Raw genomic sequence first — 144,179 nt, forward strand, 5'->3', positions numbered from 1 at the left:
GTATGGCTGCCATTCATCAGCAACATTGCAAATGGATGTTTTCCAACAGTATACGTTCGCCTACATACCGCTGTTGTAGTCCAACATGCTCTTCAGAATGTCGACATTTTGCTTTGGCGTGCTCGATCACTGGATCAGTCCCCAATAGAACACATGTCGGACATTATCGGATGACAACTCCAGAGTCATCCACAAACAGCACTAACCGTCCCTTTCTTGATCGACTAAGTGGAAAGGCACGGAACTCCACCCACACACTAACATGTGGCACCTCTACGACGCAATGGAGCACGTATGCATGATTGAACTCAACATTCCGGCGGTTACACCGGTTACTACTGCACCAGCATTTCACATTTGCATTGGCTGATGTCGCTCTTACGTTTACTGTGATCTTGCAGTGTTAATCACCTTTGTATGTTAGCTAGACAGATGTATTCGTGAAATTGCATTAATCTACATTAATTTGTTTTTGGTGTTTAGATTTTTTTCCGTCGGTGTATTTGACAACACTGACCGGGCTCTCTCCACCTCTGACGGTGTAAAGTGATATAACACTTTTCTTGTCTTGAAATGGTAGCCGGTGCGTTACTGCTGTTGTTTTGATGTGACAGATGAATCATGTCTTCACATCTCTGTATGGGTGCTCATTACTGGAAGAAGCCACTGTCCCTGTGGCCGCCATTATGCCTCATCATTTTCTCCTTTTAGATTCTACAGTGTACCTTTAGTAAGTGTACCGTGATCGACACACTTGTCAGTAGACTACACAGTAGCAGGCTCAAGCTGACGAGCTGCACCATCTAGAACTTCCTGGAGTCGTCCGCCTTTTCCGGTGGCCTGGGCATCTTTGTGCTGCGTACACAGTGCGAATTAGTAGGGAGCGGCCGAAGCAGTAGCGCACAGACTCGATCTAGTGAACATGTAGTGCAGGAGTTGTGAGTTAGAAATATGTGAAGAACTCTTATAAAATGTTTCATAGTGAAATGAGAGAAGTATTCCGTTGGAATAGGAATGGTGGATCGTCTGTGACTTTTTTGGACTGTATGAACTTTAAACTTTGTGAACATAGTCAAATGTTCAATTGTGTGTGAATTGCTAAGGTACCAAACTGCTGAGGGCATCGGTCCCTAGGCTTACACACTACTTAGAGTAACTTAAACTGACACCTGCTAAGAACAACGCACACACCCATGCCCGAGGGAGGACTCGAACCTCCCACGGGATGGGCCGCGCAGTCAAAGGAATGAGAGCGACACAGTTAAGCGCGTTTTCTCCAGATAGCCGAACATAACCATTCCCAGTCAACGATCGGTTCAGATGGATCAGAGAGCACTCTCCATTCCCCGTGATAGAACCACAACCAGCTTGCACAGTGTCCTTTTGACAACTGGGGGTCCACGGCGTAGTGGAGCCTGCGCCCACTCGAACCTTCCCATCAGCTGCTACCGACAGAAGTAGGGACTCATTTGACAAGGCGACGATATTTCAGTCGTCTAGCGTGCAATCGATAGGGTCGCGAGCCCACGAGAGGCCCTGCAAGCGGTGTCGTGCTGTTAGCAAAGGCACTTGCGTCGGTCATCTGCTGCCACAGCCCATTAACGTCAAATTTCGCCGTACTGTCCTAACGGATACGTTCGTCGTGCGTCTCACATTGACTTCTGAGTGTTTTTCACACAGTGTTGCTTGTCTGTTAGCGTTGACAACTCTACGCAAACGCTGCGACTGTCAATCGTTAAGTGAATGTCTTGGGCCACAACGTTGACCATGGTGAGAAGTAAGGCCTGACATTTGGTATTCTCGGCACACTCTTGACACTGCAGATTTCGGAAATGGAATGTCCCATGAGTCCATCTGGAACTACCATTCCGTGTTCGAAGTCTGCTAATTCCCTTTTCACAAGAATCACCTTAGTACAAATGACTGCACTGCCAATGAACTGCCCTTTTATACATTGCGTATGCGATACTCTCGCCATTTCTGTATGTGCATATTCCTATCCTCTGACTTTTGTCTCCTCAGTGAGTACTGTCCGTGTTTACAATTTACGTATGTCTGAAGTGACATTGTATAATGTGGATTGTAAAAACAGACATTATATAATAGAATAATACGTTTTACCTGTCGCGACAAGTTAAATCGATGATAATTACGAATCTCGCTCCCTGTTGCGGGGACCACATAATGTGTGTGCGAGCTGTAGGAAATGTGGCACTTGCGGGTTTAGTTCGGTCCTACAGATGTACATGGATCGCCGAATTTGTTATACCGACAGCTCGTAATAAGTGGGATATCGAGATTCGAATCTCGGCCCGGTACAAATTTGCATGGGGCTCTTTTAACCTGTAAACCCGAAGCGAACCTGGTGTGGCAGTCTGAGAATAAAGTTTCGTAATATACAGCGTGTTTCAGAAGTGATGGTCAATATGGCAGGGATGATCATTCGAAACAAGAAATTCAAGTAAACATGGGCTCTGAAATGCACCCTTTATGAGCTAAGCGCAGTTCCTGATATTTGATATTGTGAAAACGATCTCTTCTACAGCACGCTCTATGCTTTCCATATTTTAGAACGGAAACAAGAAAAAATGTCCAGTAACTATGTCCTCTAAAATGCTTACCTTAAGAGCTATGAGTGCTTGCTCATCTTCGCTAGTTTGAATCACTTCTAATGAACAAGTCCTCATAATGTTTAGGGTATGCATTTTTTTTGTTAACTGGGCATTTCTTCTTGTTTTGGTCCATACTAACACTTACCAAAATATGGAAAGCAAAGAGCTTGCCGTAGAAGAGATTTGTTAGACAGTATCGAAGATAAAGAATTGCTCATAGCTCTTAAGGTAAACGTTTTAGACCGCACGTTTGCCTGATTTTTTGGATCGAATAATAATTCCTGTCACACACCTGAATATTCACCATCACTTCTGAAACACCCCGTATATCAATAAGAATTACGCAGGTTGAAACAGGTGCAACGAGTCGCGCCGATAGTTGTAGCCATTTCAGATCACAACTAGGCTCTGTATGAGATGAGAGAAAAGCCAAAGCAGAAAAGATCATCAAAATTGACAAAATAAATGAGGTGGAGGTCGCGAAGGTCAAGACTGGGTCAATAACATAAGGCAATAAGATTACTCCACCGTGACTGCTAAAGACGCTAATTGGCGTGTGTGGGTAGAAGACATTCTATAGAATGGGAGAGCGAAACAGGAAAGTTTGCAAAAGAAATAAAGTGGGCGCGAACTACCAAAGTCGATACAGAAGTAAATGGCCAGCTTACCAGCGACGTGGCAGCAGGTGACGGAACGAAGTGTGGAATAGCGGACGGACAGAAGACAAAAGCGACTATTCGCGGGATAGTTTGCGTGGTCGCGGCACGTGTAACGTGTAAAAATAACAACTTCAGAGGGGAATGTCATTGGAATGAGCAGGAGATGCATCCACGAGGAGACGAAATAAGAATGGAATCATGACAACTGGAGAGAGAGAACAAGAAGAGACAGGTATAACTGTGGTGTCGTCCAAGGAACGCGGTCCCATTTTAAAGCTGGTACCCCACAATGGAACCTCAATAACGGGCAGTCGCCGCCTGAAGCACCAACGAATGAGAGGTGTCGGCGTAGACACACCTTCGAGGATCCCGAAGTTTTAATAAACTGATCTAATATTGTGTGTGTGTTCTAGAATCTGTCCATGTCTTCCAGATTTCTATTTATAATTGATACACCGCCACTAGAGTAACTACGGGACAAAAAGTAGTAGAGGACGGCATGCCAACAAAATACGCTGAAACAGAGACATAAGAACCGATAAAGATGTGACAAAGGAAGAAGAGCATAAAACCATTCATAGAAACTTATAGAACTGAAGCGTGAAAGTAAGAGGATAAACTGTAAATGTTCGATACTAGCAATGATGAGAAGCAAGAACATAAAACTATGGCAAGATATGTAAAGCTAGAAACGAGTTAATAAAAAAGAATACACCATATATTTGGCCGTAAACTGTGTGTGTGACAAAGAATACATTATCATATGACGTACTTTGCTCTTTCTTTTGTTGTAAATCCAGTCATGGATCACAACAAAAATTTTTACTAGACAATTAATTTCGAACATCGACAGAGCTTTAAAAGAACACACACACACACACGCAGAGGGAAATTCATGTACAATTACTTAACATACGGACTCACAAGTCATTATTAGCAAATATGACACCATTTCCGCACATGAGTGGATCCGGTAACTTACGTAACTCCCGCCATTGCATATACAGGGTGTTACAAAAAGGTACGTTCAAACTTTCAGGAAACATTCCTCACACACAAGTAAAGAATAGATGTAATGTGGAAATGTGTCCGGAAACGCTTAATTTCCATGTTAGAACTCATTTTAGTTTCGTCAGTGTGTACTGTACTTCCACGATTCACCGCCAGGTGGCCCAATTGAAGGAAGGTAATGACTTCGGTGCTTATGTTGACATGCGACTCATAGCTCTACAGTACTAGCATCAAGCACATCGGTACGTAGCATCAACAGGTTAGTGTTCATCACGGACGTGGTTCAGTCAGTGCAATGTTTACAAATGCGGAGTTGGCAGATGCCCATTTGATGTAAGGATTAGCACGGAGCAATAACTGTGGCACGGTACGTTTGTATCGAGACAGATTTCCAGAACGAAGGTGTCCTGACGGGAAGACGTTCGAAGCAATTCATCGGCGTCTTAGGGAGCACGGAACATTCCAGCCTATGACTCGCAACTGGGGAAGACCTAGAACGACGAGGACACCTGCAATGGACGAGGCAATTCTTCGTGCACTTAACGATAATCCTAATGCCAGCGTCAGAGAAGTTGCTGCTGTACAAGGTAAAGTTGACCACGTCACTGTATGGAGAGTGCTACGGTAGAACCATTTGTTTCCATACCATGTACAGCGTGTGCAGGCACTATCAGCAGCTGATTGGTCTCCACGGATACACTTCTGCGAATGGTTCATCCAGCAATGTGTCAATCCTCATTTCAGTGCAAATGTTCTCTTTACGGATGAAGTTTCATTCCAACGTGATCAAATTGTAAATTTTCACAATCAACATGTATGAGCTGACGAGAATGTGCACGCAATTGTGCAATCACGTCATCAACACAGATTTTCTGTGAACGTTTGTGCAGGCATTGTTGGTAATGTCTTGATTGGGCCCCATGTTCTTCCACCTACGCTCATTGGACCACGTTATTATGATTTCATACAGGATACTCTACCTGTGCTGCTGGAACATGTGCCTTTACAAGTACGAGCTCCTGCACATTTCAGTCGAAGTGTTCGTACGCTTCTCAACAACAGATTCGGTGACCGATGCATTGGTAGAGGCGGACCAATTCCATAGCCTCCACGCTCTCCTGACCTCAATCCTCTTGACTTTCATTTATGGGGGCATTTGAAAGCTCTTGTCTACGCAGCCCCGGTACCAAATGTAGAGACTCTTCGTGCTCGTATTGTGGACGGCTGTGATACAATACGCCATTCTCCATGGCTGCATCAGCGCATCAGGGATTCCATGCGACGGAGGGTGGATGCATGTATCCTCGCTAACAGAGGACATTTTGAACATTTCCTGTAACAAAGTGTTTGAAGTCACGCTGGTACGTTCTGTCGCTGTGTGTTTCCATTCTATGATTAATGTGATTTGAAGAGAAGTAATAAAAATGGTTCAAATGGCTCTGAGCACTATGGGACTTAACATAACCTAAGGACACGACACACATCCATGCCCGAGGCAGGATTCGAACCTGCGACCGTTGCGGTCACGCGGTTCCAGACTGAAGCGCCTAGAAACGCACGGCCACACCGGCCGGCGAAGAGAAGTAATAAAATGAGCTCTAACATGGAAAGTAAGCGATTCCGGACACATGTCCACGTAACATTTTTTCTTTCTTTGTGTGTGAGGAGTGTTTCCTGAAAGTTTGGCCGTACCTTTTTGTAACACCCTGTATAGATGCTGAAGACACAGTAATCAGCTATACAAGCTTCGTCACAAAATGTAATATTTTTCTAAGTATCACAGACACAATTACGCCAGACACGTTGACACTTTAAGAGATATAATATGTCGCCTGCAGCGACATGTGACGTGCTTGCACCCTGGCATGCTAGACGTCGCTCATGCACGTCAATAACATAAAAATACTCTTTTCAATTAACTGTACTAAATGTTTCTCACAGAAATTAGGGCAAATAAAACTCTAAGGCAGATTGGATCCGTACATGTTACGTAATAAGATATAATATGGAAAGAGGTTCATTCAAAATACTAGCTGTGTTACAAAATTATACACGGGGCGCGTCCGGAATGTGAATAATGTTTTGGTAAAACATCATAAATTTTCTTTTCAAATCGAAATTTACTTTTAGGAGAAAGAGCAGTTCTTAAACTAACTTTCTACTTATTTGCCCCCCCCCCCCCAATTGTTCCGACAGCGTGCATCCAACTATTTTGCACCGAGCGGGGTGGCGCAGTGGTTAGACACTGGACTCGCATTCGGGAGAACGACGGTTCAATCCCGCGTCCGGCCATCCTGATTTAGGTTTTCCGTGATTTCCCTAAATCGGTCCAGGCAAATTCCGGGATGGTTCCTCTGAAAGGGCACGGCCGACTTCCTTCCCCATCCTTCCCTAATCCGATGAGACTGATGACCATGCTGTCTGGTCTCCTTCCCCAAAACCAACCAACCAACTATTTTGTATGCAGTCATCATAGAAAGATACCGCCATTGAACGCCGTTTCTTCAGTCGTCGTCGGTGTTAAAGTGCCTTCTTCCAAAATCACACTTAAAAGTAATAATCAGAAGCTGTGAGACTGTCACAAATCGCTTCAATTTTCGCAACCTTTGTTGCCGTTAAAACTGAACTAAACTCCACCCAAAGAGGTCTTGAAGGCCAAACAGTACTCCGGCGACCGTGTCATCCTCATTCCACAGGCGTCAATGGATGCAGATATGGAAGGGCATGTGGTCGGCACACCGATCTCTCGGCAGTATGGCAGTTTACTAGACCGGAGCCGCTACTTCTCAGTCAAGTAACTCCTCAGTTTGCCTCACGAGGGCAATGCACACCGTTTGCCAACAGCACTAGACACACCGGATGGTCACCCATCAAAGTGCTAGCCCAACCCTACAGCGCTTAACTTCGGTGATTTGATAGGAACCGGTTTTACCACTACGGCAAAGCCGTTGGCTGTGTCGCCGTTTGGTTCCAAAATTGCTTACGGATGTACACAAAACGAAGCTATTTTGGCTATGTTCTGACATTTGTTATGCAATACAGTGATGACAGAGTTGAATTCTTAAACAGACTTGTGATCGGTGATGAAACTTTGATTTGTCATTGAGCCGTGGTAAAAATTTCTGTTTTGAAGAGCCCGCCGCAGCGCGTAGTGTGAAGCAGTCGCCCACCGTTTCTGGCGGTGACGCCGCTGTTGCAATCGCAGCTTTGGTGTCTCCCTCTGGTGGGAAAGGGGAAAGGTTGTCTCTATGAGCTCACCAGTCGGTCAGTCTGGGTCAGTCTCTCGTCCCCAACTTGCTAGTCCGTCTCTCGTCCGCATTTGTTAGGCAGTTAGTGTCTGTCTGTCGTTCGGAGTGCTAGAATGTCTGTCGTTCGGATCAACGTTTAAAGCCGGTGAAATGAGAGTCTTTCCACTCCGCCAGTAAGAGAACTCAGAGAGTGGTCACCTGGTCGGGGCTTAGTTCCTACATCTGAGTCTGTGCGTTAGGCCGCCAGTCTCCTCGAGTTTGCTCAGGCAATGGTCATTGGCGGTTCGTCAGATGGGTTGGTCGGTCGCGCACTGAGACACAAGATGACTTGTTCGTCTTGAGCATCGGCGCATGTGAGGTCGCCACGTGAGTCCAGTAGGCCGCGGCGTATAGCGAGGGGTAGTGACTTCGCGGCCGACACGAGAGCAACAGGAGTCAACCCACGACATCAGTCTGGCCGGTGCGAGCTGCGACGCCGTGAGACGGGAGATCGGCGCGCCTTCGTGCGTCCGTTGAAGCAGCTGGCAGCGGACGGTTCGGGAGAGCAATGTGGGGTTGCTGCGCCAGGTCTTCTCGAGAAACCGCAGTTTATTAGAAGTTAAGTGATGGGTGACATGTTGTTTGATTTACTCCTCTTAAATTCTACTGGTTTTCTTGGTGAGGTCACCAGCCGTTTTGCTTTGGGGTCGTCCCACCATTCTTCTCCGTTTCCCCACCAGCGGGAAGGTGGTTGTTTATAAATTGGGTGGTCAGTTTTTCCCTTGTGTAGTAGGGGCGGGTTAGAGCAAACTGCGGTTCGGGTTGTCCGGTAATCTCCCTATCAATCTACCGTACGTTAGTAGCTGCCTCTGTCATGTTTGTCGGATTTGGTGTGTTAAGGAATTTATTACTTGGAGTGTAACGGCCTAATACCTGAAATATGTTTTGATCTTTGGAAACTTTGATATTATTGCCTTGATCTACAGAGGCGGTATCTGTGTACCGTAGGGCATCTTAAGTATTGTTAGGCCAACGTTGTAGAATTTTATATAAGATTGCATTTCATGGGCTTTTATTAAAATGATCATTTTAGTATATAAAGTTGCCACCCTTTCACCGTAGGACTTTTCTTAGAAGTTAAAATCAAGTTTGACCTTCGGTGGCAAGGTTAATATTTTTATTGTTAGTGTTTTGTACCATTTCCATCCCTCCTATGGGGGGGGGGGGGGTGCATAGTTTGTGTGCTTGTGTAAATTGTTAAAACTCTTAGTTTAAAGTAATCTGGTGTGTTGCAGATTTGCACCAGTGTAGTCTATCAGAGGCTGTTGTGAGCGATCGTAACTACGGCCATGTCACAAGGGAGCGGCAAGGTTCTCTGCCCAAAAGCTCATACAGTCAAAACTTGTTTCTTTCTGCATCTGAATAAATTGTAACTTTGATATTTAGAGGGTGTTTTCTGATTATAAATTTAAATCTATTTGAATAAAATTCCCATTTGTTAAAATGACTTTGGTTATGATTACATCAGTTACTTCCTGGTAACTACTTCCATGCTTACATAGTGTTATTAAATGTGTTAATGTTCTTGATGAAACGCTAATAAATAAAATAAATTCTTAAGAATATTCTTTGAAAATAAATCGCGGTTCCGTCATGTCACTACAGACTCAAAACAGTCGATGAAGTGAAGACACTTACGATCCCTCAAGAAACCAAAATTCAAAACAACATTGTCAACACAAAAAGTCAGGTGCACTGTGTCCTGCGACAGACAAGGGGCATTCTGCTTGGTTCGTCCCAGAGGTGAAACCGTTAGTGCGGTACGATACTGCGAAACAGTGACAAAACTTCGGCACGCAATGCAACATGAAAGGTGTGGAATATTCAGCCAGGGCGTGTTGTGGTTTCATGGTAACGCATGTCCCCATTGTGCTTGTGTGACTCAAAACCTTATTCATCAGTTCGGTAGGGAGCAGTTCGATCACCCGTAGTACAGCACCGATCCTACATCTTCCGGCTACCACTTCTCCTTCAACTTGAAGCGTGATTTTGGAGGAAGGCGCTTTGACAGAGATGATGGGGCTAGAAATGGCCTTCAGCAATAGCTGTATCACTGGCGGCATCTTACTATGATGACGACAGTGAATATGCGGTACATCATGAGACTGGGCGTGAAAGGAAGTTAGCGTCCTGTGGGAGAGAAAAAGACAGGTAACTAACAGAAAGTGCTGTTTTGTTATACAATTGTGTATAAAGGCGTCTACATACTATCTGGAGTGGAAACGCTAGTAATCGGTGTCGCGCGCTGGAATATTCCATGCTGCTATGAGTCGCGAAATGAAAAAAGATAATAAACTACTTCTGTTTGAATGGCTCTGAGCACTATGGGACTTAACATCAATGGTCATCAGTCCCCTAGAACTTAAAACTACTTAAACCTAACTAACCTAAGGACAGCACACAACACCCAGCCATCACGAGGCAGAGAAAATCCCTGACCCCGCCGGGAATCGAACCCGGGAATCCGGGCGTGAGAAGCGAGAACGCTACCGCACGACCACGGGATGCGGGCTACTTCTGTTTGAGATGTACGTACTATAGATGTGCAGAAAAAAGAATCGTGTATTGTTGACGGAAGACGTGTTGTAATTTTCAATTACTGACATTTTGGTATTAAAATATCAATGGAAAGAAGAGTAACTAACGATTGTAAAAGGAAGGTTTAAATTGTAGACGACCAAGAAAATATATCGAAGTTTATTTAAAGGAATAAAAGCTACGTTGGAGTTTCATTTCTGTGATAACTGATTGTAAGTACGAAGTTCATGTACGGGCATCATTTTTCGTAAACTAAGCGGACAGATGTGTATTGGGAACTGGGGGAGAATCTGCAGCTTATACGGTCAAATTCATTGTTGAAAGTATAATAGCAGCCTACAAGCATAATAGTAGCCTACATTAGAAACAATGTGCAGTACCATAACACAATGCATTCGAACCACTAAAACAACAATGCGTGGAACTCTCGAATAAAGCAGAATTAAGACTTTATAACGGAAAACGTACGTCCGAGCCGTTCGCCCAACACTGAGGAGGACGTAAGCCGGTTCAATTATATACAACAATATGTAAAACAATTGTACTTTGACATAATCAGCGTATTTGTGACACCGACCATTTACTCATATGAGCTAACGAGTTATAATGAGGAGGAAGACTTAATTAGAATACAATATAAACTGTGGTACATACTTAATTGTACAGTTGTACAATACAGTTGATAATGAAAACAGCAGATCTGTAGTTTCTAGTTTTTGTGGAGAGGCTCTTCCCACGCAATTCTCCTCATCGAACAGGGAGCACACGAAACTGACTTGTAATAATATACTATCCGATGGAAAAATAAATGTCAATTGCCATAGCACTTAGGTCCTACGTATGTCTAACCGTTTGACCCACAGATGCATATGCATAATTGTACATTGAGGCTACGAAATTGTCTGATACAAGGTGCAATCTATCCAGGCAAGAATGAGTAAAAACGTCAGTATGTATACAGTGTGTACATTGGACAGCCGAGTACATAGTTACGCAAAGACAACAGTCAAAACCACGTAAGGTGTACATATGTATACACTTTGACAACACACTGTTCGCTTGAATTGTAATAGCCACTAAATGTCATGAAGAAAAATTAAAAGTAAAAACTGAGTAGGACGCATAGCTCAGTTAAAAGATATAAAACGAGCTACAATTATAGAAAACGAAAATTAGCAGGAAAGCTGCAGCCGACAAGTTATTGTGAAAGACTACTCTGAACATGCCTCATGACCTCCAGCTGGTGGACAAACGTCGCTGGTAAATAACACTTAATGCTATGCGACATACCATATAGCGTATTTTATAACATTTGATAAAACATAAGGACTAGCAGAACACAGAAAAAAGAAAATGAAACGCCCAAAAGCATAAAAATCTCAGAAATTAAGCGTATACGCGAATTTCTAAAACACGTCGTCATTTACTTTGTACTCGAAACGACTCTCAATCTAAAACATTGGATATTACAGACATTAGTCAAACAAACCAAAATACGCACTCGGTGCAAAATGTGTCTGCTCATTAAGCACTCTGTCGGGCTGATTTTTGTTAAATTTATAATCCCAAATTCCTCCGAGAGATCAAAGCTTGCGGCCATTCGACGCTTGTGAATAATGCGCGTACTAATCTCTATACTATCCACTTTGTGCCCACTCTCAAATAAATGCACACCAAGTGGAGCTCTCTAAATGTTACATCAACAGATCTGCCGGTCTGCCCTGTATAGTAAAGGTCGCATCGTCTACGATCAGTTCTGTATACTGTAAGTAGGCTGTTTATGTTTTCTCTATGTAAGTAGGCTGTTTATGTTTTCTCTATGTAAGTAGGCTGTTTATGTTTTCTTATTGGCAACGTTACGTAGCGCTCAATATGAAAATCACTGGCTGTGCTGTGTGCAGTCTGTCGCTAGTTTGCATTGTTGTCTGCCATTGTAGTGTTGGGCAGCGGCAGCTGGATGTGAACAGCGCGTAGCGTTGCGCAGTTGGAGGTGAGCCGCCAGCAGTGGTGGATGTGGGGAGAGAGATGGCGGAGGTTTGTAATTTGTCATGAACTGATATATATATTATGACTTGTGATGATATGAAGGTAAATACATTGTTCGTTCTCTATTAATATCTTTCATTTGCTAACTATCCCTATCAGTAGTTAGTGCCTATAGTAGTTTGAATCTTTTATTTAGCTGGCAGTAGTGGCGCTCGCTGTATTGCAGTAGTGGGAGAAACGAAGATTATTGTGAGGTAAGTGATTTAGTGATTTGTGAAAGGTATAGTTTAATGTTAGTCAGGGCCATTCTTTTGTAGGGAATTTTGAAAGTCAGATTGCGTTGCGCTAACAAAATATTGTGTGTCAGGTTAAGCACAGTCATGTATAATTGTTCAAAGGGGACGTTTCTGTATAAATTGTTCAAAGGGTACGTTTCAATACCTCCGAATTTGAAAGCGTAATTTATTCTCTATGTTGTGGCTAATTCTCAATTCTATCGTATTATTTACTTGGAAGCCAAATCTGATGTCGTACCGTCTAAAGCATTTTTCGATTTGTTGCAATTCTTTAGCAATAAATGTCATTTGCTAATATTTGTTGACGGTTATTCAACTGTTCCAATGTACAGACTACATACATATCGAAGTTTTGATGGACACAGTGTGCAGAATACAGTGTACAGTGTACAATTAATCAGGCAACTCGGCAGCACCTCCAACTGGCGGTCGTGAGGCATACAAAGAGTATGTTTGTGCAGAGACTCTTGTCGCCTGTATCTTTACTACTTACTTTTAATTTCAATATCTGTAGGCGGTTTTACATTATACAGCTAGGCTACGTATTTTAGTTCATTTTTTACTTTTAATGCCTTTTAGTGATTATTACAGTTTAAGGGAACGGTGTGTTGTCACAGTGTGTCCATATGTACAGTCGAGCTCAAAAGTATCCGAACGACCTGAATTGCATTTCGCCTGATTCGAATGCAACTCACAAAGCGCAGCTGTGTAGCAGGTCCTCTAATCGCCCCTCGGTACAGTCGTTTGACTATTGAAAATCGTTCCAACAAGTCACCACTAGAAAACACTGCTCTGTATCGCAATAACTCGAGATGTAAAGCAATACCAAGGTACTACGAATATCAGGGAACATCTTGTCACAGATAAGACGGATATTCGCGCTTGTAAGCTCACATTTATGACAATAAATGCCATACATGAAATGTTACCACTCTCATTATTACGTCAGATAGGTAATTCACGTAGTAAGTTCGTCGTATTCATGATTTCCTCTTCAAAATAACATACCGTACTTATTATTTAATACAAAATGACATTAAAAATTTAAGTTATTCACGAGCAGCTAGTTGAGAATATGTATGAACTTCAAATGACACGACGAACCGTCTCGTTCTGCATATGGATTCAAACCCAGGTCATGCAGACTAACCAAAGACTACGTGACTGGCGGAAACTAACAGTCACTCCTGACTAGGCATACAGAGAGTGATATACCTCGATTTTGGACAGTATCAGTTAGCAAATATCAACTTTAACTTACATAACGTGAACATTGTTAACGGACGCGAATTCCTACCCAGCATCTATTGTCCTTGCTAACGAACTACGAGAGATGTTAAATATTGCTTCTTCACAAGTAACTTACTTGAAATTCAGTGAGGTAAAGCTTTGTGACGAAGACAGATTCGAACCCAGAACCTAATTGGATTGCCATCGAAGCACAATCAACTGTGACATATCGGATTTTCTCGGCAGTAGCTAGATGTTTTAACTGAACTGACGAGACGAAACATTAAGTTTTTCTTTCCCAGGACTCCAACCTGGCACGTATCGCTGTTATATTTTAGAGAAAACGAACGTTAAAAATGGGTTTGTTACACCAGCAGCGACAAGTGAGCATGTTTGAAATAGAAATAATATGGCGAAGAGTTCAGTGCTGACTGGGAATCGAGCCTCACACATATCGTTGTTTACTGCACACAAACAGACGTCAGCTACCGAATGTTTCTCCACCAGCAGCTCGGAATAACATCCTTGAATTTACAATGATTTCGCAAACAGTTCTGTGTCTCACTGGGACTCAAAAACGTCATATATCGTTAGTGTTGACAACGAATGAAAATACATTAAAAATCAAAATTATTACCCACCAGCACATAGGTGTTCTCATGCTAGAGCTTGATAATACATAATGAAAGCTTTAGTGCCTGGCCAGGATTCGAACCCTTTCACGCGCAATATGTGGAGATGTTGAGGAATCTGCAGTTTTGAACAAATAACAAATTGCAGTCGAGCTGTATTGTCACGAGGGATCAAATTCCGCTTTAAGGGCGGTCTGAGTTGCTTTCCCAGATCAGAACCAATTTTATCGACATACAGAAGCTCAAATAAAAGCTGGAATAATTGTCCTGTGACCCTACATAGCGTTTGTTTCGTCACTAGAAATAAATAACTAGTATAAGAAAGGTTACTGTTGATAGAGTTTCTACGTGTCGCGACTCCTGACTTTATTGTGGTTCAACCTAACGCCTACTTGGTAGAGAAGGAATATCATGTTTAACATGAATGTCAGACCACAATGCCATTATACCTTCTTCACTTGTCGTAGCCAGAAGAGAACACAATCTGTATCTCCTTATCAAAAATCATCAGCATAAGTTGAAATCGAACCCAGACCATAACTATATGAACCTAGCATCAATTCAAGAGACCACCAAATTCTCTTCTCTACCACTCATTTTTCTATCATAACTATGTTGCACCACACTGGATGAGAATTCTGACACGCAGACTCCCTGTAGTGGTTTGCAGCATGTTTAGTACTTGGTTGACCGAATCGCCATGAACTACCTGCCTCGGCTACCCATTGCATACATTCGACTCTATTTTGTAGACACCGAAATAAAATCACGTAACCGACACCTACACAGAACTGCCAACAGTGTAGGATGCAGAAATGTAAACAGGAAGTGTTCCATTCGACTTGAGCTACTCTATTGCGCTATCTGTTTGTTAAAATCGTAGTGTAGTGCAAAAGAAAAGCTGTAACTGTCTGTCTCTCAGAAGTCTAGATGCGGCCATATGCATTATCTCACAGCACTGTGCAATGCGCAAGTTTTGGAGGAATTGTTGAGATCTGGAGGTGTTGCAGCTATGTGTCAGCTAGTAGCGTAACGGTAAGCGTCGCGCACTGTCGATTAGACGTCGCGAGTTTGGGTACACTCACTGCTACATTTTTCAAAACGTCATACTGCTGTCTGCTGAAGTTATCGATCTAATGGAACTTTGAACATAATTCCATTCACTTCTCAACCGAAAGTAGTCGCATGTGGAAAAATGGCTAACTTCTGCGACATTTTGTTCTTTTCAGGTTTAATAGATGGCCAGGCTGCAGATGCATCTCGAAACTTTTGTGTTATGTTTGGGGAGAGCGCATCGTGCCAAATTAATTCAGAAAAGTATTTCTACATTAGCTGTCGTGTGGCAATGGCATTTTATTCTTCATAAAACCATGTTTGACAGCTTTAACTCAGAGCAAGTTTTCTACATGGATGTAATCAATAAACTGCATGTGCACTGTCAGACTGTTATAGATAACATCAGAGAATTCACATATATCGATGATGATTAATTTCTCTCTCGTGTTACCTAATGCTTTAACAACACTAAAAGAAACCGTACGAAAATTGTGCACTGTATTATAGGACATGAAATAAAACTACCCATGATAACCTTACGACGAAAGTCTGTTTCAATAAAACTGGGAGCTACGGAAGAGGCATGTGTCTAGGTCTCCTCTTACGAGAGCAGTAGTGGCTAGAACTCGTAAACCGCTATTTGAAGGACGAGATTTGATTCGTTTTTCACGTGCAACGACTTTCCTGGGCTGAAAACCGTAAATTTACAATCTTTTGTTACAGCTCAAGCATTAATAATAACTCATATTATTCAATGGAAATGACAGGAAAAATCAAGTGAACTTTGAGGCTTAATTGCGTGCACACCAGAAAGTAACTCTTCGATCACAGAGTTGCCGAATATACCTTGCCTTGTTGCCAACTCTCTGTTACATTACCAGCAGGAAGAAGACGAACCTATGTGATCCTACAGTGGGCTGGGAAGTGAACATAGCTGACGTCTCAAAGACGCGGCTGCTACGGCCTGGAATACGTAATCCGTCTGATTCACATTTCTGTAACTGGCTTTAGGGACTGGAGCGTATTTACTAATAATACTCAGAACTGACTGCAAGCTAAGCTTCATAAATCAGTAACTCTCATAGTCGTTTATATATCTTTCGTAAGTGTACTCAAAACTAAGAACGAACCTTTTCGTGCCTCGCCGATAGTCGAGCACAACAAACAAATAAAAATAAAAATAAACTGTGTGCGTGTGTGTGTGTGTGTGTGTGTGTGTGTGTGTGTGTGTGTGTGTGAGAGAGAGAGAGAGAGAGAGAGAGAGAGAGAGAGAGAGAGAAAATGAGAGTGAGGGAGCGAGATAAAATGAAAAAAGAATGCGAGAGAGAGAGTAAAACATGGTTGCAAAGAAACTGAAGCATGCTATGTAAAGAAATCTTTCATTAAAATAACACGTTCTACGTCATTACGAAATGTCGTATTAATGATCTGTGCAACAAGTATTAATGCAATCTAATCATATCATATTGCTGACTAGTCATGAAGAATACAGAAATTTTCGCCAATATCAGTAAGCAAATATAAACTTGAAAAAAAAAGACGATAGTTTTGTAATAAACAGGGACTCCTGTAAAGGCCCTTTCGTCCCTGTTAACTAACCACGAAAGATGTGTGATATACCTCCAATCAGAAGGAGCAAAGTGTTCATGCATTTAAAGATGAAGCACATGATGCGAAGTTCTGTGATGGAGATACGAACCCAGCACGCAATCGGATTGTTAACTAAGTAAAATCAAATGTTACGTATCGGTTTTTCTTACCAGATGCTAGATGTTTGAACCTAAAATAAGGATACAAATTTTTGTGCCTGAGCGACAATCGAACCGCACACCTACCGTCCTTCTTTATCATCCACGAACATAGCTTAAGTAATACTTGCTTACTCACCAACAGTAAGATGTGTGCGTGTTTGACCAGAAATAACGACACTTATTGCGATTGTTGGCAACACATGAACAGACATTAAAAATGCACGTTAATATTCACTAACAGACTGGTATGCACGTGATATAGCTTGAAATGACATTATGAGTATTTGTGTACGGGATGAGGATGCTATTCTCATGTCGGCGGGATGTAAAGACTTTTCTAGGCATCCTAGCCTCGATGTAAAGTCATTTTGAAATATTCACTAATCCCACAAATTTCTTAGTTCGAGAAAATCCACTGTGAAGTGTGAAGTTACCGGATAATTCGATTATTATCGTCATTGTTACTATCATTTTCTTCATACCGTTGCTGGAACACATGTGCTTGAAGATCATTTAATGCCTTTTGGTCATTGTAGAAGTAGTTGCCCAAGAAGAGGTTCTTTCCCTGTCTACGGAGTCCTTTTCATGTTACTATCAAACATCAGCAATTAATCGCAGATTGCATTAAAACTAAAGTAATTGATGAAGACGTTACTTGATAACAAAAACGTGCTGCCTTTCTTAATTTACTTGCGCCTAGAAATGGCTGCCGAATACTGCCAAACCAAAAGCCAAGCGATCTTACCGCCTTTCGTTATAACCGCTGTCAGTTCTTCCACAAGATTTGGTCGACGTGACCTGTTTCAAGTTGTGTATGGCAGAGAATGTTTTTGAAAATCAATTGTTTTCCTTTGGAATTATCAGAAATATTTTCATTGTAAGCTATCCAAGTTCAAAATTTTCGCATTATTAGTTCAGATTTAATATTCACTTCTATAATGTAGGAAAGTATTTCACAGCTGCAAAACCCGCATCCGACTCATTGATATTATACTTAGTCGCTGACCATAAATTCTAGCTCACAGTGACACCTGTTTAAGTAACCTAATGTAGCGAAGACTGTTTGCCAGTGCTCTTTTTCACCGGAAAATATGCAATTCACTCATTGAGCTGCAATAGTGTACAGTAATGTCTGTGTGTATGCAATGAATGCGGATTGTGGAATTTAGTGGTGCTCTCTCTTCCACTTCTGTATACAATATGCCTGACATAAACAGGCTCTATATCATTACAGGCCTGGGCAGTGCAACATCATACTGACAACAGTAATGTGCTTATACTGACAGCCTCACTGTTCGTTTTAACTGATTTTGTAATCATTTAAACAGAACAATATGACCTTCCAGTGGGAGACATTTTGTCCCTCTTTTCCTTGTGTGAAATTTGTCAGTAAGCTTTTTGCCTTCCAACCAGCGAAATGCGGCAGAGTGCAGCCAGTAAACGATTCACATAACACGATTTACTGCCGTTAAGACGATTTCTTTAAACATTGTCATAGCTGAAGGAATTTAGTCTGAGTTCATCCACAAACTGAGGCGTATTTATAATACTGTAGCTAGACTGTGTATCCTTGTCTTCTTTGAGTGGGCATTGGGAGACATTAACACACACACACATATACAATACTATGAATACTTCGACGCTGTAGCTATCGTTGCTCTCAAATCTAATTTTAGCAGATGGGAGGATACAAAGAAACAATTAGACTCATCGGTGTGGACAGAAACTAAAGGGTAGATGCGGGCACTGTGCGGATCTGCGCTTTTTCTCCGATCTGTACAAATAATGTATACAAATCAGCGTATGCATTGTTTTCATAATGTTTCCCTCTTGTTTAGTCTTCTAATAATGAAGTGGATCCACACCCGTGAGTCTGATTGTTTCTTTGTATCCTTCCATCTACTATCTTTGTGTGTTACTACTAGGTGTTCAAAAAGCAATAAATTATGCCTGCTCCCACGAGGTATTCGAACGAGGTCTTAAGAAGGCTAACGAATTATAATCGAAATACACTGAGACGCCAATTTGTCCGTCGTCATGGTGTTAAGTCGGTAGAAATAGTTGTGTATTATTGCCTGCATCACCGGCACCCCATTGCCGTCTTCTGTTTCGTTTGTGTGTTGCGCATGGTGCAAGAAATATTTGTGTTTTGCTTGCTTCTGTGACGGGTTTCAGCCCACTGAATGCGAGCAAGCTCATGAATAGACTATCAGTAATTGGAATTACGCAATAATACACTTAAAATGTGTATTTTTGCATAATGTATCCCGATGAAAATAACTGTAAATAGATTATATGCCTACTTGCTTATTACTCGCGCTTCTCGATGCTTTCCTCGGAAAATAAAAATAAAGAGAGGGAGACAGACAGAGAGAGAAAACAGAAATGTATTTAAAATATCTGCTCGGTGACGCCATGTTCCTCTCGTGATGTAAAGCAAGGAAAGTTGATAGGTATACTTGAAAAAAGAGACAGCATTGGTCGTATATTTTTTACTATTGCAAAATCGATTTTCTGTTTATGTGATTGCCGTAAGCTTAGTGACAACAGTGCATCCCAATTTAAGTTATACTATATAGCACTGAAGATGGTCACTCAGTAACAGAAAATCGATTTTGCAATAGTAAAAAATATACGACCAATGCTGTCTCTTTTTTCAAGTATACCTGTTATCTGGTCGTAGTGCACAAGACAACATGGAGTCGCCAATCAATAAGTTGATAGGTAGTATCTCGTTGTACTAGCGATATGTATGGCTACAGGGGTCTTTCTCTTCTCTCTGCACACAACCAGAACAGAATTCAGTAAAAAAGAGGTAAGATGACCTATGCAGTGGGACAATTAAACACTCAGTCTTTCTTGGTTATTTTGTTAATCCTTAACAATCGTCTGTAATGCAGTAAACACCTTTCATTACTGATTTTTTATTACTACCATTGTCATTGTTATTCGTCACCTCACAACAGATTTCCTATCACTCACTGCTGCCGATGCACGTTACGAATGGATCAGGATGAATGGAATGTGGGATGTTTCTTGACGGAGAATATACACATTTCTCTCGGCGTCTTATGTTCAGGGTAGTATGAAAATCTCAGTAAGAGCAGACGACAACGGAATGCCGGTGATACAGGCAATAATATCCAACTATTTCTGTCGACTAAACACTATGACGACGGACAAATTGGCGCCTCGGTGTATTTTGATTATAATTCGTTAGCCTTCTTGCGACCTCGTTCTAATACCTCGTGGGAGCATGCATAATATATTTCTTTTTGAACACGGAGCAGTAACACACAAAGATAGTAGATGGAAGGATACAAAGAAACAATCAGACTCATGGGTGTGGATCCAGTTCATCATCAGAAGACCAAACAAGAGGGAAACATTACGAAAGCAATGAATACACTGATTAGTATACATTATTTGTATAGATCGGAAGATGAAAAAGCGCAGATCTGCACTTTATGTCTTAATGGGCATGATTTTTAGTTTCTTCTCTTCTGAATTTTCAAATGAATTGATTATTGCATGGCACAGAATAATTAGTTAACTGTGTTTCTTACAGCTTCCATTCGCACCAACATTTTTCTACATTCTCGTTAATTTCATGAAATTCTACGTGTATGATCACAAGACTACACATAGACGCAATCGATTTCGAGGTGCATAGTGTTTGTTATCTTACTTTTTGTGACAGGTGCGCAAAGTTTATTTACAAAAACTTTTTATTGTACTGAAATAATCTTTCGTCAAAAAATAACAAGGTAAGTGCTTTATTTGTATATATTTTGTTGGAAACTGTAATCGTTATGGAAGATTATATACCTGAATGTTTGACACAACTGGTAGGAGAAAACGCTGCATATTAACCAAACCATACGCCTTCTCTCCGTATCCTGCTATGATATGAGCATGGTATTCTCCTCCCATACCGCTACAGAGCTGTTCCTAGCACAGCTGAGAATTGGCAACACCGTCACAAACATTTGGCAACCCTGTGACAGTGCAATCACTTCCACGTATGGTACTGGATTGACTCGCTAAATTCGCTTGATATTCCCTTTCCATTTGAATGACTCGTGCTATGTAATCCTCATGTAAACTGAGACACTGAGACAGAAAAATCAATTTTTTGGCTAAAGAAATGCTGTTCTTCACATAAGTGACAACTTTTATTATCTTTCACGATGTGTTATGAGGCTGAGCGACCAATACCATTTTAATATTTCTAAAATTTAAAGAACCTTTCTCACACCGGCCTGATTTAGCTTCACTGATCAGGATAGTAAAAAACATGCGTATATTAAGGGAATTTTCCGCTGGACCCAGCCTCCCGCGACCAGGTAGTGGGGGGCACACCGCAGGTATAAAGGGACCGGCATCCGCAAAGTCTCGGCACTTCGCCAGAAGATGATGAGTTTGTCACTCGTCGAAACGTCGCAGTTTGAAGACATCGCCACCCGGCTGGAAGCCGGAGAACTCTTCGCTAGCTGTATACGCCGGGAAAGCATACATTCACATTTACTATAATTTTGTTAATTTCCCTTGCATCTAATACCAGTCGAACTTTTCCTCCTGGCTTTGGTACAACAAGTAACGCAGAACAATATGGGCTGTTCGACGGTTCAATAAGATTCCAGTTTAACATTTTTTGTATCTCTTCCTGAACTGGTTGTTTTAATCGCCAGGGAATGGGATAGTGTGTGCGGCAAAATGTCTTCTGGGGCTTAATCTGTAAAGTACAAACATATCCTCTAATAATTCCTGGCTTTTCATCGAAAACTGACTCATATTCTGTTAATATATTGAATAATTGTTCCCTCTGACTATCCGTTAGGCAATCTGACTCAGCAATCTTCTGTTCGACTGTTTGTCTGAAATCCTCTTGTTGAATCGACTTGATCGGTAGTCGGCACATATTATTATTTTCAGCACAAATCAACTGCACAGCAGCACCACGGAAATATCGCTCATACACTGCCTCCTTTATCAGTAAGATCAGTGTAACAAATTGATCTTCGATTTTAAAATGTACCTTTCCTTCTACCAAGTCCAACTTGCAATTGCAGGCTTGCAAAGTTCCAATGCCAAGAATACAATCTACTATCAACTTTTCCACTACAAGGAATGTGCTTTGTTTAGCTACATTTCCCAATTTTATCTCTATAAGCGCTTGTACCTTGACGTTCCTGGATTTTGCTCCCACTGCACCTATAACTCGGCAATTTTGTACTGGTAGGACAGGGATTTTCTTAATTTTACTAATTCTGCGAAACAAAGTTCCGGATACTACGTCTGTAGATGAAGCTGTGTCCAATACAACATTGGTTAAAATTCCTCCCACTTCTGTGATGATCTCAGACACAGGAACCCTTTTATCTTCGACTACGCAGGCCTCTAAGTCTCTCGTCAATTCATCTGTCATTAATTCGCCTTCATTATATCTCAACATTGCCATGGAATTAATTTCGTTTAAAACAGGTTTGCCCCTTTTGTATTCCCCGGCCGACTTTACGGAGCATAAAGCGGCCTTATTCAGTTTAAATGTCGATTATTATTTCCTCTTGAATCATCTACTACTTCTGTTATGACTGGTTGTTGTTGATGACTGGTTGTGTTATTTGCTTAAAATCGAGTGTCAGAATTTCTGTACACATTATTATTATTTGAAAATTGCTGGTTCTGATAATCTCCTGCATTTCCAAACATTGGGTTGTATCTGCGACCTGTTCGATTGTCTCTCAATCTGCCCCTCGCAGCACTGTTATTGAAATTTCCATTTCCGTTGCAATTGTTTTCGTTGAATCTCTGACTATTCCTAGTATAATAATTATTAAATCCGTTTCCGTTCCGGTTTGCGTTTGGTGCCTCAATCGCTCTGCTCTGCATAACCGGTTGTCTTGGACGATGTTCATCTTCCTCGATCATATCTATAGTGTCAAGCGTAGTCATGAAAGAGTCAAGGTCATGCTCATTAATATACAGCATTCTATTTCTGATGCTGGCCGGAAGTCGAGATTTTAATATACCAATCACGTCTTGTAGAGGCATAGGCTTATCCCAATACCGCGATTTGTTTATATATTTCTCAAAGTATTTCTTTAAAGACCCACGTGAAAAGGAAAAAGGTTCCGGGTATAATACCTCCTGCCTTAAACGTTCTTGTACTCCTTCAGACCAGTATTTGGATAAAAATGCTCGTTCAAAATCTTCATATGTGTCCCAAGTTGATATCATATCAGATGCCCATATAGCTCCTGATCCCAGAATATAACCGGTCACGAAACTAACCTTTTGCCACTCACTCCAATTTTTTGGCAATACTCCCCTAAAACTTCTTATAAACACTACGGGATGAACATTTTTCTTGTCTGGGTTGTAGATCTGGAATTGACGTTGTTTTAGCGTTTTCCCCTCAGTATTACTTTTACAATTACAGTCATTATGACTACCCTCATAGTGTTGTGATTGATGTTGATTGCAAAAACGAGCGTGTGCACTAATGTCCCTGTCTGTACTTGATCGGGTAAATAATGTAGCTTCATTGATAGATCTTGTCATGGGTTCATTTCTTTGCGTGGAACACAAATCTTCTCGAGATAGATTTAAAGATCTCTCAATGTTTTCTTTCCATTGTTTAAGTTCTTCGCCTAGTTGTTCTTTGGCTTCACTACGGGATGAACATTTTTCTTGTCTGGGTTGTAGATCTGGAATTGACGTTGTTTTAGCATTTTCCCCTCAGTATTACTTTTACAATTACAGTCGTTATGACTACCCTCATAGTGTTGTGATTGATGTTGATTGCAAAAACGAGCGTGTGCACTAATGTCCCTGTCTGTACTTGATCGGGTAAATAATGTAGCTTCATTGATAGATCTTGTCATGGGTTCATTTCCTTGCGTGGAACACAAATCTTCTCGAGAGAGATTTAAAGATCTCTCAATCTTTTCTTTCCATTGTTTAAGTTCTTCGCCTAGTTGTTCTTTGACTTCGTCAAAACTTTTATTAAATAAATTTTCTTCAGAACTCTCAGCCATAGGTTGTATAGCTGCTCTGACTGAATATTGTCTGAAGAAATGCTTTTCCTTTCTAAACTTAATTGCGAGAATTTTCCCGCGAGAATGTTTACCTTATGATCAACCTCGTCTTGTCTTTCCTTTATGTTATTTATGGATTTATCCAAATTTTGGATGTCCTTCGGGATCTTGTCTTGTGATTGTCTCAAATCCTGCATATCTACTGACATCTCGTTTACTTGTTGCTTTAACTCATCTTGAACTTCAACTAATACCGGAATTACCGCGATAGAACATTGCATCTGTTCTTGTGCTTGAACTACCTGTGGGATTGACTCGACCTGCTCTTTAATAGTATCAAGCTTAGTAGCAACATACTCAGTTAGCTCTAGGCGTAACTTCTTCGCATTTTCATTACACTGCAGAGTGACTTGCTCAATTTGAGCAGCTAATTTTAATTCTGTCTTTTCATTCTGAATTTTCAATTCTTCCGTAGTTTTATTTAATTTATCATCAAGTTTCTGGAAACTCTCTACTAATTTACTATTCAATTCCACTTTATTGGCTGCTAATTGTTCATTCATATCCCTTTTAGTTTCTATTTGCGCTTTAGTTAAGTCTGTTACATTTTTGGCTAACAGTGTTAACTGCTGCATGATTACAGTCAATGGGTTTATTTCGCCCTGCTCAGATGACATCGAAACACTTAAGCTTTGTTGTGGGGCCTGACTAATGCTGCCGCGAGGCACTACTTCAGTTAAGCTAGCGTCTAATGTTTCACTAACCTCAGAAACAGCTGAGGGCTGTTGTGATTCGCTCTGCTGTTGCATTGCCATTTTATAAGCCGCCCTAGTAAGAACCATTAATACACCGAACAACAGATATATAAAGTCACTCGCATCTGAGTTAATAATGTCACTGACCTAAATTTTGCATAATACTCACTTGTAATAAACATTTCCTGTCTAAAGTTCAACTCAACATTCACTTAATGAATCTGATTCAAACCGATAGACATTTAAATAGTTATTCTAAATTTCTATCTACAAAAATTTAATTGTATATTGTCTGTCCTGAACGACGTTCTCGTAGGTTGTGGCGAAATTGTGACTTCTGGAACAGGCCTCGTCTTCTTTTCTCTCGTGCACATGCAACATAAAATTCACTCAATGTTTAAGTAATGCTCAAAAATGTGTCCTGTCACAGTGAAGCCAAATTTAATATTTCTAAAATTTAAAGATCCTCTCTCACACCGGCCTGATTTAGCTTCACTGATCAGGATAGTAAAAAACATGCGTATATTAAGGGAATTTTCATTGACAAAGCAGGCTTATCACATTCACACAGTTCAATACTGTTCTATCCTGATTAAATTGAGCTTAACTTAAATTCCATAAGGCAGTGAAGCAATTTCGAAGTCTCGGTGCGACGAAAATTGTCAGTCGATCTCCTGGAAACATTTGTAATAATTATTAACTATCGGTGATCACATGGGGAAGACCGGAGATCTGCTGGTAAGACCGTGTTAGCCTGTTTATTTGAAGTAACTGGATATCTTGAGCATACAAAACGGCAGGTTCGTCCAGTGTAAATCAGACGTTCCCCACTGATCCCGTGCAACACAGCGTAGTAAGCAGACACTGTCAATAATAATAATCCGTTAAATAATACGCGAACACACTTACTTTAGTTTAGTTCATGTATTAAATTCCTTCTCATACAGAATCTCATCAAGATAGCGACTAGCTCAACAATACATACATATACGTCCTTCTTTCACGACTAATCGGCAAGAAGTCCCCTATTCTTTTTCCTAAGAGAAAACATAGATAGCACAGAAGCTATTCCATGGAGTAAATGGACGCTCCAAGGAATAATTGGGCTTGAAACTACTTTGCATTGATAATGGGTAAGATAAGAAGAGATTTTTCGAGATATGTAGTGAGTTATATAATTTATAAAATTTCTGAAAATATCGTGGAGAGACCGCTGCAAGAGACATTACACCATGATGAGAGTGGAGTGCCCGCAGCGGTGTGTCCGTAGCCCCGTGGTACAGCCCGTGTCTCGTGTTGCTACGGCTCCCTGAATCGTCAGTTCTAACCGTGGTAGGAGCCAGCGTGTGCGAGCTTTTTTTTCTGATTTAATTTATGGAGCTACGAATTTCCAGAAATCAGAAGAAAAACCTTTACACTTCACGTCCTCTTGCTAGCTCGACCCAGTAAGTTGTGTTAATGGTCATAGATCTTGGCTTTCTGACTGTCAAGCTGCTTCACAATACAAGCGTCTCAGAAGAAATCCGAATCGACCGTCAACGATATGAATTTCAATCTTGTTCTTCACATAAGACTAACATGCCAGGGTGATAAGTATGAAGGGAATGAACCTCTTGTTTACTGTAGGGCATCAATGCTAAATTTCCACAGTAGCAGTTAGGAACCCTCTGCAGACATTTACTAACAGCGGCTCCAGCAACTTACTTTTTCTCTGGGTAGTTTCAAATATGGGCAATTTTGTAGCCTTAAATCCAATTGAATATTTAAATATCACTTCTGAACAGCGTTCACTTCTTCATTAATTAATGTGTGAACCTGAAAACAAGCAATATGCCTGAGTAGCTATGTAGCAGGTTCTGACAGGTATTGACACCATGTTTTGCATCCATTTACCAGAGGGAATCAAAGAAAGGAACACATTACACTGCATTTACTCTCTGTGCCTTGACTAACACATACGAATAAATGAAAAAAAAATATATTATTTGAAGAATCTCTTGTGAAAGAAAAAGACCAGGATATGACACTTTAATTATAGCGCACTGGATCACAATGAAATTACATCTGTGCCACATTGATGTAGTGCATACTAGTGTAATAAAATACCCACCAAATAAAAACGGTTTTGTGCCTCCGTTGCAATAGAGTGTGAAACACAAATTGTAGACAGATTTTATGGGTCACCACTCAACAACTTTAAAGCATTTCACATCGTCGAGAGAGGAGTGGAGCAGACGTTGCCGGCAGAAGGCAGCTCAGTATCCCAGCCCCCGCCGGTAGGCGGCAAACGGGTCCTAGAGAACTCAGACGCATGCGGTGTTCAGAGGCGGATGGTCGGCAAAGAAATCTCTCCCTAAAATATCCTTGAAACAAACTGTCATTACTAATGTGACAGAAAGTGAAATATTTTGTAGATTCGCAGGAAATACACTCATAGCTTCAGCACCGAGAGGAAAGAAGGGGGGATAAAAATTATGTCGACGTGTGCTCTCGGTTGCCAGATGTCGTAGTAGCTAGTCATGCATTTTACCTCAAGACTACAGTCGCATTGGAAAATGATGCACTCAGACTGCACTCAAGACTTCCTCCAGGAAGTGACGCAGTCTACAATGTAGCCAGATCGAGCATATTGCCGGACATAGAATTCTGATGGCAGCACGAATGTACTGTCCATCTTACGAACAATTTTTTTGTTTAAGACTGTATTTACAAAACATGTTGCACGCTGAACACCCAGAAAAATTAACAAAACAAAATATTTTATCAGAGCAACGTTAGCTACAGCGTTCGAAGTATTCATAGTATTGTATACGTGTGTGTAATGCCCACTCAAGGAAGACAAGGATACACAGTCTGGCTACAGTATTATAAATACGCCTCAGTTTGTGGATGAGCTCAGACTTAGGTTGATAATCATTTTGAATATTTGGCAGTATTGTACCCATTGGAGTTAAACTCGTTTTCAAGCAATGATTCCCACAGCTACAGGAACACTACTTGTGATACCTCTTAGAGAAAATACTTATGCAGTGCTACCAGACGACAAGATCAACCTGACACAAACTGTGGGAAGTTTGTCTCACAACCTTCATACCTGGATAAAGAGCTTTTCCTATTTGAAATATCTGTGAACGTTGCTGCATAAGACGATTTAAGAAGAAACTAAATTCCTTCAGCTATGACAATCATTAAAGAAATCGTCTTAACGGCAGTAAATCGTGTTATGTGAATCGTTTACTGGCTGCACTCTGCCGCATTTCGCTGGTTGGAAGGCAAAAAGCTTATTGACAAATTTCACACAAGGAAAAGGGGGACAAAATGTCTGCCACTGGAAGGTCATGTTGTTCTATTTAAATGATTACAAAATCAGCTAAAACGAACAGTGAGGCTGTCAGTATAAGCACATTACTGTTGTCAGTATGATGTTGCACTGCCCAGGCCTGTAACGATAAAGAGCCCGTTTAGGTCAGGCATATTGTATACAGAAGTGGAAGAGAGAGCACCACTAAATTCCACAATCCTCATTCATTGCATGCACAGAGAAATTACTGTTACAGTATACTATTGGAGCAAAATGAGGGAATTGCATATTTTCCGGTGAAAAAGAGCACTGGCAAACAGTCTTCGCTACATTAGGTTACTTAAATGGTGTCACTCCGAGCTAGAATTTATGGTCAGCGAGTAAGTATAACGTCAATGAGCCGGATACGGGTTTTGCAGCTGTGAAATACTTTCCTACATTATAGAAGTGAACGTTAAATCTGAACTAATAATGCGAAAATTTTGAACTTGGATAGCTTACAATGAAAATATTTCTCATAATTACAAAGGAAAAAATTGATTTTCAAAAACATTCTCTACCATACACAACTTGAAACAGGCCACGTCGACCAAATCTTGTGGAAGAACTGACAGCGACGTATAACGGAAGGCAGTAAGATCCCTTGGCTTTTGGTTTGGCAGTATTCGACAGCCATTTCTAGGCGCAAGTAAATTAAGAAAGGCAGCACGTTTTTGTTATCAAGTAACGTCTTCATCAATTACTTTTGTTTTAATGCAATCTGTGATTAATTGCTGATGTTTGATATTAACATGAAAAGGACTCCATAGACAGGGAAAGAACCTCTTCTTGGGCAATTACTTCTACAATGAACAAAAGGCATTAAATGATCTTCAAGCACATGTTTTCCAGCAACGGTATGAAGAAAATGATAGTAACAATGACGATAATAATCGAATTATCCGGTAACTTCACACTTGACAGTGGATTTTCTCGAACTAAAAAATTTGCTGGATTAGTGAATATTTCAAAATGACTTTACATCGATGCTATGATGCCTAGAAGAGACTTTACATCATGCTGACATGAGAATAGCATAATCTCCACTTCAGAAGATTGCATCTACTTACCCATTTAATAGACTCGCATTTTTTCCACCGTGACTAATTTTGTAAGCTAAGCGCATCATCCGTTACAGCACACTCCTGGGGCTGGGCAATGTGGCCACAATGCTCTGGTGGAACGAACTATCACAGGTGCAATGCGTGGGTTCAGGCATTTACTTTTAAGAGGCACAAACAGATTTACTTTACCTCTGGTAAGCTCAAGAGAAAGACGATATAATCCAGAATCCGCATTAAACATCACGTTCCTTCATTACCAAGTGGGCAGAGCCGGTTTACGTTGGGAAATGACATAGGCGGAAGTCAAGGTAAACAGAAATACTGTCTCCAGTAAACTTACTTACATTAGAAAATTTTATTTTATTTGATGAAACGGTAGTCATTTAAAGGAAAAGGGCTCTTATTTTTCGTGTACTTGATTGAACTAGAGACGTTGAAAAATTTGGTGCTGGTCTGTGATTCGAATTCCGATCTCATCTTTCGAGGTTCTGAATCTCTCGGAACAATATAGTTCAATCATTTCGTCCCTTTTCCCAAGACTGCAATCTTCGCTAGGTCTTCTCCAAAGGTAAGTATGTGGGTCCGAATCCTGATCCAGTACAAAAATATTCATAATTTCATTTCAAGCTCTATCACGTGCAAACCCGTCTGCTAGTGAAAATTAATGTGCATTTTTAATGTCTGTTCATGTGTTGCCAACAATCGCAATAGGTGTTATTTCTGGTCAAACACGCACACATCTTACTGTTGGTGAGTAAGCAAGTGTTACTTAAGCTATGTTCGTGGATAATAAAGAAGGACGGTAAGTGTGCGGTTCGATTGTCGCTCAAGCACAAAAATTTGTATCCTTATTTTAGGTTCAAACATCTAGCAGCTGGTAAGAAAAACCGATACGTAACATTTGATTTTTCTTAGTTAACAATCCGATTGCGTGCTGGGTTCGTATCTCCATCACAGAACTTCACATAATGCGCTTCATCTTTAAATGCATGAACACTTTGCTCCTTCTGATTGGAGGTATATTACACATCTTTCGTGGTTAGTTAACAGGGATGACATGGCCTTTACAGGAGTCCCAGTTTATTACAAAACTATCGTCTTTTTTTTTCAAGTTTACTTTTGCTTACTGATATTGGCGAAAATTTCTGTAATCCTCATGACTAGTTAGCAATATGATATGATTAGATTGCATTAATACTTGTTGCATAGATCATGAATACGACATTTCGTAATGATGTAGAACGTGTCATTTTATTGAAAGATTTATTTACATTGCATGATTCAGTTTGTTTGCAACAATGTTTTACCCTCTCTCTCTCATTCAGTAACGTCCCATTAGAAAAATTTATGATTGACCGTGCTAATAAACATCTTATGTTATTTGATTTTGAAACAGTTGAGCAAAACTGAACGTACTCAGACATTCACTAAAGTGACACACAATATTTTTAGCGCAACGAAATCTGACTTTAAGTAATCCCTACAAAAGAATGGCCCTGACTAACAATAACCTATACCTTTCATGAATTCTTACCTCACAAAAATCTTTGTTACTCGAACTACTGCAATATAGCGAGCGCCAATGCTGCCAGCTAAATAAAAGATTCTAACTACTGAAGGCACTGATAGGCATAGTTAGCAAATGAAAGATTTTGAGAGAGGACAAACAATGTATTTACCTTAATAGTGTTCAAAAGTCATAATATATATCAGTTCATGACGTCCAGTCTTACAAATTTATTGTCTCTCTCCAGATCATCCGCTCTCAAAACTCCGCCATCTCACTCCCTACATCCACCACTGCTGGCGGCTCACCTCCAACTGCGCAACGTTACGTGCTGTTAACATCCAGCTCCCCAACACTACAATAGCCAACAACAATGCAAACCAGCCACGGACTGCACACAGCAAAGCCAGTGATTTTCATACAGAGCGCTACGTGGCGTTACCAATAAAAAAACCTACACAGCCTACTTACATAGCCCCCATGCTCCCCACAAAAAATTTTACAAATTGTTTTGGGCAGTGGCAAATAATGATTTGATAAAATTTTTCATACTTACAATAACAAAGATATCAAATGCTTACACTTATTGATACAATGTCGATCAAAAGCTAAAATTTTCTCACAGTCCATAAAGAAAGTCCTGATCATTCATCACAGTAAAATTGCTGTGTTGTTTTTTTTTTTCTCAAAGTCTGAGCAGTAAAAGAGAATGCACACGGAAGTTGTGGATTTCCATGCAGTTTTGAAGAAGTGGTGTTGTCCTTCCAACAGGAAGACAGTGCTGAGTCCTTACATGCACACGGGTAATGGGCCACAAAAGAGCAAACCCACAGCAGAGTCAGTCGAAGTTTTGAAGAATATTGGTAGGTAGATCATCACAGAGCAGACCCGCTGTAGTCCTGGTAGAGATTACAGTATTGGTGGACCACTAGAGGTGCAGACCCAGTGCAGTCATTGTAGAAATAATGGAATTGGTGGGCCATCAAAGATGCAGACCCACTGTAGTCCTAGTAGAGATGGCCAGCAGTCGTCTGTTGCAACTGTGCAGGTGCACAGTCACCATCGAAGAGTCTTGCGGATAATATAGCAAGTCCATAAACCACCACTTGTGCACTCACAAATAATTTTTTGGAAATGTTCTTAGAACCAGCAATGCTGTTATCCAGTCCCTTGCTGAATTATTAACACACGTGCAAACACTAACAGTCCTCTTTTTTTTCACATATTGTGCATATACTATGACCAACAGAAATGTGTGCAGTGAAATGAATGCTTACAAGTTACTTAATTTGATAAACTGATTTCAATTACAATTTTATAACATGAGAATGCAATTACAGAGATACAGAAAACATCATTAAACACAAAATAATACAGATAACATTTGTAGTAATACAGGCTTTACAAAAGAATAGAAATAAACATATACATCAGTGTTACAGGAATCACGATATAAGTAAATACATAAATTAATGAGAATAGTTTCCGAAACATTAATTTCACACATGAGCATTAAAACAGAACAGAATAAATAATGTCTAAACCTATTTACAAAGTAAATAACATAGTATTAGAAAAATTCTACAACATAACTCTCATCAGCTAAACACACAAAGGCAGGAAAAACACAAATACACAAGGGTACACAAACACATAGCAGAATACCACAAGAGGAAACGGCAGGGTTTGTTTTCAGTATAACAATTGATACTGCAGTCCAACCCAAAACTTCATTCCATAGATCTTTCGTCTTATTTCAACATTTGTTCCCACCAAAAAAATGCAATCCAAGCATGCTTTCTGTATTTATATGTTCACATATTTCTTACCTCATTATTTATTTTCCATTATCTTACTTCATCATTTATTTCCAAGAAAATCCTACCTTAACTTGTTGTCCCTACATTTTTGTTCATATCCTCTTTCAAAATACTTTATTGGCCAATCATTTTCTTATAGCTTCTCGATGCATTTCTTCCAATTCATCACAACTTGTTCTCTTATATAGCCTACCCCCTCTTAAGCTAATTTAAATCTACTGAGCTCAGATGCTAAACCAAGGGATGAGGCAATGCAGCAGCACAAAACAATTAACACAATCAGCAGTGACAAAGAAATACAAATTGGCAAAGCAAGCAGCAGTATACCTAAATTAGCAAAGCAAATGCAACATTACAACTAATATGAGCCAATGTGCAGCAAACAAGAAAAATAAATCAGTAGTAAAACTGGCTGAACACAAGGTAAAATTCAGTAGAACTATGACTGGCAAACAACAGCAGCAAATGCTATAACTTATATCTAAACATGACAAAGCTCAAGCAGCAAAAATATTACAGTAAAAATGGCCATGTTTAATACCAATGTCACAGCTTAACACTGCAGTGATGCATCACAATAACTTACTCTACCAAAAAAATTACCAAGTAGTTGAAAAGAAAATTATGTATGCAGTTACTGTTATTAATCCCTTCTTATTGTTCTTTCCATTCCAAGTGCTCCTTTTTCAAAGAATGTGGATCATAAAATTATTATTTAATAGATCTGTTGGCAAAAAGTGTTCACATTAGCAAAAGCGCTGCATTTCATAATGCATTAAACAATCTTTCAACTAGCAAGACAATAGATGTGAAATGTTTCTCATCATTTCATTTCAGTAAATATCATAAATTAAGAACTCTACAGTGTAATCATCTTTTCAAGTTTGAGTGTGTCATATTTGCGATGCTTTCTACAAAGAAATGTCAATAGCGAGGATAATGGCCTCTTTCTTCTCCACCTAATGGCTTTTTCTCAAGGCGGCAGGCACACCTGGCCGCTCACAACGCATTACGTCACGGTCACTTACCTTTTATACCGAAATATTTACAGCAGTTTCCACTACATTGACAGTCTCATATAAAAATTTCACAGGTCGAAAATTTGTGTTACAAATGTGTAGAAACAAAATCCTGTAAATATAACAAGTTGGATTCTTGGTTTCCAACATCCTTTTCATAAATTAGAGTCCCTAACCACTACTCCTTATTCCTTACCTTATTACACATGTACATATTCATATTCATCAACACGTCTTCAATATTTCATCATAATAATTACATAGCATAACCAGATTCCTCATATAGCATCATCTCATTGATCATAAACATACCTCAAAAGCATAATACACATCGTCGTTGTAATAATAACATCATAACAGATCAATCACATCACAAATTCGTCGTAGCTTTCTGAATATTTTAAAACCTAAAAAAATTCTCTGCTCATTTAAAAAGCGTCATCTACCTCAAACGTACTTTAAAAATCATGATCCTATACCAAATACGACTTTCAAAGCTCTCATAGTATCACAATGGTTCTGAAAAAATATGAACAGTTCACAAAGTACAGACAAATACAATTTCATAAGTGTGAAGTTATCCAATGGTGTAATTACGGAAACACCTGTCACGGATGTAGTAAAAAAAATGTTTCTTTCTCTGTTAAATAATCACATAGCTGTGTAATCCCCGCCATGAACCATGGACCTTGCTGTTGGTGGGGAGGCTTGCGTGCCTCAGCGATACAGATAGTCGTACCGTAGGTGCAACCACAATGGAGGGGTATCTGTTGAGAGGCCAGACAAACGTGTGGTTCCTGAAGAGGGGCAGCAGCCTTTTCAGTAGTTGCAAGGGCAACAGTCTGGATGATTGACTGATCTGGCCTTGTATCAATAACCAAAACGACCTTGCTGTGCTGGTACTGCGAACGGCTGAAAGCAAGGGGAAACTACAGCTGTAATTTTTCCCGAGGGCATGCAGCTTTACTGTATGATTCAATGATGATGGCGTCTTCTTGGGTAAAATATTCCAGAGGTAAAATAGTCCCCCATTCGGATCTCCCGGCGGGGACTACCCAAGAGGATGTCGTTAGCAGGAGAAAGAAAACTGGCGTTCTACGGATCGGAGCGTGGAATGTCAGATCCCTTAATCGGGCAGGTAGGTTAGAAAATTTAAAAAGGGAAATGGATAGGTAGAAGTTAGATATAGTGGGAATTAGTGAAGTTCGGTGGCAGGAGGAACAAGACTTCTGGTCGGGTGACTACAGGGTTATAAACACAAAATCAAATAGGGTTAATGCAGGAGTAGGTTCAATAATGAATAGGAAAATAGGAATGCGGGTAAGCTACTACAAACAACATAGTGAACGCATTATTGTGGCCAAGATAGATATGAAGCCCACACCTACTACAGCAGTACAAGTTTATATGCCAACTAGCTCTGCAGATAACGAAGAAATTGAAGAAATGTATGATGAAATAAAAGAAATTATTCAGATTGTGAAGGGAGACGAAAAGTTAATAGTCATGGGTGACTGGAATTCGAGTGTAGGAAAAGGAAGAGAAGGAAACATAGTAGGTGAATATGGATTGGGGCTAAGAAATGAAAGAGGAAGTCGCCTGGTAGAATTTTGCACAGAGCACAACATAATCATAACTAACACTTGGTTTAAGAATCATGAAAGAAGGTTGTATACATGTAAGAACCCTGGAGATACTAAAAGGTATCAGATAGATTATATAATGGTAAGACAGAGATTTAGGAACGAGGTTTTAAATTGTAAGACATTTCCAGGGGCAGATGTGGACTCTGACCACAATCTATTGGTTATGACCTGTAGATTAAAACTGAAGAAACTGCAAAAAGGTGGGAATTTAAGGACATTGACATTAACGATTCCTTTACACATGGTATTGGTTGGGTTACTGTAGCCATTGTACGAGGTGGTACAGGAGTTCCTAATGTTCCTGGCCTTGAAAGTTTTGTAGACAGAGACATTATTGCCTACCGTACCTATCATATTGGAGAACTTGCAAATAAAGACTTTGGTAAATCTGTCTATATGTCCCCTTCCCCATTGTCATTGTATACACGTAATAGGAGAAAAATATCTGTAAATGAGTCTGTATTTATTTGGATTAAAGGTAAAGGAGTATGTGAATATGTAAAGTTTGTTGGAGATTGTACTCTGTATTTTCACAAATAAAGTGATCTGTAGCGTAGCTGAGAACCGGACAAGGGTAAATCTAGAATCTGTCGGCATGGAGTATGTAACAGCATGTTACGTCATCACACTGAGCGGTTGACTTTTGACCCCGCGCCGATAAGGCCGCCTGACGCCATCTTGGCAGCGCGCCAGCGGCGGACTTAGCACACAGCGGGACCTGGATAAACTGAAAGAACCAGAGGTTGTACAGAGTGTCAGGGAGAGCATAAGGGAACACCTGACAGGAATGTGGGAAAGAAATACAGTAGAAGAAGAATGGGTAGCTTTGAGGGATGAAGTAGCGAAGGCAGCAGAGGATCAAGTAGGTAAAAAGACGAGGACTAGTAGAAATCCTTGGGTAACAGAAGAAATATTGAATTTAATTGATGAAAGGAGAAAATATAAAAATGCAATAAATGAAGCAGGCAAAAAAGGAATACAAACGTCTCAAAAATGAGATCGACAGGAAGTGCAAAATGGCTAAGCAGGGATGGCTAGAGGACAAATGTAAGGATGTAGAGGCCTATCTCACTAGGGGTAAGATAGATACTGCCTACAGGATAATTAGAGAGACCTTTGGAGATAAGAGAACGACTTGTATGAATATCAAGAGCTCAGATGGAAACCCAGTTCTAAGCAAAGAACGGAAAGCAGAAAGGTGGAAGGAGTATATAGAGGGTCTATACAAGGGCGATGTACTTGAGGACAATATTATGGAAATGGAAGAGGATGTAGATGAAGATCAAATGGGAGATATGATACTGCGTGAAGAGTTTGACAGAGCACTGAAAGACCTGAGTCGAAACAAGGCCCCCGGAGTAGACAACATTCCACTGGAACTACTGACGGTCTTGGGAGAGTCAGTCCTGACAAAACTCTACCATCTGGTCAGCAAGATGTATTAAACAGGCGAAATACCCTCAGACTTCAAGTTGAATATAATAATTCCAATCCCAAAGATAGCAGGTGTTGACAAATGTGAAAATTACCGAACTATCAGTTTAATCAGTCACAGCTGCAAAATACTAACACGAATTCTTTACAGACGAATGGAAAAACTAGTAGAAGCCGACCTCGTGAAGATCAGTTTGGATTCCGTAGAAACACTGGAACACGTGAGGCAATACTCACCTTTCGACTAATCTTAGAAGAAAGATTAAGGAAAGGCAAACCTACGTTTCTAGCATTTGTAGACTTAGAGAAAGCTTTTGACAATGTTGACTGGAATACTCTCTTTCAAATTCTAAAGGTGGCAGGGGTAAAATACAGGGAACGAAAGGCTATTTACAATTTGTACAGAAACCAGATGGCAGTTATAAGAGTCGAGGGACATGAAAGGGAAGCAGTGGTTGGGAAGGGAGTAAGACAGGGTTGTAGTCTATCCCCGATGTTATTCAATCTGTATATTGAGCAAGCAATAAAGGAAACCAAAGCAAAGTTCGGAGTAGGTATTAAAATTCATGGAGAAGAAATAAAAACTTTGAGGTTTGCCAATGAGTTTGTAATTCTGTCAGAGACACCAAAGGACTTGGAAGAGCAGTTGAATGGAATGGACAGTGTCTTGAAAGGAGGATATAAGATGAACATCAACAAAAGCAAAACAAGGACAAAACAAGGATAATGGAATGTAATCTAATTAAGTCGGGTGATGCTGAGGGAATTAGATTAGGAAATGAGACACTTAAAGTAGTAAAGGAGTTTTGCTATTTGGGGAGCAAAATAACTGATGATGGTCGAAGTAGAGAGGATATAAAATGTAGACTGGCAATGGCAAGGAAAGCGTTTCTGAAGAAGGGAAATTTGTTAACATCGAGTATAGATTTAAGTGTCAGGAAGTCATTTCTGAAAGTATTTGTATGGAGTGTAGCCATGTATGGAAGTTAAACATGGACGATAAATAGTTTGGACAAGAAGAGAATAGAAGCTTTCGAAATGTGGTGCTACAGAAGAATGCTGAAGATAAGATGGATAGATCACATAACTAATGAGGAAGTATTCAATAGGATTGGGGAGAAGAGAAGTTTGTGGCACAACTTGACCAGAAGAAGGGATCGGTTGGTAGGACATGTTCTGAGGCATCAAGGGATCACCAATTTAGTATTGGAGGGCAGCGTGGAGGGTAAAAATCGTAGAGGGAGACCAAGAGATGAATACACTAAGCAGATTCAGAAGGATGTAGGTTGCATTAGGTACTGGGAGATGAAAAAGCTTGCACAGGATAGAGTAGCATGGAGAGCTGCATCAAACCAGTCTCAGGACTGAAGACCACAACAACAACAGCTGTGTAATTCTGTGTTAGAGCATTTGTTCCGATGTGAAAAGTTGTATAAGCAAATACCACATTGGCTAGGGCTCCTTGTGCTTGCCAAACACATGGTACACAAAGTAGGCGTGTACCCCCTGAGGATCAATGTAATTAATCTGTGTTACAGATTACAGTAATGGAATGAAATGTATCATGGAAATCCTTTGTATCATTGTACTTCAAATACCTTTAAAAATAAATGTTTTAAGTACAAAATTAATCACTCAAATACGTGTACTGTAGCGCTAAACTGTGCGTCTTGTTGTAAGATAATCTTTGTGGAAGTGTCGTAGTTATCGTCCTCCGAAAGCTAAGTTCTGCAGAAGTCAAGGTACTTACCTGCTTACCTCATCATAAACAAAAGTGAAATGCTTTGCGTATAGATATCTTAGATATTACGCTTATTGCCATGATGAAGAAAGTACTGTGCTGTAACGTATTGTTGTGCTATGGAAAAGGCTGTCTCATTGTAGCTATTACACAAAAGTTACTACTAAAACATGTTTTACTTTCCAGAATAATTCAGAGAAACTGTACAGATATAAAACAGAAACACCGCAAAAGCAACATTGTAAATTGTCACTCATTAGTAGCGTCGTGATAAAATCGTGTAGCTGTCACATAAACTAACCACTGTGTCAATTGGTATCTCACAGAGTACTTTAAATCCAGAATGTATTTTCAAGTAAACAAAAATGTTGCATTAAAATCTCATTAGCAGTACTGGTAAATGTTCTAAGTATGTGAGCCTTATAGTTGTTATGTAATCGTGCAACTAACAAGCAAGAATGTACACACACAATAACACTGCGTCGCCTGTTCACAATAACAATGCATTCGTAATTTCTGTTTAAATAAGTTCTCTTGGTTCTTGACTGGATATTTAACTTCAAACATTGTTGCATGTTAACAGATTCTAAGTCTGACAAAGCATACTAGTAATGTAAAGTGAAAAGTTATATGGCAAAGACAAAGTTAAAAAGCAGATTATCTTTCAATAAACGGTTTTACATGTGAAATGTGGTGTACACCTTTTTAGTGCGCAGAGTTTCAACTTCAAAGCAATTATCATGTTGTATACGTCGGTAAGGATTGCTAAAATTTGCTCAAGGTTAGCGTCTATGTTATTTTTCTCTGAGCTAGCCGGCGCACGCGGCTGCCTGCGGTGCGAGTCATTGTGTCTCTTTGTTGGCGCGCGTCGTTATTAGGATTAGGAGACCTAACTTCTACAAATTTACCTTGTCGAGAGTGCCCTGCTCTGTTTGAATCTCGTCAGTTCTGATGCAATTCAAGTCTGTCGTTACGATTATATCGTCTGTCGTCATGTCGGTGGATTCCATAGTTTCTTTCTTGTCGGTCACGTGGTGGAGAACTTCTCCCTGAGTCGTAACTGCATGGAGGACCGTTGTGTCTGAAGTGATTCTGTCTCCCTTGATAATAACTGTTTCGGTTCCCATATTGTCTGTTTCTATGGTTGTCTCTGTCACATTCATTACGATGGAAATGCGATCCTTCTCTGTAATTATTACTACTCTGCCACCGGTTGTCATACGGGTGGTGTCTGTTTTGGTCACGATTTGTGTTGTGAAAATAGCCTTGTCGTGTCCAGTTATTATTTCTTTCATCGCGGAATTGTGACGGATGTGACCTGTAATTGTTGTGTTCCTGTTTTCGCGTTCCGCGATTGTCAGTGTCAATTTCCAATTATTGTAACAGTCCCTGAAAAGGTTCAATGTCATCTTTGCAACGTCCTGCTAAAATAATATGTCGTAAATGTTCAGGTAGTTTGATTAAGCAAATGCGGATGAGTTCTGAGGGGCTGTATGGGTTTGACAGGTACTGATTCTTGTGCAACATGTCTTCAAAATATTTCACAAGACTGGAAAATTCAGATTGTTCGAAATGTTTCATCATTATGATGCTATGTTTTACTCGGTCTTGTGTAGCTTGAGACCAATATGATGAGAGGAAGGCATGATAAAACTCTCCTTCACTGTGACAATCGTGAATGACGGATCGCATTCTTCCAGCTGATTCATTCTCTACGTAGCCACACATAAATACTAATTTGTGCTCTAATGACCAGTTGGGAGGAAAACCATGAGAGAATTGATGGAGCCACACTTGTGGATGAATGTCGTTGCCAGAATTCTTAAATGTTTTGAATTTACCTGTGGTAATGAACAGCTTATAGTCAAAATCATCGTGTTGGCAAGTAGCATATCGGTCATTGTTACGTCGTGTCGGCGGTTCCATCTCAAAATTCGATGCACCTTGCAAATTTCTTTCATAATTTCCGAAATTCCCTGTGTTAATATTTTGTGGGTTTTCCTCTTCCTGTGTTGGAGTGTGAGTGTCCTCCGAAATATGTAATTTTTGTATTACTTGTGCCAACTGATTTTGTACTTCCCAGATTTCTCTTTTGTGGTGTGTATTAATTTGATACTGATTTTGTTTGTATTTCTTAATTTGTTCATACTCTTCTGTGTCAGTGATGGCTACAGGTCTTGTGTCATTCAGATAATCATTTACCTTTGCAGATAAGTTAGTCAACTGATCCGAAAATTCGGCTACTTTCTCCGACAGTGTACTTGTTTCCTCAGTGTGTTTTTCTGAACCAAGTTTCAGAGCGTCCATTTGTGTTGAAATCGTATCTACTGTGTCCTTTAAGTTTTCCTGAGTTTTTGCAAGTTGCGTAACCGAATCGGTAGATGCAACTGAGTCAATTTTGCCCACAAGGTGTCATGATTTTCATGAACAATGGTTTGCAGTTCTTTTATGGCTGCTTCGTGATTCTGTAATGCATTTTCATGCCGCGAAAAAACAGGTTGAAAATGCTCACAAATTTGTGTTTTTACGTCATTACAGATTTTTTGATATTTCGATTCAATGTTATGTAAGTCAGTAGTTAAATCTTCACGTGTTTGCTCAAGTGTGGTGTCTAACTTTTGAAGCTTTTCCTGTGTTTGTCTCTGATTTTGTTCCATTGTGTCCAACTGTTGCTTTTGTTGTTTCTGGTGTTGTTACATTGTGTCTAACTTTTGAAGATTTTGTTCCATTGTGTCTAACTTTTGAAGCTTTTGTCCCATTTGTTGCATTAATTGTAATAACAATGCACTGGTGTCTGAAACAGGTTCCTCAGTGCTATCCGGCAATGCATTTGAACCGGTGGTATTCGCATTTTGAAAAGCAGAAAATGTGTCTTGACTTATTTGAGAAAACGGCGAGGACGCAAAACCTGAATCTACAGTATTTGCAAGATTGTGTCCTGTCATTTCGGATTCCTGAGGCAAGCTGTTGCCGACCAATCGATCGATAACGCTTCCCTGTTCACTAATTGTTTCACTGCCTACACCATCATTTGCAGCCCGCTCCATTTCCCTACGCACAATTACCAAATTACTACTTTGAACATTAGTTAATTCACTTCACTGTGGCGCTAACACACTGCTTTCGCCTACACTGTCATTTCTCAGTTGACTTTGGAGCCTAGTATTACGTTTTTCACACGCCATTATTGTCACAATACTTCACACAACAACACAGAAAAGCACAATATGAAGAGCTAAATAAGGAAACACATTGACATAGCAATGAAAATAATATCTCGTTAATTGCAAGCGCAGGTGCGAAATACTTGGTGCAAATCTACATGCATGCCACAACTGTTTTACTGTACAAGAATGAAAAACTACAACTACAAAGGAAATTCTCTCTACAATTACGCGCTAGCAATAAACAAAGGCTGCATTAATTGCACAAACTGCAAGAAAAAATCAGAAGATTCCAGTGAGGTATCCTGGCAGGGTAGCCATATGAAATGTCCCGTTAGAAAAATTTATGATTAACTGTGCTGATAAGCATCTTATGTTATTTGATTTTCAAACAGCTGAGCAAAACTGAACGTACTCAGACATTCACTAATATGACACACAATATTTTCAGCGCAACGCAATCTGACTTTCAGTAATCCCTACAAAAGAAAGGCCCTGACTAACAATAACCTATACCTTTCATGAATTCTTACCTCACAAAAATCTTCGTTACTCGAACTACAGCAATATAGCGAGCACCAATGCTGCCAACTAAATAAAAGATTCTAACTACTGAAGGCACTAACTACTGATAGGCATAGTTAGCAAATGAAAGATTTTGATAGAGGACAAACAATGTATTTACCTTAATAGCGTTCAAAAGTCATAATATTGTCTCTGTCCAGATCACCCGCTCTCAAAACTCCGCCATCTCACTCCCCACATCCACCACTGCTGGCAGCTCACCTCCAACTGCGCAAGGCTACGCGCTGTTAACATCCAGCTGCCCAACACTACAATAGCCAACAACAATGCAAACCAGCCACGGACTGCACACAGCACATCCAGTGATTTTCATACAGAGCGCTACGTGGCCTTACCAATAAAAAAACCTACACAGCCTACTTACAATTGTTTTTTCTTTTTATCTCTCTCCCTCACTCTCTCTCTCTTTTCTCTCTCTCTCTCTCTCTCACACACACACACACACACACACGCACACAGTTTAATTTTATTTTTATTTGCTTGTTGTGCTCGACTATCGGCGAGACACGAAAACTCTATCAACAATAACCTTTCTTATACTAGTTACTTATTTCTAGTGACGAAACAAACGCTATGTAGGGTCACAAGGCACTTATTCCAGCTTTTATTTGAGCTTCTGTATGTCGATAATATTGGTTCTGATCTGGGAATGCAACTCAGACCACCCTTAAAGCGGAATTTGATCCCTTCATGACAATACAGCTCGACTGCAATTTGTTGTTTGTTGAAAACTGCAGATTCCTCACCATCTCCACATAGCGTGCGTGAAAGGGTTCGAATCCTGGTCAGGCAATAAAGCTTTCATTATGTATTATCAAGCTCTAGCATGAGAACACCTATCTGCTGGTGGGTAATAATTTTGATTTTTAATGTATTTTCGTTCGTTGTCAACACTAACGATATCTGACGTTTTTGAGTCCCAGTGAGACACAGAACTGTTTGCGAAATCATTGTAAATTCAAGGATGTTATTCCGAGCTGCTGGTGGAGAAAAATTCGGTAGCTGACGTCTCTTTGTGTGCAGTTAACAATGATATTTGTGGGGCTCGATTCCTAATCAACACTGAACTCTTCGTCATATTATTTCTATTCCAAACATGCTCACATGTCGCTGCTGGTGTAACAAACCCATTTTTAACGTTCGTTTTCTCTAGAATATAACAGCGATAGGTGCCAGGTTGGAGTCCTGGGAAAGAAAAACTTAATGTTTTGTCTCGTCATTTCAGTTAAAACATCTAGCTACTGCCGAGAAAATCCGATATGTCACAGTTGATTGTGCTTAGATGAAAATCCAGTTAGGTTCTGGGTTCGCATCCCTGTCCAATACAAAGCTTTTCCTCACGGCATTTCAAGTAAATTACTTGTGAAGAAGCAATATTTAACATCTCTCGTAGTTCGTTAGCAAGGACAACAGATGCAGGGTAGGAATTCGCGTCCGTTAACAATGTTCACGTTATGGAATTTAATGTTGATATTTGCTAACTGATACTGTCCGAAATCGAGGTATATCATTCTCTGTATGCCTAGTCAGGAATGACAGTCAATTTCCGTCAGTCACGAAGTCTTTGCTTAGTCTGCATGACCTGAGTTTGAATCCATATGCAGAACGAGACGGTTCGTCGTGTCATTTGAAGTTCATACATATTCTCAACTAGCTGCTCGTGAATAACTTAAATTTTTAATGCCATTTTGTGTTAAGTAATAAGTACGGTATGTTATTTTGAAGAGGAAATCATGAATACGACGAACTTACTACGTGAATTACCTATCTGACGTAATAATGAGAGTGGTAACATTTCATGTATGTCATTTATTGTAATAAATGTGAGCTTACAAGCCCGAATATACGTCTTATCTGTGATAAGACGTTGCCTGATATTTGTAGCACCTTTACATCTTGAGTTGTTGCAATACAGAGCAGTGTTTTCTAGTGGTGACTTGTTGGAACGATTTTCAATAGTCAAACGACTGTACTGAGGGGCGATTAGAGGACCTGCTAGACAGCTGCGCTATGTGAGTTGCATTAGAATCAGGCGAAATGCAATTCAGGTCGTTCGGATTCGTTTTGAGCGTGTCTGTTTATCTCATGAGGTTTTCACTGTTGTCTTTCGCGACTTTGTATTCAATTCTTCGACGTACAGACTATGTTAATACTGGCGGTTTGACTGATACTTGTTTGGGCACAGTATGCGCCTTATATATTTCATAGCCTCAATTTACAATTATTTATTAGTATCTTTGGGTCATACATACAGATGATACGTAGAACACTGGTGGTTAATATGCATTGTACATTATTGTAAGCCAGTTCCGTGTGCTCCCAGTTTGACGGGGACATTTGCTCGGACGCAGCCTGTCCGCTAGCTATCTTTGCTAAACGTCGCTAGAAACTACAGACCGGGTGTTTTCATTACTAGTTGTATTGCACTACTATACTGTTACTTATACGCCGCCGGCCGGAGTGGTCGTGCGGTTCTAGGCGCTACAGTCTGCAGCCGAGCGACCGCTACGGTCGCATGTTCGAATCCTGCCTCGGGCATGGATGTGTGAGATGTCCTTAGTTTAGTTAGGTTTAATTAGTTCTATGTTCTAGGCGACTGATGACCTCAGAAGTTATGTCGCATAGTACTCAGAGCCAACTTATATGCACATAGCTAGCTGTAGTTTAATAAAGTCCCCTTCTTCAATACAATTTATTGGTTCATCTGTAGCTCACTTGAAATGAATGGTAGGCGTCACAAACACGCAGTATATGTGTAATGACAACTGTTTTTATATTTGGTTACATGTAATTCAACCAGCTTACGAGCTCACCAGTTACGAGTGAATTGTTCGTTTAAAAAATTTTAGTTCTGTTTAACTGGTGAATTGCACACTTGTTGTTTTAATTGATTGGAATGTAGTGTGCAATGGTACTGCATATTTAATATAATGCCCTGTGCTTGCCGAGCATTTTTCAGGACATTATCTCTTTTGCTCATGACCCCAATTAGTGTGATGCTTTTGTGTTTCATAGGTAGTTGTTATTCTGATAGTAGTCTATATCTATACTACCTTCAAACGACAAGTGGAAGTTAAAAGTTTTTACCAAATATTTCTTAAGTTAGTGGACAGGTTTACTATTGATTTTTACACGATACTCTAACATACGTTAAAGCTCACATACGCTAAATATTTTATACACTCTTCTAAATGAAGAAAAGTTATAGTTCAAACTTATTACCAAAAATGCTGAAAATTTCTCGACTGATTTACTTTAAATTTTTACAAGGCACTCTAATAAACGGTCCGACAGACACAGGCTACAGATTTTTTAAAATATGAGTAGCATATAAGTATGTTATATTGTATAACAGTTGTTGGTAAGAATCCCGCAAAGTTTTTCAGCACTTTACTTCATATAAGCATTTGTTAGAGAAAAGTTGTTAACAAAAATCTCGTGAAGTTGTTGACCACTATACTTTTAAAATTTTACATTGGCCTTTAATTAATGTTAGGGAAAACGTTGTTAACAGAGATCTTGAAAAGTTCTTGACAAATTTATTTAACCCTCAAACCGACACATCGCTCTAAGAGATCGTCAGTGTTTTTTAAATGTGTACTGTGGCAACACTTATCTGTTCTCCGGTTTCCCCTCCACAGTACCTTCACATTGTTAAATCATATACGTAGCAAAGGCATTGTAGTTCATCTTACGGCTTCTAACTGTCCACTACGCTGTAATTTCGCAAGCCCTACAGGTCTGTCAGACCGGGTGTGTCGAATTAGGTATGAAATCTGTGGGTCTGTTAGGCCGGATGTTTCGTATTATGTATGATTTATTTTTTCTACTACTTCTTACTTTTGTGATGTGTCCTCTTTTGTGTGTTTTAGAAGACTCCATGATAGCTAGTACTTCGGGGTGTGTTCGTAAATCAACTAGAGGCCCAACAAATAAGAGAATACGGTGCAGTGATGCCAGGTTTCAGAAAAAAATTTCCGAATGGCTACAGGAAATGGGTGATGAGTCTGAGGTGGAAACTGAATATTCTTATTCTGATTATGATTTTACAATTACCGACGAGAGAGATGATTATCAGAGAAGAAAAAATAATGGAAACAGACTGATATTAAGTGAGAGTAGCGATGATGATTACAATGACGTCGACGATTGTGACAATGTACTTGAGGACGCGCCAGGTATTTTTACGGACAATATACATGTAGAACAAAGCTACATTTATTATAATTTTCTTGGAAAAAGGAACAAAAAGATTTTGTATGGAATAGACTGGAACTAACAAGAGGAGTCAGAACACCAAGTGATAACATTGTGAGCCAATTACTTGGACTGACTAGGAAAGCTACTAACTGACGTAATCCTGACATTCGTGCAATTTGGGAGTGATTGTTTGACCAAGCTATGATGGACAGTATTGTTTTTCATACAAATAGGAAAATTTTGTCAGTGAGGAACAACTTGAAAAACACAACAAACGAATCTAACTACATTAAGGGGCTCCAGAACGCCCTACACTTGCAATGTTAAAATAACGCTTATTAATTACATCTTTCCTCACAAAGTATTTGAGGTAGGAAGTTGAACTTTTGACAGATTATTTATTGGAATATGGGCTACAACTTAACACAGGGATTTTACAAAATTTTAGTTCAGTTATTAAAGATGATTTTTTTTCAATTGTAATGAAAATTCACAACATTTTTTTGCAATTTTTTATTTATATATTCAAAAATATACAGTTTTTTGGAAAAAAGGCTGTGTTAAATTATGCAGAAGGTACTGTGTAACATTTACTGAAAGTTTGAAACAAATACGTTTAGAAGATCCTTAGAAAACATGTAATTAGTATGAGAAAATAAAAGTTTTGGGAATCGAGCGACAAAGATTGGATTAACTTTTTAGTGCATTCCAGGTCCATAGGATGGATTATCTTCATCCTCTGCAAACTCCTCCTCCAGCTTCCTCTTGTTCCTCCTCCTGTTTACTCTTGCTTGCATTTCTAGACTCTTTACAGCCCTGTCTGCAGCCCGAAGGCGTTCCTTGTCTAAAGCAAGCATCGCTCGTTGTCGTGTTCGTAGATTTTGCTACCATTTTCTTCAGTTGCAGTTACTGCAACACTGTTCCAAAAGGTGGTCGTGTATGAACACTTATCACATTTCAGTTGTATTTCACTAGCAAGTTCTACTTGCTTTATTATGGAGAGTTCCAGACCAACTTCACTACAATGAATACATCTTACACAGTTTGAAAAAATTCCTTTGAGAACCGACATATCAAATATTTCATTCACATCCGATTCGCCCATAAAACATTCATAGTTTTCACTCATTGAACCAAGCTTCTTCTGTGAAGTATTTTCTTTCCCACTTTGACTGCTATGGGCAGGTGTACTTGAGAGGTTAGGTTCACTCACTTGGTTATCGTCTTTATTGTTTACAGTAATAACACATACCTTTGGCTTTCCAACATTTCTCCTTTTCTTAAAAGCCTTCAGAGGATTTCTAATAACTTTACTTTTACTCATTATTATACTTCAACAAAACAGATACTCAAGAAACAGAATTAATTACGAATATTTTCGAGATAACGACAGAGTAAATAAACATGAAACAATCGACAATCACACCAGCTATATATATTGAACCATCACAGGTTAGCCACAACACATACTTTATCTCACATCACTAAAATGTACCTGATGAACACGGACGTTAATAATAACACCATTTGACAGCAGTTTAACAGCGCCACAGTGGGTCACGCCCATGTAAAACACATTTCAAAAAAAATTTAAAAATATTTGTAGTCTTCGGAATTGAATAAATTATGTATTTATTAAAAGGTAATAGTCTGCAGATTCAGAAAACGCAAAAAAGTAAAAATTGAACTTTTCATGATTTTGAGCCTTTCCGGAGCCCCTTAAAACTGATTCTGTGGAAATTTATGCCTTGATTGTTTGCTAATGTTCGCCTCCATTTTCAAATCTGCCCACGAAAATGTCATCTCTCTCTTCGCCAAGAACCTTACTGGAAGACGAATATTTAGAACAATGATGTCTGTCAAACGGTTTGAAATACTGATCAATTGCCTACAGTTTGATGATTCTACAACATATGATGTGAGGAAAAAATGTGACTGTGCGGCTGCCACATTTGAAATTATCAACCAGTTCGTATATGATTCCCAGCAGATGTATTGCATTAGTGGGAATGTGACGGTCGATGAAATGCTTGTACCTTTCAGAGGAAGGTCCAGATTTTGCATTTATATGCCAAGAAACACGCCAAGTGTGGCATCAAGATACTGTGCATGGCTGACTCATTTATTTCATACCTTTTCAGTGCTTACATTTATACTGGAAAGGACAGTGATGGCATTGGAGTAAGTGAAGAAGAAAAGAAACTTTCTAAACCTACGCAATCAACAATGCACCTGTGCAAACGAATTGAAGGTTCAAACAAAAACGCCACTGCAGATAATTGGTTTTCATCCATGGAAGTGGTAGAAGAACTCAGAAAAACGTCGTGGACAATTGTTGGAACCACGAAAAAAAACTGTTATTCCAACAGAATTCAAGTATGATAAATCTAGACCAGCTGCCTCAGTTCCCTATGGTTTTGCAAATAATTTACCTGTTTGTTGTCTGTTGTTCCCAAGAAGAACGAAACATTTATTCTCACGTCTTCAATGCACCACAGCATTAAAACGGACCCTGCCAAGAAAGAGCCAGAAATTATCTGCTATTATAACAAGACAAAAGTTGGAGTAGACCTTCTGGACCTAAAATGTGCACTATATTCTTCCAGTATCAGATCTAGAAGAAGGCCTTCAGCTATTTTGAGTAAACACTTTCATAATTCACTTGTGCTATCGACTAAACCCTATTATCACAACGGTGAGGTTTATCAAAACATATAGGCCCACTCTCTGATAGAACCGCACGTCAGACGACGGCTCACCATTCCGAATCTGCCTCGTGATATCAAGGACCTAATATGGCAAGAGCTGCTTGAAGACGAATCTGTTACGGGAGAGGATGGTCAAGTTCCAAGCGATAAACTTGAGAAGAGGAAAACCTGCTCTAAGAGTCCACCTTCCAAACAATGAAAGACTTCCTATAATTGTGTTCAATGTAACTTGCCAATATGTCTAGAGTGTAGCAGGAAAGTGTGTAGCACATATGTAATCAAAAATTAATAAACTTTGGTTTTCATAAACAGTTACAATATTATTTTCTCAGTAACAATTTATGTGGTAACTTTCTCATTTTGGATAAATTAAACTATAAAATACCTCAGCTTAGTGTTTCATACAAAAATATTGTCCTAAACCCACTATGAAACCATTAATAATATTAAAACTATTAAAAAATATGAAAGAGGAAAAATCAGGTCTCTCAGACGAGATGTTTTTAATCATGTACTGTAAGCCTATGTTTCTGTTTAATGGTTAAAGTTTTTACACAGTACCCTAATAAACAATTGGGCAGACATAGGTTATACGTGTAGGCTGTTTAACTCCTCTTTTCTGCGCTTAAAATAAATGGCTAAATAGGTTAGGACCACTGTTATATGGGGTATGAGGAGGCCTCTCTACGTGCTGGATCTGTCGCGATAGCAGCTTCACTGACAATATTTTGTTTGGTTTTAATTTTCGAACAGATCGCATTACAATCTTTTGGTCGATTCAGGTTCCATAGCAATATATTAATCATAAGCCGACAAACCTTTATACAACTTTCCCGCCTTTCGTTAAAACCGATTACGAGAAATAAAATGATGCAGCACATTGTTGTGTATATAAATTTCGTTTAAATTTATGTATTAGGAGAGAAAATACATATAGAAGAATTAATTTGTCCTATGGCTTCAATACCATAATATTGCAGTTGTATACGACTGTGAGAAAGAAAAGTAAGCCACGAATTTTCACAAAACAGCACAGCACAGCGTATTTTTTTCTCACAGTCGGTTTTAGAGAAAACATGCACAGTCTTGTTCAAAAATAAATAGCGTTTGTCTACCTCACTGTTTGTTACGAGCACTGTGCAAAAATTTGAAGTAAACCGGTCAAGAGCTTTGCGAGATTTTTGATAAGAAAACTTGCCTGATACCTCTTATAAATAGGTTAGGACCATTGTTATATGGGGTATGAGGAGGCCTCTCTACGTGATGGATCTGTCGGGATAGCAGGTTCACTGACAATATTTTGTTTGGTTTTAATTTGCGAACAGATCGGATTACAATCTTTTGGTCGATTCAGGTTCCATAGCAATATATTAATCATAAGCCGACAAACCTTTATACAACTTTCCCGCCTTCCGTTAAAACCGATTACGAGAAATAAAAGTTTGTTAAAGTGTCATATGAAAATCTGAAGTAAATCAGTAAAGATTGCTTATAACTTTTCATCCATATATATTAAGTATATATCCATGTGCGGCATATGTACTACTGGCCATTAAAATTGCTACACCACGAAGATGACGTGCTACAGACGGGAAATTTAACCGACAGGAAGAAGATGCTGTGATATGCAAACGATTAGCTTTTCAGAGCATTCACACAAGGTTGGCGCCGGTGGGGACAACGTCCTGACGTGAGAGAAGTTTCCAACCGATTTCTCAGACACAAGCAGCAGTTGACCGGCGTTGCCTGGAAAAGCGTTGTTGTGATGCCTCGTGTAAGGAGAAGAAATGCGTACCATTGCGTTTCCGACTTTGATGAAGGTCGGGTTGTAGCCTATCGCGATTGCGGTTTATCGTATCGCGACATTGCTGCTCGCGTTGGTTGACATCCAATGACTGTTAGCAGAATATGGAATCGGTGGGTTCAGGAGTGTAATACGGAACGCCGTGCTGGATCCCAATGGCCTCGTATCACTAGCAGTCGAGATCTACATCTACATCTACTTCCATACTCCGCAAGCCACCTTATGGTGTGTGGCGGAGGGTACTTTGAGTACCTCTATCGGTTCTCGCTTCTATTCCAGTCTCGTATTGTTCGTGGAAATAAAGATTGTCGGTATGTCCCTGTGTGGGCTCTAATCTCTCTGATTTTATCCTCGTGGTCTCTTCGCGAGATATACGTAGGAGCAATATACAGCTTGACTCCTCGGTGAAGGTATGTTCTCGAAACTTCGACAAAAGCTCGTACCGAGCTACTGAGCGTCTCTCTTGCAGAGTCTTCCACTGAAGTTTATCTATCATCTCCCTCAAGCTTTCACGATTACTAAATGATCCTGTAACGAAGCGGGCTGCTCTCCACTGGATCTTCTCTACCTCTTCTATGAACCCTATATGGTACGGCTCCCACACTGGTGAGCAGTATTCAAGCACTGGGCGAACAAGTGTACTGTAACCTACTTCCATTGTTTTCGGACTGCATTTCTTTAGGATTCATCCAATGAATCTCAGTGTGGCATCTGATTTACCGACGATCAACTTTATGTGGTCATTCCATTTTAAATCACTCCAAATGCCTACTCCCAGATAATTTATGAAATTACCTGCTTCTAGTTGCTGACATGCTACATTGTAGCTAAATGATAAAGGATCTACCTTTCTATGTATTGCCGGCCTGAGTGGCCGAGCGGTTCTAGACGCTACAGTCAGGAACTGCGCGACCGCTACGGTCGCAGGTTCTAATCCTGCCTCAGGCATGGATGGTGTGTGATATCCTTAGTTTAGTTAGGTTTCATTAGTGCTAAGTTCTTGGGGACTTATGACCTCAGAAGTTAAGTCTCACAGTGCTCAGAGACATTTGAACCATTTTTTTCTATGTATTCGCAGCACATTACGCTTGTTTACATTGAGATTCAATTGCCATTCTCTGCACCATGCGTCAATTCGTTGCAGATACTCCTGCACGCATCTTATCCGCATCGCTGTAACGGATCGTGCAGCCCTGAGTCAACAGATTGGGACGTTTGCAAGACAACAACCATCTGCACGAACAGTTCGACGACGTATGCAGCAGCATGGACTATCAGCTCGGAGACCATGACTGCGGCTACCCTTGACACAGCATCACAGACAGGAACGCCTGCGATGGTGTCCTCAACGACGAACCTGTGTGGACGAATGGCAAAACGTCATTTTTTCAGATGAATCCAGGTTCTGTTTACAGCATCATGATGGCCGCTTCGGTGTTGGTCGACATTGCGGTGAACGCACATTGGAAGCGTGTATTCGTCATCGCCTTACTGGCGTATCACCCTGCGTGATGGTATGGGGTTCCACTGGTTACACGTATCGGCCACCTCTTGTTCGCAATGACGGCACTTTGAACAGTGGACGTTACGACCCGTGGCTCTACCCTTCATTGGATCCCTGCGAAACCCTACATTTCAGCAGGATAATGCACGACCACATGTTGCACGTCCTGTACGGGCCTTTCTGGATACAGAAAATGTTCGGCTGCTGCCCTGGCCAGCACATTCTCCAGATCTGTCACCAATTGAAAACGTGTGGTCAATGGTGGCCGAGCAACTGGCTCGTCACAATACACCAGTCATTACTCTTGATGAACTGTGGTATCGTGTTGAAGCTGCATGGGCAGCTGTACTTGTATACGCCATTCAAGGTCTGTTTGACTCAATGCCCAGGCGTATCAAGGCCGTTATTACGGCCAAAGGTGGTTGTTCTGGGCACTGATTTCTCAGGATCTATGTACCCAAATTGCGTGAAAACGTAATCACATGTCAGTTCTAGTATAATATATTTGTCCAATGAATACCCATTTATCACCTGCATTTCTTCGTGGTGTAGCAATTTTAATGACCAGTAGTGTATTTAAGAAATAAGTAGCCTATGTCCATCTGAACGTTTATAAGAGCAAACGCATAAAATTTAGAAGTAAACTGCAAATTTACAATTTCAATTTTTTCACGAAGTTTCTCCTTTACATATTACATACATATACATACGTATATATTAATATTATGTAGCCTATGTCCCATCTGAACGTATCTTAGAGGAATATACAAAAATTTGTAGAAGATCGCTCAAAACCTTTCAAGGATTTTTAAGAACGTTTGTCATTCTTATATTGCTCTTATAACTGTATATGATATATATTTTAAAAAATATGTAGTTTGAACCCGTCTGAATATCGTATAAAAGTTTGATGCAAATCCATCCAGAACTTTTGGAGATTTCTGGTAACAACATCGAACTATGTCTCGTCTTTGTATAGTAGTACTAGCTATTCCTGATCACAATTTGCTGTGGCGAGAAAAGAGACAGCACACGTTGCTGATATGTGTGGTAACTGGATATACGCCCTAATCTCCTTCTCCCCCATGTCTATGTCCACCTACCCCTCCTCCTGTCTTTGGCCACATCCTCCTCCTTGCTCCTCAGTCTGTTCATCATCTTTTTGGCCTCTCTCTGTCCGTAACCTCCTCCCTCTCTTCCCCCCCCCCAATTGCTATACAGGTCTCCTCCTCTTCCCTATCTCTACCACCTCATGCCCCCTCTCTTTCCCTCTCTCTGTCCATCATCTTCTCCCCCATTCCTGTGCCCAACTTTTTCTCTCCATCTCTCGATTTCCTTCTGCCTCCTCATCATGTCCATCTCCTCCTCTCCACTTCGAGTTAGTTGTGAGTGTGTGAGGCAGCAGTGGGACGGACTCAGTCGAGTAAACATTTCCTGAAAGACTTATGAGCCATAAATATGCAAGATTGACTTATCAACCATTTAGGAGCGCACTGGGTGAAAAATTTTGTTGGAATGGAAATACCGAATCATCTGTACATTTTCCGAAGTACAAAAGTAATTTTTTTTTTCAGCATGACCAGAGGAATGAGTGTGATACAGGTACGAGCATTTCCAATTGTTTTAAGATGAATAAATTAAATTAAGGGACGTCATCCTTTATTTCAGGAGAACATGACAAGGTATTATAGTTAATTTTGTTATAACTAATTAATAGTAACACAAAGTAGAGTTAATGTTCTGTTCAATTTTTCAATGTAATCGTGCATGGAGTAAGTCAAATTGCTAACCGTTAGAATCATAGATCTCTTAAAACTGAAGAATGAGATCTTACACTGGTCAGTAATAAGATAAAAGTACGACAGTAGTGAAACCAGTTTTCACAGTACCAGAGTATACGTTTTCCCACCACTTACATAATTTTCAGTTGGTCTACTCCTCAGCCCTGTTCTCCCAATTAATTATTTTCCTTACATCAAAAATTTAACATGAATATCATTTCCACAGTTATCGTTTTAGAACCACTACCACAAGCTTCCACATCGATTTTCAGATCGATTTACGCTGAAACTACATCACGTTCCCACCCACCCTCGCACAACCTGTAGGGTAACTCATAACATAAAATTGTACAGTTTTTAAGATTTTGCTTCATTTGTTTCATGCTTGTGTTTATTGTCCACTTATGTCACAACAATGCATTCTTTTGTTGTTGGCAGGAACGAACAATGCACCTGTCTCTAGGAAATAATGTTACGATGACTTTTTAGGAATGAATTCGTACATGTTGAAAATAAATGACTGATTCATCTGAACGCTGTTCAATTCGTCACTCAGTGTTCTTAACTTTTACTGGGTATTGGAATTAAAAATAATGACACTTTCTATCTGTTTTGTGCGAAATTTACAGCCCATTTGTGAAATATCTATATTGGTGCGTCAATTTTTCAGATACGTTTTTGAATGTAAAGGAAAATATCGAATTTCATATCTCAGTTGCTACTGTAAACGTAGAAATATTTTCCATTTACAAGCACATGTTGCCAGGCAACAGGTGCTCTCTCAATTTCGAGAAACTCTGCGTGCTGACTGACAAACCCTACAATATCTCGAAGGTGGCTATTAAACAATATTCATACATGTTGAAAGAATGAGATTTCTTAGAGACAATATGCTTGGTTACATCACTTTAGACTATCAGTCCCAGAGGACGGTGGCAGGTCACATTTACGATTCTACCTCTGCTTCTGTCTCTTGTGCTATCTGTAAAAAAAAAAAAAAAAAAAAAAAAAAAAAAAAAAAAAAAAAAAAAAAAGTTCTGCAAGAATCCCAGCAGGCGACCGCTGTGGCCGAGTGGTTCTAGGCGCTTCAGTCCAGAACTGCGCTGCTGCTACGGTCGCAGGTTCGAATCCTGCCTCTGGCATGGATGTGTGCGCTGTCCTTAGGTTAGATGGGTTTAACTAGCTCTAAATATAGGGGACTGATTACCTCAGATGTTAAGTTCCATAGTGCTTACAGCCATTTGAACCGTTTGAGTCTCAGCTGCAGCAGATCTTCCCTTACTCCATCCATCCATTCATATCTTCCTAGGTCTTCTTATTGAGATGCTGGCCAATGGAATTAAGTACATTGCAGTTTTGGGCAATCTCGTTTCTTCCATTACTTCCATTTTCACTTTCTAAATGTCCAGCCGATTGAAGTCTTTTTCTTTTCATCACATCAATGATTTGGGGTGCTTTTATAACTCCTCTAGTTCGGTATCTTGGTGCCTTATCCATTTTGGAGTAGTTGGATCCTAGACAGGTCTTTATACTTTCATGAGATCATTTTTCTCAAATGTACGCCGAAGGTTCAACTCTTGTTTTCAACTCTTGCTCCAGGTTTGATAACCGTACAGTACCACTTAGTTGACTGTTATTTTAAGCGGTCCCCCCAGATGAATTTGTCTCTAGTTCTCGTACAATATGTCTTTATGCTATCATTAATGTCTTCGGTGGGGATTAGGACAAGTGTTACACGTGACTTTATGTTCTGTATTGCCTACTGTTAAAAGTGACTTTTTGAGGATGATTGATTTCAAATCTACATCACAAAACCAATACCTAGTTAATGGTTTGCTTTCGAGGCTCTATGGAACACGGCATAGTTTTCCGGTTCTATAGTCCTGATTTCTGTCCACCTTGTCTCTCACAGAGCCAGCATGTCTGTTCCATATTTGTGAACTTTACTTATTTCGTACTTCACTGCCAGAGAATAGTACAGTCTTTTAAGGTTTCAGGTTCCCTGGTCTATTTTATATCGCAGTCCATGTTCTCACCTACGTCGTTTTGTAGAGATCAGTCTCATCCGAGGCGCTTGTGCGACTTTGGTGCACACAATTGTTTCTCCTGGAATGGCTGGTAGCATGTCGTCAACACCCAACCTAGAGAATCAGAATTTATCGGGTGATGTTATCTCTGCAGGAAGATTGGCTTCGCCGTGCCAAAATAGGGATTTCTGCGTTTCGGTTTTTTGTTACTGTCTACCCCTTGTATTTGAGCTAATCCATGCCTGGGAGGTAGTGGGGGCAGCACTTATATTCTTAATTACTCACTTTGGCTGAGGATTGATATTGCACTTGTATGGTGTCTGTTCAGTATAGCTCCGCAAAAAGGTATACAGCCACGCCCCTAATCTTGCTGCCTCAGTTCGGGACTGCTTATTTGGGTCTCCCCTTCATCGTAACTGACGGCTGTATGAGAGGCTCACACACTATGCGACATCTGCGACCCGTGCAGTAGCTCCGGATTATCCCATATAGTGATTTTAAATTAGTTATTGTTTTAATATTTCAATTTTTTCAGGTCCTATAAAGTTGAAGTATTAAAACAATAATTGATTTAAAATCGCTATGTGGGATAATCCGGAGCTACCGGGCGGGTCGCAGATGTCGGATAGTGTATGGGCCTCACATACAGCCGTCAGTTACGAGGAAGGAGAGACACAAATAAACAGTCCCGAACTTAGACAGCAGAATTAGGGGTCGTGACTATATACCTTTTGGCGGTGGCAACTAGTGTCTCGCCCCAGAGTTACTTCTGTTGGAGCTCTCTTGTGTGAATTTCTGTGGACTGTTGTGTAGGCGTGCCACGCTCTGGTTTTAATGTTAGAATAACAATCGGTAGTGTGATCCTTATATATACTCGTAGGAAAGCTGTTTTTCTCGTAAGCAGTAGTTTAGCGGCACTTCTAATGAATTATCGGACGCGTGGTTTTAATAGAAATATCAACTTTAGTTACATCATTGTGTTCCTGTATTTAATCAAACCGATGAGGCGTCATATTTGGAAGTGACAGGTACTACATGTCGCCTTATTGTGGCACCTTCTAGCGTGGTCTACGTATATAGAAAGATACGGGGATGTCCTGACGTGGGGAGACATGCCTGAACCCTAACACCATGCAGTCTTCGGATACAGCCCATCTGCAAAATCAGTGAATGGTACTTCCGACAGATTTTCCATTTCTGCGCCTCGAGTTGGAACTAGGACACCATTGGTCAGGAATGAACTAAGAAAACTGGACATGACAAATACAATGACTTCCTCACTTAACAACACGTACGTGAATAATTGAGGCAGGCAATATAATGGAGCGGCGGATTCAACAGACAATGAAGATGAAACGATTAGTATGTTGGATGACAATTTGGAAGTACTGAAGACGTTTTAATAAATTCTGACTTTTTTTGGACAGAAAAGTAACTCAAGAATAGGAAATGATAATTAAATTAGTGAGCAGTCGACAATAGAATTTTCAACACCCTTTAGTCACCATGAATCGACAAAAGGTAACGATGATAACGAACTTCTAATGATAATTATGTGGACTATTAAAAGCAGTAAACTGTAGTAGAAAACTGATCCGAAATCACCACGAATTAGAAGATTTATTTGTAACAGGGAAGAAAAATGTCATTGTTTAACTCTTGGTCCTTTTTAAGAATAGTAACAAGGAGCGTCGAGACTAAGGAAAGCACCAAGCAATCATTAAATAGATTCAAGGACCAAAAGTAAAATTTGTAGGATACAAAGTATGGTGTGAGGAAGTAACGACAAGTCTATCCACGCGGAGTAAGAAACAAGACAGTGAAATCGCAGATACAAACGGTGTCTGCCAGGCAGACAAATAATCTTTAAACTTTCTGGCACCATCTTTGCGACCGCCGCCGACACGTCCTCCGCTCCTACGAACGAAGTGGAACATAAGATCATCACAACGACAGCGCCTTCAATAGCTTGGAGTGATGACGTCGACGAAGGCCCAGACCATACGCTGGGGACGGAGTTACCACAGACGGGAGCCCAGTTACGCCGCCGATAACGCCGTCTGGTGGCGTATGGCATGACTCGCCGTTGCCTCTCCCCTCTTCACCCTCCGCTGATGGAGTTCCCCTCCACGGCGGGTTACGACTCCATACCTGCCGAGTAGCGACGATCAACACTAACACCATTAGCCCCACCGTGAAAATTCAACTGCTGCAAGAGATGGGCATCGGACGTCGACATCGCACTACTACAGGAAGTACACTTGGCTCACTTCCAGACGTCGCGGGATATAACACTTATCCTTCTCCTGGTGACCACCTGGGACTCCAAAACATTCACCCTTTTCAGCGCCCGCACACCTTCCAACAAATATCCCTTGCTGCTCGCTCTGTTTTCCACCTGAACACCTTCGCCACTTACACCCACAACCAAGCCCACTTCACCTTCACCCGCCTGGACACCCTAGTTTAGGTCTCTTCCCTTCCCTCTCTTCCCCCCTTCCTTCCCGTCATGGCGCGGCACGAGTCTCGCATCCTCTTCCAGAACATTTGCTCCTTCCGCTCCAACAAATACCTCCTCATGCACACCCTCTCCCACCACCAGGTCGACACCTTCCTCTTGAACGAAACCTTTCTCCAGCCCCACCATTCTATCCGCACCTCCCCCTATATCCTCCATCACTCTGATGCTCCTGGTCCTCGTGCGCAGGGTGGGGTCGCGATTGGCCACCTTAAGCATATCCCTGTCCGGCCACAACCTCTCCTCAATGACCCCACTGAACACCTTATTCTTAGCGTCTTCTTCCCCTCCCTCACCATCACCTGTGCCACCATCTACACTCCTGGAAATGGAAAAAAGAACACATTGACACCGGTGTGTCAGACCCACCATACTTGCTCCGGACACTGCGAGAGGGCTGTACAAGCAATGATCACACGCACAGCACAGCGGACACACCAGGAACCGCGGTGTTGGCCGTCGAATGGCGCTAGCTGTGCAGCATTTGTGCACTGCCGCCGTCAGTGTCAGCCAGTTTGCCGTGGCATACGGAGCTCCATCGCAGTCTTTAACACTGGTAGCATGCCGCGACAGCGTGGACGTGAACCGTATGTGCAGTTGACGGACTTTGAGCGAGGGCGTATAGTGAGCATGCGGGAGGCCGGGTGGACGTACCGCCGAATTGCTCAACACGTGGGGCGTGTGGTCTCCACAGTACATCGATGTTGTCGCCAGTGGTCGGCGGAAGGTGCACGTGCCCGTCGACCTGGGACCGGACCGCAGCGACGCACGGATGCACGCCAAGACCGTAGGATCCTACGCAGTGCCGTAGGGGACCGCACAGCCACTTCCCAGCAAATTAGGGACACTGTTGCTCCTGGGGTATCGGCGAGGACCATTCGCAACCGTCTCCATGAAGCTGGGCTACGGTCCCGCACACCGTTAGGCCGTCTTCCGCTCACGCCCCAACATCGTGCAGCCCGCCTCCAGTGGTGTCGCGACAGGCGTGAATGGAGGTACGAATGGAGATGTGTCGTCTTCAGCGATGAGAGTCGCTTCTGCCTTGGTGCCAATGATGGTCGTATGCGTGTTTGGCGCCGTGCAGGTGAGCGCCACAATCAGGACTGCATACGACCGAGGCACACAGGGCCAACACCCGGCATCATGGTGTGGGGAGCGATCTCCTACACTGGCCGTACACCACTGGTGATCGTCGAGGGGACACTGAATAGTGCACGGTACATCCAAACCGTCATCGAACCCATCGTTCTACCATTCCTAGACCGGCAAGGGAACTTGCTGTTCCAACAGGACAATGCACGTCCGCATGTATCCCGTGCCACCCAACGTGCTCTAGAAGGTGTAAGTCAACTACCCTGGCCAGCACGATCTCCGGATCTGTCCCCCATTGAGCATGTTTGGGACTGGATGAAGCGTCGTCTCACGCGGTCTGCACGTCCAGCACAAACGCTGGTCCAACTGAGGCGCCAGGTGGAAATGGCATGGCAAGCCGTTCCACAGGACTACATCCAGCATCTCTACGATCGTCTCCATGGGAGAATAGCAGCCTGCATTGCTGCGAAAGGTGGATATACACTGTACTAGTGCCGACATTGTGCATGCTCTGTTGCCTGTGTCTATGTGCCTGTGGTTCTGTCAGTGTGATCATGTGATGTATCTGACCCCAGGAGTGTGTCAATAAAGTTTCCCCTTCCTGGGACAATGAATTCACGGTGTTCTTATTTCAATTTCCAGGAGTGTATGTCCGCTCCACTGCTCCTCTTCCTCATGACTTCATCTCACACATTGACCACACCTTCTCCACCTATGTGATTGCCGCCGACCTCAACATCCATAGCTACACTCCTGCTGCCCTTCGGAGGTGGCGTCAGTTCCTCTCCACAATCCAGGGTGACCTTGTTCCCCTTCCCCAGCACACCCGACCCGAAAGTAACACCACGCCCGATGTTGTCATTGCCTCCCCCAACCTCGTTGGGCGTATTACTGTCGCCGTCCTTGACCCCATGGGTAGCGATCACCTCCCTGTCCTTCTCACCATAACGTCTGCAAACCGCCACCCTCCGGCTCCGCAACCTGCACCCCCTCCAAAGGTCGTCCATGACTATCGCTGTGCCAACTGGGATGCCTACCGGGACTCCATCTCCACCCAGGTCGAAAGCCACCCTCTTACCTATCGCCATCCTGACGACATCATCCACGCCTTGTCCTTCCTTCAGAAGGTAATTACTGACGCTGTGGACGCCCATGTTCCTACTAAAACCATCCACCCACACCGTCCCACTCTCCCTCCGCGGGCTGTCCTCCTCCTCCGTGAATCCCGCCGCCTCTATCGCTCCTTCCTGCGCACTCGTGACAGGGATGCACTCCAACGCCACCGGCAAATACAGCGACACGTACGGAACCTGCACACGACTCAATGCCACCCTCCCTATCAACTCCTCCAAGTACTGGTCCGCCTTCCATCGTCTTACTGGTTCCCTCTCCGCTCCCCACTGCCCCCTTCTCCATAACGATCGCCCCCTTCCAGACAACCTCTGTAAGGCCAACCACTTCGCTTCCCACCTTTCCGAGGTCTTCTCCATCCCCGATGATCCCCACTTTGATTATTCTCTTTTCCCCACTGTCATGGAACGTGCTGATACCTCGGTCGCTCCACTTGCTTCTAGTCTCCAGTACTTGCGGCAGTTGCCCCCCTGCGACATCAACACTCCCATCACAGCACAAGACATTAAACTTATCCTCCAGTCCAAACGCAACACAGCCCCTGGTCACGACTGTGTCGCCCACCATCACCTTCGAGAAAGCCCCTATAACTTCCTGACTGTCCTCGCCCATCTCTATAACGTCATCCTCTCTACGTGCTTCTACCCTGACCTGTGGAAGACGTCCCGCGTCCTCTTATTCCTCAAACCCAACAAACCCCCTTCTGCCGCCTCTTCCTATCGTCCTATCTGCCTCACCTCCGTCTTCAGTAAGGTCTTTGAATCCATCCTCTCCCACCGTATCCATCCGCACCTTGCTCAACACCACCTCCTCCCCCTTACCCAGTGTGGCTTCTGACCCTCCTTCTCTGCTGAAGACCAACTCCTCAATCTTGTTCACCTTCTGTCCCTCCAGCTCAACTCCCGTCGCTCCGCCATTTTTGTTTCCCTATGACCATGTATGGCATCCCGGTCTCCTCTTTAAACTCCAAACCTACGCTCTACCTATCAATTTTGTCCATCTAGTCGCTTCCTTCCTCTCGCACCGTCCTTCCTATGTCATCCACCACAACACCAACTCCCGTATCTTTTATCCCATGGCTGGCGTCCCCCAGGGTTCTGTCCTCTCCCCTCTCCTTTATCTTTTGTATACAGCTGATATGCCCAAGCCACCCCCACCAGTCCACCTTCTCCAGTATGCTGATGACGCCGCCTTCCTGGCTCTCTATCCTACCCTTCAACGGTCTCAACGTACGCTCCAAACCCACCTTAAACAGTTCACCACTTGGTGTAACCAGTGGTTCCTCCGTCTCAACCCCTCCTAAACCCAGGCAATCATCATAGGCCGCACCACTCGCTCCTTTCGCCTCCATGATTTCTACCTCACCCTTCATGGTCGTACTATCCAGCTCACCCCCACCCTGAAATACCTTGGCCTCACCCTCGGCTGACACCTCACCTGGACCCCTCATCTCCAGACCATCCAGCAGAAAGCCCATTCCCGCCTCCGCCTTCTGAAACTCCTGTCTGGCCGGACATGGGGATTGTATCCTTCTACCATCCTCCACACCTACAAATCCCTCATCCGTCCTATCCTCTATTATGCCAGTGTGGCCTGGATCTCTGCCCCCACCAGCTTTTACAAGGCCCTCCAAATCCTTGAACGCCATGCGCTCCGCCTTGCCTTCCGTATCCGCCTTCCTTCCCCCACACGGCTCCTGTATGAACTGATTCCCTTCCCCCACCTCCTCCTGTTCCTCCAACATCTCCGCATCCTTTACATTGTTCGCAGGATTGATCCCCACCCTCTGGTTTCCTCCTTCCTCTCCACCCCCCGCCCATTGCCGCGCCTCTATCGCTGTATCCCTCCCTCTCTCCACCTCCACACCCTCCATCTCCTTCGTCAGGGCAATTTCCAACGCCTCCCCCTCCCGGATGACGAACTTCGCCGTGACATCTACCCTTCCTTCCAACTATAACCTGGCCTTTCCCCCCCCCCCCCTCCCCAGGGCCCCCTTTTTCCTCTTCCCTCCTTCTCCCAGAGCGAATTTTCCTCCATCCCCCCCATCCCCTGAGACCCTGCACCCGATACTTGCCTCTTTTCTTCCCATATCCCTCCCTACCTGGCCTTCTTCAGCGCGCCCCCCACTCATCTCCTCCATCCCTTCCCCTCCCTCCCTTCTTCAGGTCCCCCTCATCTTCCAGCGCCTGGCAGATCCTCTGTATTGATCATCATCAGTGTGCCACATCAGTGTTGTGTTTAGTGCTGTTTCTCGTGTGTGTCAAGAGGTGTGATTTTAATTGTGTACTGCCTTGAGGTTCGCCGTCAGTGTTATGTTATGTGCTATGCCATCCGTCGATACCTTTATACTGTGCCTTGTGTTCTTTTAATCGTCGCAGTGTGTGGCTTTTTGTGTGTGTTACTTTTAAACAGTTTTTATCTCCATTTTAGTCACTCCATTTTTTTGTCTATTGCCTTCCATGTTGTTCCCCCTTTTTTATATCTATGTTCACCTTATTCTCTCCTTTGCTGTTTTTAAATGTCTTCTATTGTTTTGTTCTATGTCTTTCGGCTGAAGAGCAGCGCATATGCTGCTGCCAGCCCACCCCGATGGGGAATTGAAATACAATAAAGAAAAAAAAAAAACCACCTGGGATGTGGCGTAGCCACCTACGCCCGGGAAGGCATTCCGGTGGCTGATACCACATACTTTCCATCCGCCAGAGGCATGGCCGTCGCCGTCATGGGGACGCGTATTGTCAACATTTACGCTCCGTCAGGCTCCACCCGCAGACGCGATAGGGTACACTTCTATTCAGAAGAAATCGCCCCTTTGTTTCTTGAACGATGTGACCATTACTTGCTTGGGGGTGATTTTAATTGTGTCCTACACCCTAAGGATCAAATGCCCCCCTACAGCACCTGTCAAGAATTGCGCCTTGTCGTCCATGATCTGTTGCGCGGCCACACTTGGGAAGTTCGGCACAGCGATGCACCTGGACGCACTTGGCCAGACGAGTCACTCCTTGAGCCGCCTTGATAGGATTTACGTCTCTCGGGAACTCACACCTGCAGTCCAAGGTACTCCTGTACCAAGTTGTTTGGCGCAGTCGTGCACCGTGGAAGCTAAACACCTTCCATCTTCATGATCCCGAATGTCTTCAACGTCTCACCGGGACATGGGCCATCTGTGAACGTCGCTTATCTAAGTATTGCACAACCTTCACTTGGTGGCTGAAATGTGACAAACCCGCCATTCGACGTACCTTGATTCAGTATGGCAAGGAAGTAGCTGCGTGGCGCCGGCACACTACCGATTATTTCTATGCCGTTTTCCACTGCCTGGATGCCCAGCCGCCCAGCCATGAAACCCAGAGGGAACGCAGCAGGATTAAGGCGCAAATTGTAACGTTGACGCGCCGTAGACTGCAGGTATCGATGGTGCCGACCCGACGTCAAGATTCGGCGGAACAAGAACCTGCCACTATGCATCATATCACCTCCAATAAGAAACACCGACGAAGGCCGATGTGGCCGAGCGCTTCTAGGTGCTTCAGTCCGGAACCGCGCCGCTGCTATGGTCGCAAGTTCGAATTTTGCCTCGGGCATGGATGTGTGTCATGCCCTTAGGTTAGTTACGTTTAAGTAGTTGTAAGTCTAGGGTACTGATGACCTCAGATGTTAAGTCCCAAAGTGCTTAGAGCCATTTTGAAGAAAAACGGACGACAACGACATCACCGTGATCTACACGTTTTGCGCCCAGCAAGCTACTTGCCAGGTCGAAATCGTCAATGCCTTTGTAGATCACTACCACGCAATGTACCAGGAGGAGACTACCAACAACCCAGTGAGGAGCCTGTGTTACCACACGTTACTCGCACCCTCGCCAGCGTCGAAGCGGACGAGCCGATAGAGACAGTTACGCGCAACTGAGTTACGCGCGACTGAGTCCCCGATGTAATCAACAAAGGTGCTTTGAATAAGTCACCTAGTGTCCACGGATTGCCGATAGAATTTTATCACGCTTTCCTAACGCTAATGGCATCACGGTGAACGACAATGTTTCATGAACTGATGACGATGGGGAACGCCGTACCGCCGTCCTTCGTCACGGGAATTATTATACCCATCCACAAACCAACACCCGGAATGACGACAGCATATTACCGTGCCCTGACTGTGCTTAATGCAGACTATAAAATCTTTACACGACTCCTGGCGACTCGATTCCGCAAGATGCTGTCTAGAATCCTAGCCTCGGGTGACTCAGTTAGTATACAAACGGCCACAGGAGAATGTCGTGACTTAACTGCATTGGCAGCGACGCGCAGACTCCGCTCAGCGGTCGTTGCCGTTGATTTTGACAGCGCATTAGACAACGTGTGGCATTGTTTTCTGTTCTTAGTAATGAGCCGAATGGGTTTTCCGCCCGCCTTTATCGACGTCATCCGGCGCCTGTACGGCACCGCCGAATCGCTGACTTAGGTTAATGGCCGTGTGGTGGGACCAGTGGTGATTCGGCGTTCCATAAGGCAAGGTTGCCCACTTTCAACCCTACTCTATGCCATAAACCTGGAGCTACTCATCGGCAGTCTGACGAGCCACGTCTCTGGTTTCACTTTGCGACAGCACAGTTTTCGGTGTCGTGTGTATGCGGACGACCTTTTCTTATTGGTCTGCTCACGGAATTAAACCAAACGTTGTTTTATTTGATATCAACGTACGGAATTGCATGGGGAAGTAACATGAATGTTGCTAAATCCGCGGCAGTGTCCATTTGACGCGGTCTCTCACACGACGATTCAGCACCTCTACCGTGTGTACAAAAACTACGATACATTGTATCATTTTCACCTCCACCGTGCGCCGCTCCACTGCCATCAACTTTCGGCGTACACTCCCAATTATCCGCACGGCGCTCCGACAAAATCTCCTACGCCGACTCGATTCTTTAGAACGGGTCTAATACCTCAGTCAACATGTGAGGTCCAGAATAGTCCACATCGCACAGGTACTCCCGCTGCCATCAACTATTGGACGCTGCCTCCAGGCTGCTTTCGGATACTTTCTTACGGCCGGCACACTCTTTAAGGTCCGTTACGAAACGCTCACTCTCCCCCCCCCCCCCCCCCCCCCGCGAGCGACGTCCTTGTACGCACAAGCAGTGGAACGGGGGCCCCTGCCTTACCTGCAGCTTGCTGGAAATTCTTATGCAAGCGACCATAACGCCACCAGTACCAGTCGGACACATCAAGCACCATTTGACGCACATTTCTAATTTCATCGTCGACTTCAGTTATGCTGACACATATTTCCCGAAAACGCGTTCTCCTCGACCTAAAGATTTTTACACCCCACTGCTTCGTTACATATCCACCAACAACATCGAACTCAGACATCCATCGACGCGGTGGCGTACGGTTTGGCGCCATATCCACCAGCATTTCCTTCCCCCTAACGTCCAGGACACATGGTACCACATCGCATGCAGAAAATACGCCACAAATCAACGTATTCATGCTATCGGACCAACGGACTCTGCGCATTGTTCATTTTGTCACCTCATGGATGACGATGTCCACCAACTGACTTGTGCTGCCACCAGCGACGACTGGAAACTTGGTCGACCATTCCTTGCCTGTTACCTCCGCGTTAGGCCGGATTCGGTTGACCCATGGACTTTTACCCATCCTGAGGATACTTATTTCTCCGCCACCAAAAATCATGATATTGTATGGGTCAAGGGGTGGACGATCACCTACATGTATAATGATGGCGACAAATCTTGACTTCTGGCAGTACTCACAAACCGCTCACAGTGAAGTCGAGCACCGACCGCGCTACCACTTCTTCTTCGCCAATTACCTACACGCGATCCTTACGTCACACCCGCTCAGCTGGTTGGTGCCACACGCGGACGACACTCCCCCCCCCCCCCCCCCCCCCCTGCTGACATCTGAGATTCTCCGCGCTACCTTCTATATCGCAACCCACAGTGGAGTAGGCGCATGGACACGCGCCTCCTTTCTTTTATGCACTATACCAGAACACGCTGGTCATTCCCCCATCTCTACTGTCCCCCCCTCTTTGGCTTCTGCCCTCCTTCCGGGCGCTTCTTCCAGGTAGTGGTGCCGGGGTCACAGTGGCCAGGCCTCGCATGCTGATCCCTGCCCACTCTGCCTCCACGCTCCATCTGCTGGGCACTTGCCTATAAGTGTTAACATACCCGCGCACCTTCTTCCCTTTTTGTGTATTGCCTCACGCAAATAAATAAATAACTGAAGCGGTAACGTGCTTGGCTCCCATGCAGCGGGCCCGCGATCGATTCCCAGCCGGGCTAGAGATTTTCTCCGCTGGTAGACTTGGTGTTATGTTGCCCTCATCATCATTTCATCCTGATCACCGACACGTAAGTCGCCCATTGTGGCGTCGACCGAAATAAGACTTGCACTCGGCTGCCGAACTTCCCCGGATGGAGTTTCCCGGGGAACAATGCCATACGACCATTTCATTTGGTTTTGAAGTGTGCTACCGACCACCGAATTTTTAACATTGTAAGTGGTGAGAGATTAGTAAGCTTAGCTCAGGAGCAAATCATGTCTTAAGTACGATCAAATCGCTGCCCAAGGAGTGCTGCCTACCCCAAGCGCTTTAGTACGACGTATTAAGGATTTACATTAAAGGTATTCGCAATAGCGAATATGGACTGTCATCAGCTGTAGAATGGAATCGTGGCGATGAAAATCTGTGCCGGATCGGGACTCGTACCAGGATTTCCCGCTTGTTCCAAGTGGTCGCCTTACCATTTGGCTATCCGTGACGACTCACCGCCAGACCCAAAATTCCCATATGTCCTCGCCCACGTGCCTAAAACCTGCATTAGTTCATCCATTATGTACGGTATATTCCCGTACATGTGAGACATTTTAATTGGAAGTCGCTTGCCCGATGTCGGCGGATGAACACGGTATATCAGTGCCTGCGTTATTTCGAATGACGATATAAAGTTCCTTTGGGTATGCATGCGTTTCCAAAGAAACTTTACATCGTAATTCTAAATAACTCAGTCACTGGTATATCGTATTAATGATTTGGCTGATGAAATCAGGAGTGCAGTTATTCCAGAAGTGATAGACGTAACTGTAAAAAAACAGTGTTCAGTGGCGTGTGATCTTTGACGGACGGCTATAGTCGAACCGTTACTTGACTGTGACGTCTAGCTGTTTTGATGAGTCCCCGGGCAAATGGAAACTAATAAACAGTGTACTCTAAACTACAAAGTTTCCCGATGTTACCAAGACTGGTGAACCTATCATAACTGATATTTATGAGCAAGCGGCATAGTTAGAGATAACTTCCTCGGAGTTAGAGAGCACGCCACGTAACGCGGGTGCGGTCTGGATACGAAGAAGCAGGGATACCACATGTGATGTGCCGACCAATAGCAGTCAGTCAGCCGTAGCGTGCGCCCGTGTTCATTTCGCACTGTGCGCAGCGAGTTTATGACTGGTTTTAGCATTCTGTGTGTTGTTCTTTCGAAAGATATTTCAAGGCAATTTGATCAATATGAACAGTAAAACAACATCTCACCAATTATTACACTAGCTGGCGAGAGCAACAGTGTTTCGTGTGTATCAGTCCTTTATACGGTGATTGGAAGCGGCATCCAGGTCTAATGACAAACCATCTCCCGGTGTTGCCAAGTGCCAAAAACAGCTGAAGAGTGCGGTGTCGAGTTGAGAACAGTTCAGTGGACCGTTATTGAAGCCAACGCATCTGCTGAAGAGTACAGGTCACCTATTTTTAGATAGACTGGATACCGCCGCAATAGAAAGAAATTTGTAAGCGAAGTCGTCGGTTTCTGCAAGAGTGTATTACGCCGCAAAATATTTGAAATTTATGGTAAAGATGAATATCCTAGGGCAGATAAACTATGTTAATACATGAAAGAAGCTGACTGTTTCAACTGCAGAAAATTGACTATGAACAGAATATTGAGGGAAATGCGATTTAAATACATAAAGACCATCGAAGGAAGAAAACTGTTCTTGGAGAGAAGTAACCTTTTAGCAGCAAGAAATGTGTTCTCGAGATCAATGGACGAGATAAAACAAGACGGAAAATCACGTAATTATTACCTCGATGGAACGTATGTGATCAGATCAATTCATATTAATGTTCTGGAAGACACGTGAGCACGTTGGAGGCCAGAAGGCCCCTGTGGACGGAGGGAGATGCCTATTGTGCTCCATAATGGTTCTACAGAGGCAAGCGTCATGCCAGAAAGTAAATTATTACTTAAAGCCTCAAAGATGGTTCAAATGGCTCCGAGCACTATAGGACTTAACATCTGTGGTCATCAGTCCCCTAGAACTTAGAACTACTTAAACCTAACTAACCTAAGGACATCACACACATCCATGCCCGAGGCAGGATTCGAACCTGCGACCGTAGCGGTCAAGCGGTTCCAGACTGAAGCGCCTAGAACCGCACGGCCACCCCGGCGGGCTAAAGCCTCAAAGACAAAGCATTCAGATGACTACCGCTCAGAAATGACTTAGGCTGTCTTCAAGCAATGATTTGTACAACAGTTGCTTCCATACGTGACGGAGAAATCTGCTATTATCAGGGATAATGCAAGCTTGAACCCTGTGCAAGCGAATAAAACAGATTACTTTCACTGCATATCACTAAACTCAATATAGTTCTCCCGTGCCTGATGCACTGTCTTAATGCAGCACTGAGGCACACAGTCAACAAAAGTTTCTTAATGGATGAGATTTCTGTCGTATATGACCCCAGCCTGACCGTAAGTAAAGTGGTTGGCTTTATTTGAATATTGCTCATCAGTGTGGGATCCGTACCAGGTCGGGTTCGCGGAGGAGATAGAGAAGATCCAAAGAAGAGCGGCCCGTTTCGTCACAGGGTTATTTGGTAAGCGTGATAGCGTTACGGAGATATTTAGCAAACTCAAGTGGCAGACTCTGCAAGAGAGGCGCTGTGCATCGCGCTGTAGCTTGCTGTCCAGGTTTCGAGAGGGTGCGTTTCTGGATGAGGTATCGAATATATTGGTTCCCCCTACTTATACCTCCCGTGGCGATCACGAATGTAAAATTAGAGAGATTCGAGCGTGCACGGAGGCTTTCCGGCAGTCGTTCTTCCCGCGAACCATACGCGACTGGAACGGGAAAGGGAGGTAATGACAGTGGCACGTAAAGTGCCCTCCGCCACTCACCGTTGGGTGGCTTGCGGAGCATAAATGTAGATGTAGATGCGCCAGTGTTATTGCTTCCCTGTTTCAAGCAACTTTTAGTTTTGCCTGAAGAAAGAAGACAAAAACGACATCAAGTTGTGCTACAAATGTTAAATAGCATAGTCGATACGAACGTAACCGAAAATTTCTCGTACTCTCCCACAAAAAATTTCAAAGTGAACACCAAACTCAAAATCGAAATATCAACCTGAGAAATATATGAACCTGGAGAGTCCAAACATTGAGTTCAAATACCTTCTTTCATGGTGGAAAGTATGTGTTTGTGCCCTTTCGAAACTCAGCGAAGAGGTTATCTGTATACCTGCAAGTAGCGACTCTATTGACAGAAATTTTAATAAGGCTGGTATCAACTCAGAAAAGAAGTTATGTAGCTTGTAATCGCGTTAATGATATTGCCATCATCCATTACAATAAGATAACTAAATCAAGCTGAATTTAATGGGTAGAAGCAAAGGCAGCTGATAACAACTGATTTCTTGAGAGGTTGTGTACTTAATCGAATATAGTGTTGGGAAGTGAAAAGTAACGATTGCACACTTGTGCACTGGGCATCGCACATTTCATATTAAGGGTTGTGAATTGTTGTCTAAATATGGTACGTGAAGAGGAACAGAACCAGCCATAGTGCAGTTTGTTCGGAATATGGGACAGCTGATGAAAGGTTTCAGATTAATTTGTCAAACAATATTATACGTAATTCCTGTTGACTATGTGCTTTTTCTTTTCATTAAACGAATTTAACATTGTTTAGTATAGTCGTTTACATTGCTTGCGTAGGAGAAGATTTGTTACTGCATAAGACGCTGCTTCTTTAGCAGACTAATATCAACGTATATTTGTTTGCCGATCATACCCTTAGCGGCTGCTTTACATCGTTTGTCTATTGTGTGACATTGCAGTACGACTGTCGGAACTAAAACAGGCTGTTTGGTTATTCATATACCGAATTTCTCTCTGTTGAGTTAAACCATCATCAGTGTGTTTTTTTTTTTTTTTTTTTCAATTTCAGCAACAGGTCGACCCAGCTATTAGTAGTTTTATTTACGTCCGTTATTGAGGTTTGTGGACGTTTGCTCAGAAAACACAACACACTCGAATAAAATTGCAAAGCAGTGAACAGTTGGATATAAAACGATGAAAAGCGGTGATTGCGTGCAGTGATTAATACAATAAAGACCACGACCCTAAAAAATGGAACACCTCCAAATGTTATCAATAGACTGCCCTCTCGAAAATTGTTCCATAACAGCATCTAGTATATAACACCCACAGGATCAGTGTCTCAAGTGAATAATGTGATAACGGGAGGGTCCCAATCTTATGGATACAGATGAAGCATTTGTCATCATGACACGATGGGCTAACTTTCAGCTGTAGTACATGTTCAAATTCCAAAGACTGCTTTGTGAACTACATGCGTAAAACCTTTGGCAGCTCTGCATAATCTTCGATAATGAGAACCTTGAACTTAAGCCCACCCATAAATGTCACTTGCATCTATATGGCATGTATACATTTTAGATCTGAGCCCTACAAACTCCACAACTCCACTTTCTCGTTTTTCATTGGATTGATAACCTTCTTGCTCACAGGTGTTATGCCTTAACAATCTCTAGCCGCATATCCAGACATGTCGAATGTGTCAGGATTGCAACTAATCACTAAATAAGGATCACAGCATTTCAACAAGTAGATGAAATGGTCTGTATTCACAAAAATAATTAGGGATCTGCTAAGAGTTGCTTTAAAATCTCATAGTCGAATCGGCATATGTGGAGTTCGGAGAGATCAAAAATACACATAATGATATATACAGTCACTGAAACCTGAGTCAGTAGTTACTAGCCCTTCACTGGGCGTTACGGGTTACTTAAAATTGGGATTGGTGACGTAATTATTTGCAGTATAACAATCTTGCAAACGGTAAACTAAATGAATTTCACAGTCGTTTCTAACATTTTTCATAATTTGGCCAAATCAGAATTATTCACTAATTTTTAAAAATCATTTTTTGAGGGAGCCGTCTTTCTGATAATTACATCAATGTGTTCTTTCAACCAGTTTGCCGTGGATGGTTCTAATAAGTCCCTTCCCAAAACTGAGACATTGCTGGAGGTTTCTGTAGTCCAGAATGTATCTCTGCCTATTCTTTAGTGTTGACATCACCTTAGGGACAGAACTATGGTGCGATACTACTTACCCAGACAGGTTACTGTGAGCAGCACGCAAATAGGTAGGATATGCTAGCTCTGCTTTAAAGATATATCCTTCACCAGAATTTGCTAACAAGTCTTAAATCTTTTCTCCAATCTTATGATTTCCTTTTTCGACAGACATTGGACCGCTCCAAACTTCAAAGATTGTTGCACTGCATCCCCTTAGAAACTGTTCACACCCGAATATATGATGTCAGTCACATGGTCAGAGGAGCTCATTTGCGGATTATTCGCCTTGGCATATATGTGCACGCACTGGCAAAGACCCCGTAAATCCCGTGTTTGAAGAAGAGCAAATTCTTAACTTTAGTCAACAGTTGGATGACAACAGGTGCCGCCGGTCGGAGTGTCCGTGCGGTTCTAGGCGCTACAGACTGGAGCAGAGCGATCTCTACGGTCGCAGGTTCGAATCCTGCCTCGGGCATGAATGTGTGTGATGTCCTTAGGTTAGTTAGGTTTAAGTAGTTCTAAGTTCTAGGGGACTGATGACCTCAGCTGTTAAGTCCCATAGTGCTCAGAGCCAGATGAACCATTTGAACCAACAGGTGCCTTTTTTAACCTTGTTTCCCAAGAAATCCCTGGAATGGTTTGATAGAAGGCAAGATCCAGAATTATGTGTCCTTGCATACACCCCCAGAACATCTGAAGAATGTCTGTGAGCGTATGTACGTCAGTACTCGTGTATACTGCAGCAAATTTTCCTAAATTAGAGAAGCTGAACTCATGCTAAACATACACAGAATTCCCATACTCTACATCTTTTACGGCAGTACCTGTGAGTTTGCTGGAGAACTTGGTTATGTCAGGCATCGTGGTTTCATCGTGTCTCTCCTTCGAATCTAGGTTTTCTTAGGAAAATACTCTTTCTTCAAGGGAAGGTGAAATTTCGCATCTTCGCTGTATGTATATCTCAATTATGCATTATCCCACCAAGTTTTTGAAGAGACGCGTGCGTGTAACATAGTGAATCTAGGAAGTGAAACATTATTCTAAGTCCGATTCGCTTGGAGAATGAAATGTAGTTTTCTAAACTTTCAGGTACGTCATTGAACACCTTTCAAGCCGAAATCAGCCGAGTATTCAAAAGGAAATTGAGCATCATATCCGCTCAAAGTGTAATGTGTAATGGTAGTTGGTATTTCAAGCTACATGCGTTTTGAGCTGCATTTTAATACATGAGAGTGATCTGTATGTACAGTTTCTGCTTCTCTATTCAATGGCACCCCTACAAATACGTCAACTGCCTCGTCATGTAAGGAATTATTCTCTTGTGATTTCGTCAAGGGAATGTTTTTGCTATAACTATTATCAACATGCTGCACAAGCTAATCAACCTCAGAGCGTTATCATCTCGCTCGATTTTCCCTGACATATGAATTGGAATGATTTATATTAGAGTTCTTTGGGCATACAACTTGATATGCTACCACATACTCTACGTGATGTTCATTGAAGTTGATATGAGCGGCAATGGTATCATATTCACAACACTCTATAAAAGCTGGAAAGGGCTCGAAATCAGAATAAATGACAAGGCAGAACCCGTGGTGATGGGAGTTCTTAAGCTTTAAGAACTTTTTAACCTCTGCAGGCTTTCCCACATGTGCCAGTCACCGGATAGAGTGGTTAATGAGGTGCTTTTCTAGATACATGCTCTCTTACTAAGAGAGCTGAAGCTTCTATGTACAAAATTCCGTGTACCACACTGTTTTGACTGTTGGGGAGAAAGTAGTTGTGACATGTGTCTGAGACAGAAGTAGCTTCCTTCTCGCACTTGGATAACAGCAACAAATTTGCAGGTTTGCGACGCTGACTGTCTGCTTTTGAATAATAGAGGGTCCTACTACTTTAAGCTTTACTTGTATCTGCATAGTGTGCTTTCTTCGTTATCCTCTTCATCTGGCATGCGTTTATGTACATCTAGGATATAAATGTGAAACGAATAATCAGGATATTGTCTGTGTTCCTACGCACTAAATTTTTCAGGCAATTTCTATCGCAAGTCCAAAGGGACCATGTAAAGCAATGTTCATCGCCATAACTTAGGTTCTGGACAACAAGCTTTTTCGCAGCAGTACCTTTCAGAAGAGGGATGAAATTTGACCCCCATTAGGTGGATCAGAAACATGCAAGTACACAATGAGGTGGCGTACACAGCTGAGTACCCTACCAGACCTTCTTTCCTGCATTCTGGAAAAATTACCTGGTATGACACTTTTGGTACCAGTTCTGAACCACACTACAATTGATTCACCCCCGAAATCACATTTTTCCTCCAAATTTTTACAATGCTCTTTTCCTCAACATCACTGCCTTGTTTGATGGGTGTGTGAGCACATGGTACAGAACTCCCTTGCACCTATTGGTGGGATGTCTTACATTGATGACGATTCCAAGAAGCTTCACTTCCAAAACGGCATTACACGCATTGACGAAAGTGGTTGGGCTTTGGCAGCACATTGTCAATGCACGCTTGCAAGAGCACTGCCCAAAAAGCCCAACAAGCCATACAGTACTCCCCGTGTGGCTGCACCGTTTACCTGTCGTTGTTTAACAGTGAGCTCTAGGGCTGGGCTAGGTCCGCACTAATATCGATGTTAGTTTATTCAGGGTACGGAAGACTGGGCTGGAGCAAGCACATCACTATCGCTGGAGCTGTTCGCCATGAGGCGAATGCATCATTGTAGACGGACCCGGCTGGAATGACAAATGCACCACAGTGGGGTCAGGTAGTGGTGTTGTTATTTTTGGTGCAAACCTGTCTCTAGAACGCTCTAATACTCCTGCAAATGAACCGATATTCGTAAATATCCTGTATGTAACACACAACAGACGTATACAGCCAACAGTAATAATTTTCGGAAGTACGTTGATGTTCACTGATGTAGCCACAGCCAATAAGGGCTTTTCGTAACACATCATCATCATCATCATCATTGGGTAAATTCATGTATTTTAATAGCTTCCTATTCACTTAAGTGACATTGTACTCAACGCAGTCTATGAAAATTATTTCGAGCAGTTAGTTCATGAGCCCACGCAGTAAACGATTGTGAACACACGCTTAACCTCTTAGCAACAAATAGTCCTGAGTTAATAACGAACATCAAAACGGCTACAGGGTTTAGCGAACACAGGGTTGTCGCTGCGAGATTGAATACTGCAATCCCCAAATCCTCAAAAAAAAAAAAAAAAAAAAAAATACCTATTCAAAAAAGCAGATAAAAATTCACATGACGCCTTACTGAGAGACAATCTCCACTCATTCCAGATTAATAATATAAGTGTAGACCAGATGTGGCTTAAATTCAAAGAAATAGTATCGGCAGCAATTGAGATATTGATTTCGTTCCTCCCTATGGAGGTCGGTGTCAACAAAATATTTTGTGATTGGAATTTCGTGAGAAGATTCTAAAATGCTTCAAATGGCTCTGAGCACTATGGAACTTAACATCAGAGGTCATCAGTCCCCTAGAACTTCTCTGATGCACTCCTATAGATTTCATACAACCACCAATTATGACCTTTGATGTAAACTATGCGTTCTGTATATTTATCGATTCGAAACGATCTCACTAGATATTCATGCGAAATTCCCTCAGCATTCCAGCGTTTTCCGTGATGGATCGTATCAAGATTGTTGGTGCACTGTACTGTCCTAAATGTATCAATCCAAGCACTATTATGGAATATCTCGTCCATTTTTGGAGAATGCAATGTATGAAACATTCTTAACGCAGATTGACCCCAATCGCTGTAAGATACCTGTGTACCCACAATGACGTTTCTACTCTGCGGCCCCACTATGAAATACTTCACATACGACACTATAACTCTACATTCATACTACATATTATATGAGTCTGGTGAGAGGTGAACAGTTTACGAAATGGTTATGTAGCTATAATGTATGTGCTATGGCGCCTGGAGGGAAGATTTGTAATGTGCTTACTGTCCTCAAAGAACCATATTAATATTTTGAGCGAATCACATGCAATGAAGTGGCTGCTTATTGATCTATCTATGAACCATCCTTCATTTTGTAAGGCATTCGGCTCCGAAGTTAATGCGGGCACATGTGTTCTGACGATCGATGTGATGCCAATGTTTTTTGTGAAGTCGCCCTCGAACTTATTTCTTATTCCTACCTTATTTATTGAAACAGAAAGGCGAACATTTTATATGTAAGTTGTGATGTTGATACAGGAGAGATTCTAACCATGTTATTCACAAATGATCTTTCCAAATGTAGGAAGCTCTTGCTTCGAAGTGTAGAATGATGACCTGATCCATCACATCGATATTGAGTATATTGTACGTTTCCAAACGGATGAACACTATATTCCACTCCCATCTGCTTGGACATACTGGAAGAAAGATGTTCACTCTTAATACTGACCAATTTTCTTTTAAAGTAAGAGTGTATGACATCACATCTAAACCTCAACCAATGCAGTGATATGCATCCAGCTTGTTTTTATGCAGCCATAAGGAGAAATGGCAGAAATGTCACAGCGTCTTGGAAGCATCAACAATTTAAAAATACTTTGTTACTGTTAAAACATGCAACCCAGTAAATTCCATTTCCTCCTGCAACAACTAAATCGACAATCCCTCATTCTTTGGATGCCCACATTGTGTTTATCAACGTATTCCACATAAACTCTCCGCGAAATAAAGGTATTTTGAGATTACTGATGAAATAAACCAGATATATATTTGTAAGCAGTCATGTTAGGGGCACCACTACGAGGTTCTCTTTTTATAAAAATGTCAAGCTCTTTCCTGTACGGACTTAAATATAGTTCTTTATCGATAGCGATAGCCTCCTTCAATCAACTAAGTTTTTTAGCCTTCTGTAGGCTCTCCTTCACATTTGGTGCATTCTTCACAGCTCAAGTTATGGTAGGTGCCCCTCCTTCTAACGATGTAATTGCTGATTACCTCACAAGCATAGGAGCTAGATATGGATTTATTGGACCAGATGTCCTGGATATTGGCTGAACCCTAGGCGTTTAACAGATCTTTTTCGTCTTACAGCTTTCTGCTGCAATACAATTTTAGCCGCTGTCGTTGATGATTGAATGAAATTTCTTAAATATCCTGTGGTTTTTTTCCTTCTGCCTGTGAACGAGCTTCGTTCATAATTAGTTGTAAATTTATCAAAGCTCCCAATTTAAATTACGCACACGTTGTTGCATCTTCTTCGAATACTGTAACAAATTTTCCTATTCCTACATCACTTCTCTGATGTAGTTCCATGGCTTATGGGCTAATTCTATCTGCAGTATGATGCGATGCGAAACCTATATTTACAGTGTACATTAAATTGTGCTCGTTGTAGACTTCACCAAGTATGACAACTCCCTTATTACCATGAACCAAATGCGTTCCCACCTTCCCTCACATACAGAGTAGTGTATCAAAGGAATGCAATTCGACAGGTTACTTTTTCAGAATAGGACCGCTGTCTCTAAATTGCTTCCTAGCACTCATGTCATGCTAATGCACACTTTGAGGTTTCATATCCTGTTATATATCAAATTGCGAACATTTCCCCAACTGTTGTGCTTCCATGGGTAGCAGAGCCGCTCCACTAAAGCCTTGTACCCTTGACATCTTATGACACACTTCGCGAGAAACGGAATAGGCTCTGAGCTTTCCTGTAATTCTTCTGTGTACAAAGTTCCAGCAATTTCTTCACCTTCGCTGTTTATTAAAAAATACAGTTAGCAAACCGTAAATATCTCCTCTGGCAAGTTCAGCGGGTAGGACTTTTCAAATGGTGCTTTGTATTTTGAAGTATGCTGCAAATCACATACATCGAATTTTTGTTTGCGTGGGTCCGCCATCTTAATATGATTATATGCTGTATCTTGAGGCTCATTATGGTGAACATCAGTTGGTCGCACTTTAACTGCATGATGTTTAGTTCTATTATTCTCATCAATAATTTGTGGGAAGATATCTAGCCGTTTGTACAATCCTCAAAGATTAAATCTCACCAACATGTGGTTTCTGATCGTCCTGTTCAAACTTTCCACAAAACATGCATTCACGTCGTTTTATTCCATTATCGACTTGGAATGTCCATTACAAAATACCTTTATCATAGAACCAAAAGTTGCCAGGACAGCAATTGGTCCCCATAACCTGTTGTTCAAACACCTTTGCAAATCCTCTTCTCGCTTCCACAACTAGAACCAAGGCAAATTTGGAATACATATCCACGACCATTAAAATTTATTTAAAGCCTTTATTCGATCATGGAAATTGTTTCTTATTTACAAGGTCAGCCTGCCAATAGTCATTTAAACCTCCTATTATTACACAAATGAGTGGGAATATTTTGCACTCAGATTTTTTAAGGTCATGGCCAGCATTCTCTATAATTGCTTGATAAGTCTTTTTAAAAGCTCTGAAATGAGGGGTATGATTTCATTTACGTGAGCTATATTGCTTACAGGAGCTGAAGCAGTGAGTAGTCATTGTTCTTCTATGATTTCGTGTCTTCAACGCGTATTATATGTGCTCCAGAGATAGAGTTTTCAGTCTTTCATGCTGAATGTCGGTGACTTTACCCATGCTATAAGCAGCAGCTAATGCACATTTAATAATATTTTGTACTGCTTGCTTTGTGATACTTTTCTCCATTCATTTTCACCTACGTGTATTGATCACATGTAATATTTTCGCATACTTTTTTATCTACCTTTCCTGTGTTCGAAGATTTTAAAATTATTAGATTCTGTAAGTGTGGCGTTTCTTCAAATTCCTTTTTCACAACCTGTATTTCGGGGCAGTCAAACACACAGGGTGATTTCCTAACACACTTGTTCTATCATTGATCACCACACATATTCAGTCTAACTCAGTATTATTGCGACTGTTAATGAAGCTGGCAACAGCATATCTTTCTTCATCTTCCTCTCCTCGTCCTATTCTTCTTCTTTACCTCTTCTTCCTCCATCCGTAATGAGTCAGAGCCTTTTCAGACTTTCAGTTACCAGTTAAAGCTTTTTGGAGACCGAAATGACCTTGCTGCAGCATGCTAATTTTAGCAATCACAATTTACACCTGTATTAATGCAGCATACAACTTATACACTCTCTGAGACTACAATTTTTAATAGGACGCACCTGTCGTATCCTTTGCGTTGACTTCTTGCGTTTTCCCATTGACATGTATTTCACATTACTGAATTCTGTCATTCAATGTCTCGCCTTTTCTAGCTGTTACCTTAATAAGACTACTCGGTTCCGTTAATATTGTGCTGACTGCCTTGATTTTTTTTTTTTTTTTTTTTTTTTGTCAAGCAGTAGATGTATGTTTCTCCTGTGTTTCACTTTCTAGGAATGAGTGCATATATATGGATATGTGCACAGCCTATAACAGCGATACTCAAAATGTGCTCTGCACGGCCATGGGGCTCTGCAAGGGCTGTGAGGAATTCGCCAAAATAACGTCAACCGAAGGAACAAGGCACGTAACCGAGGGAGTAGGCGCAGTGGTTACCACATTGGACTCGTATTCTGGAGGACAGCGGTTCAAACCCGCGTCCGGCTACGCAGATTTAGGTTTTCTGTGATATCCCTAAATCGCTCCTGGCAAATGCCTCGATGGTTCCTTTGAAAGGGCACGGCCGAATTTCTTCCCCATACTTCCCTAATTCGATGAGACCGATGACTTCTCTGTTTGGTCCCTTCCGCCTTATCAGCCAACCAACAAAGCACGTCAGATCTTTTACACATACTGAGAAAAGCAACTCTTACCCAGTATTGATTCTGTAGAAGTTTTTTTTTTCTTTTGCGTGTCTAAGTGCTGAAAAACGAGGCAACAAGCAGCATAATAAACCTGAAACAATACTATAATGCAAAACTACAACCAAAAGAATTTAGCTTCTATGTGTATGTATGTGGAGACTCTATACCCACCACTACATATGCATACGCACTCAGAAGGCTCGGTGACGTCATATCCCCCCCCCCTTCCCACCCTCTCTCTCTCTCTCTTGCTGCGCCATGTCTCATCTGCACCTGTCGCCAGCATTACACTATGCTCTCTCCATCTCTCTCTCTCTCATCCAAAAACTCTTTGAACCACCTCCACGAATTTTGTCACTTTTCTATCGACATATCAGCACCTGGAGCCTGATAAACCTGCGCCGTGTATCTCAGAGTACAGCTCCTACTCAGGTTTGCGATGAAGCGCACAGTTCAATTCAGCTTCACGCATCTATGCATCGCTCTAAGACCGCAGTATACTCGATTCATGTTTCTTATTGACTTCAGTTGTAAAATTCAGTATCTTGTGGTATTGCTCTTCTATATTTGTAATATTCTAAAATTAAACTGTTGATTTTAAAATATAGAATGGAGCGCTGGCTTAAAAGTGTTCTTTCTTAATCTTTTTCGGAAAGTTCAAAGGTGATTCACATTGAAGGTTTGTTATCAATCTCAAAGATTTCCAATCCAAACCATAGATTCAAGAAGGTGCTGGAACGACTTCAATTTTCAAGGTTTCAAGCAGTAAGGTATCTAACTACTCACTAATGATTAAAGAAAGGAAGTTTGATGAATGTTACATTTATTTCATATTTGTTGATTCTAATAGCTCAACTCCCTTCATATTAAGTAACATGCTATGTCTAAAATGTTACTTGGTATCTAATACGAAACTTAGGAACTATACACTCCCATTCCAAAGACAAGAATGATGAAATTTATGTACATAAGAAAGTACTGTTATTAAGAAGTTAAAAAATGCTATGAATCATGCTAGTGTGATTGAGAAAGCCACAGAGGTATTGTACTCGTATTTGGTCAGCTATCGCAATGCTCAAGTGGGTGGTGTGCACGCTATCACTGATAATTCAATAAAACCTTGTGTGGCAGGCATATCACAATGTATGCTCCATGAAAAATTTGCAAAGACTACTTCTACAGGGCCACTTTCGAAGAACACTGTTTTGTGTCGAATTAAAAATCTCACAGTCTATATCAAACAAAACATAATCGATTACTTTTAACAAAAAGATGATCATTCAGATGTCTGATAACTCCACTGATGTTGCTAGACTGGCTCTGTGTGGGGCAGCAGTTGTAATATAGTACGTCTTAGTTAATTTTATAAGTTAAAATATTTGGTACTTTCGTGTGATTTTTGGATACCACAATCTTTTACAGGAGTCTGAAAACAATTTGTACGAACAGCTAGAAAGTGATAGAGAACTTGCTCTTCAATAAACATCAGTCTATAGCTCCGTAATTTGCGTCGCTGGAACCGAAATACAATATTCTAGCTCTGTAAGAATCATAGAGAGGAGTCAAGGACCATGACGATAAATAAAAATCTACAATCCTGTAACTGAGAGGTATACTTTGACAAAAGTTCACGCTAACTAGTATTAATTCTAAAAATATTAAAGCTTGGCCTATTGTTCTCATTACTCTTTGCAGTTCAAAGAAACTTCCTAGTTTTTGTACGTAATCACGTGCAGATAAATGCTCACACTGAATGAGGAGAATAATATCAAACACCTGCCCCATGGTTTTCTGTAATATAGCAGGCGACACACGAAACAAAACATCTAAAACAAAACATGGATTTACACAATTTTACAAGGTAAACGTGATATTCGTTCGAAAAACAATTATGTCAGTAGTCATTTATACCATGTGATGCTTAAGCGGACACGGACGTCGACAGTATCACGGCAGATTGTTTAGCGGAGTGTATGAATGAGGCCAAGTGATGGAGAAAAGTCAGTAACCCGCTCCTTACACCAGACGTATGTGTAAGTGCCTGTTTCCCCACATTTCCCACTATTTTGTTCTGTAACAGCATTTTAGAACAGTATCAAATATAGCATCTAGTACTCAATAAAACCAGATATTTCTACGAACCTCTGTTAAAAGCAAATTTTATTTCTTAGTAGACATACATATTATGTATACATAAAAATATTGATTGACATATCGCTACGTACGTGCAAAAAAATATGAGAGAAAATTGTAGTTTTTTTTTTTTTTTTTAATTTGGTCATCCTTTACATTCAGATGATGTTTTCTTCGAAAAAATATTTTACTTTCTTTAATTAACTTACCTGAAAGAAAAGAAACGTAACCTACTGTACATACATAGCTGTGTACTGACTTATCAATTTTATAGATCGTATCCACTGTGGTGAGAGTAGCGCTTATCACTTTGCTCCTCTATTCCTCATAAGGGAAACTCGAGGACTATCCTTTGTTGATGTCCTTCTAGCCACTTCCTACAAACGGTTCACAGACTGCGATTACACGGTGCCTCGTGTCCTCGAGAAACAGGTAACACAGCCTCAGCTTCCATTCTCTGACGGCGCTAAGGGAGGAGACCAAAAATTTTAAATCTGATTCCACATTCTCCACTGTTTGTTAAATGTAATGGAAATAAACAGAAAGAACTTTTCTTCCGAAATAAATATCTTTTTTCAAGATGGTTAATTATAGAACATCGTTTTTAAAATACGCAAAATCATTAAACCTATCCTATTTGCTCTTTTTATTGCAGGGATTGCTTTACGAACCCTGCTCATTACAAAGTTGTTGCTTTTATTTCAGTGACTCACATCGGTATTTACTTTGTTATACATTGACTATTCGTTCAATATGTGTTCCGTTATTTTGTAAATGTGAGTAAACTCGACGAGCATGTATCTATGTATGTCTCAGTTAGCATACTAACTAGCTTATTGTGATAGTTATGATTAGCTTACTACCAAAGTTATTTCTTTATCGATAGCTACTTTGCATTTTCGTTACCTTCGTTAGAAAGTAGTGCTATTACATTAACATGTCTCACTAATCTGCATTTCTCAAACATTTTATTTGACAATGTTGTCGTCCACGTTTTTAAATATCTACATTTCAACTGACCATTACCCACAGTAAGTGTACGCCTTTTTAAAACACTTCCTTGGGATGTGAGGCAAATAAACATAAAACTCTTCTCCATTCCCATTTCTACACTGATTTCATCAGCCCACTGATCCCATCACACCTCATTTCTCCACTGAGTGAAGTATTCTAGTGACATCAGTTCCATTTTCCTTACGTTACACTGCTGACCATTTACAAAAATTTCCAGCTTGGGCACCGCGTCACTGACTCACATGACCTTCAAATAATAGCGAAATCGCTTTTGCTTGCCTCTATGCGGCACAAGCGTATTAACTTTCTCAGTTACAGACAATATGTTAATCAGTCTGAAAGACAACTTTCTGCGAATTCTATTTCTTAGATTTTACAAATCTTCAGTTTTTACAACGTTTTACATAAAGTACTCGTACTTAAATATTTTCCTATTAATCATTAATTGTCAGATAATACAGCACCTGTATTCTCTGTTCTTATCTAATCTCACATTATTTCAGTGGAAATTTTGGATTCATTAATACAAGCTTCGCTATCATTGTTGTCATGTCACCAATCAGCTGTGTCCAAATCTGTGAATAATTCTGACACTAAGAAAATTCTTATTCACTAATACCTGATTTACAAATATGAAGTCATATTGTTCTTACACACTGTGGTCAGAAAACTCTGTTCTCCTGGCAGAAATATAAAAAGGAAGAATGAAACATGGAAGGAAATAAAATTTCATCTACCTGGGACTGCAGAGTTAGACAGAGTTTTTATCCGATAAAGAGTGATAGTTTCTCTAGAAACGCTAATTGCTACCATCTACAAATTTCTTCTGATCCACAATGTTTGCTACTATCTACAAATTTCTTCTGATTCACAATGTTTCTGAGACCCAATGCTTCTAACTTTTTGAATGCTCCAGTCTGTAAGCATTTGTATGTGGCTTACTCATTATTCTAAACGGTCCTTGGCATGCATGCACGAATTTCCTGGTTTCGACTGGGTCTTTGAATTTTTATTTCGTCTTAACTAACACTAGATCACATACCCCAAGAGTTGTGGGGGCAGGTTTCGCGTCATGACTCCTTTCTCCGTGCAGTGCTCTTTTACAAACGTCTGCTGTCGTCTGTATTTTCCTCTCAACAAGGGAGATTTTAGAAAAAATTGAAAAATCGGCCATAACTGAAACAATAATATGCTGTTCAAGACTGAACGTTGTTCTCAAGGAGCAAAATCTGTTGCACCATATTTGAGGCAGCTGATGATAGCTTAAAAGTTTTTCATTTAATCGATTTCTGTTGAACGTTTTTCTTGCACGATAGTTTTGACATAATCGATTAAATTCACACATAACCTTGTCGCTCATGTTACTGCGAGGGCAAAATGCCGCTATTTTTATCTGTTAAATCCCTTCATTCTCCAAATATGTTTTCAATCTATGAGGTACAAATCGTGGACGATTATGGAATAAGAGAAATTTAGGCTTGCAAATGTTTATGGAATAGTCATTTTTAAGTTCGTCTATCATTTCGTCTTTTTATTGGATAAAATTTTTACTTTTAATGAAACCGTCCACCAACGCATAAACATGGGTGCATCCTCCTCCAGAGGAGGGATAAGACACAAACAGATCAGTTGCTTGTAACATGTCTGTGGGTCCCACAGCAAAAGCACATATACTTTTGGCAAATAGAAAACCAGTGCTCGCCTTCTGGCTTCCGGTGTCATTGCAGCAGGAACAGAGTGTTATTCTGTTACCTTTGTGACGAGAGTACTTCGTGCATTCGCTCATAGTGTAGACTATGCGTTTCTACTAACGTACAAGAGGCTTCATAGAAGAAAAGTAAAAAAAACTCTACATTTTATTGTTCTCTTGTTAATAAACTCTTATATATAGTACTGTATATGAAGAGTGATAAGTAATATCGTAGTTCTGTGCACTTACGAGGCACACATAGCTCATGAAGTTCTACTTGTACTGACTCGCAACACGCATCGTAAAGTTGTGGGGTGATTGCTTCTGATGAGTGACGAGTTTTGCACTTTGTCTCCAACTTCTTACTCCACAGTCTCTCACAGGATCGATAAACATATGGTTGTCAGCTTTGTGGACTGTCTAGAGCAAGCTGGTCGCATAACTGAAATACATTAGATTTTTAAACTTGTGATCCTGTAGATGATTGCTCTCTCTCTCTTGTTAAATAGTTTAACTATTTACAGGAAGTACATTCCTGTGATCGTACGAGCACACAGTGTTTCTGACACAGAGAGAGTGTTTCCATGAAAAAAGCAGAAATCTACACTGACGCATTACGTAAACGAATGCACTCATCTACGAACAGTTGTATAAATGATCAGGACACATTAAAATCTGTGTCCGACCGGGACTCCAGGCCAGATATCGAGTTTGTCGCGAGCTGTCTCCTTGACCACCTAGGCTAACCCTGCAAGCCTCTCGGATCGACCTAAACATCGATATGTAAGATTGTCCACGTCCTACGCCCGGACGCCTTTTATACGATTCACAGAAAGGTAGACGATGTAATTCTCGTCGTGTTTGCCTTTCTGGTCACATAATACAGGTTTGCAATGTCTGCATGCATGTCGAAAGGACATTGCACATCAGTACCCAGACACAATAAAACACAGACATCGCAAACCTGTATTACAAGCCTAGGAAGGCAAACAGTAACTTACATATCAGCGCACACGCCACTGTTGACCGAAAATATCTTTCTGGAAACGTCGCATACGTCGTGGCTACGTCATGTCTCCACAGTATTCCTTCTTCTAGCAATGCTAGTCTTGCAAGTTTCGGAGGAGAGCTTCTCTGAAGCTAGGAAGGTAGGAGATAAGGTACAGGCAGAAGTAAAGCTGTGAGGAGGTGTCGTGAGTCGTAGCTCAGTCAGCAGAGCAATTGCACGTGAAAAGCAAAGGTTTCTTTTGAACACTAGGGCGGCATACACTTTCAATCTGCCAGTAATTTCATATCAGCGTGCACACTCCACCTCAGAGCTAAAATGTCATTCTAGTACGAGAATAACATGATCCCTCCCTGCCCGGGAGTCACATAAAAGGTTCACCGGCATAGGACAAGAACACTGTCGTATATGGAGGTTTAGGTCGGTTTTCGACGCGCGCACGGTTAACCAAAGTAGTTAAAGGTGATCGCACGCGTTAAGAGGGACATTCGGGTTTGATTTCGTGTGTGGCAAAGATTTCCATGTGTCATTAATCATATCTACTGTAAGTAGGCTTTTTAGGTTTTTTTATTGGTAACGCCACGTAGCGCTCTGTATGAAAATCACTGACTGTGTTGTGTGCAGTCTGTGGCTGGTTTGCATTGTTGAAAAATTCTCTATTGTAGTGGGCAGTTAGATGTGAACAGCGAGTAGCGTTGCGCAGTTGGAGGTGAGCCGCCAGCAGTTGTGGATGTGGGGAGAGAGATGGTGGAATTTTGAGATCGGACGATATTAACGTGTGTCCATCAGAAAGGGTAAATTTGTAATATTGGATATCATGGACTGATATATATAAATTATGACTTTTGAACACTATTAAGGTAAATACATTGTTTGTTCTCTATCAAAATCTTTCATTTGCTAACTATGCCTATCAGTAGTTAGTGCCTTCAGTAGTTTGAATCTTTTATCTAGCTGGCAGTAGAGGCACTCGCTGTATTGCAGTAGTTTGAGTAACGAAGATTTTTGTGAGGTAAGTGATTCATGAAAGGTATAGGTTATAGTTAGTCAGGGCCATTCTTTTGTGGGGATTATTGAAAGTCAGATTGCGTTGCGCAAAAAGTACTGTGTGTCAGTTTAAGCACAGTTATGTATAATTTTTGTAAGGGGACGTTACACTACAAATACCCTGTAGTCATATTCGCAATCTGAGAATGTATTCCTTAAAAAAACCACATGTACTGTGATCAGGCAACGCTGCAGCTCAATCGTGCAGTGTGAGGTCACTACGCCAGCAACTGGCGATTCATGTTGAGTCAGCTAAGTAATGTTCTTACATAGAGGGGCAAGTGTGGTTGTACGCCGTCTTTTCAAAAATGAGATTTTTACCATGTTCTGACTACACGAAAAAAGACAGATCCTGTAATTATCTGCTCCGCAAAAAAAGGCTGTAAATTATTCTTGAGAAACGCCCCAAAAGACATGAAGCATTGGAAAGGCAGTGATGTTACCACTTTTATACGTTGCTGCTGATGAAGGGGGGGGGGGGGGGGGTCAGGGAAGTCATATGAGGCCCAACCCCCTCGCCCCCCCTTACCCCAACGAACAAGGAAAAAGAAACATGTTAGAGTAGAAGCGCTTCTATTTTCACCCGTTTCTGATTTTTAAAGCAAACTTCCAGTGAATGAAGCAGAGTGAAAACCAAGAGTCTCAAATTGGCGGGAAATTGTGTATCTCTCAAGCTACATTTAACCCAGGACACGTTTCTGTTGTAAAGTGACGGCCTTCTCACCCGGATGGGCGTACGACCTGAGCGGTAACTTTCTACGTCGGTGAAGGCGCACATTCCCATACTGATCGTATCTGCTATCACCAAAATCCAACACGGTTCGTATGTCTACAGGTAGAACCGGCATGCAGTAGCATGCAGTTTCTTCGATCTTATGTTAAGGTGAAGAACTAAGTACTGATGTATCGCGACTTCAAACAACACGAATTGTTTTTTAAGAAAAAGCACTATAAGTACGCTAAATATCCACTAGTATAGCAAGAATAGAAAGAATCGACGTCAGTCAAAAAAGAGTTTACAGACGTCAGGTAGGTAAACTTTTGGTTGGAGCTATACTCCAGGTTCGTATCTTCACTCATAGGAAATTGGATAAATTTCTGTGAGACCCCCTATATTTAATCGCATGTGAAATTACTCCGCCCGAGGTTGCCGTGACGAGTGGGCAAACGGATGTTCCGTGCCGTAGTCCACTGATCCGCCAAGGACCCACAGTCTGGCGGAGTGAGAGGGAACCTTGTGGCGAGAAAGGGCTGCTAAGAACACCGCAGCCCTGCCCCCTTTGTGTGCTGGGCGTGGCCGGCTTATCCGTGTGGTCGCCGCGTCCTCTGAAGTGGATTACATGCCCTGACGAGAAGCCACTACACATCCACCGGCGGTCACTGACACTACGACCTCAGACAAGACAGCTGTCTTGCTCAACATCTACAAGAACGAGGCTCTGTGGTCAGTAGGATTTGCTCACGGGTAAAACCTTCTTTAACAGTCTGGAAGGCATAATAACCTGAGAAATGAACACGTACTGGTTCTCATCGCTGAGTCCATCTTTATCGAAGATACAAAAAAGTTCGTCGTCATTCATAGAAACTTCTTTCACTGTGGTTTTGTATCATTGTCGTGAGCGAATCGAAACAAGCTATTTGAAATAGCCCACGTATTCGTATCTTACATTCCATGCCTTTGCTGAAAGGCAATTTGAAAAAAAAGACTACTGTAAAAAAGAGTGTCATTTATCGAACCAAGAGCAGAAATAACATAATTCGTTTAGCGATACAGTTGTGTATATTCGATTCGCCCCGTAACTGCGAAATCAATACTGATTTGGAATCTCCGTTTCTGACCATGTCTCACCTCGTTATACGACCTGTGCTTATGAATAGTGAATGCGCTGCATATCAACGTATCCAATATGCCACCTGCAGAACTGAAAGAGCAGTGGTTAACATTTCAAAATTGACATTTCGCTTCCACTGCACACGTGGATCACACACACACACACACACACACATACACATACACACACACAAACACACAATTATGCATGCAAGCAGACAAGTAATTACAAAGAAACAATTCAATTTGGCGTTACACATAGCGCCGAACTGCACTGTTATACACAGCTTTCTACTTTTCGTACTTAAAGATAGCCATCTGTGAGAGTTCAAGTTCTAGTTTTCATTTTGTTCCTGTGCCAACACACAGTAATTTTGAGTCTGTATTGCGTATTAATCTTCCATTAAGTTTGGCGCTTATTATGTTTTCCATCGTAAAATTAATGTATATTTATTATTTCTCCGAAATGGCCCCGAGATTATATACCGAAACACGTATGTATTCATTACCAGCGGTGGCGAGGCATGACAGAATCTCTGATCAGAGAGTTATTTATCGTTGCTAGTCTGCGCTTGACCGCGCGAGACGACAGCAGTGGTGGTCAGTCGGCAGTTGCGTGTAGCGAGTCGGCAGGAACAGTAGCAGTATGTAGCGAGTCTGCGCGAGTCTGCAGGAGTAGTCAGTCGACAGTAGTAGCGAGTGGACGGTTGTACTGAGCAGTAGTCGGCATGCATCGGCGGTGTGCTCTACTTGCGACTCTGGTCAGGATTGTGTTGGACGATGGGTTTTGTTGTAGAATGTAATGAAGCAGCATTGCGCACATCTAGTAATGTATTTTAATTGTAATTAATTTGTTCAAAAGGTACCCCAATAATAGTTTTTTATAAAGTAACTGTTTTAAAGAAAAACTTTCATTTCAATTTAAAGAATATTTCCTATGCATTTCCTCCAAGAATCAAAATTAAATATACGCCAGCATTACACGAAGCTGTTTGGATGAATAAGAGCAGATATAGATGCAGTTTTTATTGAGGTAAGAATTTTGCTTTTGTTTCTCAGAATACAGGGCCGAAGGTCAGCGCTGCTGTCATAAAATTTATCAGGTTTAATTATTTCACAGGGCCGAAGGTCAGCGCTGCTGCCCTTATAAAATTTACTAGATATTATTATTTCTGCTGAAAGGTTACATTTGGGTCATGGTTCACTATTTAATTAATATTATTGTGTGGTTTTTGGTCAATTTTCATTTATCAATTTTGTGGGAAGTTCACGCATGGTTCTATTTAACATTTTTTTATTAAACATCATTTTGTTGGGAGGTTAAGCTTGGCTCCATTTCCATTTATCATTTAAACATATCGTGTGGGGAGGTTACACTTGGCGACATCCGGGCCAGGATCGTATTTCTTTGTGAATCTTCTGATAAGTAGTCGCATATCTGCTCTTATTTACTTAAACGTAGTTTGCATTTGGCGCAACGCATTTACTAATTTGTCACTCTTTCTTCCACAGATCATCGGCAATTTGTTGCTCTTTCTTGTAATAGTGTTTGTTGCATTTCGCATTGTCCGTGTTTCATTTGTGAATAATTTTGATTTGTGTAAAAATGACGCGAAAAACTGTTAACAGTACATCGCGATGTACAACGAGTGAAATAACCGACTCTAATAATTTGAGCGATAGTACTTGCGACACGCAGTGTAATAATGACAGTTCCCCATTTATAGACAATCAATGCGTACTGATCACCGGTAATGATTTTATTGCTAATGATGAGCAAATGAATTCGATTGTGTCCTCTGTTAATTTGACGACAATTGATGACGCGGGCCGTTCTGTTGCAATGAGCGCTGCCCAGCTTGACACACCCGGTTTGCAGGGTTTACGTGAAGAACAGACAAATTTTTCTAATGAAAATGAACAGTGTAATCAGAGTACGACAGATTCATTTGATCCCGGTGTGGCGACTAACAGTGCACATCCGATTAGCAAACATTTTCAAGAATCACAAAATGACCAAATGGTTACACAAAACGTGACAATTGCACGCCATCAAACAGCACAGAGAATAGAGTAGGTAATATTGGGTTGGATCAAATTATGGCAATATTGCTACAATATAGTGAAAATTCCAAACAACTTAGTGAAAAACAAGACAACCTTAAAGAAGATTTCAAACAACAACTTAATGAAAATTCTAGACAACAGAATGAAAGACAAGACGACAATCACAAACGACTTAGTGAAAATCTCAAACAACAACTTAATGAAAATAACGAAAATCTCAAACAACAGCTTAATGAGAAACTAGACAACACTTCGAAACAGTTGAATGAAAGATTAGACAACAATTCCAGACAGCTTAGTGAACAGATTACAGCCATTGCCGCACAATGTCATGATACTAAAGTACATTTACGTGCGGAAATTGAGGCTTGTGCTAGGAAAGGTAGTGAAGAAATTAGATCTGTTGCTCAAGAATTAAGGGATATGCAAACAACTACAACAGAAGCACTTAGAGGCGAAATTAGTGCAGTCGGTAAACAATGCTCTGAAAAAGCAACACAGTTACGGGACGAGTTTAAATTGATGACAGTAGAACTTCCGCGCACACTGGATACAAAAATAGACGCGAAATTCGACCAACAGAACAGTCAAATTGACGAACGTTTTAATCATCACCTACAAAACAGTGATACGCGTTTCCGTAAATTTATACAGGATCAGAATAAAGTAAAACGACAAGTCATGGAAACAATCACCGCACAGAGGCAGGAAGGTAAACGTAAATTGTTTACGAAGGCAAAAACGTACGTAGACAACAATATTGCTACAATGTCCGACGAAATTAATACCATCAAACAGTTGAACACCGAATTGCGTGGTGAAATTTCCGATCTTAAATCAAAAACAGATACATACACTGTAGATTTTTAAACAGTGACCGACAGACTCGAACAATTAGAACTAACACAGGATTCCGATGTCATCAAAGCCGACGTTAAAAAATTGAACGAAACCACACGTAAAATACAAAAACAAATTAATGCTTCTGACACTAAAAACGATGATCAGGTAAAAATACTGACTGAAAAATATGATGAATTGGCCAGTCGTATTGATGTTATTGAAAGCAATACTGACAACGAATCAGACGATACTTCTCCGATTTCGTTTAATCAAACACCTGAATTCCAAAATTTACAGCAGACGATCAGTGAGATAGATTCGTCTAATAATACATTACGTAGAAAATTGTCAAGTTTACAGCAAGAAGTAACAGAGATAAAAAATATTTCAGTTAAAAACACGTCACAGCATACGGCAAATTCCGAACATTTCTCACACTCACACAGCCAGTATAATTTAGGTAATCTACAGAGAGTACGTGAGTTAGATACCGAACAGTCACAGTCAAACAGATTCTCATACAATCCTGAACCTGTTCCGTCATACAGAGACGATAATTGTGATTACAAACATTTTCTATCAGTGAGAAAATTTAAAGTATTTAAAAATGACAGAACACAGATTCACCTCCTGGATTGGATACAACAATTTAGCTTTGCTTTTCCACCGACTTGGCCCGTAACGCACAAACTTGAATTTATTTGCAGTTTTTTGGAAGGCGAACCGGCAACTCATATGAGACCGATCGCGAAGCAATGCTATTGGGTAGAACAGTTTCAGAATGCTTTTCTGTCAGCGTATTGGTCGAAGATGACACAGCGCAGAATTAAGGATCAACTAATTAGTTTACCAAATTATGAGAACTCGAATTTTTCCACTGTCACGCAATTTTTTCAGCATATGGTCCAACAAAACCAGTACCTAAGTGAACCATACAGTGAATCTGCACTCATTCAATTACGTATCTCTAAATTACCACGATCATTAAGAGTGTCACTTTTAACAGGTCAGCAGAAGGAAAATATTTCGCCATTTAGAGATCTGTTACAGCTTTTGGAAGTGCAGCAATCGGATTATTCCTTTATAAAAAAAAAATTTCTTATATAGTAATCAAGGTCAGTCCGCCTCTCGTGGTCTCGTGGTAGCGTTCTCGCTTCCCGAGCACGGGGTCCCGGGTTCGATTCCCGGTGGGGTCAGGAAATTTTCCCGCCTCGAGATGACTGGGTGTTGTTGTGTCGTCTTCATCATCATCATTCATTCCCATTACGGTCGGAGGAAGGCAACGGCAAACCACCTCCATTAGGACCTTGCCTAGTAAGGCAGTGCGGGTCTCCCGCATCGTTCCCCTACGCTCTGTAAAGAAGCATGGGACTTCATTTCCATTTCAACCAAGGTCAACAAACATACAGTAATTACAATCAGCCACGCAATTACAATAGCAAAGCTAATAGACGTTTCAGGAACGAAAACCACCAAAACTTTAATAATAGACAAAATTTTAATTATCAGTATGGTCAAAATTATCAGCAACAGGAACCACGTTTTGGTAACAATAGAGGTTTTTCCCAACAACAGCAACAAAACCAACCGGTTAGCATACCTAACCCACAATGTAATGTACAAGGTCAACCAAGCTTTGATGTTTCGCCGCATACGCGTATAGCCTCGGCCCCAACAAATAGTAATGCACAGCAACAAGGAAATCAGTACGTACAGAAGACACACTACTTCAATTCCTATCGCAGTGCACCGTATAGAAATGACTTTCATGAGAGACGTAAAAGTAATGAACACAATTATGAGCGTACATTTAATAACAGTCGGTCTTATCAGCAGCAAGAACATCCGCCACAACATATAATCATGAATGAACCAGACAGTAGATATCATCCCGAACGTAATACGTAAGGAAGAAATAACAGAACAGTTCAAATGGTCGAAATGCCACAGCACCCTCCCGAAAATAATAACACGTCAGATAGAATTTGACTAGATACAGTACAGGTTGCATCTTCCAGCAACGTAAGCAATACTTCAGACACACAGAATGTTGTTCATGAAAATGTTATTACTTTTGACGACATTAGAGACACTCTTTTGCAGGAAAGACCAGTTGTTCAGAAAACCATTTCACATCCTGTCATCGAAAATAAAATTGGTTCATCGAAATTTTCAGCAGTAATAGATTCCGGATCACCTATGTCAGTAATAAATGAAGAAACATTCAACGAGTGTAACAAAGAGAATACCTATCCTACATTACCATTAGGCAAAACGAAAGTAAAAGGAGCAGTATCGAGTAAAGGAGTAGATGTTAAATTACAGACGCATTTATCATTTTGTATTGCAGGTCATAATTTTCACCCAAATTTTTGGATTGTTCCCTTTTTGACAACAGACGTTATTTTAGGTACGAATTTTCTGATACAACACCACGCAGTTATTGACTTTCAAAATTCATATTTAATGTTAAAGGATGAAAATGTGCAGCTGGCTTTAGAATTTCAGCACTCTTTATCTGCGGAAGAACAAACAATTAATTGTACACAGGTCATTTCCGTATCACGTAGCATAGACTGTAATTCCACATTGTTCACAGATACGTACGTACACAACTATAATAATCCAGACGAAACCGACTATGACGTTATACAGATGATTTCTGAGAAAGTTAAACAGAGCAGTGCAAATACAGACGACGAACGCACGCAACTACACAAAATTCTTTTACAGCAAGCTCCAGTTTTTGATAAAGTTCTCTATGTCCGGTTTTATGTATGAATTTCAAGTCAAACAGCACGAGACATTTAAAGCCAATCATTATCCCATTCCATATATTCATAGAGAACAAGTTAAGAAAGAATTGCAAGCTATGCTTGACCAAGGAATTATTGAACCGGCAGTTAGTCCGTACATAAACCCGCTCCATATTGTTAAGAAAAAGGATGGCTCACTTCGCCTCGTACTTGATTCGCGTCACATCAATGACCTTATTATTAATGAAACAGATCGCCCACAGACACTAGAAGAACTTCTACAGAAATTTCACGGTACTGCTATTTATTCTACATTAGATCTGTAATCGGGATTTTGGCAAATTCAGCTCCATCCGAACTGCAGAAAGTACACAGCATTTCTCTGTTTTGGTGACTGTTATCAATTTTGTAAATTACCATTCGGTTTAAGTATTTCTTCTGCAGCTTTTATTCGCGGTTTGAACACGATACTTCCGACAGAACTTAAAGACAGAATCACAACGTACGTTGACGACTTTCTTATTGCAGAAGCTAACTGGTCTGAACACAATTTGATTCTTGAACGGCTGTTGCAAACTTTTCATGCACAAGGACTTACAGTTAATCTCAGTAAATCGCACTTTGGTAAAACTTCTATAAAATTTCTTGGACATGTAATTTCAGCAGAGGGCATTACGCCTGACCCGGAAAAACTTCAAGCTTTACGTGACATTACTGTTCCTACGACGAAAAATCAACTATGCAGCTTTTTGGGTTTAAATAACTTTTTTCGTAAATTTATTCATTACTCTGCTTTAGACACCCCTAGATTATGTCAATTGACAGGTAAAAACACTATTTGGTCTTGGGATAAGCAAGCACATTCTGAATTTATGAACCTGAAACACGCTTTGTTGAATGCACCACTTTTATCGCACCCAGATCTTACCAGAAATTTTTTCATTGCCACCGACAGTTCTAACACCGCTTTAGGTGTACATATTTTTCAGGAATTTGAAGAAAATGGCTCTACAGTAATTAAAAACATCGCATTTGCAAGTCGCATTTTGTCACCCGCTGAACGAAATTATTCTGTAACTGAACTTGAAACATTATGTGTTGTATGGGCTTTTACCAGGTTTCGGCATTTTCTTTATGGAAGACATACCACCGTTTACACAGACCACAGAGCGATACAATTTTTACTTTCGGCTAAATTTACCCACGACAGATTAAGCAGATGGAAACTTTACTTGCAGGAATTTAATTTTACAATTGTTCACATTCCCGGCACACAAATTGTTGTAGCAGACGCACTATCTCGTTCTCTCAGCAACAATCAGCAAGACATCACAACCAACTTCTGCAAAGCAAATTTCAGCGTCATGTACATTCAACAAGTTGCATTTGAAAACTTTATTTCGTCGTCATTACAGGACATAGCAAAAGAGCAGAGTAAAGACAACGTATGGAAAGAGATTAAACACCTCTGGCAAGATAGGAATAATGTTACGATTAGAAACCATTACACTGTACGCAATGACATTCTGTTTCGCCACTCTCATCCTGACAGCAACAGTTAGTTATTATGCATTCCTGACGAACTTGTTAACAAATTAATCTGGTATTCTCATTTAAGTTACGCACATTACGGAGCCAGAAAATGTTTTCTTATACTGAGACAGAACTGTTATTTTACGAACATGGAGAAACGTATTCGACGAGTTTTAGCGTCATGTAAAATCTGCCAGAAGGCTAAATCAGATAGGACTTCACATATTCCTCCATTACATCCCATTGTACCTGTTAAATTGAGACATATGGCCGCTGTAGACATTTTTGGTCGATTCCCAGAACTAATAGAGGTTTTTGCTACATCTTTGTCGCTGTCGAATTCACTTCAAAATTTGTTACCTTCACTCCGTTACGCAAAGCTACTGCTAAAACTGTTTCGAAAGCATTTGTAAAACATTTTCTATTTCATGTAGGGCATGTGTTGAAAGTAATTTCCGACAATGGATCACAGTTTCGATCTGCTATATGGACACGTATGTTACGAGCTAGAAACATTTCTCCTTGTGAACGATTAATGAAAGAAATTGGTAAACTGTGTAGAATATACTGCCACAAAAGACATATTGATTGGGACACACACATACTCTCATTCCAGGATGTAATTAATTCCATACCAAATGAATCTACTATGCTATCTCCGTCTGTTATACTGAAAAATGTTGAACCACCTAACAAAATTAAAGAATTAGTAAACTTTCCTACATCTCGTCGACTACGACACCATGAAATAATTGACATTGCGCTGAACAACATCAAACGTGCCGCAGAGCGCCGGAGAAGACAGCAAAAACAGGTTTGTACACGCCGTGACTTTCACATTGGACAGAAGATATTAGTACGTACACACTATTTGGTTCAAATGGTTCAAATGGCTCTGAGCACTATGCGACTCAACTTCTGAGGTCATCAGTCGCCTAGAACTTAGAACTAATTAAACCTAACTAACCTAAGGACATCACACACATCCATGCCCGAGGCAGGATTCGAACCTGCGACCGTAGCGGTCACGCGGTTCCAGACTGAAGCGCCTTTAACCGCACGGCCACACCGGCCGGCCACACTATTTATGCAATAGAGTAAAAGGTAGGTGCAGTAAATTTGAGCTTCTATACGCAGGTCCATATCGGATTCGCAGCATTCCTCACCCCAATGTTGTACACGTCGAAACTTGGAGAACCAGAAAAACCAAAGGAAACCACCACATATCGAATATCAAACCTTTTATTGAATGAAGATACTTTATGATTTAACATGCTGTAATGCCTTTTGCTAATTTTTATGACCACTTATGCAATTATATTCACATGAATACTTACTGATGATTGTCGTATTTTTTCTTGGCAAGTGCCCGGCATGGTAAGGTTAGCAGGTCGCTCTTCTTGTCGTTACACATCAGACAGTGCACATTCTTCTAGATAAACTTACGTATCTTATGAACAATTATGCAATTTTATCTAGTGACATATTAATTTTATTAAATTCTCTCTCCATTGAAGTCTTTAATTCTCACCTCCATTAACTACACAACATACAAGCTGAACACAAAGAAAGTCACATTTCTTGTCAGCATTTTTTATGTATGTACGATTGTTTTCCTGTTTTGTTTGTAAGCACTATGAAATAGTTAAGATATAGCAAACACCAGTTGACTTTGACATTTTTGCCTTATGATATCTCAACATCGTGACTACTTAACTTTTTTTTTTTTTTTTTTTTGCTGCTACATTGTGATACACTGGGTACATTTTTGCCTCTGAACACTATCTATGTTTTTGACATATTACGTTTTCTGTCATGCTATGCTGTATGCTCAATTATGCCACTATAAACCAGTTTTTTATCTAATGGGTATATGAATTAAATGCAAGACATTAATCTTTGTTCATCATTTTCAGAAAGAAATAACGTATAAACGAAATAAATTAAACAGAAATGGGAATTTCACCTTCGGAATGAACGAAAGAGGATGCAATACTTCGTGATGAATAGTAAATGGATCAGGATTAACAAGCATTAACAAGAATATACTATACACATTGTAGAATAGCAGTCTTAACTAATTTTTTCTTTCAGAATACAAGGCGATTGATGCAGGCTGTCAGACAGAACTACACATCTTAGTTTTAGTGATGAAATATGCTAGAAATAAGGAATAGTTGTGTAATGAGTAATGAAGTGACTTTTTTTTGCAGATGATAATGAATGGTGATGAATAATGATGAAGAGTATGCTACTATGGATAATGAAGTTTTTCTTTACAGGTGATGATGCTAATGGAGTTATGGTGATATGGATAATGATGTTTTTCTTTGCAGATGAAAATAATGATGAAGTTTATATATTTGCTGTTGGTTAAGAGATGCTATGTAGTTATTTAAGTATTTGTTGCAGTTCGTTTTGACAGTATGTGTTATATTGCATAGTATGATGACTGAAGGTTTTGGAAAGGACAGCTAGGGAACACACATATTTTTTATACACATTTCACTACCTCTTAATTCGAAGTCCACTACTTTTCAGCATAAAATGCGTTTCTTCTTTCAGTTTAATAATCCATTTTTGTATTTTGCAGGAGAAATTATTTATGAAATTAACGTGCTATAAGCAGTTGTTCATTAAACCTATGTCATTTATGAATGTGATTACATATACTCTACTTGTTTCATAATCTTGCTACAGCTGACTCATGACGAATGATGTTACACATCTTCATTTGCAGTAACAACTCAAAAGCAAATATTTTCATTATTCAGTAATTACCCAACGCAATGCATTGCTTAATATATATATATATATATATATATATATATATATATATATATATATATATATAATGCTTTATAATTAGGCAATTAGTGCCAATGTTCTCTGTAAAACGATTGATGAACATTATTCTGTAATACTATGTCATTTATTAGCTCCTGTTTTCAATGATGACTTCAGATGGTTTATAATTAGGGAATGAGTGCCAATGTTCTCTGTAAAACGACTGATGTACATTATTCTGTAATACTATTTTATTTATTAGATCCTGTTTTCAATGATGACTTCTGATGGTTTATAATTAGGCAATGAGTGCCAATGTTCTCTGTAAAACGACTCATGAACATTATTCTGTAATACTATGCCACTTATTAGCTCCTGTTTTCAATGATGACTTCTGATGGTTTATAATTAGGCAATGAGTGCAAATGTTCTCTGTAAAACAGCTCATGAACATTATTCTGTAATACTACATACATGGTACAGAAATGTTCAATAACTGGGCAATGAGTGCCACCAACTATTAGTGTAATTCTCAATGAAGACTAGTATGTGACTTAATGTCCTTCACCTTCTGACCTAATTATCTGATATTACTGCAATATCCGTTTGTCCTGTATATCCTCATGATCATGGAGCACTATATTTGGTCTTTTGCACTAATTCTACGTTGGTGTACCTTACAAGAATGTGGTGTTGACACGACATGCTGTCCACCACCGTGAGCGATGGAGATGCTATTATGGTCCCACTGTTTGGTGTACCTAATGTACTACCAAAGAGATAACATGGAATATTACTACGACATTTCAGTGTCTTGGCTACGCTGATTGATACTTCTGGGAAAAGAACTTCAGATTGTCTCACTTGGTGTTGTGCTTCTGTAGAAAGATATGGACTTTCAGTGCAGCTGCGTGCAACCTAAAGTGCTACAACCATGGTGCAATCCTTCCCTTTCCTATCCTAATTCTTGTAACATAGTGAAAATCATTTTTGCTAACATGATTTGTGTTCATGATCTATACATTTTTTGATTTGATGATATGTTCTGAACTACAGTGCGTGTGCATTTTTATCATTTGTTAACATGATTTCTACTAATTGCATATACAATTTTGATTTGCTGATATGTTCTGAACTACAGTGCATGTGCACTTATGTCATTTGTTAATTTGTTTTGTACTCATTGTATATATATTTTGTCATTACCTGATATGTTTTGTACTCGGTGCATGTGCACTATATTTACTTCATGTTCTACACCTATATCTGTATATTCTGTGATTGTAAAGTTAGGTAGTTAACAAAAATTTTTTGCTCATGGCAGGTCCAAATTTTTGCCCCCCCCCCCCCCACCCCCCAGTGGAGGGTTATGAAACACGTATGTATTCATTACCAGCGGTAGCGAGGCATGACAGAATCTTTGTCCAGAGAGTTATTTATCGTTGCTAGTCTGCGCTTGACCGCGCGAGACGACAGCAGTGGTGGTCAGTCGGCAGTTGCGTGTAGCGAGTCGGCAGGAACAGTAGTAGTATGTAGAGAGTCTGCGCGAGTCTGCGCGAGTCTGCAGGAGTAGTCAGTCGACAGTAGTAGCGAGTGGACGGTTATACTGAGCAGTAGTCGGCATGCGTCGGCGGTGTGCTCTTCTTGCGACTCTGGTCAGGATTTTGTTGGACGATGGGTATTGTTGTAGAAGGTAATGAAGCAGCATTGCGCACTTCTAGTAATGTATGTTAATTGTAATTAATTTGTTCAAAAAGTACCCCAATAATAATTTTTTTATAAAGTAACTGTTTTAAAGAAAAACATTCATTTCAATGTAAAGAATATTTCCTATGCATTTCCTCCAAGAATCAAAATTAAATATACGCCAGCATTGCACGAAGCTGTGTCGATAAGTAAGAGCAGATATAGATGCAGTTTTTATTGAGGTAAGAATTTTGCTTTTGTTACTCAGAATACAGGGCCGAAGGTCAGCGCTGCTGTCCTTATAAAATTTATCAGGTTTAATTATTTCACAGGGCCGAAGGTCAGCGCTGCTGCCCTTATAAAATTTACTAGATATTATTATTTCTGCTGAAAGGTTACATTTTGGTCATGGTTCACTATTTAATTAATATTATTGTGTGGTTTTTGGTCAATTTTCATTTATCAATTTTGTGGGAAGTTCACGCATGGTTCCATTTAACATTTTTTTATTAAACATCATTTTGTTGGGAGGTTACGCTTGGCTCCATTTCCATTTATCGTTTAAACATATCGTGTGGGGAGGTTACAATACATATCTTCATTTATGAAGAACGGCAGTTCCAAAGTATTTCATGAGGCTTGAAATTGAGCTTATGGACGAGCAGTAACTGAAGAATAAATTTCTGTAGAGCGATTTCGTAATATTATTGCTATTTGTTTCATAAACATATTTGCCAAATTGTATGAAACGGTTCTGTCTGTTATCTAGCCTACCACAGGCTACGTTCTGTATTACAGAAAAAGTATCTTTCGTTTCAACTTAAAAAAATGTTGTAAGTAGACCGTGATTCCGTTTTGTAAATTTCGTACTAAACAGTTTCTCTCAATTAGGAGTAGTACCCTCAATATTAATCGATCGTCACCTCCCATCAACTTTTGTGATTAGAATTCATAGTAGATATACCTCCCGTATATGTAATTCCAACGTAACTCATGTTAGAATCTTCCTCATTTTGGTATGAAATATTCTCAAGTCATACTTATTAGACTCACGCACTAAATCGAACTTGCTACTTCAGTCCATAGCGTCGTTCAGGTTATCGACTTTATTCAAATTTGTGAAGTCCACCGGAACCAATGTCAGAATCTTTCGTCATTTTGGCATGAAATATGATCAAGTCATACATATTACACTCATGCACTAAACCTAGCTTCCTACTTCAATCCAAATCCTCGTTTAGGTTATCCGCTTTATTACACTCTATATGGAGAACGTTTTCCTTCTTGGAGTGTTGCGATCAACTCCAACCAGCTAGATATGTCAACATAAATCCTATATTCATACCTGAAACAAAGCTCACAGATCCTGAAAACTTTATTTGTTTTCAGGTCCAGATGAAATACTGAATCGTAAGTCTGCAACATTTCACACACCATATCTCTCACATCGCATTAATACACATTTACTTTCAGTGCTGGAAGCTCAGTTTTTCAGTGTAAGACGTTCACAATAAAACCATCACAGTTTTAATGTACGCACCTTCACACCAAATGTATAGTAAACTTCTGACAGTGAGTTTAACAGAAGGTGCTGCGGTCGAAGGCATCACCTCACCGTTGAACGCGCTTTATATGTGTTGCTCTCTCAACACAGTAAGACAGGCGCAGCATAAGCGATTCTCAGTTAGGGTAGCCCTTCTGCGAACTTCTATGTCATTCGTGTCCTAAGGTATGAACCAAAAATAAGCAAGTAAGATTCATATAATAGCTACATTAACATATATAGCATGAGAGGACAAAAATTAAATTTAACTGTAGTCCCTAACTGAAGAATGATAAGTTTCCTTCTCATATTTCAGAGACACTGCAGACTGGATTTGGCAAGGTTAGGATGAAGGGGTGGCTGGATGCCCTTCCGGCCGGCACCCCGTACCCCCGGGACGGAATTAGTGTACCCCGGCCGTCTGCGTCTCGTGTAATTCATGGACAGTGCAAACGTGTTCAGATGTCTGCGAGCCGTGTAACTGACGCGGAACATGGGGACCAGTCCGGTATTCACCTAGCGGGATGTGAAAAACCGCCTAAAAACCACATCCACGCTGGCCAGCACATCGGCCTTCGTCGTTATCCGCCGGCGCGCCTACCCGAGTCCAGGAAGCAGTGCGTTAGCGCTCTCGACCACGTTGGCGGATGCATAGCAGTTGTCCGCAATCATTTAGTGCCCGGCAACTGGTCGAAGATAATTGGTGGTTTCCCGAAAGGGTAGTATCGCTAGTCTAAGTCGCGACACTCCGTCTCTTTATTGTTACCCACAACAACAGCAGCGCCCCAGGCCGCCAGCAAGCGACACTTCTGAATACGATATTCGATGAGTGCCAATACTAACGTTTGTTGTTGATTTGTAACATAGCTTCTGCAGTAGTGAGTATATGTAGAGCCGCAAAAATCCCCGATAACTAAAACATTACACCACATCAGTCATTCTTTAGTTGCCTGAGGACCCCAGGAGATAAGAAACGGTGCATCACGGAGCAATTTATTTACTATTATCTTGTAACGTACAGACATGTGTTGAATAACGTCGTTTTCAGAATGAGATTTTCACTCTGCAGCGGAGTGTGCGGTGATATGAAACTTCCTGGCAGATTAAAACTGTGTGCCGGACTGAGACTCGAACTCGGGACCTTTGCCTTTCGCGGGCAAGTGCTCTACCAACTGAGCTACCCAAGCACGACTCACGCCCCGTTCTCACACCTTTACTTCTGCCAGTATCTCGTCTCCTGCCTACTAAACTTTATAGGAGCTCTCCTGCGAACCTAGCAGGAGAGCATCTGTAGTGTTTGAAAGGTAGGAGACGAGATGCAGAAGTAAAGCTGTGAGGACGGGGCGTGCGTCGTGCTTGGGTAGCTCAGTTGGTGGCGGCACGGTTGCTCACCGTGTTCGGTTAGAGGGCTAGATGCCCTCTGTAATAAAAAAAACTGAGTCTATACCTCAACACTGAACTTGAACGGGTGTCCTGGGACATCCGTACCGGCCAAATGCAACGAACGAAATCGAACAAAATGAGAACAACTACAAAAAAAAAAAAGTTGATAGAGCACTTACCGCCGGCCGCGGTGGTCTCGCGGTTCTAGGCGCGCAGTCCGGAACCGTGCGACTGCTACGGTCGCAGGTTCGAATCCTGCCTCGGGCATGGATGTGTGTGTTGTCCTTAGGTTAGTTAGGTTTAAGTAGTTCTAAGTTCTAGGGGACTGATGACCACAGCTGTTAAGTCCCATAGTGCTCAGAGCCATTTGAACCATTTTGAGCACTTACCCGCGAAAGGCAAAGTTCCCGAGTTCGAATCTCAGTCCGGAACATAGTTTTAATCTACCAGGAAGTTTTAATGTCGTTTTCCTTTAATAACAAAAAATTACTAGTAAATACCAGCAGACCTGACTTTTTGCGGAAAAGTGTCGTACATCTACTCAACAAAGCGGAGTTATGTTTTCTACACCTTCAGCCAAGTCAGTAAATGTGGAACGTAGGAAATCTGTGTGAAATGTAATGCCTACATTATTTAATATACCAAACATGGTAAGCCACTGTACCTATAGCTTAATGGAAAACCACAAACACGTGATAATAAATCGTCAAAAGCAACAGAACTCTTTCCCAGCAGAGAAAAAACCGTTTACACAATTCTTGCTAAATCTGATCCGCCAACGACAAGTACCTTTTGAAGCAAAGCTAATTGCATTTACAAAAGTACTCGTGTAATAGAAAGTCGTGTGAGGTGTAATAATGGACGAATTATGGTACCCCATAAAAAATTTGTGTCAAGGAAAGTGTCTATGATAATCACAACAGAAATATATGCTTCTAGGTCATGAAATGAGTATTTACGTTGTCTTTCTTTCAGCGAAGAAAGCTGCATATTCGAAAGTATTTCCTCATGTATAGGCTGCAGTTTTTCTCATTGAATCAGCATGACTCAGCTATTTTTTTATGTGTTTCATAATAATTCATGCCTATTGGTTAATTACTAACGCATGGATTGCAGAAATGTAATTACTGTTTCGTTACTTAAGTAGAGAATAACTAAAATCAAGTATTATGGTTACAACACATGTGACTGTTTGCTTTCTCAGCGCATGGGGCGCTAATGTCGGTCCAACTGTCAACTTCAGCACCAGAGAGTGTCGTGACTGTATGTGTTAGACTGTGGTATTAACTCTGCCGTCGCTGTAACAGTTTCCTGCAAACCTCTTTGATGGTCTCTGATTTGCCGGCCCCCTGAGTAGCTCGCGGCATTCGGTATGGTGCCTGTCGAGGGAGCCGTTTGTCGCTATTGTGTTTACTCGTGTCATGTGTCCCGGTAGAGATGCTGTTTGCTGGAACGATACGTGCCACTGACATCGTCTCCGCTGGCGGCACAATGCACAGGTGATACTCTGCTTGCGCGCAAGAGCGAGAAGTTGCCCCGTATTTGGTTTCCATATCGCATCTTATTTTGCGTCATCGGCATCAGTTTAGGAAATTAATGTAAAGTTGACAACTTATACCACTGATTGAACCTCTTTCAGTGTTTGACATCCCGTGAGCCTAAATATTACTAATTTCATGGTGTCGCTTACCATATGGTGGCTTAATGTCTTACTGTGTTTTGTTTGATGTGATTAAAGACGGTGGGATTTATCTTTCGCAAGACGTGGCTACTGTTTTACTCAGAGCCGTTTTTGGGCAGATGGAACATGTGAAGCTGCACGGGGCGGCAAAATTTTGGGGGCGGCAAGATGTTGCCATCGAAAAAATAATTTTAATTATTATTTTGCTGTACATTGCATCACCATTCAGTAATAGTTATTGTAAAATGTTGACAGATATTTGTACCTGTGATTAAACTCGTATTTTACTGTCTGTCCACCTGTACAGCGTCTTCCATATACGAGTGTATTAAGGCTCAATCAAACAGGGCGCGTGCAACCTGCGCATGCATGCGTTGGGGTCTCTTTGGAGCGCTACGGCGTCGTCATACCAAACGGGAGGCTGACGCCCTCTTTAGAACGCCATTGCCTGCGGCCTGCAGCTGACAGCTTGTCATTTCCTACGAAGTCCGTGGCGTGCAAGTGTGCTCAAGATGCCGGCAGAAACAGGAGGACTGGATTGAGCTGGTTCTTGCTAATGTATTTTTGTACGATATACGACGCTGTAATTATAAAAATGGAAAAGGCGCCAACGAGAAATAAAATTGACGCAAATGTGCACCAAAAAGGTGTTTTCTTTGTTTATAAATAAATGTGCAGTTGCACGATGTAGTACCAGATGAATATTGTAGCGTACAATACATTTCAATAGAAATAACAATGTTCTTGCCCAAACTAGTGGTTCCATTGTAGAAGAAATGGTGCGCCAATTATGCCGCTGTGACAACATCTTTGCAGTATCGATTGTAAAGCTTCAGTCCTTAAAGAGACTCATCACTCATGAGCGAGCGCACAGAGGGCATTTTCCGCCACACGACAGTCTTTGCATAATTGTATATTGAGAATTGCTCTTGAAGGATCTTCTAAGGCTGCTGATTTCGGGAAACGGGTTACTAGATGAATTTGTTATTTAAACCCTTCATCACCAGGCAGCATATGACGGACAGCCATGTTCGTGCCAGGCCGTAGTTTCGGAGGCAGAATATATTTTCCTCGTATGAATTCGTGCAAAAATACAGTTTCCTAAACTTGTGCTGTCACAATGTCTGCCGCAGCTGCCCATGTCGATAACCGAAAAGTTGTACTCGTGATCAATAACTGCAAGCACGACAATTAAAAAGAAGTTTTTGTAACAAAAATAATTTGCGACTCTGTTTTTATGACACTTTATTCAAACATACTTCCCATCTATGCTGCCAGTGTAGTTAGCAAATTTCCGCCATTGCATCAATCCCATCTCAATGGTCTTCCAGGTTTCTACAGTGGCTGTAAAAGGTACAGTTCTCTACAGACATATTTGACTAAGGTGGAGACAGTTGTCCTTCCCACGTAGAAATTAAATAGCGATGGTGTTGTGTGAATCATCAGTGGCCAAATATGTGGAACACAGTTTGTTAGCAATAAATGAATCATACGAAATAAAATAATTTGCGTATGGCTTGACTGGCAGGTGAGACTGTTCGAGCAAAACGAAAGAATCTATGAGACTCCTACAGCGAATATCTGAAATTCATAAAGGGAGGCACAAGTTCAGCCAAGAAATGTTGGAATTGGCCACGGGCAGGTCACTTGGAGTCTCTTCATGACATACTGTCACCACGTCATACATCTTAAAATACATCATTAAATGTTGAAGAGTCGCTGACGATGGGGATCGAGAGGAAGAAGCACAATTGAATCAGTAATACCAGTTCATCCGGAGAAAAAGCCAAAACGAAAATAAATAAACGAAGATGTAGCTGCAGTCACAAATTATCAACGCAGGAGAGAGAACCGCGAGTTGGACTAGTGGCCATTTATTTTTAAGTTATGAGCAATCGTTCAAGACAGTCTCAGCTCGAACACAAACTTATTTAATAACGCATATAGCATAGTATCAAGAGAAACTGAACTGGGCGAAATTAAGGGGAGATTTACTGTCTTTTGGTTCTAAAAATCGATTTTTTAAAATTGCATTTTTGGATCCATAAAAGTGTTAAGAATCCACCACTGAAACTGTTTTTCCGAATACGGAATGGAAATGTTTGTTATACGCGGCTCAAAAAAAAAAAAAAAAAAAAAAAAATGCACCTGCCTGAAATCGACCTTTTCAGGCAACAGTTTTTTTTGTTTCGGAGGACGAGTTATTGTACCGATTCTTGGGAGGAAACACACAAAATTCAAATGAAAGTTTGAACGCGTGTGTTTGGAAATTAGCTCCCAAGCATTAGCATTCTAGTGCGAAGACTGTGGAGATTACGACTTGCCTGGCAGTGAGCGGCTTCAACAAGGGTATTCAGCAATTCTGAAGACCATGACAACGATGGACGTCACCCTGGGACTGTAGTCGACGCAATTCGCCAACCATTTGGACGACCACCGGATTCAAGCGGACGAAAACCACTTGTCACCGGCCGTACGAGCGGCTCTGGAGCAGCGCAGGATGGCCCAGGTAGAGAAGAACGACGAGGAAGAGGAAGGACTAGTTTATGGACCAGTAATAGCAGATTGAACGTAAGTTGCATAGTATTGCATTTATATGTAGTCAAAACTTCAAACACGTTTTCCTCGAAATGACTTTTCTTTATCGCGAATTATGGTAACTTGAAATCTACTGAACCGATTAGCATGATTCTTTGTTTCCAACGAAGCTAACTAAATTGTCTAAGAGTTGTACCACTTTAATTCCGATCCATCAGCTATAAATATTTTTACTTGGCCGATGAAGAAAAAAACATTTTCTTTAAATGGCCGCCATTTTGTTTCATATGGTCCAAATAACTTCAGCGAGGTACAACTCCTAAAGAACCTTATATACTTCACTAACGTCAACTCAATTTTGCTTTCAGACGAGCCGGCTGACCTGTGACATACCACGCGTGGAGGTCTACATCGAAATTTTGTCTCGTTCCGACGGTACTTCTGCCTTTGCTATTCGACATTTCCGGTCGAAAAAATTCCAGTTTGTAGAGAAAATATCAATAACGGTTTTGACAAAATTTGACATTGATATCTATAACACATCCCGAGAAAAAAATTCTCAAAGAACATGAATTTTTCGGGTCAAAGATAGTATACCTCCCCATAAACAGTGAAATACCACCACATTTGATCTGCCGCACGCCCGAAATTTTATGGATCAGTATTTGCGCCGCGAGAATATGAAGATGCACAACACCACATCTATCCCCCGCGGTCCTTACATCATCCAGCTCAGTGGTGTGACAATGCAGTGCTGATAATGTATTATAAAATAAAGTCAGCGTTGCAAGTTTGGAATAAATGGCTTTTCTACCTCCACAGAAAAGTATAACAACGTAAATGTGTGTTTCAGTGTATACAATTGACCTGTAGCTCACGCTTGCTTATGTTGATAATAGTTATTAGATTATATTTCATTTATTTAATTCCTTGCCTTGTAATTATTCTTCTTTTTGTAAATATATAACTGCAGTAAATAATAAAATAAAGAAAATGGCTTCGACCATAAATAACGCTCTATCATAAATAATGTTCTACCAAGCAGCGACAGGAGAGTCAATTGTAATCATAAATAATGTGCTTGCCTCAAACAAACTGACTGGTCTTCCCTCTGAACCTATGGGCTTTTTCTAGTTTTTTTCAGTTTTTGAGATGTTCGGTTAAACGAGGTTGTGTAACGTTTCAGGTGTTCACGAGACATTGGAAAGTAACTGAAGAAACGGTGTTCACAAGACCACAGTTCCTTACAAAGACGGTGAAGTTACCTGTCTTCTTCATGCTAAGTGTTTATTTCATATTTAAGCTTTCTTCGTTTCCTCGAAGACAGTGCAAATAAAGGCAACAGTTGGTCCTCGTGAGAAGTGTTATTCATGTTTACTGGACAGCAGCTTATTCGTTCGCAATGAGCGCCATTCGGCAACTGGATCTCTGTGTCCAGCCCTCGCTCTCTTTGACCGCCGCCGGCCGCAGCAGCAACGAAGCGTTCGGAAAGCACGGCTGTTGGACAAAGTTTTGCTCGCCACGTAATCTCGTAGCCTGCTAGATCTTGCGTGTGGCGTGTTCTTCAGTTCTTTCATTCATTAATGGTTATGTTGCCGTTATACGCAAAACAACGTTTCACGTGATTCACAACTTTAAATTAAGGTACGTAATTCGAGTACCAAATATGGTGAAGCTGGTTCTGTTGTATGTGATGCAATCAAAGTACAGGGGACTCTCGACTATTCAGCTCGTGACTATCCGGCCTCCTAACTATCCTGCCTACTTAATATTAATATCATAATAATATTTCCCCGCAATAAAATAAGGATTAATTTATTGTACGTACTGTACCTTTCCCCAGCCTTAGCAAGCAGGCGCCGGCAACAGTGCTTCGTGAATTTTCAAAATGTTTTGTACGTCTTTTGTGCTTTCAACACATCTGGAGTCGTAATATGGAATAAATTACGGGAAACACTCTCGTGGATGCGCTCACGTACAACAATGAAGACACACAGACAGCAGCTCTCTAGGCAAACCTATGATCATTGTTTCTTCAACTGCATGTCAGACGGCCAAAGTGCGTGCGTTCTTAAATTGTTATTTGTGCAGCGCTTTATGTTTTAATAGCAGAGTCCGAAATGGGTGATAAACGAGAAAAACATATAGTGATTATGTAAGTTGGTGTTAGTAACACTGTGTTTAGGTATAAAGAAGGGTGTTTTTAATGGTACGGCTGGGTTAGAAAGAGAGAATTAATAAAACTCCGGCCTGTCCGATTTGTATATTGGCTACCTTGATCTTTCGCCACATTAGGAGGATAGTCGGGAGTCCGCTATACCTTCCAACTCTCTACACCGCAGATTTTTATTATTCAGTTCACGGTAGCGGTATGGGTGGACCACCAAGGGTAAGTGGTGCTGCATATCGAAAGAAAACGGAAGGAAAAATACAGAGGCGTAGAAGACTTTCACAGAAAATATCGCAACTGAAATCGTATTTTAGTGGTAAAAGTGGATGTGAACCGTGTGGCTGTGAAGATTGAGGTGAAATAGCGGTTCAAAACAATATCAATTAACATTGTAGCTCTGTAACTGCAGACTAGAATTCTAAACGGTAATCAGAACGTAGAAGTTCTTACTTCCAGAATTCTGGAAGGATATCAAGAATCTACATGTGAAGTAAACGATTTTCCTGATCCCAGTAATGGTCCATTTTATTCGAAAAACAATGACCAGACACTGGATTGGTTCAAAAATGGCTCTGAGCACTATGGGACTTAACATCTGAGGTCATCAGTCAACTAGGACTTAGAACTACTTAAACCTAGCTAACCTAAGGACATCACACACATCCATGCCCGAGGCAGGATTCGAACCTCCGACCGTAGCAGACACGCGGTTCCGGACTGAAGCGCCTAGAACCGCTCGGCCACACACTGGATTATTTAGTTAAAATGGTATTAATTAAAAGAAAAATGCCGATTTTTCTGTGCCCTCACTGCGATAGGACGACGTATCTCAGCGATTTGGCAGCAAAAAATGGATTCAGGGGGTTTTGGTGAATAAGGAAATGATCATCTGTGAATATCTTATAAATTCTCCTCGTCGAGGATCGTTGTTCTGTACATGTTGTGTACTATTCGGTTGCGTATCTCAATTTGTAAAGCCGGCCGCTGTGGCCGAGCGGTTCTAGTAGCTTCAGTCCGGAACCGCGCTGCTGCTACGGTCGGAGGTTCGAATCCTGCCTCGGGCATGGATGTGTGTGATGTTCTTAGATTAGTTAGGTTTAAGTAGTTTTAGACATCAGTCTCCTAGACTTAGCTCAGATGTTAAGTCCCAAAGCGCTTAGAGCCATTTAAACCACTTCGATTTGCAACATCTGGTGCTATGCTCGAATAGGTGAACATGAAAAGTCAACCCCTCATATTAATTGCTTGTTAAAACTTAAAAACAGAGGAAACGAGATTAACAGAAATGACAAACGGTTGCTCACCCTGCTAAATCTACAGAGCAAGAACCAACTTGTTTTGCCAACTCATTTATTAAGGAAACTACAGTAAACCACCAAAGTGAAACACTCTTCAAAACCAACAAATAATAAGGATCCCTTCCACGCATCAAGCAAATAAAAACTATTTCCTTCAATAAGAGTTCCCTTCGACTCCATACCCGTATAACTGTTCTACGTCGAATTCCGCTGTTAGCACCTGGAAGATAGCGTAATCCGACGAAAGCGACGTCTCCCAAAGTTTATGGGAGAGAGGATGGCCGGATGGCACACCGCTGGACCGGCCGATCTTCTCCGCACTCGGCGATTCTAGAACCGATCCCTGAACGACCGGGCGCTAGCTTATCTTCCTCCTGGCCGAAGGATATTTCCGGAACTATCGGCAAACACGTGATTGCTAGGAAATAGTTCGCTGTTCGTCACGCCCCCTTCCTCTGCTTCTGGTTGATGCCCTCTGATGGACGTTGGCCGCACCTACGTGTTTGTTGTTCACTGTGGTATTTGCTTCTAAATACACTTGGCGTCGGAAAGACTTCGTAGCAGTGTTGGCAACCCGCATCGCTGGTCTGGCTGCTGTGGTGCCCTGCAGTAGGCGTCTGTGGTGACTGCAGCGCACCCAGCGTGAACAAGAAGTCGCGTATTGGAGAAACGTGCCATAAAAGGTTGTCTCTGTGTTTAAGAAGCCAGCTTCTAGGAGTCAAGCATTTGGTGGAGACAAATAGGTATTTGACTCTGTGAAAAATGGAAATTTCTTGATGAATCTGAAATTAATTGCAGAATGTGATTCTTCTTTTTCTGTGCATATGGCAAAGTTTGGTAACCCTGGTAAAGGGCTTACTTCCTACTTGCCACCAGAAACTTACGAAGACTTAATACATCTCATTGGGAGGTCAGTGACCATTAAAGTATGTGGTGAAGTTATTTTCTCTAAATATTCAGTTTTGAATTCTTTACAACTACATGGACTGAAATTTGATCATTGTAGAGGTCAGTTACTCAGTAAAGCAGCCAGCATGTCTGGTGCATAATCGGGCTTGAAGGAAGATTCAAGAACCAAAGCTCCCCGATTTTCTTCATTCCATGTTCGGCTTAATCGCTGAATCTACACTGAAGATCCAAGGAAACTGTTACATCTGCCTGATATCCTGTATGGCCCCCGCGAGCACGCAGAAAGCCGAAACACGATATGGCATGGACTCGACTACTATCTGAAGTAGTGCTGGAGGGAACTGATAACACGAATCCGTAAATCCGTATGAGATCTCTTCTGAACAGCATGTAGCAAGGCATCCCAGATGTGGTCAATAATGTTCATGTCTGGGGAGTATGGTCGCCAGCGCGTTTAAACTCAGAAGAGTGTTCCTGGAGCCTCTCTGTAGCAATTCTTAACGTGTGGGACCATCGCATTGTCCTGTTGGAATTGCCCAAGTCCGACGGAATGCACAGTGGACATGAATCGATGAAGGTGATCAGACAGGATGCTTACGTACGTGTCACTTCTTACAGTGGTATCTGGACTTACGAAAGGTCCCATATCATTCCTACTGCACACGCCCCACACCTTTATGGGGCCTCCACCAGCTTGAACGGTCCCCTGTCGCCATGCAGGGTCCATGGATTCATGAGGTTGTCTCCATACCCGTACACATCCATCCCGTAGATACAATGTGAAACGAGACTCATTCGACCAGGCAACAGGTTTCCAGTGATCAGCAGTGCAATATTGGTGTTGACCGGCCCAGGCGATGCGCAAAGTTTTGTGTCGTGCAGTCGTCAAGGGTACACGAGTTGACCTTCAGCTCCGAAAACCCATATCGATGGTGTGTCGTTGAATGGTTCACACGTCGAAATTTGTTGATGGCCCAGCACTGAAATCTGCAGCAATTTGCGAAAGTGTTCTACTTCTGTCACGTTGAACGATTCTCTTCAGTCGTCATTGGTCCCGTTCTTCCGGATCTTTTTCCGGCCGCAGTGATGTCGGAGATTTGATGTTTTACCGGATTTCTGATAATCACCGTCCCCTTATGAAATGGTCCTACGAGAGTATCGTCATTTCATCGCTACCTCTGAGATGCTGTATGCGTCAATTACAATACCACGTTCAAACTCACTTAAATCTTGATTACTTGCCATTGTAGCAATAGTAACCGATCTAACAACTGTGGCAGACACTTGTTGTCTTGTATACGCGTTGCCTACCGCAGGGCCGCATTCTGCCTGTTTACATACCTCTGAATTTGAATATGCATGCCTGTATACGTTTCTTTAGCGCTTCATTGTAGTTGGCTCACTAACTGCGCAATGCTGCACAATTACAATACAGTTTTTTTTACTAATTCAAAGCTTATACAACTTCTTTTCAGATTCTACAGGTAAATGGAACATCTTGGGAACATTTCTTGATTTTGCGAGTATGACACTGAAGTCAGTTGATGGTGCGCATGTGAGGATGCGTGTAAGAGTTTGAATGCAGATTGCAAAGATATTTTGCGTGCACTAAGAATAGTTTCGGGCAATGACAGTGGTAAAGTTAGATGTGAAATGCTTCTTAGAAAGTTAAGTAATACCATGGTAACTTTCAACATCAGCGTGTGTGTGTGTGTGTGTGTGTGTGTGTGTGTGTGTGTGTGTGTGTGTGAGGGGGTTGGGGGGCAATTCTGAAACAGTTTGGCAAGCAAAGCAATGAAAACACTGTAAGCTCAGAATGTACAAATTTCTACTTCTGCTGAAATGTATGAAGGTCTTGCAATGTTTTTAGCTGAGCTTCAGACATCTTTTTCAATTCTCAAGGATTCATCGGAAGACAAACTTACGGAGATTATGAATTCGGAATCATTTCCATGTCTTTCAGCTATTGAGAATCAAGGAAGCAAACGTCAAATTATACGCAAGAGATTCTCTGATGAATCATGTGACTCAGAAGACGAAAACGAATGTGCTACAGTATAAATAGGATCAGATTGTGTTGTGATCTGGAGGAGAATGAAAATGTCATATTATAGGATTACACAAGCCCGATGAGATACAGAAGAGAGATAATGTAAACGAAGAACATAACTTAAAATTTTCATTTCTCTCAAATGTCAACGAACCAGATGCTGTTCAGATTTATGATGGTGCATATGAACGTATAAATCTATAATTATGACATGGAGACCAACTTTGGTGAGGGAAGAATACATTTTAAATACTATCTGTTGTCTCTGAAGAAAGATGGTGACAAGTGGTTGTCTCTTCCATCTCTCTGTATAATGTTTGCTCAAAAAAAAAAAAAAAAAAAAAAAAAATGTGATTTCTGTACAAATGTGTATATAGCACTCAAGATTTGCAACTGAACTACAGCAACAAACTGTTCTGCTGAAAGGTTCTTTTCTGTTTTAAAACTGGTTAAGAACTACCTACAGTCAACTGAAAATCAAGAAGACTGGTCAGTCTTGGCATACTAACCATAGAATCAGGCACGACAATCAGCCTGAATTGTCAGGAAGTGCCAACAGAATTTTCAGATACAAAATTGAAAAGGAAGTCACTTCTCTAAGTTCGCTATATTTTGGAAAATGTCAGCAACTGGTACTGTATCATGTATTTTGCACTGACAAAATGTCACATTTCAGTGAAAATATTCTGGTACAGGATATTAAATTGTAATGATTTTCTTCTCATTTTTACAATATATTGTGTCCAAGTTTGATGTTTCTATGGTAGTTTTTCAGTAATAGGGGCTACTGAACTGTATTACTTATTTTATTATTTTTGAATATTTGACTTTCACATGTCCTTTGTGTTACATGTTATTTAAATACTCCAGTAAAATTTAGAACTGAAGTAAATGATTACGCAGCTTTACGGTTGGTAGTTTGTAAAGGAAAAGCAATGCTGAAGTTTACGAATTGGAGGGGGGGGGGGGGGTTGTGGGGGGGGGGGGGGGTTGCGCGTAAGGTAAATTACTGCAGAGGGGCATCCCACGCTTTAAATACGGCCCTAGTTTAACCAGATAACGTAAGTTATTTCTATTTGATCCTAAAAATCCAACTTCTTAGTGGCAAATGTATATACGACTTTCTTTCAGTTTCTGTATCTGTGAATGATGTGTCTCACTTTTTGAATACGCAGAATAAAGGAGCTTAGATTTCGATAACTTTAGTTAGTCACGTCTTCATTCCTGACTGTTCTGTTCCAGCAAGAACCACAAGTAATTTGTACTAACATATGGTCATTTAGTTGTAATCTGAGAATGAAATTTCCCAGATTTGGTCGATGCATTCCTATGCTCATGTCTGCTAAACAATGATTTGGTGAGACTCCTGTTCATCACCTGTCATCACTGTTAAAATATCCACCACGTAGTTGAATAGAGCATAATAGCTTGTATAGTATCATTCTCCAACGGTCACAAAACATCATCCTACAGATTTATATTCAAATACCATATTGAAATTCCGTTGCGTTTACACGTACATAAAGGGCAGATACGTAATGGTTTCCTATCAAACCACTGCATTTGCATTTATATTAGTCTGCTTAGGCCAGACATTAAATCACGAATTTTCTCAAATCTAAATGTAAATAACCTGCTTACATTAGATTAGCCGTTTTCAACATCACTGTAAACGCACACGGGTTATGCGTGCATATCTAAAAAATACGTAACCTGGTAAAATCAATAATTCATTTGAGACTAAACTTTGTAGCCCTGTTTGTAAGTTAAGTCAACCAAAGATTATATCTTCTTTAATGTGGAAGATAGTATTGTCAAGAACGATAAATCTTTTTGAAATACTCTATTTGGGAATTAGTGATTCCTGATATGCGATTTACTGCTGTTCTTTCTCAGCTGTTAGCGAACGGGCTTTGTAAAGATAAGTCGAAACAGCGGGTGCAGAAGTGAAGTTCTAGTTCCATGCTCACCTAGGTGCACGGTTATGGTCAAATACTGGCGTCACGATTTTTGTGTACTGTATTTCAGCCATTTTGAAAGCACATGGTTTGAACTGCTATCGGTAGTAGGTCTGGTGAGTCTATACTATATTAGATATGGGCGAGTGTAGTGTTTGATTTGGTTTGCGGAGGTATTCACTGATGTTTCCGGCCATTGCTTGTCATCCCAATCTGTTAGCATGGAACTGAATAAATTTTGCCAAGTTTTTGGTTTTGTTGATGGATGATACTCTGGGTAAAGTTTGTTTAATGATAATGGCCACTAACAGAGTGAAACTGAGGAGAATGAAATACGTAAGATAAGTAGGATGGCAAAAAGGTCACTGAAGTGTTTACGTTGACACTCTTGTAAATGACACGTAGAATTTAATCTTCAGCAATCCTCATATTCAGCGTTGAGACCCACTTGTTTCATCTCTTGTTAGGTCTTCTTGACATCTTTCATCTACCAGTTTGTAACTTACAACTAATAATAAAGAACGTATATGTATCCCTAGTACGTGATCAAATCATATTTTTGCATTAGTATGTATCAGACTGGATGTACTGAAATTACTGTTTTTCTTTTCATTCAGCTTAACTGCTGTCAATATTAAAGATGTACCATAGAGTCATAGCTTGAAGAGTCACATGTACAATATACCGTGTGTAACGGTCCTTATGCCTATGCAGTCGCTGGTTAACTGCATCTGTTATGCCGGTGTCATAGGAATGTTTGTTCAGCAATGGAACTTTTGATAATTTTTATAGAACAATAACAGTCGCATTGGGCAAAATAACGTGAATGCCATTTTTATTCATTCATGTGGGAACCTGCTGACCGAATGGCAAATTGTGGCGTATTGGCAGACAGCCTGAGTTGGGGGCAAAACTATGGTGCTGGACTCGGATGCTCGAGAACTAAGGTTCAATTCTCTCTTCGGTCACTCTAATTTAAGTCTCTTGCGCTTTCCCTAAATAGCCTAAGGCCAGGTTCATTCAAAACGGTCGAAAATTCGATTTTTTATTGTCTTTTTTGAAAGGTATGTGTCTAAAATTTTGAGACGAAGAGGTTTTTTGATCCTTGCGTTACAAAAGCTTCTACAGCGCATTGTTCTAAGCAGCATCACGCCGATCGTGAGATGCTCTCAACCGAAGACGCGCGGATCAGGTAGAAAACTTATCGTGCCGGGATACACATTTACAAAATGATTTATATCCCAGTGTGCATACAAACATATTCACCGAAAAAGCTGACGAACATCGTATGCAGACCGCAGAACGCAGCATATTTAGCTCATCCAGATCGGCTTTCCTCGCCAAGAAAAACGAGAGATTTGCTCTCAAGGAAAAATTTGTTAGACAAGAGGTTGATACACGGTCCTGGAACTGCAGACTAAAAATAAGTAACGAAAACACTTTTTTGGTCAAATTTTGATCAAAACTGGTCAAAACATAATCTTAGGTCTACCATACAGGATTTGTCATTTCGAATTTTGAAAATCTAACTCCAGATTTGTGTTCAATGACATCAAAAATATATAATATGTATTTTTATGGAGACTGAACTGTTAATACACATAAAAATTGTCCCTAAACTTTAAACAGATTTTTCTAGAGAATAGTAAAAAAAAGTACCGCCTATTAACTTCTACCTTCCACCCACTAAAAGTAAGGACTTTTCTTGGGAATTCATTCCTATAATATATGAAATTTGTAAGTAGTTTCTTTGTGGCTTGGTATAAGCTCTCATAAATTTAATGTGTTAGCGTCTGATGTTATCCATTTTTGATATCACATAACTCCTGAGGGACTAAACCCCACATTCTACGTACTTGAATCTCGCAGGTCCTTGATCGAACGATAGTTATGGGCGCCATTTTGTTTTTGTATTCATAGTCTCAAATAAAGTCCAATGTATGATCAGTCGTAATCCTCAAACAGATCCTATGTATGATTTTTCATTGCCTCAAAAGAAAGTGCAAACTTTGCCTGTTTTTTTTCCTCATTTAAAAGAAAACATGGCCTTAAGGTCAATTCCAGGAAGATGCCTACGGAAAGGACAACCTTTTGTCTCTCTTATTGTCGTCGAATCCGAGATTGGCGGTCACACTGCAAAGACTAGTCATCGACACGACTGAAAGCCTAACTTTAACTTGTGTGCCTCTCAATGTCGCACTCGACATTTTTCTCGCATGTTCTACACTGTACTATAATAGCAAATAAACGTTATAGATAATCTTACAAAAGATTCTCCATATTGAGAACGGTTACAGTTTTCACCTTTCTGTTCTCGCTTCCGGCGCCCGGGTTCTCGATTCCCGGCGGGGTCAGGGATTTTCTCTCTGCCTCGTGATGACTGGGTGTTGTGTGATGTCCTTCCGTTAGTTAGGTTTAAGTAGTTCTAAGTTCTAGGGGACTGATGACCATAGATGTTAACTCCCATAGTGCTCAGAGCCATTTGAACCATTTTTTTCACCTTTCTGGTGGAGAAAAGTCATTACCAGCAGCATCAATATGATTTCTTGAAAAAAAATTTCTGTCCATCACAATGACAATAATTTCAAAAGATATGACTATTTATTCCGGCATTACCTGTCCTCAGATTTAACAAACAAATAAACTTAAAAATTAAAAGAAATGGCATTTGGATTATACTGAAACGAGTCAGCTTTCCACCTCGTTACATTAAGAAGACCGTGGCATATCATATCGAAATAGGCATGTTCGTATATGCATATACAAGTGGCAGTTAAATTAAAACCGTACACCTGCCACAATGGGACCATGGAACAGTTCCATTCAAAAGTAATCGCTACACGCTTTAATACATTTCTCACTGCGAGACAAGACGATAAATTCCCGTTTCGTAGAACGTGGTTGGCTGCTAATAGTTCCATACCTGCACCCAGTTTTGCGCTTCGTTGTCCGACTGAAACAGATGTCCATGCAAGTCTTCTTTCAGATCGTCAAGGATGTGAAAATCACACGGTGAAAGATCCGTGCTGTACGGATAATGTTGGAGTGTTTCACAACGAAATCGCTGAAGAGCAGCCTTCGTCCGATTGGCAGCTTTGGAGTGGACGTTATCGTTCATCAGGATGCTTCCTCTGCTCGTAGAGTTCCTCGTGCGTGGAACCACAAACAATGCGCAGCGCTACGAAGACACTTTGCTGCGACTGAGACGCACCATAAAGTCAATACCTTCAGGAATGCTGTCAGACGGAATCACCTTGTTGCGCGATAAGACCCGCCCCCACACTGCCTATCGGAGGAAGGCTACTCTTCAACGATTTAGCTGGGTTCTTTCACCGTGTGATTTTCGCATCTTTGGCTACATACTTGGACGTCGGTTTCACTTTGGTTGTAGCCGCCAATCTGACACTTTGTAGTGAGAGCTCTGTTTACGGTAGTTGAGGTCCAGTGTTTCGTGACACTTCTGCTCTTCTTTTCGTCCACGAAGTCGTTAGTGGTCACCGTGCTGTAATCACTTTGCATTGCTGCAAAGCTGCTTGTGAAATCGCTACTGCTTTTCTCTTAAGCAAAGCATAACAATCACAGTTGGTAGCGTTCATTTACGACGAACTTGTTTTTTCGGTGTCGCAGCTGTTTAGTGAGAATCTCTAGCTTTTCTTTGGCATTTTGAATGAAAACGGAACTTAGTTCCTTGTGTGTGTTTTAGTACATGCCCGCGAGAACAGGGATATCCCAGCATTATTTTCGCATAGTATTCTATCATTCTGTAACAAGTCAGTCGGACTGTTAGACAACATTGGTCTATGTATTCTGTGAAATTACCTATGTTGTGTAATTATTTTCTATTTGGATGGTGATCAGCGACCTTCAACGCGCATTTGTTTGCAGTATAAAAGGAGCGGATTTCCTAATATAACGAGATTTTAGCAAATCTGTTGCCTATGCAACTGTTTTCTTTTGTTTTCACCTCGATATCTTACTTCGTAATAACACAGTATGCAGTAGGCTGTGATATGATCCCATGTCCTGTTTAACAGTGCCACAGCTTACTATATTTTGCGTATGCCCCAACGTTAGAAGCTTTGGTATGTATGACGTGATGTTCAGCATTTCGCAAGACTAGTGGTGAATACAGCTGCACATACAGCGCTCTGTACAGATCGACTTCCACGAAATAATCATGTGAAAGTTTATTTTGAATGAACAGACTATTATTTGTCTACTTACGTAATCTCAGAGGTGTTAAAAGTTGTAGAAACTGCACCAACGTATACATGCCTTAGACGATTTCCTGTAGGGAAATCTCGTTGCCCTAACAGTTCATAATCTGTGCCCTCTATAGTTCACATCATTTTTTATGATTCTAAACAGTCATTGTCATGATGAATCATTTCCTTCTGATACTCAGGAGTTTGTATTCCTTTACGCTTGCAAATGTCAACTCTTGCCGCCTTATGAGTAAGTCAGATGCGTACTTACATGACTTCGCTGGAAAAGTGGCTGTTTTGGTGGTTTGGAATATCCCTCGCTGACTTCATGTTCACTTCTGGGTTTTTGAATGCTCGGTACTGGCCGACAAACGGTTAGTTAAAACTTCGTAATTTTTGCTACGAAAATAGTATTGTTGACTTGTGATTCATTGTAATCTACATGCGAAGTAAGACTGCCGATTCTGTAAGGGTTTCTTGTCCCACCGAACGTTAAGAAACACAGCCAGCAGGATCAGTGGATAATATATTTAATGCAAACCGATACAGAGGCACAGATTTTTGTATAGTGTTAATGTTTTTCCTATTTGCTCCATTTATATTTGTATATTGTTCGTCCAACATTTTACTTTCTAAAATGTTGTACCACCACACTCTCAAAGATGGAATTTACTGTAAGATCCCTCCATTTTTCTACATTTACTTATTTCTGTTTATCTTATTGATATTGGTTAAGTTCTTCGTATATTCTGTAGTTACATTGATAATTTTTTCTTTTAATTTGTTTGTACATCACTCTCCATGTTTTATATCTCCTGAAGTATCCTTGTCAAGTACTAATTTTGTTTTATTTGATGTTTTTTATTAATATAAACTGTGTATGTGTGCATGCTGTTTCAGTTCTGTGTTAATGTTTTTCCTATTTACTCCATTTACGTTTATTTATTGTTGAACTTCATACTTTTTGCATTGCATTACCACCACACTGTCAAAGATGTCATTTACTGTGCATTTGTGCTTCAATCTAGATATTTAACTTCTTTCACAGTCGACGTAAAAGTTTTCTGGGTATGGTGCCATGTCATGTTGTATAAACCTACTCCTGGAGAAAACCAACGTCTCGGCCATGGTTGCAGCGGCCTCCTTTTGGGTCAGCTGATCACCAGTAGACCTAGAAGATGGCCTCTGCAAGCGTGGCTGAAACGTTGGTTTTTTTCAGCAGTAGTTTTATACAATATGACGCGGTACCATACCCAGAAAACTTTCATGTCAACAGACTCTGGCCGCGGAAGCCTACGCAGTTATATTCATTCACAGTGTCGTCTAAGAACATTGTAACTTCTTTGGCGACTATTCCGTAAATGTCTGAAGGTAGCCTTCTAAGCCGAATTTTTATGTGATTATTCGTTTGTCTCCGCCTCTCTAGATACATGTACCGTCCGAGGGATGCCCTTGTCTCTTTCCGTATCGATCCTAAGTCACATACAGTTCACTTTTTGTGTTGTAACACATTGTCCATGTGTGCAAATACGTAACAGCCTGTTACTGAAGAGGCTAATGTGCAACTATATCCAGGAAGAAACTTGTATTAGCTATGTCACTTTTGTTTTTCGAATTGTAGCAGATGATATGAAGAATGTAGTCAAACCTGACGCTGATGAATTGTCCACTCTGGTCGCCGAACGTAATGTTACCATTCGACTGATGCAAGACTATCGACCACGATGCATGTACTCACACCATCATAGAGAGTCATTCAGTAATTAAAGACACACATTGGTCTCGAGAAAAAAGCGTTTATTTTTACTAAACAATACTTTTTTCTACTTTTCAACATAATCCCCTTATACATTTATGCAATTGTTCTAAGGGGCTGCAAACTTTTTTATTCCGGCTGCCAAGAACTCTTTATCTTGTTGTTTTAACCAATATCCCACAAACGTATTCACGTCCTCGTTGTCCTGGAACCTCTTCCCACGTAATGACCCCTTCAGTGCACCAAACAAATGGAAATCACTAGGTGCCAAATGAGGACTGTAAGGGGGATGAGACAGTATTTCCTAGCCCATTTTGTCGTTGGTTTCACGGGTCAGTTGAGCAATATAAAGACGTGCGTTGTCTTGCTGGAGAATGACACCTCTCTTCTGAGATCCACGACGTCTCTCTCTCATGGCTGGCTTCGCCTTGTTCAAAAGTAAATCCGAGTGGTATTGGCTGTTCAACGCTGCTCTTCGAGATAATCATAAAATAACTGGACCTTCAGTATTCCAAAACAAAGTCAACATGAATTTTCCTGCTGATGCTTGGGTTTTGAATTTTTTCTTGGTAGGTGGGTTGGTGTGCCTCCACTCCATGCTTTGTCTTTTTGATTCTGGTTCATAACAGTGAATTCTAGTTTCATCACAAGTTAAAATTTTGTTGAGGAAATGTTCACCTTCTCTTTCATAACGTACCTTTAGCTCTATGCACACACTCAACCTTGTTTCCTTGTGTAGCCGCGTCAACTCCTTTGGGACGCATCTTGCACATGTTTTGTGGTACTTCAGCTTGTTACAGATAATGTTATGAACTCCACCAGAACTAACTTGAAGCTCATCAACTGTCATTTCCACAGACACACTGCGGTCTGCAGAGATAACCCCATCAATTCGACTTTCAAGTGAGGGAGTTGAAACTGCAACTGGTCGGCTAGAACGGTGTCCATCAGTCACTGAGTCGTGAATATTTTTGAACTGCTCTTCCCGCTTGTAAAAATTTGCACGATTCTTACAACCTTCACCATAACGTTTAGACACTCTACAGTATATATTCACTCGTTTAGCGCCTTCAGGAAGTAAAAAACGAATAACAGAACGTTCTTCAACTGATGTCGACGTTTCAAGCTGACTAACCATTTTCAAATGTATTTTTGAGGTTATAAACAAAACAATGTTGATGCATCAGCTGATCAGGGCTCATCACAGTTATGCCAACTTAAAGCAATAAAAGTACAAAACTGGCCTTTTAACAGTTTTTTCCGCAGACCAATTTGTCTCTTTAATTATTGAATGACCCTCGTACAGCACCGAAAACCTGGTTATTTAACCGAGGACACTGGCTCGTAAACTGTCCAGAAACTTAATTTCGTCATCGTGGCAAATTGCAGTGTAGAAAAATTCGGTGTCTTCAGTAGTCAGACCGGTTACTTACTGATTCCGTGTCACCCTAGTCTCGAATTTTGGCGTGCAAGCTTTACATCGTATTAGCATTACATTTACTTTATCCTAAGTTTAATTGATCCTCCAGAATCTGCCTTCCCTTACAGTGAAAACGTCCATGACGACCAGATGACTGTTCGTTCCCTTCCTCAAAAATGTGTGTGAAATCTTATGGGACTTAACTGCTAAGGTCATCAGTCCCTCAGCTTACACACTGTTGTTGTTGTTGTGGTCTTCAGTCCTGAGACTGGTTTGATGCAGCTCTCCATGCTACTCTATCCTGTGCAAGCTTTTTCATCTCCCAGTACCTACTGCAACCTACATCCTTCCGAATCTGCTTATGGTATTCATCTCTTGGTCTCCCTCTACGATTTTTACCCTCCACGCTGCCCTCCAATACTAAATTGGTGATCCCTTGATGCCTCAGAACATGTCCTACCAACCGATCCCTTCTTCTGGTCAAGTTGTGCCACAAACTTCTCTTCTCCCCAATCCTATTCAATACTTCCTCATTAGTTATGTGATCTACCCATCTAATCTTCAGCATTCTTCTGTAGCACCACATTTCGAAAGCTTCTATTCTCTTCTTGTCCAAACTATTTATCGTCCATGTTTCACTTCCATACATGGCTACACTCCATACGAATACTTTCAGAAATGACTTCCTGACACTTAAATCAATACTGGATGTTAACAAATTTCTCTTCTTCAGAAACGCTTTCCTTGCCATTGCCAGCCTACATTTTATATCCTCTCTACTTCGACCATCATCAGTTATTTTGCTCCCCAAATAGCAAAACTCCTTTACTACTTTAAGTGCCTCATTTCCTAATCTAATTCCCTCAGCATCACCCGACTTAATTAGACTACATTCCATTATCCTTGTTTTGCTTTTGTTGATGTTCATCTTATATCCTCCTTTCAAGACACTGTCCATTCCATTCAACTGCTCTTCCAAGTCCTTGGCTGTCTCTGACAGAATTACAATGTCATCGGCGAACCTCAAAGTTTTTATTTCTTCTCCATGAATTTTAATACCTACTCCGAATTTTTCTTTTGTTTCCTTTACTGCTTGCTCAATATACAGATTGAACAACATCGGGGAGAGGCTACAACCCTGTCTTACTCCCTTCCCAACCACTGCTTCCCTTTCATGTCCCTCGTCTCTTATAACTGCCATCTGGTTTCTGTACAAATTGTAAATAGCCTTTCGCTCCCTGTATTTTACCCCTGCCACCTTTAGAATTTGAAAGAGAGTATTCCAGTCAACATTGTCAAAAGCTTTCTCTAAGTCTACAAATGCTAGAAACGTAGGTTTGCCTTTCCTTAATCTTTCTTCTAAGATAAGTCGTAAGGTCAGTATTGCCTCACGTGTTCCAGTGTTTCTACGGAATCCAAACTGATCTTCCCCGAGGTTGGCTTCTACTAGTTTTTCCATTCGTCTGTAAAGAATTCGTGTTAGTATTTTGCAGCTGTGACTTATTAAGCTGATAGTTCGGTAACTTTCACATCTGTCAACACCTGCTTTCTTTGGGATTGGAATTATTATATTCTTCTTGAAGTCTGAGGGTATTTCGCCTGTTTCATACATCTTGCTCACCAGATGGTAGAGTTTTGTCAGGACTGGCTCTCCCACGGCCGTCAGTAGTTCCAATGGAATATTGTCTACTCCGGGGGCCTTGTTTCGACTCAGGTCTTTCAGTGCTCTGTCAAACTCTTCACGCAGTATCATATCTCCCATTTCATCTTCATCTACATCCTCTTCCATTTCCATAATATTGTCCTCAAGTACATCGCCCTTGTATAGACCCTCTATATACTCCTTCCACCTTTCTGCTTTCCCTTCTTTGCTTAGAACTGGGTTTCCATCTGAGCTCTTGATATTCATACAAGTCGTTCTCTTATCTCCAAAGGTCTCTTTAATTTTCCTGTAGGCGGTATCTATCTTACCCCTAGTGAGATAGGCCTCTACATCCTTACATTTGTCCTCTAGCCATCCCTGCTTAGCCATTTTGCACTTCCTGTCGATCTCATTTTCTCCTTTCATCAATTAAATTCAATATTTCTTCTGTTACCCAAGGATTTCTACTAGCCCTCGTCTTTTTACCTACTTGATCCTCTGCTGCCTTCACTACTTCATCCCTCAAAGCTACCCATTCTTCTTCTACTGTATTTATTTCCCCCATTCCTGTCAATTGCTCCCTTATGCTCTCCCTGAATCTCTGTACAACCTCCGGTTCTTTTAGTTTATCCAGGTCCCATCTCCTTAAATTCCCACCTTTTTGCAGTTTCTTGAGTTTTAATCTACAGGTCATAACCAATAGATTGTGGTCAGAGTCCACATCTGCCCCTGGAAATGTCTTACAATTTAAAACCTGGTTCCTAAATCTCTGTCTTACCATTATATAATCTATCTGATACCTTTTAGTATCTCCAGGGTTCTTCCATGTATACAACCTTCTTTCATGATTCTTAAACCAAGTGTTAGTTATGATTATGTTGTGCTTTGTGCAAAATTCTACCATTCGGCTTCCTCTTTCATTTCTGTCCCCCAATCCATATTCACCTACTATGTTTCCTTCTCTCCCTTTTCCTACACTCGAATTCCAGTCACCCATGACTATTAAATTTTCGTCTCCCTTCACAAACTGAATAATTTCTTTTATTTCATCATACATTTCTTCAATTTCTTCGTCATCTGCAGAGCTAGTTGGCATATAAACTTGTACTACTGTAGTAGGTGTGGGCTTCGTATCTATCTTGGCCACAATAATGCGTTCACTATGCTGTTTGTAGTAGCTTACCCGCATTCCTATTTTCCTATTCATTATTAAACCTACTCCTGCATTACCCCTATTTGATTTTGTGTTTATAACCCTGTGGTCACCTGACCAGAAGTCTTGTTCCTCCTGCCACCGAACTTCACTAATTCCCACTATATCTAACTTCAACCTATCCATTTCCCTTTTTAAATTCTCTAACCTACCTGCCCGATTAAGGGATCTGACATTCCACGCTCCGATCCGTAGAACGCCAGTTTTCTTTCTCCTGATAACGACATCCTCTTGAGTAGTCCCCGCCCGGAGATCCGAATGGGGGACTATTTTACCTCCGGAATATTTTACCCAAGAGGACGCCATCATCATGTAATCATACAGTAAAGCTGCATGCCCTCGGGAAAAATTACGGCTGTAGTTTCCCCTTGCTTTCAGCCGTTCGCAGTACCAGCACAGCAAGGCCGTTTTGGTTATTGTTACAAGGCCAGATCAGTCAATCATCCAGACTGTTGCCCTTGCAACTACTGAAAAGGCTGCTGCCCCTCTTCAGGAACCACACGTTTGTCTGGCCTCTCAACAGATACCCCTCCGTTGTGGTTGCACCTACGGTACGGCTATCTGTATCGCTGAGGCACGCAAGCCTCCCCACCAACGGCAAGGTCCATGGTTCATGGGGGGAGCTTACACACTACTTAACCTAAATTATCCTAAGGACAAACACACATACCCATGCCCGAGGGAGGACTCGAACCTCCGCCGGTACCAGCCGCACAGTCCATGACTGCAGCGCCTCAGACCGCTCGGCTAATCCCGTGTGGCTTCCCTTCCTACTGTGGTTCTTCCACACTTGTCAGCTTTATCTGAAAGTATAACCACAACGACGATCAAATAACTTACGGGAATGCAGCCGGATGACGTCGTCAACCTCCGGTATTTCGACAACACACCCTGCCATTTTCGAGGCAAAGCTGCATCAATTAAGCGCTGTGTAACGGCATTTGAAAGCTATATTGCCGCGCGGGGTAGCCGCGCGGTCAGGGGCGCCTTGGACGGTTCGCATGGCTCTCCCCGCCGGAGGTTCGAGTCCTCCCTCGGGCATGGGCGTGTATATTGTCCTTAGCGTAAGTTAGATTATGTAATGTGTAAGCCTAGGGACCGATGACTTCAGCAGTTTGGTCTCACAGTACCTTGCAACAAATTTCCAAAATTTCCAAAAGCTATATTTCCAGCGAAACTCCGGAAAGATAACTCACACACACACACACACACACACACACACACACACACACACACACACACACTCACACACTGTAAACAGTAGCGCTATCGCAAACAAAAGAAGTCCGACATCAGAAGTTACCGATAGTGAAATTAATAATCAACGAGCTAGGTACCATGACCCAGTCCTCTGTTTTTTGACAAGGGAGAAAACAAGGTTCTATGCAGAGTGTAAACAAAAACCACAATCTCTATTTATAAGGTTATTTACTAATTTAATTTCAACAGCTCCCTTAACAACACTATCCCAATACCTGGAAGTGCATGCCAGAATCTCCGTGTTACATTCGATAGGGTGACTAGTGCCAAGACATTGTTCTGCAATGGCTGATTTGCTTTGCTGTTGTAAACATGAGTGCCTCTCATGCTCAGTGCACCATTCTTTCACAGCCCTGATAGTCTGACCAATATGACATGCCACAACTGCAAAGAATGTAATAATACGCAAACAAAGGTCATCCCTTAAAAACCCTAATCTTACCGAGTGGTCGAAAAACACAATTCACGTCGTATTTCAGCAAAATACGATCAACTCTGTTCCATTAAGTTTCGGGTGTGCAGCCGTAAGAATTCTCCTTTCTTGCGGCTGCACACCCGAAACTTAATGGAACAGTCTTTGCGCCGCCAAAACCTGAAGATTCACACTATCAACTACGTTCGGACTCCTCCCTGCGTGATGCGAAAAGGCCGTAGAATTTCTTGCCCCTCGGTATTATCATCACTCACCCGGTGCACAGTTCGTAGAGAGCGCAACGCACGTCTGTCTTTCACTATAGCATTTCCGACGAAGGTGACTTCGAAATGGGCTCCGAGATGACATGGGTCCTGTGAACCAAGGTACCAAGTACCTCTTCACGTTCAGCCAATGGTGACTACTATCAGCCTGCAGATACAAGGCAGTATGAGTAGGCTTCTTATAAACGGCATGTCCCAATGTACCACCCGCCTTCCTCCTGATCAACACATCAAGGAAGGGAAGACAGCCATCATTTTCCACCCCTATCGTGAAACAATGACGGTGTCCTCTACGCACAAAGCGTTTTAAGCAGGAGGTCGCAGAAGCTAGGTTGTGGCTTTTGAACTTATACAGAAGAAAACAGACATTAATGAGTTTCACAGATTTTGTAGATCTCTAGTCATCGCAACACTTTGTGAAGCTCGCTATCATAGTGCGTGATGACACGTTTGGTGATGTCGTCAGTAGAAATGGAATACACCAGAAATAAAGCAGAAAGCCATTCTGATACGTATCAGCAAGTTGCTCTTCTGATGCGTTCAGGATGCAACTGAGCCATTATTACTTGTTTGTACAGTAGTCGGTCGAGAGCCATATTTGGGAGTGTCATACTGTACTAGACTGTAGTGTTGTCTAGCGTTGCTACTCTCTCTCTCTCTCTGTCTCTGTCTCTCTCTCTCCCTCTCTTTTTCTCTCTTCCCCCCTCCCCCCCTCCGTCCCTGTGTGTCTGTGTCTGTGTGTGTAGTGTGTGAAAAGGAGGGAGGGTTGCCTGTCCCTCTGTGCAGAGAATGTGTTCGTTTACTAATGTGTGGTGTTTGTGTTACGTTGGCCGTGTAGTGAAGGTCAGACATTTAACACCATGTTCTCTCTCGACCCATTGAACTATTCGAAGTGTATGTACCTGGCCACGGGCCATCTGTTTCTCTAGTTCTTTCTGCAACTATCTGCAAGATCGCTGCGTCAAACGCACTCAGTTTGCTTTTGCTGTAACTACGTACCGTATAAGCAAACAAGCATTATTATTCCAAGTATGTCTGCAGAGGATTTGCGTAATATTCAAGCGGTCACTGTTGTTACGGTTAGTTTCTTGTTGTGTATACTCGTCTTCAGCTGGACGTTGTTTATTGTATAATGTGGTCGCTTAGAGTTATTCCTGTACGATACGTAAGATATTATTGTAGTTAATATGTTCTTGTCTGCTAAATCAGAGTCTTATCTGGTAGCGCATTCCTATCGCGGCTGAATCAGTTTGAAGAATGCTCCTTATTAGTGTAACAATCACAAGAAAGAGAAGTCAGATAATGACTATCTCACCTCGGATGTTGTTGGTGCTCAGAACTTCCCATAAACTCATGAAGCCACTGCCTTCCTCGACATAATACAGGGTGATTCATAAAGAATACCACAACTTTAGGAATTTAAAACTCTGCAACGACAAAAGACAGAGCTAAGCACTATCTGTCGGCGAATTAAGGGAGCTATAAAGTTTCATTTAGTTGTACATTTGTTCGCCATTTCAGCCAATAAAGTTTTTGCTCCCTTTTTCTTCGAAGGTGCTACTGTGACTGGACTACAGTATCTGGAGATGTTAGAGAATTGGCTGTTCCCTCAGCTCGAACAAGAAGCACAACAATTCATATTTCAGCAGGATGGAGCGCCACCACATTGGCACTTATCTGTCCGTAACTACCTGAACGTCAACTACCCGAGGCGATGGATCGGCCGCCAGGCAGCCCGTGACAGAGCACGTCATCACTGGCCTCCAAGAAGCCCTGATCTTACCCCCTGCGATTTTTTCTTATGGGGGTATGTTAAGGATATGGTGTTTCGGCCACCTCTCCCAGCCACCATCGATGATTTGAAACGAGAAATAACAGCAGCTATCCAAACTGTTACGCCTGATATGCTACAGAGAGTGTGGAACGAGTTGGAGTATCGGGTTGATATTGCTCGTGTGTCTGGAGGGGGCCATATTGAACATCTCTGAACTTGTTTTTGAGTGAAAAAAAAACCTTTTTAAATACTCCTTGTAATGATGTATAACAGAAGGTTGTATTATGTTTCTTTCATTAAATACACATTTTTAAAGTTGTGGTATTCTTTTTGAATCACCCTGTATTTTATTTGTAAATGTTTGACATCAGGAAGTAATTTACTCAACTGTTAATTTCAGTTACACTTAACTGTTCTTATAAATACTGATTTTAGTCCATTCCTTTTGGTTCTAATTATGTTTGTAATTCTGTAATGCTTCATTAGTTGAAGCTTCGGCAACATACTTCTTAGAGATTCAAATGAACAAAAAGAAACCTTACGGTAAAAAGCGTTAAAAACTCAGTGTATTTCCTTTTTTTAATTCCATTGCAAGACTTGATATATGGTAATCCGTCCCTCACTTCCAAAAGCAGACCAAATTATCTGCAGCCGTCAGTTTATTTCCTTGATCTAATTTTCTGTTATTACAGCTGGAGAATGGAGCCAATGTTATTACCGTGTTATTTGGTTCCTCGTACAGCCTCTGCAATCTCAGGGATCGCAGCGAACAGATCGTAAGTAGGTGATCGTTGGCCCTTTAGTCACAGCAACTAAATAACCGACGTGGCTGATTGATCGGCAGTTCGCAAGTTATTTTTTTTACTAAAATGTCCATTTGCCTGGTTTCAAAAACAAATGTTACGTCACTTCATAGACTTGAACTTCATCTTGAGACACATTGTGATTGCGTTTTGTGTTTAAGACGATTCTGGATGTATTCATCGGTATCGATTTGAACTCACCCAACTTGCTCTACTAAAGTACGCTGTGTACTTCGTTTCCCACTTTGCGTTGAACTTGGTTTCCACAAGCCTTGTGGTTGGCGGCCGTTATGTATTTAGTTTGTGTCAGGCTACTACTCAAAGGTTAGCGACGACGGTCTCAAACCCTTGTGTGTTACCACTGCATCATGGACACGATGTTTCTTGAACTGTTGAAGATGCAGCTGGTGCCATCTGAAGTTAGTAGCATATGGGGACAATGTTCAGCCAACAGCAGCAACACTTACTGCTGTAAAGATATGCCACTGTAGTCTGCACTTAACGTTCATGGCGTTTGATGATTCAGTGGAAACTTGGAACCAAGTTCTCCTACCGTTTCGACTGTATTCCTATCTACTAACAATATAGACAGTCGTGATCAGTCAAAATGTGCCGGCCGTTGTGGCCGAGCGGTTCTAGGCGCTTCAGTCTGGAACCGCGTGGCCGCTACGGTCGCAGGTTCGAATCCTGCCTCGGGCATGGATGTGTGTGATGTCCTTAGGTTAGTTAGCTTTAAGTAGTTCTAGGTTCTAGCGGACTGATGACCTCAGATGTTAAGTCCCATTGTGCTCAGAGCCATTTGAACCATAATGCCTTCTATAGGATGCAAGGCTTCGTAATGTTGTTGTCGACAAGTTTAATAAACTCAACAGAGACTCTGGTCATCAGTAATATATTCTCTTTCGCTATTTACAACAGACTGCCAGCGCTGAGGATTTATCGATTCTGTGACTGCAGAATTCGCGTGGTTTCGAGGTGAAGAAGTCGAGCCGTATTTGGAGCGCATTTTCTTCCGGAATGGAAATTACTTGAAGGTTATTCGACAGTGAATGGAAACAAATGAAATTCTGTGGGCTCAAGATGAGATGAATAAGTTGAGTGCGATTTGACTTTCCAACCCAACTCCTGTTTTTTGTCAGTCTAGCGGAATGCGAACAAGCGATATCGTGTACTGCAAGTAATTCGTAGTACACCACACCGACGCTGTTCCACCAAATGCATAACATAATCCTTTGTAGATGCGCGCACGTTTTCCTACAGGGAGTTGCTACTTTGTTTGGGCTCAGTCATTCCTTTGTTTTCCTTATGATAGCACGAAGACACCATTTCTCGTCACCAGTAACGATACACTATGGAAACGGTCGGTGCTGCTCACGAACCAGCTGACAAGCAAGTAAACATGCACATGTCCAGACGCTGATTTTTGTGATTTTTGCTTAGAGCGTGCGGTTTCCATGTGTCCGATTTTTTAACGTTTTCGTTGCTTGCGAACGTCGCAGTATGGGGAATGATCATAGTTACATTTGTCAGTTCTCGAGTACACTGACGTGGTTCATTGTAGATCCAAACGATCCCCATCAAGCCCCGAAGGTGTTCCTGAACGTGAAGAGTCACACGAATGTCAAAACGGTCCTCCTTAAAACGAGAAACCCATTTTCTTCCCGTGCTCTCTGCAGTGGCATTGTTCTCATACACGGCGCAAATGTTTCTGGCTGCCTCCGCTGCTGTCAGCCCTCTATTGAACTCAAGCTGAGGAACGTGTCGGAAATGTTCCGATTTCTCCACTTGGCATTCCATTGTCTAGCATCAACAGCTCCATTCACTATCTCCAAATGACTAAACGAAAATATGTAAATAAGTGAATTGGCTTGGTTCAAATGGCTCTGAGCACTATGGGACTTAACTTCTGTGGTCATCAGTCCCCTAGAACTTAGAACTACTTAAACCTAACTAACCTAAGGACATCACACACATCCATGCCCGAGGCAGGATTCGAACCTGCGCCCGTAGCAGTCCCGCGGTTCCGGACTGAGCGCCTTAACCGCGAGACCACCGCGGCCGGCTAAGTGAATTAGAAATAAAAAGTAATGATCGATAAATAAACCAATAGTAACCGGAATACCGAACATGCAAAACAAAAACGCTACCAACTTACGCACCTGCCTAATATTTCTCGCATCTAGGAGTAAGTTTACATATCACAACCACTCTTAGATCCTACTAGCTTGGTGTTAGACTTTTATGGTAGTTAAATTTCATTATTTAGGTAGACTGCGCTATTTGAATAATGACCGATTTTATTCAGAAATATTTTAACAAATACAAGGCGACCTACCAGTGATCCAGTAAAGCCGATGAGTCATTTTATAATTTCTACAGTACACGTGCTGATTTATGTATGCATAGCTTTAATCCACTCATTTCAAGACAATGGCAGTATTGGTCAGCCCGGGTGGCTGACTAGTTGGATAAGGATATCATGTTGAACAAAGCGGGAATCATATCAAAATGTTAGAAGTAGACACAAGCAAGCTACAGTGGCCCATTACAAACAGTATTGTAAAGTGTTTAAAAATGTTATTAGGAAGGCAAAGAGTATGTGGTATGCAAATATAATAGCTAAATCACAAAATAAAATTAACACCATACGGCCAGTTATGAAGGAAGTGTATGGTCAGCAGCACAAGGTCGACGATATAAAGTCAGTTAGCAGTAAAAATATTTCTGTTACTGACAAATGAGATGTATGTGCAATATTTAACAATCATTTTCTGAGGATGACTGGTGAATGAAATAAAAACTGTCAGTTTCTTGAGCGATTAAGGTACTCAGTAGTAAAGCCGCTTTACAAAAAGTGAGAAAGAGGGTAATGTAGATAATTTTAGACATATTTCTATGCCATCAGTGTTTCCAAAAGTTATTGAAAAGGCTCTGTATGTAAGGATAATTTATCGTTTTATATCATACGATTTGCTATCAAATGTACAGTTCTGTTTTAGAAGTCGTATAACAACTGAAAATGCTCCATTCTCTTTTCTCTGTCAGGTAATGGATGGGCAAAACAAACAGTTTCGAACGCATGGTGTATTTTTTTTATTTCATTAAGGCATTTGATTGTGTTGATCACAAAATATTGCTCCAGAAGTTGGACCATTACGGAATACGGGGATTTGCTCACAATTGGTTCACCTCTTACTTTAGCAACAGGCAGCAAAAGGTCATTATTCACAATGTTGATAACGGCTGTGACGTGGGATCTGAATGCTGTACCGTCAAGTGGAGGGTGCCCCAGGAATGTGTTGAGGTCACTCCTGTTCCGTACTAATATAAATGATATGCCCTCTAGTATTTCGGGTAACTCTGAAATATTTCTGTTTGCTGATGACACTAGCTTGGTAGTAAAGGATGTTGTGTGCAACATTGGCTCGGATTCAAATAGTGCAGTACATGACCTCAGTTCATGGCTTGTAGAAAATAAACTAACGTCAAATCACAGTAAGACCCAATTTTTATAGTTTCTAACACACAATTCAACAAAACCTGGCGTTTTAATTTCACAGAACGGGCATATGATTGGTGAAACTGAACAGTTCAAATTTCTAGCTGTTCAGATAGATAGTAAGCTGTCGTCGAAAGCCCACGTTCAGGGTCTTGTTCAAAGACTTAATGCTGCCATTTTTACTATTCGAACGGTATCAGAAGTAACTGATATTTCGACACGAAAATTAGTCTGCTTTGCTTGTTTTCATTCGCTTATGTCGTATGATATTGTATTTTGGGGTAACTCTTCCCATTCTACAAGGATATTTTTGGCTCAGAAACGGGCGGTTCGGGCAATATGTGGTGTGTGTTCACCAAACTCTTGTCGACCTCTGTTCACGAGTCAGGGTATTTTGACATTGGCCTCTCAATACGTATATTCGTTATTGTCGTTTCTTGTTACCAGTATTAGTTTATTCCCAAGAATAAGCAGCTTTCACTCGGTTAATACTCGGCAGAAATCAAACCTGCATTAGGATCGGACTTCCTTACCTCTTGTGCAAGAAGGTGTGCAGTATACAGCTGTATCCATTTTCAATAAGCTGCCCCTTGAATTCAAAAATCTTAGCAGTAATCCACGCGCTTTCAAATCGTAATTGAAGAGTTTCCTCGTGGGTCACTCCTTCTATTCTGTCGAGGAGTTCCTTGAAAAATTAAGGTGATTCTTATTGTATTGCTGATAGCGTTTATTTAAACTTATGGACTGACTTCTTGCAGGTTCATGAACACTTATTTTTATCTGTTATTACTTTTATGCTGTAATTTCGTGTACTGACACGTTCCACGACCTTGGAGTTTTCCTCCTCATTTTGGTCCTACGGAACCTGATGTGAAAACAAATAAATAACACAAACGCATTCTGCGGCTTCTAATCTAAATTTTTAACGCTGTCAAAAGAAAGGGAACCATTTTCTCGGCCATCTACGGGGTATTAGTGGACAGTGTAATTTTATGGGCTAACTCTGTTTCACGTGAGCTCTTTAATCTTGGATGTCATTGTTTATCATATTCCTGCCTAGGACGTTCTGGCTAACACCCTTACTATGTCTGATGCCAGTTCATGTGAGGTTCCTCTCGAAGCTCGGACATTTGTAATTTCATCAGCGCCACAGCGTGTACTCACCATTTACTCGTCTGCTGGACAACGTACGGACGATGTTGACTGACGCATGCAAATTTATCCTGGACAAAGCAGTTTCCTAAAATCAACTGACGATAAGTCGTACCGTCGTCTGCATATACTGCACCATGTGTACAGAAATCTAATAATCGCAAATATACAATAAATGAAAACAAAAGAACGATTCTTGTTTCAAGAACTAAAAATGTCTCATTTGCCCCGTTCTGCCCCAGAAATGCTTCCGAATGGGTCGGTAAGGATAGGTAATTATAAAAATATATAACACAAATGAAGTTGCTGAAAGAAACTTTCTCTTTATTTATTTTATTTTAACTGACTATAAAAGTTTAACTATAGTTTGCATTGATTTTCCTTTTGCAGCTTATTCATGAAATTCACACACGATGACAGCATCATCAGTGATATCTATTTTGCACACAAATTGTGTGCCACATTTATGCAGATAGAACAAGAGACTCAATCCTCAACTGACTCTGGGTAAAATTCATCGCAATACAAAGATTCGCAGTCAGAAAAAAAGCCTCAGAATCACCCTCGCTAGTTTTGAGTTCTCACTTCATTTTCTATTTATCTTCAGTCACTTTCCTTAATTTTCTTAACCTTGCTCTCTCTTCTTCGAATAATTTCTCTTCATCTTTTTCGTTATAGGGCTTCTTAACTCTTTTTATATGGCGGATCAGTTCAGGCAGCAGTCTTCCCCCCTGTTCAGATTATTCCTCTTCTTGCTTTCATTAATTTTTGACAAATGCTTTAGAATTTCAGGTGCAACACGAACTTAAGGGTTACTACTGTCAGTTGTTGTCCGAGAACACCCAGGACTGGAACAATTAGCCTTATTAAATCAGATGTTCTTTGCCGGCGTGTCATCATTACACTGGACTGGCACCAGCCAGCCTTAACATTCAAGCTGGTAAGCACGCGTTATTTAACTGGTGTGCTAGTGGAAGGATATTGCAATTATTCCACTCGAGATATAGTTCCCCCTTTTTTTCGTGCCTACCAAGCCCGATGTCAGTGGTGCGCGGGAAGAAAATCAGCATCAATAAATATGGATTCGTCAGTAGGTCACATCCCAGAACCTTTGAAACTTTTACTTGCAGTTCTTGCACTTTCTAAAAAGCTAATCCAAATAAGCGTTGGAACTTAAAAATGTGTTACAACTTTCTCTGTGTTCCTTCATAGCCATTTTCGAAGCTCATAGAGATTTCATTAAAGAAATATCAAGTGACTGAAGTCCGTTAGAGCAATGTGGGGTGGACATGGCAACAAAACGGCACATTCCCTTGCAGGGCCTGTGACATCAATGTTCTCGATAAGTGCTCAGTGGTCATGTAATATAAGAACTGGGGAGTCTTCTGATATGTTACAGGAGGACCACGCGGCAGTTTTTTTTTTTACATTTGTCATATAGATTGTACATGAAGGTCAGAACTCAAATATTAATCCCAAAAATAGTTAGAGTCGACTCTAAAAAGCTCTCGAGAAAGCCAACTTTGAATGTTTCCTACGGTCTTTAATATGCTACAGCAGTGCTTTTCAACCTGTGGATCGCGGCCACCTGGCGGGTGGGGGTTCGCAAACCCTTGCTCAGAGGTTCGGGGTCGCAGGAGAAAGCAGTTGCAGCATGGCTGGCAACGTATGTTTCATGACGATCATCTGCTATGGTATAAATGCAACACGGAAGTGACAAAGTTTTGTGCAACCACATTGCAAATTTGCTCATGTTCAGCGGTGGTACCTTTATAATAATGAATACGAATTTAACATAAACCTGTTGAAGTGTTCAAATACGCAGTCACTTGCAGCTTCCTGAAGCAACACGATCTCTATCGATCTCTTCCCACTTCTCCGGAATGGAAGGAACTATGGCGGCGAGAATCACTAAGTCTTGTACAGATAGTATTTACTTCTGAGAGGTTTGCACAGAGAGGGAAAGGACCACATCAACTTCCGGGCTGGAACGGCGGTGCAGTGGCAGCGTCTTGTGTGTTACTGACAACTTAGTTTACGTGCCAATTATCTGCTGGGATAAAAGCATCACACAGAACGAGAACAATTTATGAAAGCGCATTTAGAAGATTCTCGGGTTCCAATGTGATACAAAATGGCTCCAATAACATACACACAGCTCACGTGCTAGATTTGGCACCACGGTTATTAGAAAGCATTTCAGTAACAAGCTTCGAACCAAACAATAGATCGCTAGGATTGGCAGCAGTGAGACAAGGCACAAAGTACAGCAATTTCTACCGGGCGGTGCTAGGATGCCTGAGTCCGACTCAGACTTTAACTCACACACTGCATGTTGACGTTGTTTCTAGCTTCTTAGTTCTGTGGCTTCATCGGGGTTCCCACAAAATCGTCGTTGCTGGTCACCTGGTTAATTTCTCATTTCTTTCGTGTAGTTAATTGTGGTGATTGCCGTTAAGAATATCATTGTTTTTTTTTTATAGTGTTTTGCAAAAGACTTGAAAAATACCTTACAAAGAACTAGTGCCATCATTTCTAAAAACATATACTACGTATTATCGCAATTAATTAAAAAGTAATATTGTCTTTTTTTTTAACTGAATGAAAGTAAATGAAATAACCATCCTGCTGCATGTCTCACACCAGAGGTTCTGTAATACAAAAACATAGGAATATGAAAAATGGTATTTATTTTTTATTAAAGTTAGATAATTCCTTGTTGAACATTAATTCTGAATAGAGAATAATGTGCATTTTTTTATAACAAATACACCGTGTTAACGACAAATAACCGCAAAACTGGTAAACTATTTTCAGGAACCGATCGGTAACTAAGTGAAGAAGATCCAATAAGTAAGTGTGAGAAATTAGAAAAAAAAATATTTTTGTTTACAAATTGACGGAACCTCGTTTAGCGAGGATAATTCACTTCTGAGTCATAACTGAATTGCAAAACACTCGTTATGCGAAACATATTTCTTTGATGGAACTCACGCAAGAAAAGGATAATTCATTCCATTCCGAAAAACACTAAAACAGTTTATAAAATGTATATCCTTTTTTTTACAAGAAGTCGTCTAAGGACATCTTTTTACCTTCTCTTCAAAATGAGTACTAAACACAGAGGACGGCTAGCTGAATGAAACATCTGCCTACGTATTCGTTAATGTGCAGTTCTATTGAATTCGTGTTGGTTAAGGACGACATATCTGAATCGCAATTCATATAGAGGTATTTCAAGGCCAAGAAGTAACATGAGTCTTGCTTGCAATAGCGTCACAAAGAATTTGGCAACATCGTCGAGGAGAACCGAGCGGAGGTATCGATTATAATAACTGCAACTCGATGAGTGTCGCTAACAGTACAGCTGAATACTGCATTGTCGGCGTCGTCGTTTTTGTCGAAGCGTCTAATGTACTTTGTTCGTCGTAATAATAATTCTAATGGCAATAATAATTACACTGATGTAAAACATTACGCTCTTTTTTCTGCCGCGTTTTCTGTTATTTCACTGTCATTTAATTCCCGTGGAGCATAAGCCAAACCGTCAATAACAATAATGGTACGATCCAGCGATTATTCGCATATGCACAGCGCTTTATGGGCACAACTGCAATTTGATGCCTGATGAATAATCTCTCTCATTTGTATTATTAAAAAAACATACTTGACACTTATTAAGATTTTATTGTTTTGAACAGTTTTTACTCAGAGGGTGACGCCAGCGATATCTGCCACTGGTGCCACACAGCCAGATGAAAGTGAGCAAGGGTTATAGGTCCTAGACTACAATAAAAATACAACAGTTTCAATAAAGAGGCTATGCCAGCTTTTTTTATTAATAATTTGTCAAATCGTGGTTCTATTTTTGAAACACAAATCACCAAATAATATTGTAGTTCAAGTCGACTTCTCTACTTAGTTTTCATGTTCACCACTGAAGAGAACGCTAATTCGATAAGGTGGGAAGTGGCGAATGGTACTAATAATTTCAAACCTTCCTTGGCCAGCTGTGTATACTCTTCTTTTATCTTCATCCTGAAGACGTCAATCTATTGCGAATTAAATTCTGTTTTAAGCATCCCATCAGCTGCTAAATTTATAAATGTTCCTTTTGTCAGCATGCTCAGATCATCCAGTTGTACTCACATACCTAAAAAAGAATTTAGTTTCCATATATGACCGTTGTCTGCATCAGAGTTCAGCTCTGGAAAGTAACCACTGACTGGTCCATTGCAATTTCTTCGACAATGGTCTGAATACAAGGGAAAGAATCAAACAACATCTTTTGTAAAAATGTAGCGTGGAAGCCTCTGATATTATCCTTAGCTTTTATAATGTTTTCTTCTTTCCCATGGAGTCTCTTGTTTAAAATACACTACTGGCCATTAAAATTGCTACACCAAGAAGAAATCCAGATGATAAACGGATATTCATTGGACAAATATATTATACTAGTACTGACATGTGATTACATTTTCACGCAATTTGGGTGCATAGATCCTGAGAAATTAGTACCCAAAACAACAACTTCTGGCCGTAATAACGACCTTGATACGCATGGGCATTGAGTCAAACAGAGCTTGGATGGCGTGTACAGGTACAGCTGCCCATGAAGCTTCAACATGATACCACAGTTCATCAAGAGTAGTGACTGGCATGTTGTGACGAGCCAGTTGCTCGGCCACCATTGATCAGACGTTTTCAGTTGGTGACAGATCTGGAGAATGTGCTGGCCAGGGCAGCAATCGAACATTTTCTGTGTCCAGAAAGGCCCGTACAGGACCTGCAGCATGCGGTCGTGCTTTATCCTACTGAAATGTAGGGTTTCGCATGGATCGAATGAAGAGTAGAGCCACGGGTCGTAACACATCTGAAATGTAACGTCCACTGCTCAAAATGCCGTCAACGCGAGCAAAAGGTGACCGAGACGTGTAACCAATGGCACCCCCTACCATCACGCCGGGTGATGTGCGTTCACCGCGATGTCGCCAAACACGGATGCGACCATCATGATACTGTAAACAGAACCTGGATTCATCCGAAAAAATGAATTTTTGCCATGCATGCACCCAGGTTCGTCCCTGAGTACACCATCCCAGGCACTCCTGTTTGAGATGCAGCGTCACGGGTAACCGCAGCCATAGTCTCCGAGCTGATAGTCCATGTTGCTGCAAACGTCGTCGAACTGTTCGTGCAGATGGTTGTTGTCTGGCAAACGTCCCAGTCTGTTGACTGAGGAATCGAGACGTGGCTGCACGATCCGTTACAGCCAGGCGGATAAGGTGCCTGTCATCTCGATTCCTAGTGATACGAGGCCGTTGGGATCCAGCACGGTGTTCCGTATTACCGTCCTGACCCCACCGATTCCATATTCTGCTAACAGTCATTGGATCTCGACCAATTGCGTTAGCTACAATCCGACCTTTATCAAAGTCGGAAACGTGATAGTACGTATTTCTCCTCCTTACATGGGGCATCACAATAACGTTTCACCAGGCAACGCCGGTCAACTGCTGTTTGTGTATGAGAAATCGGTTGGAAACTTTCCTCATGTCAGCTCGTTGTAGGTGTCGCCACCGGCGACAACCTTGTGTGAATGCTCTGAAAAGCTTATCATTTGCATATCACAGCATCTTCTTCCTGTCGGTTAAATTTCGCATCTGTAGCATCTGTAGCACGTCATCTTCGTGGTGTAGCAATTTTAATGGCCAGTAGTGTATTTAGGTGGTTAAAAAGATCCTTGTAAGAACAGTAACAATTTACCTTTTACTTTCAGAACTTTCCTTTGGAAAGCCCCCTGGCCACTGGATGATAAATGAGATTTCGAGAGAGTGATCCCACGTCTTCACAAATGATCCTAAACAGTCGAGTTTGCAACAGTTTACCTCTAACAGGGTTTACAACTTTGATCACCTCTTTAAGCACATCATTTTAAATCAGAAGTTTAAATCGTGTCTGCCAGAGCTTGTCGATGAAGAAAGCAGTGTGTTCACGAAAAATCTGACATTATTGATTTTAATTTCGCGTCGAGCCCACTTTTACTGACAGTCATGGCTTTAGCACCATCGCTACAAATGGCGATACATTTTGTCTAATCAGTCTCGCAGCTGCGAGTGCTTTCCAACAACACGCCATACAAACACTGGCCAGTAATGTACGCAGGGAGTGCTTTGCAAAATAAAATGTCTTCCATGATACTTTCATCTGCTTCAAAGCGCACATGTACTCTAAACCGAGCACAATCTGAAACATCAGTAGATTTCATCAAACTGCAAAGCTAAATGTGTGTTCTTCTTCAATTTTTCGACTAACTGTTCTCGAATGTCACGGGCTATATCGTTTATACTGCGTTGAATGATATTATCAGAAAGAGGCATGCTTTTTAACTTGTTTGCCTCTTGCTAGTCTAACACAATTTCAACCATACCCAGGGCAGCTGGCAAAATAAGGTTCTCTGCATCTGTCTGCGGCTTCCCTACTTTAGCAACTCGAAATGCGACTCGTTGAGCTGGATACCTAAAATCAGATTAAAATGTTGTTAAATCAGGAAAACTAATACAAAGTCAGAAACATTATTACTATTCTAAATCAACAAATAACATTACTATTTTATTACATGAATCATAGTAGTTTTCTGCTGGTTAAGTGTTTTCAGATCCCTTTCGAAGAAATCCAACGGTTTATGAGCTTCCTTGGAATGTTTAGATGAGAGGTGAAGCAGAAGCTTTGATAGTTTCATACTCTCACGCGAAAATACTTCGCCGCAAATTACGCATTGAGGTCTATTGTTCATGACAATAAAACCATACTTCAGATAACTGTCATCTTAAAATCTATGTTTATCGGTTTTGATTCCTTTCCCTCACGGCCACTTGTACCAGACGTGGAGGGCTGCACAATTCTTTTAAGAAACTTGACCATTTTATGCTCGCTCAGAGCGAAGCGCGAAGATAACAATACCGTCTGTACTTGCTGGCGTACTCCGACAACTGATTGTTGTGAACGAAAACGCGTTACTATGCCCCCGCTGACACCTTCTCACCCGCATGCCTCTACCGCGGCAAGGGATATAATTATATCTCTGCCCGCTGAGCACTGCGGCCTCTTTTCACTTTGCACTTGATTTCTCGATCCGTGTAGTATCAATAGAAAGAAAATTAAATACGTTGTCTTTGAAATCGCTGATATACTTCTACTGTGGTTCTGGGGGTCACCAGATTATTTTTACTTAGAAAGGGGTCACGTATTCAAAAAGGTTGAAAAATGCTGTGCGAGAACAAGGTCGATTTTTCTCGACAGACCGTGTCGCTGCGTGATAGAAAGCTTGCCTGTCACGCACGAGTTTTAGGTTCAATTCCTTGATGATGCAATGTTTTAAACGAAGGTTTATGTTGTATTAGAATTTCCGTGAAGTTTAAAATACATAAAGATGGAACAATTCGTAGCGCCCAAGACTGGTAATCGCTAGTTCCAGTTTCCTTTCGGTGACCATTTTTCTCGTTCAATTCGAATACCTCCGTCATTTAAACATAAAATTCATCAAATATACGCTAATTAATACATATCTAATTCCTGTTTTTATGGAAAATCAGTCTTCTTATTTCTAATTACATATCGCAATGAAAATCCAGTTTTCACTCCAAATATAAATTCTTTGTTACTGATCATTGATAAAAGATTATTTAAATAAAAATAAAAATTTTATTGAATAAAGCCTTTTTCATCCTTACGTGTTTTACACTTCATGGGAAGGGAACATGCACCTTTATTTAAAACTTGGGCAAGGTTGGGAGCTCACACCACGCAAGGTTTTGTTGAGAATTCTACCACACAACCAGACGACTTGCCAAGACAAACTAAGATGCATATTAAAGACTGTCTGAAAACTTCAAAATCAATTTCAACAAAAAAATTTTAGAGTTGCATCGATTTGATTTTGCATATTGATATTATAATTCTGAGGGTCACGTACCATAAATACAAACACAATACAAAAGTCTGTCTCCCGTCATCCATCTAGTGCGGTGGACCTCAGCCCAACCTCTCTGTAGCACTGCTTTTTCTATGAAAAATGAGCATTGGAGGCGTGTAAGCTCCGCTTGACGACCTACTAATAAGCCAGGTTACAGTTTCCCCTCTTTATGCGGATTTTAACGATGTGACTTGACATTTCCTCTTGGAAGTTATGATACTTTTTATTGGTTTTAACGGTTTACTGAAATCCCTAATCCATCGGAATTTCATATTAGAGAAACTATTAATTTGTGGAACCATGGACCTTGCCGTTGGTGGGGAGGCTTGCGGTTCTCAGCGATACAGATAGCCGTACCGTAGTTGCAATCACAACGGAGGCCAGACAAACGTGTGGTTCCTGAAGAGGGGCAGCAGCCTTTTCAGTAGTTGCAGGGGCAACAGTCTGGATGATTGACTGATCTGGCCTTGTAACACTAACCAAAACGGCCTTGCTGTGCTGGTACTGCGAACGGTTGAAAGCAAGGGGAAACTACAGCTGTAATTTTTCCCGAGGGCATGTAACTTTACTGTTGGTTAATGATGATGGCGTCCTCTTGGGTAAAATATTCCGGAGGTAAAATAGTCCCCCATTCGGATTTCCGGGCGGGGACTACTCAAGAGGACGTCGTTATCAGGAGAAAGAAAACTGG

Source organism: Schistocerca americana, chromosome 7 (genome assembly GCF_021461395.2).
Source record: "Schistocerca americana isolate TAMUIC-IGC-003095 chromosome 7, iqSchAmer2.1, whole genome shotgun sequence".
In the NCBI taxonomy this organism is placed as follows: Eukaryota; Metazoa; Arthropoda; class Insecta; order Orthoptera; family Acrididae; genus Schistocerca; species Schistocerca americana.